General features: G+C 42.0%; 1 protein-coding gene across 2 annotated transcripts; it reads left to right on the top strand.

Annotated features, from left to right (window-relative positions):
- Window positions 1-62,548: 62,548 nt before the first annotated feature.
- LOC142152522 (sodium-coupled monocarboxylate transporter 1-like) lies at window positions 62,549-122,881 on the top strand. Of its 2 annotated transcripts, XM_075209246.1 has the most exons (15): window positions 62,549-62,937; window positions 64,750-64,815; window positions 66,765-66,816; window positions 69,214-69,281; window positions 81,119-81,273; window positions 82,083-82,223; window positions 84,603-84,732; window positions 87,258-87,346; window positions 91,712-91,821; window positions 92,470-92,537; window positions 97,099-97,185; window positions 108,039-108,247; window positions 118,848-118,951; window positions 120,814-120,893; window positions 122,741-122,881. In XM_075209246.1, the coding sequence occupies exons 1-15, from the start codon at window positions 62,587-62,589 to the stop codon at window positions 122,840-122,842; spliced, it is 1,812 nt and encodes a 603-aa protein (XP_075065347.1). In that variant the 5' UTR covers window positions 62,549-62,586; the 3' UTR covers window positions 122,843-122,881. The 2 variants fall into 2 exon arrangements, with proteins under 2 accessions (XP_075065347.1, XP_075065348.1); XM_075209247.1 differs by lacking the exon at window positions 64,750-64,815.
- The last annotated feature ends 7,656 nt before the right edge of the window (window positions 122,882-130,537 follow it).

Below are 130,537 nucleotides of genomic sequence, written 5' to 3'. Positions count from 1 at the left end.
ATAGCTATATTGTGCACAAAATTCTCCTTTATGTTTATGCTGACACAGTGATTTTTAAATTCTGTTTGTTTCTGAGCGCCGGACAACATTTTTCTTTTATTTACTGGTTATATGCAATATCTCAAATGACCACTAGATGGCAGTATAGCCCAGTGCAACACGCAATGATAGGAGACAGACAGTTTTTTGGAAGCTGCAATATCTCAGACAACCACTGGGCGGCTATGAATTACAGATACAGGATCCTCAGCCGACAGTCACATGAGTGAAGTAGACAGCACGGAACCAGGTAAGTGACAAGGGAGTTTCAATCCCCGATCCCAGATTCCTGAGATGGAGGGGCAGCTGTCAGTGATCCACAGCCAGAGAGCAGGATAATGTAAGTTTACGGGCATGGGCAATGTACTTTACAAAGTATTGTACATTGTCCATGCCCACATACTTACATTACCTCCTTAACAGCATCGATAGCAGCGTCGCGGTTGGCAGTGACATCATCAAGTTGCGTCAGCTTCTTCATTTATCGGGATTGCTTCCAGTCGCTTGGCACATCAGGCCTCCTGGAGCCTCGTCGAGAAGGAGCCCTTCGGTGTGAAGACGTCGGGGTAAGTCGTTTCGGAATAGTCAGCATCATTATTCCGTACCCCATCCCCTGAATGTATAAGTGGACAGTGCCAACACCTTGTGTTCATCTGGGAGGTGGGGCACCGAGGTTCTCTACGCTACGTCTTTAGTTGTATAATACGCTCTCTTCATCTCTACTGGCTCCAACCATGAAGCTTTGGTCAGATGATGGATAACTAAGTTCGATGCCTGGACTATGACCTGACCCTACCACTATACAAGTGGCACTGTTGGACCTCGCCGAAACCTGGGCACCTACTCTACTGAACAGCTCCCCCAGGGATTTTCTGCCTTCCTGACCCATCATGTCATCTAAGAAAGTCAAACCTATCAAGTCGCCATCACCTGTGAACTATTTTGGTGGGGGTTCTGGGGCTTTAACATACTCACGGGTTCATTCCCGTTTACCCTAAAAAAACAGGCAAACAATCCCCTAAGCCTCCCCCGTCTCAAGAGCTACTAGACCCAGATATGGCTCAGGGGGACACCTCATTAATAGCCATTGATGGTCCTGTCACTCTCTGATCTATCCACAATCTCTTCTGACAGCTCTGAAGTCCGACATCAAATCTGAGTTCCGGGTGACAGTTAAAAAGATTAAATCTGACTTGGCAGCGATTGGAGCTAGAACCGATCATCTCGAGACCAAAGTGGAGAGCTGGTCTCCTTACATAATGATCTCATAGCTGCTCAAGACCAGCTTCAGGAAGAGGTTTCAGCTGACAGAAATAAGCTCACAGACCAGGAATACCGGTCCCGCCGTACCAATATCAAGATTCGTGGGATCCCAGACTCTATTTCAAATGCGGACCCATATGCCTGTGCCACAAACATATTCCGCAAGATGTTATCGGAGGCTTCAGACACAGACCTTATCATTGATAGAATCCATCAGCTGTCCAAATCTCGCCAAGCCCCTGACTCGGCTCCCAAGGACACTCTAAGTTGGATCCGCTTTTTCATACCAAAGAACAGATCCTGCGGGCAGCTTTAAACTTCTCCCCAAATCACGGGGTCCTGGGCGGACTTCAGTTATTCGCAGATATCTCAGCTGCTATACTTGCCAAACGTTGTCTGTTTTGTCAAGTTACTGCATCTCTTCGCATGGCGAATATCCCTTACTGGTGTGGATTCCCTACCAAGCTCCTTGTCCAAAAGAATGGAATCCAGGTTGTAATCCCTTCCTCGGAAAGGGGTCTATCTATTCTTTGTGAATGGAACATTCATCTGGAAGAGTCCCTTGCACCCTCTGCTGCCCGGCTTCAACAGGTTAAGTCGAGGCACACTACTTGATGGTCTTCTCCATCCCCTCTAGTCACGAACCATCTCCAACGAACTGTGGTAGGCCCACCACTCCTTTGTTGTCACCATAATCTGCTCTTTTAATGTAGCATAACATTTTAAGCAGCCAGCTCCCCGGTTTCACTTTGCTCTGCCTGTCTTCCCTGAGGCATACAACTGACAGGATTGTTCGGTCTCTGTCCCTCATGCCTCTGGGAAACGGGTACAGGGTGCGTTGCATGCTATAGTTTGTTGTGTTTTCTCCTCACACTTATCTGAATGTTTATGTTCCTAACAATGTTTTATTTTTAGGATGACGGGTTTTGTTATTGCTGCTTGTATACTTAACTGTTGTATTTACCAGTTACATTTAGGTATTCCCCTTTGAATGCCCTGGGGTCAGGTCATCCAGGTCTAGACCCATGCCCCCATAATTGTTTCACTTTTCTGCCACTCTTTTTCTTCCCCCAGGTGGCAAAAGCTCTAGCCTCCTCAGGGAAGCTATTTGTGTTTAACCCCCTGTTAGTTCCTTTCCTGGTGTCTTCCCAGTGCCACCCCTCTTCCCTAGTCATATGGAGACTACTGCTTGGTGCATGTATTCCACTCCTCAGGTCTCACTCAAGGTTGTTCACTATGCTCCAATTTCTGTCTGTAAATGCCAAAGGCTTGAACTCACCCAATAAACGCAGAATAGCCCTTAGATTTTTTGCCACCCAGAAAGCAGATATAGTTGCGATCCAAGAGGCCCATGTCTCCCGCCACTCTCCTCCCCATTTCCACAATAAATGTTGTACAACTTCCTATGTGGCATGCGGCCCCTTTAAGCGTAATGGGGTGGCTATTTTGATCAAGACGGGGTGTCCCTTTATATAAGGGCATGGTCTTTTACATAGGAGATTTTAATATAGCTCCGGAACCCATATTAGACAAGTCTACCTCCACCGCGGCTCCTGCTATTTCTCTGGCCCATATTTTGCTCAGCTTCTTGCCAAATTTGATCTATATGATGCTTGGAGAGCAAAACACCCAGAGGAACGGGATTATATGTTCTTTTCCCCGATTCACAACTCCTTTTCTCGTATAGATCTCCTACTTTCTGATAAATGGTCTCTTCAGCGGATTTCCAACATTACGATTATGCCTACCACGCTCCATTAACTTGGTGCTTGGAGGCCCTTGCTAGAGATTCTTTCCCCCATACCTGGTGCATGGCTGAATGTGTCCTGTTGGAAGATGTTGGAAAACAGGTTCTGAGTGAGGCACTAGATTCTTACCTACAGACTAACACCCCGGAAGACACCTCAGTATACACACACTGGAGCGCTTTGAAGGCAGTCATGAGGGGAGCGGCTATACAGGCTGCGGTTAGAATTAGACGCACACACTTGAAAGTGATAGAATCTTATAAAGCACAGATTATTGCTGTAGAGCAACAACATAAGCTCAACCCATTTGACCATGCCATTAATTCATCTTTGGTTGATCTCCGGAAAAAATTAAGTTTTATCATGTTACTCCAGGTGAACAATGCCATAGCCAGACTCCCTTCAGCTCTCCACCCTAGACCCAGATGTGGCGGGGTTGTGCTCTCCCTGGACGGAGGATGAGATACAAAGGGTGATAAAATCCCTTAAACGAGATAAAGTGCCGGGACCCGATGGTCTCATAACTGGCTTTTACCTTGCCTTCTGGAGAGAACTCGGCTCAGTGCTCACATCTCTATTTAATAAGGCCACTGAGGAATCTTACTTACCAAAAGAGGTGTTGGAGGCTGAGATAGTTACTGTTCCCAAGCCTGGGAAGGACCCTGCCCACTGGCAGAACTATAATTGCTAATTGCGCTCTTAAATAATACAGATCTTAAATTATTTGCCAAACTGATCGCCAATAGACTTAACCCTACCTTGCGAAGCCTTATTAATCAAGACCAGGTTGGCTTTGTGCTGGGCAGACAAGTCCCAGATAATACATGCTGGGCTGTTAATATATTATCCACCCACACGACTCAGGCCCAACCTCTGTTGTTACTCTCGCTAGATGCCAAGAAAGCGTTCAACAGGATTTATTGGGAATACATGCAGGCCATCCTTGCCAGGTTTGGCAAGGACATCTTCGCACTGGCAATGGAGCCCCTGACACAACAGATCTGTACAACGTCCGCTATCACTGGAACTAGGATTGGGAACATCCATCATAAGATCTGCCTCTTGCAGACAATGTTTTTTTTATTCCTGACCGAGCCTGAGACCTCTCCAGTGGCGCATGCAGGGGGGGTTTCTGGTTCTCCAGAAACCCCTCCCCTCTGCGAACCAACAGTACTGTACAGCAACCGCGGCGCTGTCAAGGAAGCGTCCGCGGCAGTGCTGTATTGTAGTATAATACAGCACTGCCGCGGATGCTGCTTGACAGCGCCGCGGCTGCTGTAAAATTCAGACTCGCCAAAATGGAGCTGCTGCGCACTCCCTCTTGCAATATTTTTTTTTTTTCCGGGGGGGGCGGAAACCCCCCCTTCTAAATCCTGCGTTCGCCCCTGCTCTCTACCTGCCTTACAGAAAGTCCTTAGAGCCTACTCTGAGGCTTCCTACTACAAAATAAATCCTTCCAAGTCCAAAGCTATGAGAGTGGGGATAGACCCAGATAGGCTTATCTCACTACAATCTACTTACAAATTCCACTGATACTCCTCTTCTCTTAAATACTTGGGAATCCATATCCCATCCCACCCTAAAGACCTAATAGACTAACTAAACCCCACTCCTGCAACAATTTATAGGCCTTACTACCTCATGGGCGGAGTATGAGGTCATGGCTCAGCAGGAAAGCTGCTCTTAAAATGATGCACTTGCCAAAAATTGTGTTTTGTGTGGAGAGGCAAGCCCCCCAGAATGGCTTGTTCATGTGTGTTCCAACCTAAATTAAGAGGTGGCCTGGCAGCTCCCGACCTGGAACTTTACCAACAAGCCGCTAGGCTTGATCAGCTTAAGGACCTGACAGCTCCCCACCCTCACAAACCATGGGTTTCTATTGAAGGCCAAGCGGTTTCCCCGCTCCCGATAGAGGACTTACTTTGGCTAGATTGTGGACAACCAAGACCTCCAGTGGCCACCTTGCCTAGTGTTAGAGACTCCTTAGCGAGCTGGGATAAGATGGTTAAGGTCATTCAGGACTTTCCCCTCTCCTCCTCCCATCTCTCTATTCTTGAGGTGGCGACAATAATTTCTCACCTGCAACTAGGTCCTTGGATCTCCTGAGATGTCACTAAAGTCTCAGACCTCTTTGAGCAGCTCCCGAGTATTTTAAATTGCAGGTTCAAGTGCAATGGGAAACTGATCTAGGTCAGCCCCTGACATTTCAAAAATGTTTTCACCATGTTGAAATGTATCAATCACTCAGAAATTCTCATTAAAATAATTTATACTACACCCCTGTTAAATTACATAAAATTTGGCCCTCTGTTTCTCAGCTCTGTTGGAGGGAGTGCAGGAAAGCTGGATCCCTCTTTCATATTTTCTGGTCCTGACCCAAAATTAGATCTATATGGGACGAAGTCTTTGAACTAATACGACAAGTATCTTCGTTGTCCATTATACCTAATCCATCTCTGGCCATTCTCCTACTCTATGCTCTGGACTTCCCGGCTCACCACCGTTCTGTCACGGGACATATATTAATTGCTGCTAGAGCAGCCATCGCTCAAGACTGGAAGAGCCCGGCTCTCGTGCCTCTCTCCAAAATTATAGCAAAAACTCAGCACAGCTGTGTGATGGAGACTATAGGCTTCAAATATTCCACTTCACCCTCTACCCCCCTAATGAAGTGGTTCACGTGGTCTGATTACTACACTACCCATAGGACTGCACTCTCACCTTCTGGGTCCAACTAGGATAGTACTATCTTTTATTGACCCCCCCCCCTCCGTAGGGGCCTATTGCGTACCCCATCTGGCTACCTACTCATAGCAGCTCCAAGAGTTGACTTCATCCCTTTTACCCCCCCCACAAACTCCCCCCTATTATCCTTTAGCTTTTACTATACCCCTGTCTCTGTTCTTTTGGTTTGATTTAGTATGTGTTAACAATACCTGATGCTTTTGAATGCCACTTGACTTTTTATTATTCATATATAGGTATATTTATATTCTAAAAATGTTATATGATTCCTACTCCAAAGAAATTGAACAACTAAGTCTGAAGCTAAAAGATATAGAAACAATAGAATCTTTCCAGAAAATATATGAAAAATACAAAAAAGGATTTAGAGCTCTTTGAATAGAACATTACTGAGAGAAGAAAATTCATACGTGGCAAAAAGGACTATGCAAGTGGCAATATTTTCAGGTGGAGAAAATTGACCTACCAAAAAGAGGGACAGAACATGTCATATAATTATGATTCTTCTGAGCTTGAATCATTGGATAATGACAGTGGCAGGCTGTCAGGTGAAAGGAGTGGGCAATTCAAGAACAGACATAATAACAACAATTTTTTTAGGGTACAGTCAGAGACCCCTAGGAGATCGGAGCACAGGTATAAATCCACTGGAGAGGGTATAAGAAGTTTACGAGACAAAAATCCAAAGATTTGGAAAGATGGTCACCAATTCAACAGGAGACAATGGAAAGACAAATATGCGATTGTCAATCCTTACAGATTAATCTATCTAATAGACAACTAACTGAGGTACATATTAACTTATTGAGTCGAGGCCTATCCTTTTCTCCATCTACCAGTTTAAACCATTTTACCTGTTATTTATGACTCTTCTCTAACTCTATTAATGTATTTAAATCCTCATATGATAGACTTATTAACAAAGCATTTAATAGTGGTACTCTCACTAAATCAGAAAACAATTTCTTGAGAATGGATGATCCAAAGATACCCACTATATACTTGCTGCCCAAGGTGCACAAACATGATCATATATCACCAGGAAGACCCATTCTGTCAGGCTTGGGGAGCCTGATGGAGCAAGCAAGTATATTTGTGTATACACATTTAAAAGACTAATAACTTGAAATTAATATATGAGATGAACAATGAGACCATTAACTTTTTAGATATCACCATTAAGAAGACATCAGCGTGGAAAGTGGCAACAGATTTATAAAGGAAGAGAACAGCTACCAAAAGTATTTTGCATAATAATAGTGTTCACTTTCCACCGGTCATTAAAAATATCTCCAAAGGGGAATTTTTAAGGCTTAAACGAAATTACTCGGATCCCTTGGATTATCAGAATAGAGATGAATTATTGTACTCCAATAAGAAACCCTTCAAGGAGAATAAGATCAGATTTGTGGCAAACTTTTGTCAGGAATGGAGAGATATTCAGTCCATTGTCCAACACCATTGGCCAATATTTCTATCGGATGAAGGACTAGCTAACACCTTGGGTAAAAGAGTCAATTTTAGCTGGAGAAATATGGGAGATTAACTTGTAAAAAGCCACTTTACCCATAACAAAACAACAGAAACAGTGAAAGGATCACACAAATGTGGATCCTTTAAGGCATGTTCACTAATGATCTAAACCAAGGACTTTGAGGATAAATATGTACCAGAGCCGTAGCTAGACATTTTAGTGCCCTGGGCGAGAGCCTCCCAACAATGGTGAACTACCAAAGGAAACGTAGCCATCATACTATGGGTGTTTTCCTAGCCCTTTACAAGTGCTAGACCATTCTCCATCACTATGCTACCCTCTTCTACCTGTTCTTGTAGTTTTCACTAGCTGCAACTGCTGGTTTCTTAAGTTCATTTGCTGCTTGACGGGAACCTGGAATGTTGGGGTCTTGTTTGTAAAGAGATGGTTACTATTCACCTCCTGGAAAGCTGAGCAGTGAGTGAACACTTGAGCCCACTGTACCCCAACCAGTACTAAATTTTAATTAATAGCATTTACATTTAATAATAAAGCCTATTTCCCTTTACCCAGCCCTGATATTAAATTAATAGCACCCACATTTATTAAATAGTGAGTGAACACTTGCAGCCACTCTACCCCCAATCAGTCCTATACAGGCTTTTTATTTTAATTCTTTATTTTGGTTGGTCATATAAGCAAATACAGGGAATGACACTGTGTTATTGTTGTACAGACGTATAGAAACAGAGTCAGAACAATCGAATCAACATGTTGTACATAGAAGCTTATAATGAAAGCCAACCATTTTTACAATTTTATATACAGTATCAAATTGTATATAATTGTAGTGAAAGTGTGAAATATGGGAATGGGGTAGACGGAAGGGAGTCAGTGGGGAGGGAGGGAGGGAGGGAGGGGGAGACCACAAAGCAGTGATATGAAAGAGCTCAGGGGTAGAGAGTGTGTAGATGACTCAAGACGGTAAAGGAGCAAAGCGTATGAGGGAGCCGAATTTACCACACATGGGTCCTCATCACGGGGCTAATTGTTAGGGGGTGTGAGCTATCTACAAATTGCCATGGAGCCCAAACCTGGTTAAAAACATGGCCTCTATCATGGAGGTAATAGGTAATCTGTTCCATGGCTACGACATGCCAGATTGGTTTTTTAAGGGCTGTTAGAGAAGGAGGGGACGTTTTTTTCCAGTTTAGCGCAATAAGGGATTTAGCTGCTGTCAGTATGTGTGAAGCTAGTTTTTTGGAAAATTTGTCGAGCTCTGGAGGAGGATAACATAGTAGAAACACCCAGGGGTACTTTGCAATGGGAGCCTCAAATAGAGAGTTTAGAATGCCACAAACCGCATCCCAGAAGGAGGAGATAGTTGGGCAGGTCCACCATAAATGGAGCACAGTTCCCCTGTGACCACAGCCCCTCCAACAATAAGGTGAAGAGGAGGGAAACATGTTGTGAAGTCGAGTAGGAGTATAATACCAACAATAATATATTTTATAAGAGGTTTCTTTAAGTTTGGTGGATATGGAGCTTTTGGCTATCCCAAGTCTCATGTCATCCCACGCCTCGTCGTCCGGGGGGGAACCTAGATCCCTTTCCCAATCAGCCTCATGTGCCCTTGGAGTAGAAAAGACAGCAGCAATAAATATACCATAAAGTTGGAATATCATGCCTCTGTCCCAAGGGTGATTTTTACAAAGATCTTCAAAGGGGGTTAGATCTCGCAAAACAAAAGTAGGTGGAAGGGACTGCAGATCATGACTAATTTGGAAAGACTCAAACGGACTAAGTATGCGGGATGGGGAGTGACGTTGAAGTTCCACCAGTGTGAGCCAGTGGTTTAATTTGAAGAAGTCTATTGGAAATTTAAGGCCAGCTTTAGTCCAAAGACGGACTCTCGCGGCAGAGTCCAGGAGGGAATACAGGATTGTGCCAAATGGGGATTAAGGGGGATACTTCAGTTTAAAGGAGTAAGAGTCCCAGAGCTTGATGTCAAACTTGATAGTAAGGAGCATTTTGGATGCAGGAGGACGATGTGCTGGGGAGAGACCCCATAAGGGTGTAAGATAGGGCAAGGTAGTATAAGCTGATTCTATATCGAGTCAGGAGGTGGAGCCTGGGGGGCATATGAGGTAACAATGTGTGAAAAGTGGGAGGCCAGGTAATATAGTTTAATATCGGGAAGGCCTCTGCCGCCAGAAGAAATTGGCTTTTTGAGAATGCTGGCTGAGATCCGTGGGGGTCTATGATTCCAAATGAAATGGATGAGGGATTTTTGTATGTTAGAAAGAAAGGAGGCAGGAACTGCGACCGGCAGTGTTTGAAAGAGGTATAGCCATTTTGGTATAATAAATTTTGACTGCTATGATCCTGCCCAGCCAGGAGATAATGAGGAGTTTCCAGGAGGTCAGGTCAGAGAGCATCTTAGCAAAAAGGGGAGGGAAGTTTTCAAGAAAGAGGAGGTCATAACGTGAGGTGAGGGAAACTCCCAAATATTTGATCTTTCTTTTTTGCCACTTAAAATTGAAGGTTGTCTGGAGGAGATCTGTTTCCCAAGGGGAGACATGAAATAGCATGGCCTCTGATTTTGCATAGTTTATTTTATAACCAGAGATGGTCCCATAGGCTTGAAGAATTTCATAGAGATTAGGAAGGGAGATCACTGGTTGAGATAGAGAGAGGAGGACGTCATCTGCAAAAAGAGAAGTCTTGGAGTTGATGCTACCCACCTGCACCCCCTCAATGTTGGGATTGGATCTAATCTGGGAAGCCAGGGGTTTGATCACCAGAGCGAATATTAGGGGTGATAGGGGGCAACCTTGCCTTGTACCGTTTTGGATGAAGATCAGGTCTGAAGGTATACCATTAATCAAAACTTTGGCAAAAGGAGTCGTATATAATGCCAGGACGCCAGTAAGGAAGCTACCAGCAAATCCAAAGACCTCAAGGGTGGCTCTCATAAAGTCCCAGGAGATCCTATCAAATGCTTTTTCAGCATCAAGAGAGAGCATAATAGTTGGGGAGGTCCTGGAGTTGACAATGTGGATAATGTCAATGGCTATTCTGGTATTATCTCTCGCCTGGCGTCCCGGTATAAACCCCACTTGGTCATAATGGATTAGGGAATGGAGGATTTGGTTCAAACGATTCGCCAGAATTTTGGCATATATTTTCAAATCAAGATTAAGGAGGGAGAATGGTCTGTAACTTGCACAGTGGAGAGGGTCCTTCCCTTCATTGGGGATTACAACAATTCTAGCTTCGAGCATCTCAGGGGGGAAGGAGTCTCCTTGAAGAACATTATTGTAAAGGGAGCGCAGGTGGGGAGCAAGCAAGTCTGAAAATTTCTTATAATAAGCGGCCGTGAAGCCATCTGGGCCCGGGGCTTTGCCTTTTTTTTTGCCCTTTAATGGTTTGCAGGTCTTCCTCTATCTATCCTCATTGAGATATTCAAGAGCTCTGTGGGGTAATTTAGGAAGTTTGGAGTTGGCTAGAAATTCTGAGATCAGAGTAGCATTGGAACGCTGTGTTGAGGAGGTGGGGGAGGGTGGGAGGTTATACAATTCTGTGTAATATTGTTGGAATAATGTTCTGATGGCCGCAGGATCGTAGAGAAGCTGGTTGTGTGAGTTACGGATTGAGACAATATTGTTGTTTGTCCTAGCGGAATGGAGTTGTGATGCAAGGATTTTATCTGCTTTGTCTCCTTTCTCATAGAAAGTTTGGCGGAGCCATTTAAGTCATTTGGCAACTTGTTTGAAGAGGAGATCCAGTTTGGCTTTTGTTTTACGTAAAGCCACTAACCTGGCAGGGTCAACGGTCATTTTATGTTGGATTTCTAAATTATGTAGGTGGGGTGAGAGTTTATTGATATTGGAGAGTTTCTTTTTTCTTTTTGGAGGCCACGCTGAGCAAATGTCCCCTCATGACCGCTTTATGTGCCAGCCAGAGTGTAGACTTAGAAATCTCCTGAGAGTCTTTTAATTCAAAGTAGTTCTCTAGTTGTGATTTGAGCTAGGATACTATATCTACGTTGTGGAGGAGAGATTCGTTAAGGCGCCATTTCATGGGGCGGGGACGAGGTGTGAGGCCGGAGAGATCAATAGAAAAGGGGGAGTGGTCAGATCAAATCAGAGGATGGATCCGGGCCTCCTGGAGGTTTAAAGCAAAGTCATGGCTGAGCAGGATCATACCTATGCGGGAATAAGAGTGGTGATGTGAGGAGTAAAACATGTAGTCTCGAGCTGTTGGGTCTTTTACTCTCCAAGAATTATAAAGAAGCTGGGACTTCATGAGATTGAGGAGAGATTTAGAGGAGAGTGGGTCTAAAATGGGTAGGGCTGCAGCCACAGGGGAAGAGCGGTCGAGAGAGCTATTTAGGACAGTGTTGAAGTCTCCCGCTACTATGAGGTTTCCCTAGCAGAGTCGTGTGAGCAAAGTATCCAATTTGGAGAAAAAAACAATGTTGGTTTTGGTTGGGGGCATAGATGTTAACCAGGGTACAAAGCTTGTTGTTAAGTTTACCTACTAAGATGAGGAACCGGCCCTCTTTACCAGCGAGCGAGTCAATGAGTTCAAAGGTAAGGTGACATGAAAACATAATCGCCACTCCGCGTTTCTTGGCTGAGTGGTAGCATGCATGATGAGTGTTGGGGTACATTTTGGAGCATAATTCAGGGTGGCAGTTGTGTAGGAAGTGCGTTTCTTGTAAAAAAATTAGATCGCCTGTGTGGAGTTTGAGAGTAGCAAAGAGTTTACTGTGCTTCTGGGGGGTGTTAAGGACCTTTACATTAAATAAGAGAACTATAAGACCCATGTGAGGTAAGGAGAAGAAAGATAGAAATAGAGCCCAGTGTGGAGGGGGCAGGGGGAGTCTCAAGAAAGTGTCAGGAGCGCACTTGGGGGGTTTGCATGGTATACGGGGGGGGTAGGCGAGAAAGTTATATCTGAATGTTTCATGTGGTCGGTTGAAAAAAGGGAAAGGTTAGTGATGGGAGGAGGGGGGAAAGGGTAGGAAGTGGGTCACACGGCAGAGTAGGCCGGGACCGGTGGTGCCGAAATCGGGAGGGGTTACTATATACTGGGGGAGCACATAGGTCAGCAAAGGAGCTAACAGCTCCAGGGGAGCATGGCGAGGCATCCAGTAGACGCATCTCGCAGACCAAAAAGAACGGGTCAAGGGGGTGTCTCCCCTTGGGGAACCCGAGATAGAGGCTTTGGAACTGGATTAAATTTGGGTATTGGGCGAAGCAACCTGGGAGGGAGGTAGGGATAATGAAATTGTACAATATTATAAGGGGTGGGAGTTGAGGTGAAGTATAGGAGGGGGATGGTAAGGAGTGTGGGAGGAAGAGGGCAGAGGTATAGCGAAAAGTAGGAGTATGAAACAAAACATAACAATGTAAGCAAACATTTTAACATTAAACACGGTAGAATAGCATCAAGTGGTATTGCAGTAAAATACTTGAACCATATAACGATACATTTTACAATTGCTCCTGGTAAAGTGGTATCAATTGATAATGCAGTAAAACAAAGATTAATAAGTAATAAGTAATTGGGTGGTCTCATGCAACAGCCCCCACTCAAAATGGGTCAGGTAGGTGAATAATGCAGGAAGATTAGACAAATGACAACATGGGCAATCAGGAGGCACATGTGGTGAGGGTCTGCGACACAAGAGCACCCAGCAAAGATGCTAAAAAAACAGTACTAGTAACGAACATAATGCAGTACAGTTTGAGGGACTCCCGGTCCATCCGCTCCGTCCCCCACATGAGGAAAAGAGCCAACAGGAGCCAGGGCCCCCCAAATAACGTTAGATAAGACTAACATACCCATATGATAATATAAGAAATAACATATAAAACAATAAGAGGTAAATATCATGGAATAAAGTAGTGTTTCTGTATGAACCCCTCAAAATGGGGGGGACCTCACCGGAAGCGAGGACCCAGATTTATACATAGGCTCTCTCCAATGTGCAGCACCTAGGCTGGACATCAGAGAGAGAAAAGTATAGCAAGGGGGAGAGAACCCAAAAAGAACACATAGTGCAGAAAAAAGAACAACAAAACCTGATAAGGGTAATCAAGTCCCGGAAGCTTCATTAGATGGTGGTGATGATGCCTGTACGGTGGTCCATTCAGTGTTGGGAGCTTGACGTGTGTCAGGCGTCGTCTCCGCTGTTCTTCCACTCGGTGGAGACGGACGCCTGTGTCCTCTGCTCAGCCCGGACTGTTGCCGGGCAACAGGAGAGCTGCACCCCCCAGTCCTGTCGGGCGCATGCGCGCAGCTCCGTCCCGTTGCTAGGCACCGGGACGCTTTTATCGGCACTCAGTGTGCCTGAATCTGCTCCTCCAATCCCTGCCTGCCTGCCTCTAGTTAAACCTGGCTCTGGCGCCATTAGGGTGCCAGAGTAACAGGTTACTGCCTCTAGCTCCCAAGTATTTTGCTCCTTTGTTGTGACCCGGCTTCCTCGACCATTCCTCGGATTCTGCCTTCCTGTTTTGACCCAGCTTGCTGACCATCCTCCTTTCTGTGTGCCCCACTGTGTTCCTACGACCTTGGCTTGTTTGACGATTCACCTGGATTCTCCTTTTGTACCACGCATACCGATTGGCTTGACCCGGACCGTCTGACCCTTCTTTCACTACACCGGCAACTGACTAATAGGACCGCGACCTGCGTACCCTGTGCAGCGAAGTCCAAACCTCCTTGCGGGGGTCCCTGGTGAAAACCAGGGGTACGTTAGACTCCGCACCTATTAACTCAGTAGCGCTAATACTGGTTAGTGTTCCTCTCTATTCGGGCCTGACAGTTTACTCTGGCCATGATGAACGGATCTGGGGAACCCTCTGCTCGTGACCTCCTTCTCCATTTGGGTCAGCGCGTGGAACAGCAAAAGTCTAATCAGGCTCAACTCCTGCAGTGTATGCAAAGGGTGATCTCCTGCTTGGATCAGGGCCGTCTTTCCCATAGGGCACAATGGGCAGGTGCCCGAGGGCCCTGCAGCCCAGAGGGGCCCGTCGGAGGCAGGAAAAAAAAAAACTGAAAAAAAAGAAGAAAATACTTACCGTGCTGTCAACTGGTGATCCAGCTCCCTCTTGGTCTCCTCCTTCGTCACGCTCGCAGTGCATGTCGGGCGTGACGTCATCACGCCCGCCCGACATCCATTGCGGATCGCGACAGAGGAGGAGACCATGGAGGGAGCCGGATCGCCAGCTGACTGCAAGGTAAGTATTTTCTTCTTTTTTTTCAGTTTTTTTTTTTTTTCCTGCCTCCGTCGGGCCCCTCTGGGCTGCAGGGCCTATATATATAATCATTTTTTTTTCTGTATATATAGGGGCCCCGGTGCACTGCTGTGCCCGGTGGCCCAAGATGTTCTTAATAGGGCCCTGGCCTGGATGCCTTGAATCCACCCCGACTTCTCCGGCCAAAACCTCCTTCTAGTGCGAACACCCCTATGCCCAGGTATCTACGTATACCCACTCCTGAGAAGTATGATGGTAACCCTAAGCGGTGTCGACGCTTTCTCAATCAGTGCTATATCCAATTTGAGCTTGCACCGGAGAATTTCTCTTCTGAGAGAGCCAAGGTAGCTTATTTTATATCCCTTCTCACTGGACAGGCTCTGGCCTGAGCTTCCCCGTTATGGGACCGGAATGATGTATCTCTGTACAACGCCACTATTTTCATTGAAAATTTCCCGAACGTGTTCGATGAGCCCGGCCAAGTGTCCTCTGCCGCTTCCAGTCTCCTTGCCCGTTGTCAAGGGTCCCTCTCGGTGGGTCAGTATGCTGTACAATTCCGCACCTTTGCCTCCGAGCTGGGGTGGAACGATGAAGCCATGACAGCTACTTTTTGGCAGGGGTTGTCTGATCCAATCAAGGATGCTCTTGCTTCCCAGGATCTTCCTACTAAACTGGATGAGCTGGTCTCACTTAACGTCAAAGTGGGCATTCGTCAACAAGAACGTTCCCAGGAGAGACCAAAATCGCTGCTTCACTCGGTTAGCTCCTCGTTTCCAGTCTCCGGCTCCCCCGATTGAAGAACCCATGCAGATTGGCCGTTCTCGCCTATCTCGGGATGAAAGAGAACGCCGGATTAAGAATCGCCTCTGTCTTTATTGTGGAGAGGCCGGTCATCTATTATCGACTTGTCTTAAAAGGCAGGGAAACTCTACCTCCTATGCAATAGTAGGGAGGTTGTCCTAGGATCCAGTCTCCATTCTCCCTATTCCCTCAAAGATACCAACTTCCTGATGCCAGTGACCCTCAAGACCTTGGATACCTCTCTGGAGTGCTCCACCTTTGTGGATTCTGGATTGCAGGGAACTTCATTTCTGTCACTCTGGTGTCGAAGCTCTGTATACCTCTTCATCCGTTGCCGCAGCCATTGGTTCTTACCGCAGTGGATGGTAACAGAGTCGTCAACGGTTCCATCACCTGTATCACTAGACCAGTCCGGTTGCAGGTAGGGGTCCTTCATCAAGAGTGGATCAAGTTCTTGGTCATTCCTCAATCCGTCAACTCCATAATTCTGGGTTTACCCTGGCTCAGGACTCATTCTCCACAGTTCGACTGGCTTCATGCTCAGGTATCTTCTTGGGGTGCTTCTTGCTTCAACAATTGCCTCTCTAAGGTACACCCACCCATCCACTTGCCTTGTCTTTCTTTGGTTTCCCAATGTAAGCTCCCGGAGTCATATCTAGAATTTCTTGATGTATTTAGCAAATCTGCTGCGGAGACCTTACCTCCTCATCGTGCATGGGATTGTCCCATCGAACTTATGCCTGATAAAACTATTCCCAAAGGTACGGTTTATCCATTATCTCTACCAGAGACTGAGGCCATGACACAATACGTCTCTGACAATCTCCAGCGAGGCTTTATCAGGAAATCTCACTCTTCCGCAGGGGCTGGATTCTTTTTTGTGAAAAAAGGACGGTTCCTTAAGACCCTGCATTGATTATCGTGGCTTGAATGCAATCACTATCAAGAACCGCTACACGCTTCCCCTTATTACGGAACTGTTCGACCGTATCCGGGGTGCTAAGATCTGCACCAAACTTGATCTCAGAGGAGCTTATAACTTGATACATAATCGTAAGGGTGATGAGTGGAAGACGGCATTCAACACTCGTGATGGGCACTATGAGTACCTGGTGATGCCGTTCGGGCTCTGTAATGCTCCCGCCGTCTTTCAAGATTTCATCAACGAGATCTTCAGGGATCTTTTATACCAATTAGTGATTCTTTACTTGGACGACATCCTGATATTCTCTTCTGATCTACACTCCCATCATCTCCATGTCAAGACTGTTCTCTCTCGTCTCCGTCAGCACTCCTTGTTCTGCAAACTGGACAAATGCCTCTTTGAATGTCTCCAGGTTCCATTCCTTGGTTATTTGGTATCTGGTACTGGCATCCAGATGGATCCAAAGAAAGTCGAAGCAATCCTCAACTGGCCACTTCCCTCTGGTCTGAAACCCACTCAACGCTTTATCGGGTTTTCCATCTATTATCGTCAGTTTATTAGAGACTTCTCGTCCATCATCAGTCCCATTACGGCCTTAACTCGCAAGGGAGCCTGCTGTAAACCATGGCCCCTAGAGGCAGTCACGGCCTTCAAAACTCTCAAGAAGGCGTTCATCTCCGCTCCCATTCTTAAACAACCAGATCATGAGAGACCATCCTTTCTCGAAGTTGATGACTCCTCAGTAGGAATAGGGGCCGTTCTGTCCCAAAAATCATCATCTGGTTCCTTGGACACATGTGGATTTCTCTCCAAAAAAATTTCCGTCTGCGAGTTGAACTACGGTATTGGAGATAAGGAGTTCCTAGCAGTGAATATGGCCTTAGAAGAATGGCGTTATTTCCTTGAAGGGGCGTTACATCCCGTGACCGTAATGACCGACCACAAAATCCTTACTTACCTTCAGGAGGCACAGTGTTTTAATCCACGCCAGGCCCGCTGGTCCCTTTTCTTTTCTTGGTTCCAACTCATTCTTACCTTTCGTCCTGGCTCTGAGAAATGCAAAGCCGACGCATTATCGAGATCTTTTATCAATGCTGACTCCCTGGTTTCTCCAGACAACAAGACCATTCTCAATCCCGTTCAGGTAGTAGCATTGACAAATTCCACCACGGTCTCTCCGCCTCCTGGACATTCCTTTGTGGATCCACATCTCTGCCCCCAGTTGCTGAATCTAAGTTCGCAGGTCATGCCGGCTACAAGAAGACTAAAGAATTCCTTTCTAGATACTACTGGTGGCCCTCCCTGGGCCCGGATATACACAAATTTGTGTCTGCCTGCTGCATATGTGCTTGCAACAAGACTCCTAGACAGAGTCCACCTGGTCTTCTTCTCCCGCTTCCCATTCCTGATTCCCCCTGGGTCAGCATCACAATGGATTTTATCACTGATCTTCCTCTAAGCCACAACTACAATATCATCTGGGTAGTGGTAGATCGTTTCTCCAAAATGTCCCACTACATTCCTTGTAAAGGCCTTCCCTCAGCGTCTGAATTTGCTAATCTGTTTCTGAAAAATGTCTTCTGTCTCCATGGATGTCCTCAAGAGATCATCTCCGATCGTGGAGCACAATTTGTGGCTAAGTTCTGGAGGGCTTTCTGTACCAAACTCGGGGTCAAACTTAAATTTTCTTTGGGTTATCACCCTCAGACGAATGGACAAACGGAACGAGTAAATCAAGACCTGGGGGGTAAATGTATCAAGCTGAGAGTTTTCTGGCGGGTTTGAAAAACCAATCAGATTCTAGCTATCATTTATTTAGTACATTCTACAAAAAGACAGCTACAATCTGATTGGTTGCTATAGGCAACATCTCCACTTTTCAAACCCGCCGGAAAACTCTCAGCTTGATACATTTACTCCCTGGAGTGTTTTCTAAGTTGCTTCTCTTCGGAACATCAAGCTCCCTGGAGTGATCTCCTATACTGGGCTGAGTTTGCTCATAACAACCTTTCACATTCCTCCTCGGGATACTCTCCTTTCCTCGTTGTTTATGGGAAACATCCTACACCTCCCCTCTTATCTGAAGTTCCAGCATCCACTGTGCCTGCTGTTGATTCCTTCATCCATAACATGTCGCAAATTTGGTCCAGGACCCAAGCAAGACTCACTATGTCTATGCAACGGTACAAGTTGGCTGCTGATCGCCACCGAAGAAACCCTCCTGTACTAAAGGTAGGAGATCGGGTGTGGCTAGCCACTCGGAATCTCAGACTCCATGTCCCCTCAATGAAATTAGCTCCTCGTTTCATTGGATCATTTGCCATATCCCAGATTATCAATCCAGTCTCCTACAAACTCGCTTTACCTCCTTCCCTCAGGATCCACAACACTTTCCACATCTCCCTGCTGAAACCCCTGGTCCTCAATGAATTCTTCAAAGAACCAGTTGCATCTCCACCCATCAAGACCTCCCTGGGGGAGGAGTATGAAGTAGAACGAATTTTGAGGGTCCGTTCCATTCGTGGCAATCTTCAGTACTTGGTTCACTGGAAGGGTTACGGTCCCGAGGAGAGATCCTGGGTTCCTGAAGCTGATCTTCATGCCCCCCGTCTCCTTGCAAGATTTCTGAAGAAGACCAACCCTTCTTTTGGGGAGAGAGAGGGAGGGGGTACAGTCAGGCTCCGTCCCCGCAGTTCTTCCACTCAGCGGGGACGGACGCCTGTATCCTCTGCTCAGCCCGGACTGTTGCCGTGTAACAGGAGAGCCGCGCCCTCCAGTCCTGTCGGGCGCATGCGCGCAGGTCCGTCCCATTGCCTGAATCTGCTCCTCCAATCCCTGCCTACCTGCCTCTATTTAAACCTGGCTCTGGTGCCATTAGGGTGCTAGAGTAACAGGTTACTGCCTCTAGCTCCCAAGTGTTTTGCTCTCTTGTTGTGACCCGGCTTCCTCGACCATTCCTCGGATTCTGCCTTCCTGTTTTGACCCGGCTTGCTGACCATCCTCCTTTCTGTGTGCCCCACTATGTTCCTGCGACCTTGGCTTCTTTGAAGATTCTCCTGGATTCTCCCTTTGTACCACGCATACCGATTGGCATCACCCTTCTTTCAATACACCGGCAACTGACTAATAGGACCGCGACCTGCGTACTCTGTGCAGTGAAGTCCAAACCTCCTTACGGGGGTCCCTGGTGAAAACCATGAGTACGTTAGACTCCGCACCTATTAACTCAGTAGCGCTAATACCGGTTAGCGTTCCTCTCTATTCTGGCCTGACAACGTGACAAAGGTCTTGCTGTTCTCTGAGGAAGAGAGGATGACTCGGACGGGGCTGGAAGACCAGTAGTGATTCCAAGTTTCGGAAACAGGGATTGGGCTTCAGAGAGAGTTCTGGCCATAAGCATTGAGCCCTGATGCCATATCAGGATGCGAAAGGGGAATCCCCAGCAATATTTTATTTGTCGTTGGTGGAGAAGTGTGGTGAAAGGCTTAAAGTCTCTTCTTTTGGCTAGGGTAAGTGGGGAAAGGTCCTGGAAGATTTGAAGGTTAGCGTTGTCAAAGGTGATAGATTGAAGGTGGCGGACTTCTCTCATGACGTCTTCTTTCGCCGTAAAGTAGTGCATTCTAAGGATGACGTCCCTGGGTAGGGACGGATCTTGGGAGCGGAGTCTCAGCACCCGATGGGCTCTATCTAGGAGAAGGAGCTTCTCAGGAATCGAAGGTGAGAGCTGGGTGAAAAGTTTCTTGAGATAAAGATCCAAGTGAGCGGGTTCAACCTGTTCCGGGATTCCGCGGATTCTCAGATTGTTGCATCATGCTCGATTGTCTTGGTCCTCCTGCCCTTCTTGGAGTTGGACAATGTCTTGGCGGATTTGGTGGAGATCCGTTTTTATGTGATTGTTGATAAGTTACCACTTCTTCCACTCTGTGTTCAAGATGATCTGTTCTATCACCTATGCCAGCAATGTCTGCTTTTAGTGACTAGAGGGCTTCGACCGATGCTTTGACATCCTTCAGTTCTTTGAGGAGGGATAGGAAATCTTGGCGAGTCATAGGAGAACAATCCTCAGTGTTTTTTGTTTGGAGAGATAGGGAAGGAGATCACCTCCTGGCGGTTTTTTACTTCCTCTGGGCATCGTGGTAGAATGGGAGGGAAACCAGTTGAGGAAGAAGTGGGGTAGGAGGTTTGGTTGCTTCACTACATATGGTTCAGGACCCAGGGGAGTAGAAAGGCATAATTAGAACCCAGTCATCCGCAGTTCGTAGGGCGAAAGAATTGAAGGAAAAAGTGGGAGCTCCCACATTGTGAGGAATTTGAAAGCCAAGGCCCCTCTTAGTAAGAGAAGTCACCATATAGTACTGGTAGCACACAATGTGTGTTGATAAGTTGAACTATGGTTAAAGCAGGGGCTACCAATTGGGAGGATGAGCTGTAGATTGGTGCTATTGTTTCTCTGGTATTATGCAGACACTGGAGAGACTTATAGGTATATAGGAATATGGGCGTCCAGGCTGCACAGCCCTGCCGGGCGCTTCAGAGGCGATCTTGGATCCAAGGAAGAAAGAGGCTGACACAGCAATCCAGTCCAAGGGTTCCGAGGAGGAAACGCTCCCGCGACAAAATGGCGAAAATCGAGGCCCCGGCTTTTCAGCGCGGTTTAGGCCTCAAAAGTGCTGGATGACCTGGGAACACGGCGGGCGTCTCGGGAGTGGACTGGAGCAAAGCGGGTAACTCCGGTAAGTAGCGGGAGCCGGGTAGGTGGGATTGTGGCTGGTGGGAAGCGTCACAAAGTGCCCAATTAGATAGGGTTCCATGGAGCTCCAGATCTGCGCGGCCGTCAGATATGGCTGACAGGTCACGCCCCCTATATAGGCATTTTTATAGGTATTTCTACATTTTTTTGTACTGTGTGGAATTGTAGCTATTCTTTTTTGTTGTGCTGTTATATTAAATTTGTTCTTAATAAATATCATAAAGTTTTCTGTAAACTAGGAGTTTGGAGTTTTATGCTGCCATATCCATTGTAAGCTGGATTTTTGTTTTTGAATTAGATTTTTTCTTTCTTTGGCACCCCTAATTGTTTGTTATAACTTTTTAATATATCAAGGGAGATGGAACTCCCTTCTTTTGGGGAGTGACATTTGAAAAAAAAATCTTCCATTTATTACTTTTTTTTAAAATTTTCTCCACTTCTCATCCTCCATTCCCCTTCTCCTCCTCCATTCCCCTTCTCCTCTGTAAGGATGTCCCCGGAGAAGAGTGCCCCCACCATCGCTATGCCCCTGGAGGGGCTGAAGATGTGCCTGGTGCCCGTGAAGAGGGCGAAGATGTCCGGCTGTGCTGCGCCCCTGGAGGGGCTGAAGAGTCCCCTGGTGGCTGAGCCCTGCAAGCGGGTGAAGAAAGAAGGTTACTCACCCGTCCATCGATCCAGCGGTGAGTATCGTGGCTTCTTCTTTGCAGGTACTGGCAGCGGAGGAAGGATGAGCCAATCAGGGCTCATCTTTCCCCACTGGCCAATCAGCGGCCAGATACGTGAGTCAATCGTGGCCATTCAAAAGATTGGCGCCAACGCGAGCCGATCAGCGCTCGCGCCGGCTGATGACGTCACGCCGGCGACTATATAAGTCGCCGGGTGGCGCCATTTTGCCAGAAGAAAGTCGGCGGCAGAGGGAGAAGGACGTTGTGGGACGTCCGGAGTTGGAGAAGGAAAGAAGCCAGCGGAGCAGAGGTCATCGGCGGGGATCCCTTGTAAGGGCTGAGAGCGCCCCCGCCTCAGCAGCAGCAGCAGACCCAGTGCCGAAGAGGAGAAGAGGCGCCGCCGGCTGGAGGGTCTGGAAGACCCGTAGAAAGAAGGCAGAAGACGGCGTGGCAAGTTGAGTATCCTGCGCGGAGCAGGTAAGTAGCCTCAACAGTAAATTCGGGCACTAGGCCCGTGCCCACGGTCGGGCACAAGGCCCGTGGGGACAGTAAATTAGGGGCACAAGGCCCAGGGACCTGGGCACGAGGCCCCTATGAGTTAGTGGGCCAGTAGGCCACAACATTGCTATAAAGGGCACAAGGCCCTGTTAGTTAGATAGAGGAGGCTCAGAGCCCCCAGGTATAAAAGGGCACAAGGCCCTTAGGTAGTTAGCGGTCTAGAGGCCATAGGAAGGCCAGAGGGCCTGAGTAGGGGCTGATAGCCCATAGGCTATAGAGGGCATAAGGCCCTTAGCAGTGAGCTAGGGAGGCCACAAGGCCTGAGTAGGCAGGGGCTAGTACCCCTAGGTAGCAGGGCACAAGGCCCTAGTTAGGGGGCTCAGAGCCCTGAGTTAGAGAGGGGGCTGAGGCCCATAATCAGAGCACAATGCTCTGTGTGTAGCTGGGCAGAGCCCATGGTGTGTAGGGCAGACGGCCCTGGTGGTGGTGTGATAGAGGCGTGAGAGCCTCGTGAGTGTAGGCGCGGTCCTGTGTGAGGTGAGCACACGGAGTTAGGATATACAGTAGAGCGGAGGCTCCTGTGGTGCTGTAGCAACCGGCTGGTTGGCTAGTAGCGATGTGCTCGGGTGAGTAGCATGTAAAGTACTGTATACTGCATTTATTTTGTCTGTGCGTCGAGTATTGTTTGTATTACGGTATTTTGGGGTGTGCTACATAATTGTGTCCAGGGGCAAGACGTCAGGCCCCCATTAAAGGTAGGCTCTTGTTCCTGTGTTTTCCTGTGCTAACCCGTGCTGTGGGGGACAAGTGTAGTTACCAGCGTACACATAGTCAGGGAAGAACACACGTAGCTTTCCCGTCCCTTAGGTCCCTGGGGTCGCACTGGTTTCCAGAGAAGGTGACTGAGTGAGTCAGTGGCAGTACAGCACAGCTCAACGCAGTTCCAGGGGGCGTCCCGTGGTTCAGGTTGAGAGTCCTAGTCCTCAGTTCCGTGCAGGTTACCTGGCGGTTCCGGAGTGGGACACGTGTTCGACACCTGGGTGCAGGCAGTCGGGCGGTTCAGTTTTGATCGGCTGTTCCGGGCGGCAGTCTGTATGCGGGTTAGCGTGCTGTTCCAGTGAGCCTCAGTCGGGCCTCGTGCAGCCAGTCCTTAGGATCCGTGGGTGACCCCATAGCGAGAAGGCAGCTTCTTGGTACGGCCTGGGTGAGGGGGTTAGGAACCGCCCTCCGGTTTAGTCCGTGAACACCGGCTGGTGTTCCCCGTAGTGGTTAGTGAGCAGTTCCGTTAGTGCACCACACCTAGTTAGTCATAGTTGTTTGACTTAGTTGCGTTGCCGACCATTAGAGCGTTGTTAGGGTCGGGTAGCTGTTGCAGTCAGCTTAGTTTTGCGGGTGCACACCTTTAGTCTCATCGTTAGCGCAGAGGGAGGCTGTGTGTTCTTGTCATCCGCAGGTGTCGGGAAGGCGCAGGAGAACAGGATTGTAAGTGGGAGTGTCCCGGTGAGTATCACGCTCGATTCCACTTTCAGTTCGGCCCTTACCGGCAGGTGTGCCAGGTACTTGAGGCGGGACCAGTCCTGGTCTCAAGTGCCTGTAGTCCCCCGTGCCTTGGCAAGAGCAAAGTGAGGAGGCGGCAAGTGAACTTGGACTGACCGTGTCCTCATTCTTTGCTGTATTCTCGGACAGCCCTTACCTGGTAGGCACGGCCGTAATCTCTGTCTCTTTCTTAGAGGGACGTGGTTGGAGGCGACAAGGGTTGCGGCTGCGGATCTGTTGGGATCAAATCACAGCTGGGATATCGGAGGCGGATTGGAGGTGACCATCGTTTACAAGGTAAGTTCTTTTAGGGTTGCGTCTGTCCTGTTCCCCGCAGGCGCTACACCTCCCCCTCTCCCCCTCTCCTCCACTCCCCTTCGCTTCCGCGCTTACCTTGGGTCTCTTCTCAGCTTCCCTTCTTGCTTGCTCCTCTTCTTTGACAGCGGCGTAAAGCATTGGCGCTTTTCTTCTTAGTTGCAATCTCTGTGTAGTGGAGGGTGCTGCTCTGTAGCAGCATTTTATAAATTTTATGTGGATGTGACAGGGACAATGAGTGGGCAGCCATGGCACCCCCTTGGCCTTGCGCCCTGGGTGGTCGGACCAGCAGCATCACCCTCGTTACGGCCCTGCACACACACACACAAAGGGAGAGAGCAGAGACTGACATACACACACACACACGGAGGGGGGACAAGGCTGACACACACACACAAAGGGAGAGGGAGAGGGACAAGGCTGACAAACACACACAGAGGGAAGGGGGAAGAGGTTGACACTAAGGATTCCTGGAATCCGAGCCCCCCCGAACATTGCGGATCCGAGTCAGATCCGAGCACTCTCCGGGTATTCCCGCTGATTCCGAAACTTAAAACGAGGCTCTGAGTCATAATCCCGCTGTCGGATCTCGCGATACTCAGAACCTTTAAATTCCCCGCTTGCCGTCGCCATCTTCACTCGGTATTGATCAGGGAAGAGGGAGGGTGTGTTAGGTGGTCCTCTGTCCTGCTATTTCTCGTGCTGTGCTGTGCTCTGTCCTGCTAAGTCCAGTGGTGCATCAGTCCAGTGCTCTGTCCTTGCTGAGTCCAGTGGTGCATCAGTCCAGTGCTGTGTCCTTGCTGAGTCCAGTGGTGCATCAGTCCAGTGCTCTGTCCTTGCTGAGTCCAGTGGTGCATCAGTCCAGTGCTCTGTCCTTCCTGAGTCCAGCGGTGCATTTTGTCCTGTGCTTTGTTCTGCAAAGTGCATATTTCTTTCAAAAGTATTAAAAATACTTCCATAAAAAAAAAAAAAAAGAAAAATTCTACAAAAATCCTTTTAAATTAATATAAAAAAATAATCAAAAAAGTCCTTGCTGAGTCCAGTGGTGCATCAGTCCAGTGCTGTGTCCTTGCTGAGTCCAGTGGTGCATCAGTCCAGTGCTGTGTCCTTGCTGAGTCCAGTGGTGCATCAGTCCAGTGCTGTGTCCTTGCTGAGTCCAGTGGTGCATCAGTCCAGTGCTGTGTCCTTGCTGAGTCCAGTGGTGCATCAGTCTAGTGCTCTGTCCTTGCTGAGTCCAGCGGTGCTTTTGTCCTGTGCTTTGTTTTGCTAAGTGCATCTTTATTTTAAAAGTATTAAAAAATCTTCCAAAAAAATTATAATTCGACAAAAATCCTTTTAAAAAAAAATAAAGAAATATTCTAAAAAGTCTAAAAAAAATTATTGCAGTCCATTAACATTAATACTGCAATCTATTAAAAATTGTTCACTTTTCTTGCAGTATTTAAAAATTAATACTGTAATACAACGTGTGCTGCATATAATGGAGTACCAAAATTTGGGGGATAAAGTAGGGAAAGACCAAGACCCACTTCCTCCTAATGCTGAAGCTGCTGCCACTAGTCATGACATAGACGATGAAATGCCATCAACGTCGTCTGCCAAGGCCGATGCCCAATCTCCTTGTAGAGGGCATGTAAAATCCAAAAAGCAAAAGTTCACTACAATTAGTAAAAAAAGAAAATTGAAAACATCTGAGAAGAAACGTAAACTTGCCAATATGCCCTTTACGACACAGAGTGGTAAGGAACGGCTTAGGCGTGGCCCGTGTTCAGCACTAGTGGTTCAGCTTCACCCAAGGATAGGACCGTCATCAGTCCAGGGAAAGCTAAATCCCTTGGTCCTGTTGGATACACACCACCAACACCCTCCTCGTCAACTTCCTCCACGATCTCCATCAGATTTAGTCCTGCAGGCCAAGTCACCAGCCAGACTGAGTCCTCTTCAATACGGGATTCATCTGAGGAATCCTGCAGCGGTACGCCTACTACTGCCGCTGCTGCTGTTGCTGCTGGTAGTCGGTCATCTTCCCAGAGGGGAAGTCGCAAGAACGCTACGTCTTTCACCAAACAGTTGACTGTCCAACAATAGTTTGCCATGAGCACCAAGTACGACACTAGTCATCCTATGGCAAAGCGGATAACTGCGTCAATAACAGCAATGTTGGTGTTAGACGTGCGTCCGGTGTCCACCATCAGTGGAGTTGGATTTAGACGGTTGATGGAGGTATTGTGTCCCTGGTACCAAATCCCGACGAGATTCCACTACACTAGGCAGGCGATACCAAAGATGTACAGAGAAGTACGAACAAGTGTCCTCAGTGCTCTTAAAAATGCGGTTGTACCCACTGTCCACTTAACCACGGACATGTGGACAAGTTGTTCAGGGCAAACGAAGGACTACATGACTGTGACAGCCCACTGGGTAGATGCATCGCCTTCCGCAGCAACAGCAGCAGCTGCATCAGTAGCAGCATCTCCACAATGGCTGCTCGTGCCAAGGCAGGCAACATTGTATATCACAGCTTTTAATAAGAGGCACAACGCTGACAACCTCTTAGAGAAACTGAGGGAAATCATCTCACAGTGGCTTACCCCACTTAGACTCTTCTGGGGATTTGTGGTGTCAGACAACGCCAGTAACATTGTGCGGGCATTACATATGGGCAAATTCCAGCACGTCCCATGTTTTGCCCACACCGTTAATTTGGTGGTGCAGCATTACCTGAAGAGTGACAGGGGTGTGCAGGAGATGCTTGGGGTTGCCCGCAAAATTGCTGGACACTTTAGGCATTCTGCCCTTGCCTACCGCAGACTCTAGATACATCAAAAAAGTCTGAACCTGCCCTGCCATCACCTCAAACAAGAGGTTGTGATGCGCTGGAACTCCACCCTCTATATGCTGCAGAGGATGGAGGAGCAGCAAAAGGCCATTCAAGCCTATATAGCCACCTACGACATAGGAAAAGGAGTGGGGATGCGCCTGAGTCAAGTGCACTGGAGACTGATTTCCGTGTTGTGCAAGGTTCTGCAGCCGTTTGAACTTGCCACACGAGAAGTCAGTTCCGACACTGCCAGCTTGAGTCAGGTGATTCCCCTGATCAGGCTGTTGCAGAAGCAGCTGGAGAAAGTGAGGGAGGAGCTGGTAAACCATTGCGATTCCACCAAGCATGTAGCTCTTGTGGATGAAGCCCTTCGTACGCTTTGCCAGGATGCGAGGGTGGTCACTCTTTTAAAGTCAGAGGAATACATTCTGGCCACCGTGCTCGATCCTCGGTTTAAAGCGTATGTTGTATCTCTGTTTCCGGCGGACACAAGTCTACAGCGGTGCAAAGATCTGCTGGTCAGGAAATTGTCCTCTGAAGAGGACCGTGACATGCCACCAGCTTCTCCATCAGTTTCTTACGCACCTGTGGCTCAGTTTTCCTCAAAGACCCCCTGGCGGGGATGCTGAGAACATCTGGTCCGGACTGAAGGACCTGCCAACCATTGCAGACATGTCTACTCTCGCTGCATTTGATGCTGTCACAATTGAAAAAATTGTGGAGGATTACTTTGCTGACACCATCAAAATAGACATGTCAGACAGTCCATATTGTTACTGGCAGGGAAAAAAGGCAGTTTGGAAGCCCCTGTACAAACTGGCTCTATTTTACCTGAGTTGTCCCCCAACCAGTGTTTACTCCGAAAAAGTTTTTAGTGCAACGGGGAACCTGGTCAGTGAGCGGTGAAGGAGGTTGCTTCCTCAGAACGTTGAAAAAATGATGTTCATAAAAATGAATTATCAAGTCCTCAATCAAGCACAGCAGTGCCCCCAAGATAATACAGAAGGACCTGTGGTTGTGGAGTCCAGTGGGGACAAATTGATAATGTGTGAGGATGAGGAAGTACACACTGAAGGGGGCCAGGAATCAGAGGATGAGGATGAGGATGTCATCTTGCCTCAGTAGAGCCAGTTTAATTCTATATGTAGTTCCCAAAAAGAGGAACTGCCACTTATATTTAATACTTAATTCTATTAGTAGTTCCCAAAAAGAGGAACTGCCACTTCTATTTAATACTTTAATTCTATTAGTAGTTCCCAAAAAGAGGAACTGCCACTTCTATTTAATACTTTAATTCTATTAGTAGTTCCCAAAAAGAGGAACTGCCATTTCTATTTAATACTTTAATTCTATTAGTAGTTCCCAAAAAGAGGAACTGCCATTTCTATTTAATACTTTAATTCTATTAGTAGTTCCCAAAAAGAGGAACTGCCACTTCTATTTAATACTTTAATTCTATTAGTAGTTCCCAAAAAGAGGAACTGCCACTTCTATTTAATACTTTAATTCTATTAGTAGTTCCCAAAAAGAGGAACTGCCACTTCTATTTAATACTTTAATTCTATATGTAGTTCCCAAAAAGAGGAACTGCACCTTCAATTTAATACTTTAATTCTATTAGTAGTTCCCAAAAAGAGGAACTGCCACTACTATTTAATACTTTAATTCTATATGTAGTTCCCAAAAAGAGGAACTGCCACTTCTATTTAATACTTTAATTCTATTAGTAGTTCCCAAAAAGAGGAACTGCCAATTCTATTTAATTCTATTAGTAGTTCCCAAAAAGAGGAACTGCCACTTCTATTTAATACTTTAATTCTATTAGTAGTTCCCAAAAAGAGGAACTGCCCCTTCTATTTAATACTTTAATTCTATATGTAGTTCCCAAAAAGAGGAACTGCCCCTTCTATTTAATACTTTAATTCTATATGTAGTTCCCAAAAAGAGGAACTGCACCTTCAATTTAATACTTTAATTCTATTAGTAGTTCCCAAAAAGAGGAACTGCCACTTCTATTTAATACTTTAATTCTATTAGTAGTTCCCAAAAAGAGGAACTGCCACTTCTATTTTATACTTTAATTCTATTAGTAGTTCCCAAAAAGAGGAACTGCCACTTCTATTTAATACTTTAATTCTATATGTAGTTCCCAAAAAGAGGAACTGCCACTTCTATTTAATACTTTAATTCTATTAGTAGTTCCCAAAAAGAGGAACTGCCACTTCTATTTAATACTTTAATTCTATATGTAGTTCCCAAAAAGAGGAACTGCACCTTCAATTTAATACTTTAATTCTATTAGTAGTTCCCAAAAAGAGGAACTGCCACTACTATTTAATACTTTAATTCTATATGTAGTTCCCAAAAAGAGGAACTGCCACTTCTATTTAATACTTTAATTCTATTAGTAGTTCCCAAAAAGAGGAACTGCCAATTCTATTTAATTCTATTAGTAGTTCCCAAAAAGAGGAACTGCCACTTCTATTTAATACTTTAATTATATTAGTAGTTCCCAAAAAGAGGAACTGCCCCTTCTATTTAATACTTTAAATCTATATGTAGTTCCCAAAAAGAGGAACTGCCCCTTCTATTTAATACTTTAATTCTATATGTAGTTCCCAAAAAGAGGAACTGCACCTTCAATTTAATACTTTAATTCTATTAGTAGTTCCCAAAAAGAGGAACTGCCACTTCTATTTAATACTTTAATTCTATTAGTAGTTCCCAAAAAGAGGAACTGCCACTTCTATTTAATACTTTAATTCTATTAGTAGTTCCCAAAAAGAGGAACTGCCACTTCTATTTAATACTTTAATTCTATTAGTAGTTCCCAAAAAGAGGAACTGCCACTTCTATTTAATACTTTAATTCTATTAGTAGTTCCCAAAAAGAGGAACTGCCCCTTCTATTTAATACTTTAATTCTATATGTTGTTCCCAAAAAGAGGAACTGCCCCTTCTATTTAATACTTTAACTCTATCAGTAGTTCCCAAAAAGAGGAACTGCCACTTCTATTTAATACTTTAATTCTATTAGTAGTTCCCAAAAAGAAGAACTGCCACTTCTATTTTATACTTTAATTCTATTAGTAGTTCCCAAAAAGAGGAACTGCCACTTCTATTTAATACTTTAATTCTATATGTAGTTCCCAAAAAGAGGAACTGCCACTTCTATTTAATACTTTAATTCTATTAGTAGTTCCCAAAAAGAGGAACTGCCACTTCTATTTAATACTTTAATTCTATTAGTAGTTCCCAAAAAGAGGAACTACCACTTCTATTTAATACTTTAATTCTATTAGTAGCTCCCAAAAAGAGGAACTGCCACTTCTATTTAATACTGTAATTCTATTAGTAGTTCCCAAAAAGAGGAACTGCCCCTTCTATTTAATACTTTAATTCTATATGTTGTTCCCAAAAAGAGGAACTGCCCCTTCTATTTAATACTTTAATTCTATTAGTAGTTCCCAAAAAGAGGAACTGCCACTTCTATTTAATACTTTAATTCTATTAGTAGTTCCCAAAAAGAGGAACTGCCACTTCTATTTAATACTTTAATTCTATTAGTAGTTCCCAAAAAGAGGAACTGCCACTTCTATTTAATACTTTAATTCTATTAGTAGTTCCCAAAAAGAGGAACTGCCACTTCTATTTAATACTTTAATTCTATTAATAGTTCCCAAAAAGAGGAACTGCCACTTCTATTTAATACTTTAATTCTATATGTAGTTCCCAAAAAGAGGAACTGCCCCTTCTATTTAATACTTTAATTCTATTAGTAGTAGTTTCCAAAAAGAGGAACTGCCACTTCTATTTAATACTTTAATTATATTAGTAGTTCCCAAAAAGAGGAACTGCCATTTCTATTACTACTTTCTTTCTGTATTTCAAAACAAGAGGAACTGGCATTTCTATTACTACTTTCTTTCTTTCTTTCTTTCTTTCTGTATTTCCAAAAAAATATAACTGCGGCCTTAACTGCTATGTTGGTGTTAGACGTACATCCGGTGTGTGCCATCTGTGCAGTGGTATTCAGACCAGTTGAGGGTTTTATATTGTGGCCCCGGTATCAAATTGGGTGGCGGGGCCTCTACACTACGCAGTCCAGATAGATGCGTATCAGATATTAAACTACATTCAATGTTGGGGCCAAATCCAAAATTAATTAAAATGACCTGTCATCGTCAAAAACAAGAGGTTTTGACGCGTTAGAACTACACCCTGTATATGCTGCAGAGGATGTAGGATCAGCCATCTGTAGAGTGAAATTCTGACCAGTTAAGGTTTTTTTTATTGTTGCCGCGCTACCAAATTGGGTACCGGGGCCACTACACAGTCCAGAAAGCTACCTCGGTCCAACGATTTGGACTAAAAATAATATTGTGAGGTGTGAGGTGTTCCAAATACACTGGAAATTAGTGGAAATTATTGTTATTGAATGTTATTGAGGTTAATAATAGCGTAGGAGTGAAAAACCAACAAAAAACTAGATTTTAGCACTTTTTATGCTTTTTTAATAATAAATCAGAACCCAAAACTATAAATCAGAACCAAAACCTTTCGTCAGGTGTTTTGGCAAAACAAATCAGAACCCAAAACCTCAAGCTAATCATAACCCAAAACACTAAAAGTGCCCGGTGCACACCCTTAGTTGAAACACACACAGTGGAAGAGGGTAGAGGCTGACACACACACACACACACACACACACACACACACACACACACACACACACACAGAGTGAGGGGGCAGAGGCTGACACACACACACACACACACACACACACAGAGAAAGGGGGGCAGAGGCTGACACACACACTCACAGGGGGGGCTTAGACACACACACACACACTCTCGCTCTCTCTCCCCCGCTCTCTCTCCCCCGCTCTCCCTCTCGCACTCTCCTTCTCTCTCTCTCTCTCTCTCTCGAGACTTTTCCAGGGGAGGGTAGGAGAGAGAGAGGCTCACAGACTTAGTGCCCATGTGCGGAACCTGAGTCTCCGATGTCAGCCTTTATAGAGCATGGGCTTCCTGGCAATCTGTAGCCTGCTGTCACAGAGGCAAGTTAGGGGGCAACTTCTGTGCCACCCGCATCCGCCTACTTACGGGTCTGACTGCGCCCCCCTGGAGCTTGTGCCCTGGGCGACGGCACCACCTGCACCCGCCTAGTTATGTCTCTGATATGGACACAAACATACCATCAATCAATTCATGAATTTCAATACCAAGGGGGTAGTATATGCCTTGAGATGTCCCTGTAATAAGATATTTGTGAGAATGACTAGCAGATCCCTGAAACAGTGCATTTTAGAACATGCTGGAACAATAAGTATTGCCCAGAGAGACAGAGAAAAATTTAAATCACTGACATCTGTGGCACGTCATTTTCTGCAGGAATATGGAGGTAACTCAAAAGACTTAAGAGTTTTTGGATTAGAGTAGGTTAAGGTGGATGTTAGAGGAGCCGATATCACCAATGAACTCCTACGAAAGGAGAGCAAATAGATCTTTTTTTTTTTAGGGTCCCTGATACCCCCTGATTAAAATGAGAACACCAGCAATCAGGGCCGGACTGGGACTAAAAATCAGCCCTGGCATTTAAAGCACACAGGCCCACGTGTTGTGGGCTCCATGCACTATATTGTTGCACACTGATGCTGGCGCAGTACAACATGATGTAGTATGAGTGTGTGTGTGGGGGGGGTATTTATTTCTCCTAATGACCCTCAACATTACATTATTAGCACCCCAATTACATCAATAAATACCATGACAATACATTATTAGTACCCAAATTACAGCAATAAATAACCCCCCCACACACACTCATACTACATCAATCACCCCCACATTACAGCAACCGGCATCACCCCCCACATTACAGCAACCGGCATCACCCCCCACATTACAGCAACCGGCATCACCCCCCACATTACAGCGTCCAGCATCACCCCCCACATTACAGCATCCAGCATCACCCCCCACATTACAGCGTCCAGCGTCACCCCCCACATTACAGCGTCCAGCATGACCCCCCACATTACAGCAACCGGCATCACCCCCCACATTACAGCGTAAAGCGTCACCCCCCACATTATAGCAATACCTTCTCCTACTTATTAGCAATACTAAGCACCAAACACACTGCAACATTGCCCCCAGGACGCCACCCCACACTACAGCAATACCACCAATTATACAGACGCCACTGTAGGAAACAATGTTTTGCTTTTTTCAAATCTCCCACAAAATAGCAACAACGAACAGAGTACTTACACACACATATAGGTAACAGGTACCCTTTTCCCTCAATTAAATAGTAATGGCAGAATTTTCATGAATCATTCCACATGATGTAAAACTATCATATATCTAAAAAAACATAACTATTGAAGGATCAGTTGAACCCACACGGCCGCATTAAAAGTATTTCCATCTACAGCAAAATGTCAGAGAAAAATATTTTTGTTTTACTACAGTAATTAGATATGCGTCTTTTCTATTCATTTTAAATAACACAGTATATAAATTAAGGTGGATAGAGGAGGTGGGTGAGAAATAATTGGATGTGATCCATCAGTTTGATTAGATAGGAAACATTTAGATTACTTACCTGGAGACGTCCACCCCCTTGACTCACAGGCAGGGCTGACGAGGAATTTTGGGCCCCGATACAGCAACTTCTTTGGGCTCCCATCATATTCAACAATGAAAGACTTGCCTTTGGCAGAAGCTCATATGATGCCACACCGTAGTGTGCCCAGTTCATATTATGCCACATCGTAGTGCCCCAAGGTCATATTATGCCACATAGTATTACCCTCAATTCATATTTGGTCATGCAGAAGTGCCCACAAATCATATTATGGCATAGTAGTGCCCCCAAAACATATACCATACAGTAGTGCCCACAAATCATATTATGTCACAATAGTGACCCCAAATAACATTATGCCATAATAGTGCCCCCAAATCATTAGTAAAGCTCAGACAAAAACTCATTCACAAATAAAAATTGGTACAGCATATCAGATACTGAGTGTGAGTCCCAAGAGCAGCTTAATACATCATTTACAATGCAAACAAAAATAGATATATTGACACAATTACAGATAAAATTTATGACAAGCAATGTTTTTTCCTCTTAATTAAAAATCTCTGTACAGATAAATATGCAAAAAACATTACAGCGCAATAATGAGCAATACATAGTGTTAAACATTATTGGATACGCTGTAGTGTCCCCAGTTCAAGAAAGGATGGTTAAAAACATATTGCACACGAGAAAATATATGAACTTACCTGATTATGGCATCCTGTGTTCTGTTCTCCTACTGGGCGCGCTGGGCGAGGAGGGATCAGCAGCTGTCAGCTCACACAGGCAGTCGGGAGCAGGAATAGAGGGCAGTGGTCGAAGCAGAAATTTAGGAGTGGGGGTATAGAAAATATAAGTGAATGGAGTATGAAGGCTTGATTTTATATTTTTTTTAACAATTGTCCCCTCTGTGCATTTACATTCTTCATTACTACTTGTGTTTTATGATAGCTGCATCCCTGACATTCGAATTCTTAAGATGTCTCACTCTTTACACTTTCTTTTACCTATGCCCCTGCACCATCTTCTCCTTTGTCCCTCTCACTTAACCCCCTGCACCACCTTCTCCGCTGGCTCTCAAACATCTTCCTGTACCACCTTCTCCCCTGGCTCTCTCACACGTCTTCCTGCACCCTCTACCCCCCGGCTCTCTCACTCCTCTTCCTACACCCCCTACCACCCTGGCTCTCTCACCCCCTCTCTCAGCGCCCCCTTCCCCCTGGCTCTCTCACCCCCTCTCCCAGCGCCCCCTTCCCCTTTGGCTCTCTCACCCCCTTTCCCAGCCCCCCTTTCCCCTTTGGCTCTCTCAACCCCTCTCCCAGCACCCCCTTCCACTTTGGCTCTCTCACCCCCTTTCCCAGCACTCCCTGGCTCTCACCCCCTCTCCCAGCACCCCTTCCCCTTTGGCTCTCTCACCCCCTCTCCCAGCACCCCCTTCCCCTTTGGCTCTCTTACCCCCTCTCCCAGCGCCCCCTTCCCCTTTGGCTCTCTCACCACCTCTCTCAGCCCCCCTTTCCCCTTTGGCTCTCTCACCCCCTCTCCCAGCTACCCCTTCCACTTTGGATCTCTCACCCCCTTTCCCAGCACCCCCTTTGGCTCTCTCATCCCCTCTCCCAGCACCCCCTTCCCCTTTGGCTCTCTCACCCCCTCTCCCAGCGCCCCTTTCCCCTTTGGCTCTCTCACCCCCTCTCCCAGCACCCCCTTCCACTTTGGCTCTCTCACTGCCTTTCCCAGCACCCACTTCGGCTCTCTCACCCCCTCTCCCAGCACCCCCTTCCCCTTTGGCTCTCTCACCCCCTCTCCCAGCACCCCCTTCACCTTTGTCTCTCTCACCACCTCTCCCAGCACCCCCTTCCCCTTTGGCTCTCTCACCCTCTCTCCCAGCACCCCCTTCTTCTTGGGCTCTCTCACCCCCTCTCCTAGTACCCCCTTCCCCTTTGGCTCTCTCACTCCCTCTCCCAGCACCCCCTTCCCCTTTGGCTCTCTCACCCCTCTCCTAGTACCCCCTTCCCCTTTGGCTCTCTCACCCCCTTTCCCAGCACCCCCTTCATCTCTCACCCCCTCTCCCAGCACCCCCTTCCCCTTTGGCTCTCTCACCCCCTCTCCCAGCACCCCCTGGCTATCTCACCCCCTTTCCCAGCACCCCATGGCTCTTCCACACTCTTTACCCCCCCGCACGAGAATGAGGGCACCCACACGACCCCCCCCCCCCCCCGAAAATCGAGGCACCCCTGCGACCCCCCTTCCCCTGCGAAAATCGCGGCACCCCTGCGACCCCCCCATTTCAGTAAAAAAACAAAAAAAACAAACCAGGAAACTCCCCAGTGTAACTGCACAGCATAACGGGGGAGGGAGTTGAGGAGCGCAGCAGAGGTGGCTGGTTCCTGGGGAGGAACCAGCCACCAAGAAGACGGGAGGAGTCGGGCCGGCCCATCCAGCCATCGGCCCTTCTGGCATTTGCCAGGAAGTGCCAGATGGCCAGTCCGGGCCTGCCAGCAATGCTAGCTTTTTATGAACATTACCCAGGAATAACAACCTACATAAATATATAGCTCTTTTATACGATATGGCTGTTTCTTTCTGATACATGAGTTAACTTTGATGAACCATATGAATCTGAGATGGGATCTCTTAGGTAATATGTATAATATCTATATAATCATAGCACTATTGACTATTGTGAGAAGAAATTATTAACAAATATTGATAAATGCTATATGATTAAATTATGGACTCACATGTATATTAGTGAACAAAGTAATGGGAAAGAATGAAGTTAGAAATGAATACACTTACCTGAATAACCAGAAAGGTCTTGATCCATCTTGAAGATCTTTTTCTCTTCCTGTCTCATATCTGTGGGTATTAATGCAAATGAAATAGAAACATAATAACAATATGAGAAATGACAGCAATATAATTTGTCAAATTATGAGGAATATAAGAATAACTTATTTCTTAAAACATAAATATAATAAAATGATAAATCTCTTATTATGGCTAATATCATTAAGAGGATTTAAAATAAAGTGGCAAACTCTTAGGATTTAATAGAACCACTCTCATATGGACAATTGTATGACTAGAGTGATGGAGAGGGGGGCAGCATGGCACAGTGATGAAGAGGGGGGAGCAGCATGGCACAGCGATGGAGAGGGGGAAGCAGCATGGCACAGAGATGGAGGCGGGGGAAGCAGCATGGCACAGTGATGGAGAGGGTGGGAGCAGCATGACACAGTGATGAAGGAGTGGGGGAAGCAGTATTGCTCAGAGAGATGAACGGTGGGCAGCATGGAACAGTGTGATTAAGGCTGCCAGATAAAGGGGGTAAAGCAGCATGGAGGGCGCAGTGTGATCATAAGGAGGCACAGCATGGTGAAGATGAAGGGGCATGACACAGTGATGAAGAGGGGGGGCAACATGGCACAGTGATGGAGAGGAGGGGGGCAGCATGCACAGTGATGGAGAGGGGGGCAGCATGGCACAGTGATGCCCAAGGGGGAGCAGGGTTGCACAGTGGAGAGGGGGGCAGCATGGCACAGTGGAGAGGGGAGGTCAGCATGGCATAGTGAAGGAGAGGGGGGCAGCATGACACACTGATGAAGAGGGGGGAGTAGCATGGCACAGTGATGAAGGAGCGGGGGAGGGGGGAGCAGTATGGCACAGAGTGATGAAGGGGGGGCAGCATGGAACAGTGGGAAGAAGGGGGGCCAGGTAAAGGGAGGCAAAGCAGCATGGAGGGCGCAGTGTGATCATAAGGAAGCACAGCGTGGTGAAAATGAAGGGGCACAGTACTGTGTGTGTGATGGTACACTGGGCTTGTGGCAATATAGTGTGTGTGTGTGAGCTAGGTGGTGGCTAATTAATGGATGCAATTTTGTTTGTGGGGTGATGGTGGGGCAATTTAATAGTGGGACTATTAATTTAAGATGGGGTGGTTTGGGGGCTATTGAATGTGGGGGTGAGCTTGGGAGAGTGAGGTCTCTTTATTAAATGTGACTATGAATTATTTAATGGAAGTGATGGTTGCGGGAAATAGGTATATTTATGAAATGTAAATACTATTAATTTATTGCTGCTACTGTTTGCAGGGAGGGAAATAGGTTTATTTATTACTATTATTTTAATGTTGGAGCTGGAGAAGGCCTAATTATTACATGTGGGTGCTATTGATTTAACGCTGGGGCTGGTTGGAATTTTCTAAATGTACCCAATTTTTTTTCCAAATATGGCCCCCAACATTCCAGGACTAAAGAAACCAGCAGCCACAGGCGGGTGACAGTGACAAGAACAGGTAGAAGAGAGCAGGAGAGTCTGTGAAATGTTGTGATTCTAGTGGGACAATCCCAATTTTTGGTGACTGTTCTGGCCAATGTAAGGGGCAGGCCAAGATTCTTAACTCTTTTTGTGCACACTGCATTCTTGATATACTACACCATGGTGCTAGATGTCCTGAAAGTCAGGAGTGCACAACAATGCAGGTTTTTTTCTGTAAGAGGGTGGCCTAGCACTTTGCACCTGATAGCTACGCCCCAATGATGCATAGCCATACCCACAAACATATGAACACACACACTTCCAGATTTGCACTGCGCAATTTTTTTTACCATGCTCAACTATAATGGGGGCCCCATGAAGTTGTTGTACCAGGGCCCTGAATTCTTCTTGGCAGCACTGTCTGGAAGAGGGACAATTTTTCGGTTTGTCCTTAATTCAGAAGTAGACTAGCTTTTAGATATAATCATGCAATATGTTAACTGAGCAGAGACAATTATCTTGGAGTCTGGAGCAGCCCATCTGCTACAACAAAATAACTGTGCCAAGATTAATGATCTGTTTGTATCTCCCAGCAGTTTATGCTGCTAACTGAAATCCATTTTCTAATCAACCATCCCTTTTAATCATCATCATCAACATTTATTTATATAGCACCAGCAAATTCCGTAGCGCTTTACAATTGGGAACAAACATTGATAAGACAATACTGGGTAATACATACAGGCAGAGAGGTAAGAGAACCCTGTTCACAAGCTTACAATCTATAGGACAATGGGAGTTAGAGACACAAGGGCATGTGCTACATCATATTGCACAATGGACCAGCTAGAACGCAAAGGTAAAAGTATTGAGTGGGCTGTGTGTGTTGCAATGTTGGTCAGAGGGTTGTTGTCTTGCGTTAACAGTGTAGAGCAGGGGTCGGCAACCCCCGGCACGCAGCCCCCTGAGTCCTGGCACGCTGGCTGTCTGACTGTTCTAAATGACAGCGACAAGCGCAGCAGTTCAGCTCTTCTCCGGCTGTCATTCCTTCCCCGACACTGAACTGCTGCGCAAGCGCAACAGCTCAGCACTTCTCCGGCTGTCATTGTTTAAAAATGACAGCCGGAGAAGAGCTGAACTGCTGCCCTTGCGCAGCAGTTCAGTGCCGGCTGCGCAGTTCCTCCCAAGCACCTTTGCGGACCGGATCACTGCTAGGAGAGGTAAGTATAAAATTATATAATTTTTTATTAATTTATTAGTGTCCTAAAAAAAATATTTATGCAATTCTGAGGCCATAAGAGTCAATGGGGCATAAAAGATATTGGGGACATTACTGTGGCATATAATGTATTGGGGGCAACTGTGGCATACTATGTGTTTCTGGGGCAACTGTGGCATATTATGTGTTTCTGGGGGCAACTGTGGCATACTATGTGTTTCTGGGGGCAACTGTGGCATTTTATGTGTCTCTGGGGGCAACTGTGGCATATTATGTGTTTCTGGGGGCAACTGTGGATTTGTATGTGTTTCTGGGGGCAACTGTGGCATATTATGTGTTTCTGGGGGAAACTGTGGCATATTATGTGTTTCTGGGGGCAAATTATATAATTTTTTATTAATTTATTAGTGTCCTAAAAAAAATATTTATGCAATTCTGAGGCCATAAGAGTCAATGGGGCATAAAAGATATTGGGGACATTACTGTGGCATATAATGTATTGGGGGCAACTGTGGCATACTATGTGTTTCTGGGGCAACTGTGGCATATTATGTGTTTCTGGGGGCAACTGTGGCATATTATGTGTTTCTGGGGGCAACTGTGGCATACTATGTGTTTTTGGGGGCAACTGTGGCATATTATGTGTTTCTGGGGGCAACTGTGGCATACTATGTGTTTCTGGGGGCAACTGTGGCATTTTATGTGTCTCTGGGGGCAACTGTGGCATATTATGTGTTTCTGGGGGCAACTGTGGATTTTTATGTGTTTCTGGGGGCAACTGTGGCATATTATGTGTTTCTGGGGGAAACTGTGGCATATTATGTGTTTCTGTTGGCAACTGTGGCATATTATGTGTTTCTGGGGGCAACTGTGGCATACTATGTGTTTCTGGGGCAACTGTGGCATACTATGTATTTATGGGGGCAACTGTGGAAAAGTATGAATTGGGGGCACAATTATGAGGTATGATGTGAACTGGGGCACTACTGTGCGGCATAACATTTTTTTTTTTTGCTGGTCCCTTACTGTTAATATGATATTAGCCTCATAAAATGAGAAATAATTATATATATATAGCCGCCGAGAGGGGAGGGGCGGCTACAAATTGCCTGGGCCTGCTTGGTGCCCCGAGCCCCCTCTGGAGGCCTAATTTTGAAAAAAATAATAATATTTTAAAAGTACTTTTTTAAAAAAATTTTTATTGAGTGCAGGGGGATCGGTAGTGGCTAAATCCCCTTCAGCTCAGGTACCTTCAGACACCAGTTCATGTGACTGCAGTGGTCACATGGTACTCGGTGGGCTGCTGGATATCTTCCCATGCTGTGCAGTGGAGAATAAGGTAAGAAGAAGATGTGATGGAGAGGGGCATGTGTCACTAAAGGTGCTGGGCAGAGGGGGGGCAAGTGTGATTAAAGCATGTGGGCAGAGGGGACATATGTGAGCAAAGCTGCTGAGCAAGGGGGCATGTGTGAGTAATGCATTTTTCTGTAAGAGGGTGGCCTGGTGCTTTTCACCTGCTAGACATGCCCCCAATGATGCACTGCCACACCCCCAATTGTACGACCACTCGCATGGGGAAAAAATGTCGGCGGCGGCACAACATTTTTTTAACTATGCTTAACTATAAGGGAGGACCCATGGAGTTGCTGTACTGGGGCCATGAATTTCTCTAGGCAGCTCTGTATGTGTGTATGTGTGTGTGTATATATATATATATATATATATATATATACACACAACTGGCACACCTGGGCTTGACTAGATTTTAGCCGGCACTCCGATAGAAAAAGGTTGCCAACCCCTGGTGTAGAGGATGGTAATAGGGTAATTTAGGGAAATTAAGGTGGTGGTTGAGAAATATCATAACATTGTCTGAAGAGGTGGGTTTTCATAGAACGCTTGAAGGTTTGAAGACTAGAGGAAAGTCTTATTGTGCATGGGAGGGAATTCCACAAAGTGGGTGCAGCCCGGAAAAAATCCCGTTACAGAGAATGGGAGGATGTGATGAGAGTGGAGGAGAGACGTAGATCTTGTGCAGAACGGAGGTGTTGAGTAGGGAGATATTTCGAGACAAGTGAGGAAATGTATGTCGGTGCAATTTTATTGATGTTTAATAAACATTACAAGGTGAGTTTTATGTACATGCCGTGTTGTGTTATCCTTGAGAGGTCTATGTAGATCAAGGGGGTCCCCAAGTCATCCCTGGGTAAGCCAAGCTACATACATCCCCACAGCATGCAGCCTAGAAGACTTTGGTGGAGGCACTGCTCTAACAAGAGTGAAAGTAAGAAAAGTGAACACAGTAGGCCAGATTCAATAAGGAAAGGAAAGCAAATAAATTAGTAACTTTGCACCTTGGCAAAACCATGTTGCTTTGGAGGGGAGCTAAATTTAAAATGCGGGGACAGATTTATAGTTAGGATAGGGCATGTTCTAGATTAACTTTAAATTTCAGTGTAAACATAAAGCTATCAAGTAGTTGTTTGCTTGATGAAAAAATAGCCAGTATTTAATTGTGCAAAATAATAAACTAAAATGCACCCCTTGCATTGTAACATGGTTTTGTCCAGGAGAAAACTTACTAGTTTTTTTTCCTTACTTTCCTTAATGAATCTGGCCCAATATATCTGCAGCACCCCATTCAGGAGTGGAGTGAGTGGATTTTACATCTTTCAATACTCTATTAGACTGGATCAATACAATGACACAATCATAAGTCATTTTCTATACACTTCATGGTTCATCAGCAAGCAGCTCTCTAGAACCCATTGTTAAGTTCGTTTAATCGTTATCAATAAAAATTATCCACTGCGATCAATGTGGAAGAATTATGGTTCTTCTGAAATTCCCATTTTAATGGTAAGATTTCGTTCATTTTCTGGTCAATAACTTCAATGTATGTGCAACATTTGACACCAAATTGAGTGGCTAATGTCACACAGTATCCACCCGTAATACATGTGAGATAATTTAACACCAGCCTATGTTGCACTAACTCCTTTTTAAAAGTCTGTAGCTCCTTACCCGTATAGCTGAAAGTGTCATCATATATCTCGGTGATATTGTCTATCAATTTAGCCAGGTCTTGTATATACTTAAAATTTAGGGTTCCCTGAGTAATCCTGGTGGGATCTATCGCGACCATAATTTGAAATCCTGTCGTTTCACTAATTAACTTTTTAGCAACAGGTTCTTCACTTGGAATCATATTTCTTTTGCCACAGTGTTCATACTGTGTGTGTACGTATTGGGGTGATGTAGTTCTATGGATATAATTCATTTCATCAGGTGTAATGGTCACAACCTCAGGAACCAATTTCCCTAGAAAACATAAACCCTTGGAACTCAGAGTTAACACGGTGTAAGCCTTTCTTCCACGAACATAATACACATCATCTTGGAGGACATAAGGTACAGTACATGACATATTCCTCAGGTTCAACATCGTGACAGTTTGTTCCTGGCAGGTGACAGCAATTTGAGTTCCTGTTGCTGTTGTCTTAGCTGTTTGCTCATTTTTATGAGCTATTGAACAGTCGTTTAGTATCATGCACAGATGACAAACAAATCAGAACACAGCAACAAATCGTCTACATATTGAATTAGAACAGACCCATTGCTTGATTGGAAGGATTGCAAACAGTCATGTAAGGCCTGGGAGAAGATACTAGGACTTTCAATGAACCCCTGGGGAAATCTTGTCCATGTATATTGCACCCCCATGTAGCAGAATGCAAAGAGATATTGACAGTCAGGATGAAGAGGGACAGAGAAGAAGGTAGAACAAATTTCAATGACAGTGAAATGGCTGGCAGATGGTGAAATCTACATAAGGATAACAGCTGGATTAGGCAGTACGAATTGGCTCTCAATAACTTTATTAAGTCCCCTTAGGTCTTGGACTAATCTGTAGCCCCTCCCCCCACTCTTATTCACTGGGAAAATTAGACTATTGGCTGTGCTGAATGTACAAATTAAGATCCCTTATTGCAGAAGCCTTTCAGTTACAGGATACACCCCTAATTCCACCTCCAATTAAGGTTTGTACCCTAGTCTTTAAGTTTTCCTTGAGACCATCCATAAGTATTGTAACAGCTACCTCCCTGTGATGCAAATCATCCTTTATGTTCGATATCCCTGTGTACTGGGTCATTACTGTCAGAGTTCTGGCAAAAGAATCTGCTCATTTTCACTATCCTTTTGTTTGATAGTAAAAATTTTGCTCCAGTTCACTACTACTGGATAGTATATGGCCAACTGTGAGATTATACATTTAATGTTTTCCTGATTGTCATAATATTTTAAGGACTTATTTTAAGGACTTATCTTCCTTCAACATACAATCCTTAATAAACTTTTGTATGTCAGTATTGGGAGAAAGACAAGCCCTCAACACCACTCGTCAATCTTTATTAGTTGGCTCATGTGCATTAGCTAAACCTTTAACAAATTTCTGACATTTGGTCAAATCTTTCCTAGGATTTGGAAAATCAGACATAATTGAATGCAGCTCAGATCTAATCGATGGACAATGCATTGCTACATGTTTTATGGGAACTACACCATCTTTGTCTGCTATCCCATTGGGAACTACTATTCTGTGGACAGGATGTAGACCTACCAAATCGCTACATACTGGACCAATTGCTGGAATGTTCCACGTCTATTGATTTATCCACTACTCTCACCAATTTCAGCAGCTGCCCCTGCTGGTGGGACCGCTCCCCTTCCTTGTCTGCGTGGTACCTCTTGCACGTTAATTGCATGGGCAATGGCTGAAATAACAGTGAGTTCATCATCTTCTTCAGAAACATTACCTTTAAAATTACTTAATATAGGATATAAATTGCTTGTTTAATTTTTATCATTTTTGGCATCAGCTGTACTTTTTGCCCCATCTGCATATGGCGGCTCCCTTCTCCTCGCTTCACAACACTTCCTTCCAGTACACACACGCTACCCTGCCATGTGTTTCCTTCCTGTTGCCACAGTTTTAAACAGTCATTATGTTTAACTCTTTGTTTTAATGATTTAATCAAACAGATTGTATCTCTAACAATACTTAATACCTCTGGATCAAAACTACAAACCTTAGGAAAGGGTTTCTCACATCTGGACCCATTTATCACAGTACGCCGTTGCGTATGCACCATATTTCTTAGACATTATATACCTAGCAGACCCAATCGGTCCTGCTTTGACCTATACTTTGGTCACATCGACCAACCAACACCTTCTACTTGACCCATTTCACACTGACATCTCAATCACTGACTGTATAATCAGATTGTATATATAAAACTTTTGCTGATTAAGCTTTTTATCAAGAATACAAGGTTGATAAATGCGAAATTAATGTTGTTGTAAAAAATCATTTAAAAAAGGGAACCTCGGAACTGTGAAAATGGTGGGGTCCTAGTTAGGTGTCATTAAAGTGATACCTTGGGGAAGGGGAAAGCATTAAAAAACCCTCTAACTCCTATCATGTAAGCCAACACAGAAGCTAAAGCCAAGGTTCTCCCTAATTCCTGTGTAAATTTAATTCATTCACTTTTTCATCTTGATAGACCAAAAAAAAGTTTCTGCCCTGGTCTACATCCCATCAGATGACATAACACTTTCTTTAACATTTAAGCTGTTCCAGCATAGACAGCAATTTTTCACAGTCTTGACCACTGGTCAAAGTGGACGGGTACACCGTGGCAGTGGCGTAACTACACATTTTGGTGCCCTGGTTGAGACAGGGCACCGATGCCCCCATCTAAGGAGGGGGAGGAGAGAGAGAGAGAGATTAACTTACCAGAGTTTGATGCTTGTCCTTAACTTCCGCCGTGGAACGCATGTGCGTTCCACTAACAGGAAGTTCAGCATTTGGAACGCATTTGCGTTCCAAATGAAGGCAGGTAGCGGACGGCTGCTGCGCCCACTTGGCTTTGCGCCCTGTGCGACGGCACCGCCCGCACCACCCTCATTACGGCCCTGCACCGTGGTATGCCATACCGCCACTTCACCTACAGCCTTCATGGTAAAACTATACATTTTCATTTACTTACATTTTCCATACTGTGCTTTCTAAATTTCCACTTTGACCACTGCTCTCAACAAGATATTTAACCTCTGAGAGAAAAACAGTGTACTATTTTAGCTTGTCTGTTGTCAAACACTGTTTGAACTGGGCACATTTTTAGGTATATCACCATGTCATGTCGACCTGCAGGCTATGCTAATAGAGGAATGTAAATGTATGGAAATGGAATTTATTGTTCCAAAGATCTCACACCCAATAGCACTTGTGCCTACAGTTAAAAGCAAACTCACCCTAATGTGTTTTAGTTTTGGGTCTGCACCCAGAAGAGAAATGGTTTCAGAAAGACCATGTACTTAGTTGTTATTCTCAATGTTTGACAGCACGTGTAACACATTGTAGAAAGCAACATCATCAATAGATATTTTAGACAAGAAAATAGACCCAGGTTGGCAAAGCCCATGATATAAAATAGTGCAAGATGTAACCCTTGTGAAAAACCAACCGTGTGTTGTATTTTATAAAGGACATACAGAGTTTGCAAACCACATGTACAGGGAATGCCACTTTTGTGGCTGACGTGCCTGATTTCTTTGACCCCCCCCCACACACACACAAAAGAAACCATTTTTTTTGTTGTTTGTTGAACAGTAGAATAGATAGTAATAGTGGTCATCTTCCTCAATGTTGACTATATCATCAAACGCAGCATCATCCTCATCCCTGATGTCAATATCATCATCACACTATAGAAGTTTATTGAATATTCTGTTTGTAATTGGTGGCAAAAACAATATTCCTAATACAATTAATAGTTCATTTTGATGAAAACCAGTTTTTCAACACTTTTGGGAAGTAGCCTCCTACAACTATCACTTTCATTCTTTCAGAGGGAGGGCAGCTTAAGTAGACCACAGATAGTTTGTACAAGGGGTTCCAAATTGCTTTTTTTCTCATAGAAGTCAAATACACTGTCAGAGATGCTAAACTGTATATAATCACTAAAGTAATCCTCCACCATTCTACTATTAAAAGGTGTATCAGAATGAGACGCGTTAGAGATGTCACTATATTTGGGCATTTCTTTTAAGTCTGACCAGATGTCATAATATTTCACATTGGTGCACTGTGTTGAGCCATCATCAGTGTGACTCTTTGAAAAGGAAACTTTTATCAAGCACTAGTCACGAGCCACGGCTGTGTACTCACCAGCCACGGTTTGATGCCTCAGCGCCACGCTCCGGCATGATCTACAGCCGGGCGTGTACGCAAATAAATAATATACATTTGTACTTGCTGTCTGTTTTCAGAAAATTCCATTAGTTTGTTTTTTATCCTTTTATGGTATAGGAGGAACCTGTTTGGTTGCTGTGTCCTCTTACCTCCAGCCCCTACAGGGTTAATTAGCAGCTTGTTGACGTTGATTGCCAAGCCTGTGTGCCTCTTTTGTGATTGGCCCAGCTAACTATTTAAGGCAGGGAGGGCTTAACCTCCCTGCCGTTTATAGCGCTCAGAATCTTGTCTGCTAGCCTGCTTCTGTGCTGTTTGCTGTACTTTGGATTTACTTCTGTGGTTTTGACCCTCTCCCAGGAACCTGGACCCTAATTGATTGCTTGTTGCCCTGACCTTTGCTTTGTGACCAGAACCTCCCTTGATCACTGCCAGCCCTGATCTTGCCTGTTTCTGACCACGTTACCTGCTTCAGACCTACGACCTCGTCCTGTTTCCTGACTACGCTTGATTCTAAATCCCGTTACTCTGCGCGACGGTACTTTCATAAACCTGTACTACTTTGAGTATATGTCCTGTGAGCATAATGAGCTCTACGGGAAAGGCGGCTGCTATAGGTGAAGATCTCTCCAACTGGTTCTACTGGTTTATGATAAGACCGTTAGCCGTAACATTATAAGAGTGAAAGCCGTTTCCATGGATGAGAGCGGGACGAATCCTTCTCCAGCTCAAGTTTTGGCGGGCCAAATCCAGACTCTATCCCAGATGGTCCAAGGTCTGGCACATCGGTTGTCTGCGTAAGATGAAGCTGCTAGAGCCTCACAAGCCCAGCAAGCTCTCCTGGCCTCTTCGGTGGAACCCAAATTGAACCTGCCAGATCGGTTCTCCGGAGCTAGAACCTTATTTCGCAACTTTAGAAAAGCTGTAAACTCTATTTACGCCTTAGACCTCATTCATCTGGATCGGAGCTTCAAAGGGTTGGCATCATCATGTCCCTTCTACAGGGTGATCCTCAATCCTGGGCATTTAGTCTTGCTCCCAAGAGCCCTCCATTACAGTCTATTGATGCATTCTTTAATGCCCTCGGGCAACTCTATGATGATCCGGACAGAGTGGCCTCGGCTGAATCTCATCTCAGGGCTCTCAAATAGGGTCTTCCCACTGCTGAGGAAAATTGTGTGGAGTTCAGGCGCTGGTCCACAGACAGCGAGTGGAATGACCCGGCACTTTGGAGCCAGTTCCGTTTGGCTCTTTCCGAACAGATAAAAGACTCCCTGGTGCAATACCCTGTACCAGCTACAATGTAGAATCTAGTGCAATTGGTCATCAAAATTGATTGCAGATTTAAAGAAAGAAAAGCTTAGAGGTTGATACCTCCCTCATGCTCTTTTCTGACACCTTCTGCTGCACCATTTGAAACCGCTGAGCCCATGCAGCTAGGTGTTTATTGTCTCACGTCGGAAGAAAAGTCTAGGAGACGTACCTTAGGCCATTGTCTATATTGTGGCATCGGGGGCATCTTCTTCAAAGCTGTCCTAACAAGTCAGACAAGTCGGGAAAAGAGCAGGCCTAGAGATTGTGGAAGAGGTTTGTCTAGGTCTGCAGATAATATCTTCCAAGAATGCCCTCCTGGTTCCTGCGGTAATTTCTTTGCGTGCACAATCTACCTATGTCTCTGCCTTGCTAGACTGCAGTGCTGCCGGAAATTTTCTGGATCTGGACTTTGCTTGTTCCTTGGGGGTTCCTGCCATTAAGCTCATGTCACCCATCACAGTCTGTGGCCTGAATAGTGGTCCATTGCCTGGTGGAAGGATATGCTTTCAGACACCCCTTTTGCAACTCTCTCTGGGGTCTCTGCATACTGAGACTTTGTCTTTCTATCTTATCAGCTGTCCCTCTGTTCCAGTAATCTTGGGACATCCCTGGCTACAAGTCCATAATCCCGAAATTGATTGGAATAAGGGTGAGATTGTTCATTGGGGCTCTTCTTGCCATTCATTTGGTTGTCTCTTCCGATCTGTATGATTCAGTCTTCACCAGATCAACTACCTCTGCCATATCAAAATTTCCGGGACGTATTTTCTAAGAAAGCCGCTGAAATGTTACCTCCTTAGTTCCTGGTTCCAAATTGCCCAAGGGAAAATTATACTCTCTCTCGGTACCAGAGACTCAGGCCATGGAGGAATATATTAAGGAAAATCTCTAAAAGGGTTTCATTAGGCCCTCTTAAGTCCTCTGTAGGAGCCGAATTCTTCTTTGTTTCCAAGAAGGACGGGACTCTTCGGCCCTGCATAAATTTCCATGGTTTAAATAAAATTACCATAAAAACACCTACCCACTTCCACTCATATCAGTTCTTTTCAACCAACTTAAGGTTACCTCTGTATTTAACAAAATTGACTTACGAGGAGCTTATAACCTCATACGTATTAGAGCTGGTGATGAATGGAAAACCGCATTTAATACTCAGGCCATTATAAGTACTTAGTAATGCCCTTTTGCTTATGCAACAATCCCGCAGTCTTCCAGGACCTGATCAATGATGTCCTTTGTGAGTTCTTAGGCTGTTTTGTCGTGGTATATCTGGATGACATCCTGATCTATTCATCATCTTTAGATCTTCATCGCCTTCATGTTCAACAAGTCCTTTTGAAGCTCCGGGAGCATCAACTTTTTGCTAAATTGGAGAAGTGGGAATTTGAGGTCCAGAGGGTCTCGTTTTTAGGGTACATCATCTCCTCTGATGGGTTCTCAATGGATCCTAGCAAATTCCAAGCAATCTTAGATTGGGTGCGGCCAACCAATCAGAAGGCCATCCAAAGATTTCTGGGCTTTGCGAGATTTATACATACCTGCTCAGACCCCAGTAGCTCCAATTACTGCTCTATCCCTCAAAGGTGCAGATACGGCCAACTGGACTCCTGACTCCTTTCAAGGCCCTGAAATCAGCGTTTGCCAGAGCTCCTGTCCTGAGACATTCTAATCCTGTTCATCTAAGGAAAACGGTCCTTGCTGAATGCCATGAAAACAAACTCACCGGACATCCAGGAATTTCTGAGACCACCAAGTTACTCTCACGCTGGGTCTGGTGGCTCACTCTTGTCCTCCAATGATAAGGAATATGTTCTTTCCTGTGAAGAATGTGCCAAAGGCAAGTCCTCCAGAAGTTGTTCTTCGGGTCAGTTATTACCCTTGTCCACATCAGCTAGACCTTGGACGTATCTCTCGATGAACTTCATTGTTGATCTACCTTGGTCGTCGGGCCACAATACCATCTGGGTGATCGTAGATTGTTTCAGTAAGATGGCCCAATTTGTGCCCTTGCATAAGCTACCTAATGCCCAAACACTAGCTGCATTGTTCATCCAACATGTTTTTTGTCTCCACAGCCTACCTGAAGACATCGTCTCTGACCGTGGTTCTCAATTCATTGCCCAGTTTTGGAGATCTTTCTGTAACTTGCTAGAGATTAAAGTTAACTTGTCATCTGCTTACCATCCCCAATCCAATGGGCAGATGGAAAGGGTAAACCAGTCACTGGAACAATTCCTTCATTTGTATATAACCAAGTTCCACGATAATTGGTCATCCCTACTTCCGTGGGCTGAGTTTGCCTTTAACAACTCTTGTCATTCCTCTACTCGCCAGTCCCCTTTCTTCTGCAAAATCGGATTTCATCCCAGAGCTAACTCTCTCCACTCCATGAATCCTTCTGGTCTGCCTAAAATACGTCCTACTGTCTCATGGCTGAGAACTATATGGAAGAAGGTCCACTTCGTCTTGCTCCAGGCTTCTTTCAGATCTAATGATCTGCCAGATCGTCATTGTAGACCATGTTCCTTTAAAGTCGAAGTTGAAGTTTGGCTCTCTACCAGAACATCAAGCTTAGGCTGTAAGAAACTCAGGCCTAGGTTTATTGGACCTTTTACTATCATTAAAAGGGTTAATCCTGTTGCTTTCAGGCTAAGACTCCCTTGTTCTTTAAGGATTTCCAACAACTTCCATTGTTACCTTCTGAAGACAGCTTTTTTTTCTAGCATATTTAGAATCCTCCAATCTAAGAGACCTTGTCCTCTGGACATAGATGATCAGAAAGAGTTTCTTGTGGAGAAGATATTGGATTCCAAAAGAGTCCAAGGACAAACCCACTTTCTCGTGCATTGGAAGGGCTATGGGCCCGAAGAACGATCCTGGGTTCCATGGAGACATCTACATGCTAATAAACTTATCAAGGAATTTTTCAAATACTTCCCCGGGCAGTCAGGGTGGGGTGCGAGCCATGGCTGTGTACTCTCCATCCGCGGCTCTCTGCCTCAACGCTGCGCTCCAGCATGATCTACACCCGTGCATGCCCGCAAATAAATAATATACATTTGTACTCCACGTCTTTCACTTTTATGTTTTCACGTTTCTTGGATTTTTTTGGGTTGTGGGTAGGTCCTTATGGGCTCCGTTCTCCGGAAGATCTAGGGGAAGCTGTGTGGCCCCCCTGAAACCATTGTTTGTCCTCCCTTCCGGTGGTTGGACCAGTTGTCGAGTCCTGGGTGAAGCTTCGGTGGATCCCGGGGGCTAAAGGGGCCCCCCTAGCCTTACGGCGAAGGGGGTCCTTTTGTATCCGAGGGTTGGCAACTAGGGTCCTTCCTGTCTAGAGGAGGGCCATGTACCGCATCCCTTGTGTACTTTTTTATGATTTTGCATCTTTTTTGGGCACTTTGGGCCACGAAAGCACGTTCCCAGACTTTCAATAAAAAATATAGCCTGCTTTCCAGGTACAGGTCAACGATGATCACCGGGTCTGATGGTAGAGGACATAAACTCAACACCAGTCAACCCCACACCTTCTAGAAAACAATCCTCAAAATTAATCACACACCCCCCTCCTAGTGGAGTCGCTCCTTATATTCATGGTAAAATTCCCGCTGTGTTTTCCCCCTTAACAGGCAAACCCACGGGTCTCCCCCACATTGGTGGGTACTGAGCCAGTGGGTGGAGTGGGAGTGGAGATGAGCTGGCCATCCACAGTGGCTCCCCCGCTGTGTCCCTGCCACAATGTCTGAGTCAGTCCTGTGGATGATAATGGGTAATACTTATCTTTCCCCACCTCCAGATCTTGGATGACATACAGTCCCTCCTGAAATCAACCACTTCCATGCTTTTGTTACGTGTCAGTGCAAGCTGTCCCTCACATACTGTCCCTTGCTTCTTATTCCCCCATGTGTCCACAATAAGTTATCCCGCTGTCCACTGCGTGCAATTTCAGAACTGGTCCTGGGGTGACAGGTCAGTGAGAGATGTTATCTTGGCAGTGTGGCCCAATCCCACCACAGAAAGAAAGACATTTTATATTACTTAAACCTAGGATGAGGCATGTTTGCCAAAATGTAGTCAGCCAATTTCAAGATGCTGCAATCACTTGGTTTCCTGCAAAGTGAATAAAGAATTTGATATACAAGCCTAACATACTTAACAGAATCACTTATTTTCATCTCCTACTTCAGCTTCTCTTGCTGCTTTTCCAGTAGTTTCTTAGGGATATGTTATGGCAGTGTTTGAATTTGTTTCATTTGTTATAATTTCAAACAGTTTGCATAGCTTGGATAAAATCAAAAGGATTCTCCAGTGGGCTGGAGTAAGGTAACATGTCTCCAGATGCAGGCTGGCAATGTTCAGCCCGGGGGGCAGACAGGCGGCCGCATCACGTGACACGCGATGCGGCCGCGTCATTGATGTCTCCCTCTCCCTAACTCATGGCTTGATGTATAGGTCTAGATGGCTTGTTGCTGTTGTTCCAGTTGCTGAAGCACATAAAGTGTGGAATTCCATCTTGTAACTACCTCTTGTTTCAGTTCATGGCATGGCAGATGATATTTTTTTTGCAGCTGCTGCAATGTTCTACATGCGGTCACTAAATTACAAAAATGCTGAGATATTTTACGGGCTACAGACAATATCTCCTGCACTGGTCCTCTCATTTTATAATTTTTTTTTTACATTTACTGTGTGTGCAAAACATGGTACATGTTGAAATTTCCCCAGTCGTAATGCACACACAGGGCCTGATTCATTAAGGAACGTAAATGCTGATACTTGGCGTAATTTGTGTAAAATCTCTTGCCCAGAATCGGACAATAAATACACCAGTGAACGCAGCAACATCCAATTAATCTTTGAGCGCAAAGGAACCATACTACAGCCTACGATATCAAGGGCAGGACAGGGAAGAAACTAGGCGTATGCACGTAGTCAATGTACAGTAAAGGTCAAGTGCATGCAGCAACGTCCAATTCAAGCTTTGGGCATTTCAAAGGTATGTGTTTTTATGTCGCCTCAAGGTGTAGCTGCTGTCGGGTGTACGTACTAATAACTAGTGATGACGGTTGCGTATGCAAATTAGAATATGTGTTTGCAATCCGGAGCAACTGCAAAAATGCATTTTATGTACAGTAGACATTAAGTACATCATAATAAAAGTATTTTATGGAGAAAAAGATGAAAAATAAACAACTTTTTTAAAAATGTTTTTTCTTTAATGACTATGGGCCTGATTCATTAGTGTTCTGTTTTGCACATAAGTTAAATACTGCCTGTTTTTCATGTAGCACACACATATCAACTTTAAATTTCAGTGTACAAATAAGCTATTAAGTATTTGTGTGTTACATGAAAAAACAGTCAGTATTTAACTTATGTGCAAAACAGAACACTCATTTGCACCACTTGCATTGTAACATGGTTTGTCCAGGAGACTGAAATAAGGATCCTCTTCATTTAAGATCCTTAATGAATCAGGCCCTATATTATTAACAGGTAACATTAATTGAATAGTTTTTTCTGTGCATTATTTTGGGACTTAATACTCTACATATGTATTGGGCATAGCCTGCAGTGTCTTGTCGATTAGAGCAGAGTGCACCTAGATCCATATTCAACAACAGAAGTACCTTCAGAACTACTCCTTGTTGCATAAAGACGTGAGTATGCCCGATTTCCGTGCATTTTTTTTTGTTAAAAAAAAATGCAGTTTACGTTCGTTTGCGTGCTTTAATGAATCAGACCCACAATGTTCGCTACATTATCTGTAATGAAGAGGCCTGAGGAGAGTCTTACCGGAGTGAGCCATTTTGTGAGACAGTCCTAAGTTTTTCCAACAGATTGACAAACCAGGTGGGTGATTTGTAATTGATTCACAAAAAAAAAAATCAGATTATCCAATGGAGTACATTATTGTGTTTTATGCTCTCTTCCATATCACGTATTGGAGGAACCAATTGAAATAATCATTGGAGGGAGCAATATATTTATTGAAAGCTTTTCAGAACACCTTTATTAGGTGAGTTCCCCGAACACAGTAAGTTATATGACCAAAGTTAAACAATACACCCTATTTTGGTTTTCTTTCTTTTATGGTCCACCTGCGCATGTCTCTCCGAATTTCTGAGCACAAGTGATAGTTAGCACAGTATGTCAAACACATTTGACATGGGGTGTCACCAGTGGATAACCTGCTAAATATAAAAAATCTTGTTAGCTGTATGATTGGATGTAGAATTTTATTGTTTCTTTTACACACAATAAATAGAGAATATCATTGTCCAAAATAGTCTAGTAAACGGTTCCCTTAATCAAATAGTAGAACCTTAATTCCAGCTGCTCTGTCCCAAATAGAAAGAAGAATCAACGCCACATGGTTAAATGTGATATAGTATAAAAAAAGGGACAGGCACTAGGAGAAAACATCAAATCATAATATATACAATACAATGTAATTCTTCTTCCTCAGCATCAAACTCATATATGTACCTCACTTGTTGTGCTTCAAATATGTGCTGTCTATACAGCCTAAATACCTAGTCCTTATGCACCGAGATTTTAAATACCTGCTAATTGAAATTAAGTATTATTCAAGAAATAAATAGTATTTATTAACTAATTATAAAAGAATGATTGTGGATCACAATTTTGCCTAAGAACACAGCCAGGAATAAAGAATGGTACCAGAACATTCTCCAAGAGCAACTTCTCCCAACCAACCAAAAAAAAGTTTGGTGACGAACAATGCCTTTTCCAGCATGGCGAAGCACCTTGCCATAAGGCAAAAGTGATAACTAAGTGGCTCGGAGATCAAAACATTTAAATTTTGGATCCATGGCCAGGAAACTCCCCAGACCTTAATTCCAATGAGAACTTGTAGTCAATCCTCAAGGCGGATGGACAAACAAAAACCCACAAATTCTGACAAGCTACAAGCATTGATTAGGCAAGAATGGGCGGCCATCAGTAAGTATGTGGCCCAGAAGTTGATTGACAACATGCCAGGGCGAATTGCAGAGGTCTTCAACAAGAAGGGTCAACACTGCAAATATTGACTCTCTACATAAACGGAATGTAATTGTCAATAAAAACCTTTGACACTTATGATATGCTTGTAATTTTACTTCAGTATACCCAGGCCCGGCGCTCCCATTAGGCAAGGTTAGGCACTTGCCTAGGGTACCGGGCTCTGGAGGGCGCCTGGAGGGCGCCCTCCAGAATGAAAATTACTTTAAAACTGTGCGGCGACCGCTGACCATACCTGTCACGGCCGCCGCACAGCATTCAGATGCACGGGGGAGGGGGGAAGAGGCTATTGCTCACCACCGCCGCCTCTCTGCTCCGTCTCCTCCCCTCCACTCACTAGTGTCAGTGAGTGGAGGGGAGGAGAGGGAGCAGAGAGGCGGCGGTGGTGAGGTAAGGAAAGACGGGGTGAGGGGGGAGGAGGGAGGAGGGCGCTGATTGTTGCGGGGGGAGGGGAGCTGGGGGGCTGGGGCGCCAATTTTGTAAAAATGCCTAGGGCGCCATGGAGGCTAGCACCGGCCCTGAGTATACCATAGCAACATCTGACAAAAAGGTCTAAAAACACTGAAGCAGCAAACTTTGTGAAAACCAATCTCAAATCTTTTGGTCATGACAGTATCTGTCTATAGTTGTTGCATCGTCTGTATTTTCTCACACTCCACACTTAAGTCATTTCAGTTTGTAATCCATCATGTCGCAAAGGAACAAGAAGGTAGTGCAATCTTATTTTTTTTTTTTTTTTTTAAAAAAACAATGTTTTTAAGCTCATACATAAATGAAAACATTATATTAATCTGGTTTGTTGTTGCTACTACCTATTAACAAGATTCACATTATTTCTACACTTAGCAAAACATTGTAGGTGCAACAGTTGAAATATACCTAACTTGTATAATGTAATCTTGGACCAGCCCATTATCGTCTCTTTAAGAGATTTAAGTCATTTTTCCAGAATAAACTAAAAGACCAAAATATCAACTTGTCCATTAAAAAATAATTTCACCTACAATGTATTATTTAGGTAACATCTCCCAACTAACAGAACTGTGATCCATGCCAAAGATTCCCAGCCTCAGGAGGTCTCACCTGAATGCCACAACAAATTCCTGCTATAGTGCTGACAACCAGGAACACCTGAAATTTCACTAGTTTCTATTACAGGAATTGAGTCGGCAATTTGTGAGACCCTAAAATGATACATATCAAGTTTATCAAGAATAGTTTGTTCAGGGCTTGGCCGCCCCAGGCTAATACACCCCTAGTACCCCCAACCCCTTCCCCTGCCAATGTATAGGCATATAGGAATGCTCCTGAATATGAATATTCAGGAGTATTCTCCTGCAGTCAAATGTAGACAGCTGGCTTCTGGAAAGTTGGGGTCCTGTTTTGAAAATGCAAAAATTATATTCTAGTCCAAAATATGACAAACCCTGAATGATTAAGCTCTTTAGTTCAAACAAAACAATACATTATGGCCAGATAAGACTACCCATTAGTACAAGCATATATAAGCAATATATGAACATTTGTCAAAGAGCTATAATCAAATACAAACCTCTACCACCCCATCTCGCTAGTATTTAGCATTCTAATGACTGCTGAGATCACAGAGAGCATCCATGTAACTGTAAGAGACCACAGAGAGGATCCATGTAACTGTAAAACAGTACAGAGATCTAGCCCCCCTCAATATCTCAACCTCCCCCTACAGCCATTTTCATTGCTCCTCAACCCCCCTGCAGCCATTTGATTTGTCCCTCAAACTCCCTGCAGCCATTTTCATTGCCTCAACCCTTCTGTACTGCCATTTTCATTGCCTCAAACCCCTCCTCCCCCTGCAGCCATTTTCCTCAGCTCCCCCCATCCATAACCCATCCATACCCCCTCCCCTCATTTACCTTGCCACAGCAGTCTTCCTCTTCTACATGATAGGCAGCCTGACAGCCTGCTGTTAGCTGCCTGTCAGTCCGGCGGCAGAGACTGCTTAGTCAAGTCTTGTGAGATGTAGTAATCTCGCGATACCTGACTAAGAGCTCTGTGGCTGCACTGATAGGCAGCTAACATCATCTGATTAGCTGTCAGGCTGCCTGTCTGCATAGTAACAGTCGGGACTGCCCCCTTTAAACCAGGGGCGGCCCTGATGAAGCCAAATAGCAATGGAGGGCATCATTAAAAAATAAATAAATAAATACCAGCAGCTCTGCTCCCTCCTGGAACCCAGCACCCCAGGATGCATCCTGATCAGCCTATTGGTTGATCAGGCCCTGAGCTTGTGGCATTTTCCCTATTAGCTGGAACGCACATTTAATAGCAATAATAAAAGGGAACAATCCCTACTGTGGGCTATAAATTGTTGATAAAGTTATTAAAATACATTTTGAAATAGTTCTCAATCTTTCTTCTCATTTTCAAAATATCAAAAATAATAATATATAATATCAACAATATAATATAAGTTCATATATAAGTATCAAAAATATAATATAAGTTCATACATCCACAGTCAATGATCACAAACTTACTGAAAAGTAAAAAACTATTGCATACTGAGGTATCGCCCCAACAAATCATAATGATGTATATAGTTCATAGTATGTGTATTGAATTCTAGTTTTGCTTCTATCACTTCCAGAAATTCACACAGTGCTAAGTTTTGTAAAGTATGATTAAGAAATTATATTTATTCTTCTTGCACTGTCAAAAGCCGCCGCAATACTTGCAACAGCTCATTTGTGTCTCCCACTGTCTGCGTCCTGGCTGTTGTCCAGGCAGCTGGGACGTCACATCCAGTCTCAGCATCCTGGCTGTTGCCAGAGCAAAAATGATGCCCTTTTTCCACTGCCGCCGCGCTCGGCAAGTTGTCTGACAGCCGAGTGCGCTTGCATCCTTCGTGAGTTTTTGGGTACTTTTATTGTTATCTATCTTGACCATATTTGGATTTATTCTCACACTACCTGCACGTCAGGAAAGTCCTCTCCAAGCTCTGCCAGCATCATCTCTATGTCAAACTAAAGAAGTGCAAGTTCGAGGTTAATAAGGTCACCTTCCTCGCATATGCCATCTCACCCAGTGGATTCTCTATGGATCCCAGTAAAGTCCAAGCTGTCTAGGACTGGAAGTTTCCCACAACTCTGAAAGCCATGCATAGATTCTTAGGCTTTGCAAATTACTAGAGGAGGTTTATTTGTACATTTTCTGTTCTCGCTGCACCCATTACCAAGCTAACCTATAATCGGGCAGACATTGTCAACTGGCCTCTTTCAGCAGTGGCTTCCATTGACGCTTTGAAGCACGCCTTCATTTCTGCTCTGGTCCTCAGACATCCTAACCCGGAGGTGCCCATTGCAGTCGAGGTAGATGCCTCTGATGTAGGCACGAAAGCTATCCTGTCCCAAAAGGATCTCCGAGATCATCACCTTCACCCATGTTCCTACCTATCCCGTAAGTTCTCGCCTATGGAAGCCAATTATGATGTGGGCAATCAAGAGCTTTTGACTATCAAGTGGCCCTTCAAAGAGTGGCGCCAATAGCTTGAAGGTGCTACACATGTCATCTAGGATACTGACGGTGTCACACGTGGTCCCATAGGCAGGTACCGGCATTGTTACCTTCTTCCTGTAAGCTGTGATTAAGGTTACTAACTTCATTATCCAGGCATCATCTGTATTTGGTTCTGCGCATGTGCTACCTATTGCCCTCACTCATGACCTCCTACCTGTTCTCAAGTATTTTGGAGCACTATTTAAACCTCCCATTGTCCCTCTGTCCAATGCCTGTTCTTCGAATTACTCACTCTTTCTATAGGTGTTAGGAATCTTACCTTTCGGCGATCTCTGTCGCGCGGCACTTCTGGGTATTCCTGGCGGCGGACACATGACCTAGGGGCGGGGAACACACTATCCGTGTCAGAGCAACGTGTTCCCTCAGCGCCTGGCTTCCTCTCCTTGTTCCTGCTCCCCCTGTGTACTTCCTAGTGTCTTTTGGCTACTCCTGTGTACCGACCTGGCTATTGTCCTCTGGCTACTCTCTGTCTCATCCCTGGCACTGCTGACTCGGCTGATTCCTGTGTACCGACCCGGCTATTGTCCTCTTGCTACTCTCTGTCTCATCCCTGGCACTGCTGACCCGGCTGACTCCTGTGTACCGACCCGGCTATTATCCTCTGGTTACTCTCTGTCTCATCCCTGGCACTGTTGACCCAGCTGACTCCTGTGTACCGACCCGGCTCTACCTTTGGACTCTCCTCGTTACTCTCCCAGCACTGTGGATCTGGCATCTCGCTATATTCTCCAGGATACCACGGTCAGTGCAGTTACTTTCTGCTATTTATCCTGCTTGCTCTGCCCAATCTTGCCTGTCCATCTCATAGAGCCCTATCCTTACATCAGTAGGCTAACCTGGAGGCCGCGACCTACGGTTCTCCGGCAGCTAAAACCATCCTGCCTTGCGGCAGTTCTTGGAGCAGACCGGGAGGGCCGTTAGACTCCGCGCCCTGGGAATGCCGGCGCTAATACTGACTAAGGTAAATTCTAGTAATTGTAACAATAGGATTTGGCTTTCGTTAGTCTGACTCTCCTGTGGTGGCTGCTCGTACCTCCTGGATCAGCTGAACTCCTCTCTGCTGTTAACGAACTGCCTGTTGCACCTGTACTCATTGCTGCTGCTCTGAAATCACCATCTACGGATCAGCTAGTTCAACGCCACTGCTGCTTCTCCATTAGAACTGCTGCTGTACCAGTAACTCACCCCTTGTTCTGAATCACCCTTCACGGATCGGCTAAGTTCTATTTCTCTGTTACTTTCATATATTGAACTGTCGCTGTACCAGTAACTCACCTGTTGCTTGAATCATCATTTACGGATCAGCTGAGTTCTATTTCATGTCTGCCTCTGTTTGAACTGCCGCTGTGTCAATGATTCGCCTGCTATGCTTTGAGTTATTTCCTACGGATCAGCTAAGTTCTACCTCACTACTATGCTTGTCTGAACTGCCGCTGTACCAGTGATTCAGCTACTATACTCTGATTTACTATTTTGGATCAGCTAGTTCTATCCTTCGTTACTGCTATCGTTGAACTGTTGTTGTATTAGTGATCTCCCGCAGTCATTTTGCGTTATCATCTATGCATCAAGCTAGTTTCATTCCATTACTGTTTATATTGAACTGTTGCTGTATCAGTGATTCTTCTGCTGTTGCCCTGAGTTACCAATTACGGATCAATTAGTTCTACTTCATCATCACCTCCATCTGAACTGTTGTTGTATTAGTTTATCTGCTGTTGCTCTGAGTTGCCAACTACGGATCTGCCAGTCCTAGTCTGTTACTTCTTTGATTTAACTGTATTGCATTAGTATTCATCTGCAGTTGTCCTGACGTATCATATATATCTCAGTTATCATGCTCCAGTGTTGCCTTCATTTGTATTGTCACTGAACCAAGGAATATCAAGCTTTTGCTTCCAGGGTCTCTCTGACTGCCTGTTATCAACCCGTTGTTTCAAGCTCCACTATCACTCAGCCAGCATTTATTCAGGAGGCCACGACCTGCGGAATAGGAGCAGCAAAATCCATACCCTCTTGCGGGGCTCACTAGCGAAAACCTCCTACTCGTTACTCTTTGGCAGAGAGACAAGGGATCCACTAAATATTATTCAGATTTGTGACAGACGGATTGCAATCTCTCGTATATTCAGTCAACCAAGAGGTTGACTTCCAGGCAAGCACAATGGGCACTCTTCTTCACCCATTTTAGGTTTACAATCATTTTCCGACCAGGCTCAAGAAATGTTAAGGCTGACGCCCTGTCTCACAGCTTTGTCTCTCATCAGTCTCATATTGCAGAATTTCTTCCCATTGTTCTCGCTTCTACCATCCTTGCTGCCTTAGCCCAAGACCTGGGTAAGACTATTCATCAACTTCAAGGTCGGGCACCTAGGGAGACTCCTGCTGACAGACATTTCGTCCTGAATCATCTAAGGAAGGCAGTACTCTCCGAGTCTCTTTACTACAAAACTTTCGAACACCCTCACCAAGACCATCAAAAAAAAATTGTTATGTGTTGTGTGGTGGCAATCCTTGTTTGCCGATGTCATCCTATCCTGTGAGGTCTGCTCCAAAAATAAATCTTTCCAAAGATGTCCTTCTAATCAATTAATGCCCTTATCCATTCCTGTTGAACCCTGGACGCATCATTCCATGAACTTTATTGCAGACTTATCTTAGTCATCAGGATATAATAGTATCTGGGTATTGGCTGACTGGTTCAACAAAATGGCACACTTCATCCCTCTGACCAAGCTTCCGTGTGTCCAGACCATGGCATCTTTGTTTGTCCAGCACATCTTCCGGCTTCATGGTCTTCCCATTGATGTGGTATCTGATTTAGGCTCTCAGTTTGTTGCTGTCTTCAGGAGGGACTTCTGTACCTTTCTTGGAATCAACCTCAGTCTCTCGTCAGCATACCACCCTCAGTCTAATGGGCAAATGGCAAGAGTAAATCAGTCCCTTGAACAATTCCTTTGATTGTACATCTTGAAATGTCATGATGACTGGATCGCTCTGCTTTCTTGGGCACAGTTTGCTTACAACAATACCTGTCACTCCTCCACCCAGGTGTTCTTCTGCAACCTTGGTCTCCACATAATTCCTTGTCCTCTATGGTTCCATAAAGTCTGCCTGAGGTTTGCTCTACTGCTGCTCACATTAAAATTGTGTAGAAAAAGGCTCACTCTGCTCTACATCAAGCCTCCTTTAAATCAAAGTTTTTGCTGACCTACGTCGCAGTCCCTGCTCTTTTAAAGTGACAGGGTGTGGCTTTCTATGCGGAACATCAGACTCTGGTAACCCTGTAGGAAGTTTGGGCCTAGTTTTATTGGACCTTTTGTCAGCACAAAGCAAAGTCAGTTCCGTAGCTTTCACACTGAAGCTTCCTAGGTCCTTGAAAATACCTAATAACTTACATTGTTTTCTTCCTAAACCTGTCATCACTTCAAGCAAGTTTAGACCTCGTCAACCACAGAGACCTCGGCCTGTCAAGGTTGATGGATGTTAGGAGGTTTGTGGTGGAAAAAAATCTTGACTGAGAGAGTCCAAGGGCAGGATCCTTTTCTGGTGCATTGGAAGGGGTACGGTCCGGAGGAATGCTCCTGGGATCTGCAGAGGCACTTACACGCTGACCAGCTTATGAAAGACTTCTTCAAGCAGTTTCTTAGGAAATAAGGATGTAAGGGTTCTAGCACCCCTTCTCAAGGAGGGGTACTATACTGTCACGAGCCGCTGCACTACTCACGACGGCTCGACTGTGTCTCCCTCTGGATGCATCCTGGCTGTTGCTCTCTCTCCACTGCTGCTGCACCTAACAGGCTGTCTGACAGGCAGGCGCGTGGACGCAGTTAAACTTTATTAATCAACAGCCTCCTGGGGCTGATTATTTATGGACTCAGCTCTGCTCTTGGATTGGCCACTTGTTTTAAGCAGGGCAGGCTTAGCCTCCCTGTCGGTTATAGTTTCTGTGTACCACATTTGCTGACCAGCTCCAGCTTTACCTATAAAAAGTCTGCCCGAATTCTGACTGATCTTTGTTGTGACCCTTGGCTAGTTTTGGACCTTGGTTGTTCGCTGATCGCCCTGACCTCTGCCTTTATTCTGGACTTCCCTTGCTTGCAACCTGCCCTGAACTTCGGCTTGCCTCAATCCATTCTGTTTGCTTTGGACCTGGGGCATCCGAGTACCTGCTAGCATAACTTTATGGGAAAGGCAACTGTTATAGGTGAAGACCTCTACCGCCTGTTCTAGGAGGTCATGCTAGAGCCGTCAGCTGTAACATGCACATAGTGCTAGTAGGAGGATTTTTTTATTTTAGAGTGGAAATAATTGTTACTTTATTCAAAACTCTTTCACCTTATTACACTTAATAGGTACAAATAAATAGCAAGTTTCCTCTGGCTATTGCGTCAAAGTTGGCACATGCAGAGATGTGACCCAGCCTACCCAGCCTATTATGATGTATAAACTTGTTCTTCAATCTAGTTAAGTCATACAGATTAAGGATACAGTGCTAAGCAGACAACTTGGAAAAATTATGGCTGCTTCCACACACATTGTATTTTTTTCCCCCTGGGATTATGTTGTGTTTGCTGCAGTTTTGATAATTTCTGCAGCTATTGGAGTCTATTATGCCTTTGCAGGACGGGGGAAGATGACATCAGAGGAATTCCTGACGGGAAGAAGGAGTATGACACCACTGCCAGTGGCTCTTTCCCTCACTGCCAGCTTCATGTCGGCAGTGACTATTCTAGGAACTCCAGCTGATGTATACCGCTTCGGGGCAATGTATGGCATTTTTGCTATATCATATGCACTGGTAGTTATTATTTGTGCAGAAACCTTCCTTCCTGTTTTCTACAGACTTAATATAACAAGCACATATGAGGTATGTCTTAATGTGATTATTATATGGTAATATATTCTATACACCTGTTATTCAATTACTCTTACATTGTCCTTTGTCCTCTTACATTATTTTGTTATATTCATTGAATATCCTAAACTATATACATCTTGCAGACATAGGTGAAAGAGAACATAGATCAGGTGCATAAATGTAACAATATGAAAGATGTGTTGTGAAGGGCTAAAACAGGGACATAAACAACAGGGAAACAGGTGTAAAGGGCAGTGGAGACGGATAGAAAGTAGATATAAAAATAAGGGGTCAGAAAAAAACAGATAGAATCACGGAAAAAGGATGGATTTTAAATGATCAGATTCAGAGAGGAGGGAACAGAATGGTGGGAACAATGCTGGAACAGTATTGTATACAGGGCCGGATTAACCAAAGGGCTTTATGGGCTACAGCCCAGGGGCCTTGGGCAGCTGGGGGGCCCTAGAGATTTTAAAATGTTTTTTTTTTTTTTTTTTTTTAAAAACCCGTCGGCTTTTTCTTCATCAGGTTGGGGGCCAGGGGCAGATTAGCCATCCACACACTGCCTCATGTGTTTGCAGTACATTTTTTTATTATATGTTTTCCGGCAGCGTGGGGGATGGTGGTGGGTGATAGGCGAATCTCTCGTATTTGGTTTGACATGAAGGGGCGGATCCGGCAGTGACGCTGTCCTGGCAGCGAATAAGGAGGCTGCCTGTGACAGAGAGGGGATGGCAAAGGCTCTCGCATAACTTCCTTAGCTTCAGCCCAGACGGATGCCTCCTGCATCATGAAGCTGAACAGCGCCAGCACAGGTAAGTAGTTAGCAAACTAATCAAAAAAGTGCGTGATAGTGACGGTGAGAGTGTGTGTTGATGTTCCCTGGCTTTTTAAAATGTTATGTTATGATATTTAATGGTCACTTTCTATATAGTGAAATAGGAAATCCATGCATAAAATAACACAAGCATAGAAGCTTGGTCGGATTAGATAGATTGCAGGGTATACTGATTTTATTGTTACCCATGAACTATTTTGGTTAAACAGCTCAGACATTTTTGGAACACTGATGGTAAAGAGTAAATAGACTGGTGTGACAGCCATTTGGAGAAGTGACAACCACCACAAGGAGAGAAAAGTCAGAGGAAAAGCACAAGGATATATATATATATATATATATATATATATATATATATATATATATATATATATTGCACTTGAAATGTTATCCAGAAATACAAGTGAGCTTTGTGAATATATTCTCTTCCGCAGGCCTTAGAGCCATGAAACACACTGGGATTGTACTTGGTTAGGGTTAGGCAGATTCATTTGAAGTTGGGGTTCATTCATTTGCAGTTTAGTGGTTCCATGGGGGAGCTTTGAGTAGGTAAGAGCATAGGGTTAGGCTAAAAGAGCAGCTAAGATTAATGGACTATGTATAAATATTTTGGTGCCCAAAACATTAAAGTCTGTGCCTTTAAGTGTTTTACTGGCTAAAGAGTTTCCAGGCTCAATCAGAACATATAAACATTTACTTGTTATAACTGCACTGAAATACCCTATTATTAAATGCATTTGAGTCTGGAGAGAGAATTGTACAGCATAAAACAAGTACAAAATATATTTATGACTATAAAATTTACACAAATGAAAACATAATGAAAAATGCAGTATTGTCAGACTATGTGGCAAACCGATCTACTGATGAATGTGTCTTATAAAATGTTCTTTTATATTTGAATTGTCATGGACTACAGATTCTCTGTGACTGTATTATTATTTAACGTATTCATTCACAGTGACTGATGCATTCTCTTATAGTATTTAGAACTTCGCTTTAACAAATATGTGCGGATACTTGGAACAATCGTTTTTATCATAGAGATGGTGAGTAATAAATAATATTCTCCATTTTTTTTGAAGTAGGAAAATCAGGGTTGTTCAGTTGGCTGTTCTTTTGTCTTGCAGTGGGTACCTCATAAATGACAAGGGAATCTTAAATAGTTCCATTGCGGCGGTATCCTCTACGTGTTCATTATAATGGGACAATATTTACTCATTCTAGGCACATAATACAAAGAAAGCCCATAAACCAATACATTTAAAATGAGAAAAGAAAGACAGCCCCAATGCATACCTCCCAACTGTCCCAATTTAGGTGGGACAGTTCTGCTTTGAGGACACTGTCCTGCTGTCCCAACAGAAAGGCCTTTGTCCTGACTGCCAGGAAAGTTGGGAGTTTGTCCCTCTCACCATGGTGAGCAGGTGCTGGGCATGGCACTGTAAGGGTCTTTTTAGTTGAGGGGGATGGAGTTGGAGGTGGACTAGCAGTTTGGAAGCACAAAGCACACCTAGGGGTATATTTACTAAACTGCGGGTTTGAAAAAGTGGAGATGTTGCCTATAGCAACCAATCAGATTCTAGTTTTATTTAGTACATTCTACAAAATGACAGCTAGAATCTGATTGGTTGCTATAGGCGACGTCTCTACTTTTTCAAACCCGCAGTTTAGTAAATATACCCCCTAGTGTGATGCAGACATGCCACATATGCAGCGCGCCTACCAACTTTTTGCGTGCACACGCCACAGTTTGCACTACGACAATGGTGGGCAGTGTGTCAATGTCAGGCGCAGGCTGACGGACCGCATCACATTGATATTACTTCCGGGGAGCGGGCGGCCCTAACAGCCGTGATTCTGAGCGGCCCGGGGGGGCGATGCCCCCCTGCCCCCTGGGCCCAGCCCGCCCCGGTCAATGTCCCCTTACTTTCCTAAGCTTTATAATAACTAAATTATGGTCAAACAAGCAGAACATTGATAGAAAAAAGGAAACGTTCAAATTAATGAGAGGGATGGTCCACATGAGGCAGTTCTTTTAGCTGCATTTTTTTCTACAGTATCTCGTGCATGTTTCATTCACAGAAAAAGATACAATAACTGCTTCAAAACATTGGGCCTGAATCATCAAGGAACACAAATGCTGATACGTGCTGTAAGTTGCGTCAAATTGCTCTGTGTCAGAGAACAAGTGTATGCAATGCATCTTCGAGTGCAAAGGACCCTTAATACAGCCTGTGATTTCATGGGTGTAACAGGGAGGGGACTGGGCATACGCATAGTCAAGCGCACGCGGCTTTGGGCATCTCTAAGGTATGTGTTTTTCTGTCATACCACTTGCACCAGCTACAGGTCTGGTGTAAGTGGCGATTACTAGTGATGATGGTCAAGTGTGCATGCAAAATACGTGTTTACAATCAGAAACAACTGTAAAAATGCATTTTGGTGTACAGTAGACATTCATAACACCCTAATAAAAAAATATGAGTAAGGGAGAAAAAAACCCTTATTTTTCTGTTTTGTCATTAATGACTATATTAATGACTATATTAATGACTTATTTTCTGACTATCTTCCACATATGTATTGAACATGTCCTACAGTGTATTGTTCGTCTGTTAGAGCAGAGCGCACCTAGACCCTTATTCAACAGCAGACTACCGAATTTTAAAAACGCACAATACGTTCGTTTTGCGTGCCTTAATGAATCAGGTCCATTATGTTGTTTTTGTGTTGCTAACTTTGTCCCTCCACAGCTTCTGTAGTTTGGTACCTTTTTTTGCATAGTAAATAAATCCATGTTATACCCAAACATTGAAAGATGCAGGATCGGAACACAATAAGCCCCCCACAGACTTGCCTAAGTGATAGGGATGGATCCTGTTGTTGTAGGCTCCCTACAGTTCTGAACACTGTTCTACTGCCCCAACCATAGTTAATATAATCCACCATTGATTAGAAAAAAAAATATCACTTGCAATTATGTTTGTCTTTCCAGGTCTTGTACACTGGTATTGTGATATACGCACCTGCACTGGCACTGAATCAAGGTTAGTAAAAATCTAGGTCAAAATCAGATTTCCAATCCCAGTGCTGGGGCAAGTAGCACTATAGCTGCCAATAAGTATGATGCTGGTGGTATGATGTCCATAGCCGTCTGGGACAGGGCAGGACAATTTCTCCTGGCAACCAGGGGAAACAAATTCTGAAATTCAGGTTGAGGATTACATATCTAGACAATGATGGCAGGATTTTGGGTTTAGTTATTTAGTGGAGAATCCTATATGTATATAACAGAATGGCAGCTGTGTTTCAGTGTCAGTTTCTATAATACTTTTAGCACAGGATACTGGCCATATCTAGGTGGTTTGATCAGAGCCGTCTTAATGCACGTGCATGCTGGGCAGTTGCCCGGGGGCCCCATGAGCATAGGAGGCCCCATAGGATTGCCAACTTTTCAGTATATTATTCAGGGAGATTTATTCAGAACCTTCAAACCCTCTTTATTAGAAGGTTTCGGTGTACGAATCACCTCAGTAACAGCTGTTATCTGTACATGCGATCTTGCTGTTGTGAATACATATCTTGACCTTGACGAAAACAACATACAAGTACTAATTATACATAAGCAAGACAAAATCAGCATACATAATATTTTGAGGCTGTAAAGCTATAATAAAGTTCTTATAATATTTTTAACAGTCCATGTCAGTTGCCTCCCCCTGCTACCTAGTAAACGCAAATAATGAAAGGACTGGAAAGGAGCGAAATGAAGTTTGAAGGTTATGATGTGACAGTGGCTTTATTTCAGTTTTCTTTGATTCTGTTCTACACCCTTTGATGCAAAAATATGTTTAAATCTGCTGCTACTCTCTTCCTTCCAATTCCTCCCTCTCCCCCCACACACATGTTACAGACAGGGCCCCAGTGTACGGCTTTCCCGGGGGCCTATAATGCTGTTAAGATGGCCCTGGGTTTGGTGTGTGTGTTAAGGTAATTTGCAAAAGTGCAAAACAAGCGCTTCCTGGAATAAGTACATGTATACTATTTACACATATATTTGTGTGAGCGCACTAGTTTATAGGGTGAAGTGTATTTATTTAGGCGCCAAAATGGGGCCCAAAGTGGAAACATCTGCAAGTGTGTAAAATTTTTGCATCTTCTGATGAGGAGGTGGACATTTCATCTTCTGGTACATTATTATTTCAATGAGATTGAAGGGCTGTAAAAGATAGAATTAGGGTGACATACAATGTTTACTGGGGAAAAAACAAAGTACACTTTCTTTGCCATAAAAAAGTAGAGAATTTTAAAAAGCATCAGAGATGCTTAAATCCAAGTACCTGTCTATACTTTCAATGGGACACTTTCTGCTCCTTCAAGGATCAGTATATATGGGAAAGCACATTTCTAGGTAAATTTTGAACAATGTATTAAAATCTTTCAACAAAGACAATTCCAATCCCCCTACACTCATGATGATGGGAGACATAAATTAGGTTAAACTGTACAGTATTTTTTTAGAAAACAGTAGAGATGAAATTAAGAAACAAGATTTACAGAAGTAGAACAGCTCTTAGTGCTCAGGTTTTGCTCCTTTGTAAATGACCTTTAGTAAAATAGTGTCATAAGCCTTTTTATGTAACCAAAATTGCTAAAACATGATTTGGTTTGTAACGAGATATTAAAGTGAAGGGATAGAAATTTTGCACAGTGAATACAACTTTCTCAATGCACAAATCGCATATCTCAGGAGCCAGTGTATTAAATAAGTGTATTTCAAATCTAAACAATAGGAGAGTTAATGATCTGAAAGGAGAAAGCTCAGCTATGACTCATGTCTGCAAAAGTTATGCATGTTTAAGCACAGTACAAAATTGCAATAACTGCACAAAGTCCCTACACAACTAAGCGTAAGGCTGTTCTTTGGGGTGTGACCTAACCTATACATGTGTGGTACGTTCCAGGAGGTGTCTCTCTATTTCTTAACATCATAAATGACTCTATCATCATTGCAGTTTGTCTACTGTGAGGCCTGGTGCTTTGACCCAAGATGAGTTTAGATCATACTTACCTACTTTCTAGACTCTTTTTCCGGGAGAGCGGCGTGACTGGAGTGTGGGAGTGGACGGGGCATGGTGAATTGCGTCATTTTGGCCCAGCCCCCGAGACGCAAATGCTGTTTTGCCTCGGGGCCAAAATGACACGATTCACCGCGAATCGCGTCATTTAGTGATGGCTGTAGCGGGATACGGGAGATTTGCCAGCTCTCCCGGGAGTCCGTGAGACTGACCCGAATTTCGGGAGTCTCCCGGACATTCCGGGGGAGTTGGCAAGTATGGTTTAGATGGGGACTATACAGTTCGACAAATTGCTATATTTCTTGTTTGCATATGATATTACTTTTTGTTTATATATATAATTGACTTTTGTTTTGTTTATTTCAGTTACAGGATTTAATCTTTGGGGGGCAATGATTGCAACTGGATTAGTGTGCACTTTGTACTGTGCACTGGTATGTTGTCTTTTGAATTTGAATTTTGAATGTGTAATTTTTGGCTATGATTTTGTCACTAGGCAAACCTAGATTTGAATGTCCTCATTCTTATGATGTGAATATGAAACTGTTGGTATTATTACAATGTTACACACAACACTATAAATAGTAGGTGAAATATTAAGTGAAAAATATGCTATTGTGATGCTTAATTTCACCTTATTTTTTAAATATTGATATACATTATTCTGCACACAGCCTTTGATTGCTCTACATAATACATACAAAAACAATTTTAGTTCCTGACTCTAAATGTACCCCAAACTGTATATAACCAGTAATACTTTCCCCATCCTCTTATTTTACATCCTGCGTCTCAATTGATTTGAGTCTGGAGCAGATTCAGTGCTGCCTTGTACACACTGCACTCACTTCACAGCAGATGTGACCTAGTCTGGATTATCTGATGGCAATCAGAAGTCTTCAATATAAAATGTCAGTTTACACTATTTCATTCTTACTGCCTGTAGACAAAACAAATTAGGTATCAAAAATAATTTGCATTTAAGGCTGCAGTACCATCTAGGAAATTATTTTAGTAACATGTCCACTCCCCCCAGGTTCTGTAATGCAGAAGTAGTAAATCAATAAAGCCCACCATCTTTAAATGGCAGTGGACAGAGGGTGTGAACAGGAGACCCTCTACTGTGGTTTTCAGCCAGAGCTGTGAGAGAAATGGATGAGACCCAGGAAAAACTGCTGTACAGGCTCTGTCTAGTGGCTATGTGAAGAAGTGCCTCGGAGAAGATGACTACTTACTTGCTCGCTGACGCCAGACAAGTAAATCTGTGAGTAGATTCTCTTTAGTCCAAAAAGAAACCATAGTGGTAAGCCAATTAGTGCTCACCACGGGAACTTTGAATCAGTGGTCACAATTCAGGGCATCATCACTCTGCCCCCTTGCTATGGCCATATAACCGACTGTTCTAAGTGGTGCAGTCCAAAGACAGAAAAGAAGCAGTGAAGAACTCCCGAAGAGAGAAGAGACACAGGCCGAAGACAGAGGAAGGTGGCAGTACATTGAGGACGGTGGCGGGCAATGTATCAAGCAAAAAGATGGTGACAGAACATTGAGGATGGTGGCAGCTGACAAGATCGGGGAGAACAGAGCCAAAGGGCCCATGGAGATGCCATCACTGAGCATCAAGGAAGGCAAAGAGTTTTTACGGTTCCCCCCTGTTGCCTAAGACAGCTAACAGAATAGGTAAGGTTGGCCCCGCGAATATTCCAACGGTCTCTGACACCGCAAGAGAAATGCTTACGGTTATTATGCTTGTTATAGAACAAAAACTAGATGCTCAAACCGCTATTGCTGCGACTGTGACCCAACTGGAACATAATGTTAAGCGAAGTCCCTACTTGGAAAGTGAGGGATGTGAAGGACATTTTAGCTTTTTCACATGTCACCATAGCTGGTCATTCTTATGGCCTTATTGCTAATGGAGAAACTAATGCTAAAGGTAAATAATTAGATGAAGATAGTAATCAAAATTTTCAGTACACTACAATCAATAGCGATGCGATCTATATGCAACGTAATTATTTTCATAACAACCCTTTATTAAGCTTAATGTTTACTTCTCTTTTTATATAAAATAAAGTGGTACAGAGGCTAAAATATGTTCCAACTTACAAGTTACATTGAGTTTGGTATCATTCTGTTTGCAATTGCATAAGAACGTTTCCGGTATTATTTATGTAGCGTTCATACTTTGTGAACGCTAGTTATAAATAATATCACTTTTTGATATACTAATTAGCCAGCTCACAGGATCATAAAAAACAGTTTGTACAGGCCTAGAGGCGGGAAACTGAAGAATGAGAGCAGGCAGTTTCAAGAAACAATGACCAGAGGAATCCACCAATGCCACACAGAGTTCCTGGGAGGTCAAGACCCGCAACCTATGAACGAAGACCTTAATGCTTTAACTATGTATCTCTGTGATGTCACTGCTTTTTACAACTGTACATTGTATAAATTGTTAAGCTCTGGCTTTGAAAACCAGAGTGTTCTCATAGAAGCTTGTGCTAGTGCTAGCAGGCGCATGCTTATGCATACCAAACTTTGCCTTGTATTCTTTTTGCGAATAAAACCTATGTGCTTTGGAACCACAGCGATCGCATTGGAGAATCTTTATTTTTAAACGATGATTATGGACATAACACTAGACAATCTTGAAAACCAGCATAGGTGGAATAATTTAAGCTTGGTAGCCCCCCCCTCCTAGACCAGGTACCAGCAGGGAGGCAGTATTGTACTTGGTGACTAGTCCCTTCCCTGGGAACAGCCACCTTCACTCTAGTGGCCGACGATCTAATGATCTGTCCCTTCCCCTATATGTGGCTACTTCCTCCCTCCATCTCCCTCACTAACATGGGTCACATGGGACGTGCACCACATGACAGAGGTGTCATCCCATGTGTACAGAGCAGTAAGAGAGGATACACAGTGTGGCTGGACAAGGTTAGTGTGAGGGAAAGGGGGTATGTTACTATATATTGTGCGAGGGGAGGGAAAGGGGGGTATGTGACTATAATGTGCGAGGGAAAGGGGGGTCTTAATATAATGTGTGAGGAATGGGGGGGTCTTAATATAATGTATGAGGGATGGGAGGGGGATCTTAATATAATGTGGGTAGGAGATAAGCTATGAATTTAGTGGTGGAAAGTAGGTGAGGGCTAATTATTTAATGGGTGCTAATTTTATTTGTGGGGTGATGGTGGGTCAATTTCATTTATTGGTTTGCTATGTAATTTAATAATAGGAGCTATTAATTTAAGATGTGGTGATTGGACCATTAATTTAATACTGGGGTGGTTTGGGGTTATTAATTGAATGTTTGGGGAAGACTATTTATTAAATGTGAATATGAATTACTTAATGCTGGGGATGGTGTGGGAAATGCTTATATTTATTAAACGTAAATGCTATTAATTTATTACTGGGGCTGTTTGGAGAGAGGGAAATAAGTTTATTTAATAAATATAGTACTATTAAATTAATGTTGGGGCTGGTTGGAGTGAAATAGATCTATTTATCAAATGTGAGTAGTATTATTTTAATGTTGGAGCTGGAGAGAGGCCTCATTATTAAACTTGGGTGCTATCGATTTAACGCTGGGGCTGTTTGGAGTTTTCTAACTTACATGTACCTATTTTTTTTCCAAATAGAATCCCCAACATTCCAGGATCTAGACAAGCAGCAACTAAAGAAGCCAGCAGACGTAGGTATTGACCGTGACAAGAGCAGGTAGAGGAAAGAGAGCAGGACAGTCTGCCAACTGTCCTTAATCTCGTGGGCAGTCCCTGATTTGGGTGACTGTCTTGCTTAGTCAGGATTTGATCTAACTGCAAGGACAGAGTTTACAGAGCACCTAACAAAAGTGCACACAGTACTGCCTGTGTATTTATCTAAAAGTTGTCTAAAATGATAACCATATTTCATCATAGGGGCCACACCTTTCTTAAGTGCCCCGGGCCCCCCAGAGCTTTAATCCAGCTGTACTTGGTGGGCATTGCAGAATCCATTAAGGGTCTGGCCCTCTCTACCTTTCTTCAGATAGAATTTGTTTCCACCCTGGGGATCTCATTGAAAAGGCCCATAGATTGGGGTGGGACCAGGGAAGCGGTAACAGCGGCAGTTTGCCCAGTGCCATTATTACTAAGTTTTGAAATTTTAGAGATAAGGAGATCATATTATCCTCTTATAGAAGGAAGGGCTCTGTCTCTGTTCGGGGTTACTAAGTATTGGTGTTCAAAGATTTTTTTGGTTCTATTTTCTCAGAAGAGGAGAGAGTTTATGTAAGTTTCCCCTTGACCACCATACTAATTTGCACTTATGTATCCAGCAAGGCTTCATATCTTGGATAATGGTTAAACCCACATCTTTACTGATTTTGATAGTGCCAGAGACAGAGGAATGAACATACCTGATGACAGAGGTCACTACCCTAGGCTTGAGTTATATACATTCTGTTTATGTTTGATCAATATGCTCTAGTCATTCTAACAAAATGGGGGCATGAATGGAAATCAGGGGAAAAGGGAAAAATTAAGTCGATGAGAGGCATATATGTTTTGTCCCAGGCTCAGGTTTCATCTTTGCATGTCTTATTTACATGTTTTGTTTTTTTTATCTACGACAGGTTTGGCATTTATAAAATGTTTTTGGAAAATATATTTATAATAATAAGCAATTTATTACTTCTATAGATTTGATGTAGTCTATGTTTTGGTTATGTTTTCTCTTTTTATGGGGACTTGTTGCTTTATTCTCAGGTTTGGTTGGATATTATGCCATCCCCTTACTAATGGAGGGGTGAATGTTTATTTTTTTTATTTACATGTATTCTATGTTACATCTTACTTTCTTCCCGGATAAGGGCAAGTGTGCCACCCTTATTTAACTTAGCCCTGCAGGTCTCACAGAATTTCCAGGTGGTTTCCTGGAATGTGGCTGGCTTGTATATTCTTACAAAAAGGAGCAAAGTATTATCACATTTCAAGTCTTTATGTCCTCATATTGCCTTCCTCCAGGAAACACACTGGAACCGTGCTCAAAGGATGTCACTGAAGGCCGCTTGGATACGTTAATGTTATTCAGCATCTTATGATGCTAAAAAGAGAGGGGTCACAATAATATTTCATAATATATAGTTGAAAGTTCAGTTTTAGATCCGGAGGGTAGATACCTATTAATGCAGGTTGTCATTGATGGAGAAAAGTTGAACTTATTTATTATGATTTATTTATTTATTTATTGATTATGTCACGAATGCTCCTAATCGTCACTTTTCTCAAGCATTTCACAACTGTTGACACTTATTAATATACCTAATTTGATTGTTGGTCGAGATTTTAACACAATAGATAACCCAATATTAGACAATTCTAAACCTTTATCTCTCCTTTTTGGTTGGCAATGGGACAGATCATATTTATTGAAATTTCATCATGCTCTTTCGGACACATGGAGCCTTCATAACCCCTTGGATAAATCCAACTCTTTTCATTCCCTGGTCCACAACACTCTGTCCAGGAATGATTTCATTTTAGTTTCTAACCATATTTTCTCTCAGATCATATTTCCGCAACGTCACAGTATTGCGACTTCAGATCATGCCCCGTCTCTATTCATATTACTTTTCGTGTCCCATATATTTTGTATAAATTTCCCTCCTATCTTAGTAATTCAAAACACTTTAAAGAATATCTTAATAGTGAATGGCTGGATTTTATTGATGACAATATAGAGCATTGGGAGGACTCGGTCATATTTTGGAAACCTCAAAAGAAGTTATGAGAGGCCATATTATTGCCTATTTGGCAAAAAAAGGACACTCAATCTAAATATAATTCTTTGCAAGCTGCTATGAAACTTGCATTTGATACTTATTCTCCATGCCCCTCTACGACTAAGTTACACCTTTATGACTCAGCTAAATAACTTCTTGAAAGCTTCCTCTTAGCAAATGTCCAAACTAGTGTAGATTTTACTCTAAATACAATTTATAGATGGGGGAATAAAGTGGGCAAATTGTTGGCTAATATAGCTAAAGTACAGAGAAAATGGAACCATGTTCTTTAAATAAAAGATCCTGCAACTGGTGGTCGCTTTTCCGTTACTTCAGACAATTTATCCCAATTTTAAGCTTATTATGATGAGCTTTATACAGCCCAGCCTGAAAACCCAACATTACATCATAACATCTTACACGAGGCATATCTTCCCAAGCTCTCTAATGCTCAGCAAACAATGCTAAACTCTGATATTTCAGAACAGGAAGTGGAAAGTGTAATTAAGTCCTTAGCTTCTAACACTGGCCCTGGTGGCTATAGTGGGGAGTATTACAAACTGTTACAAGACATAACTTGGATCCTTTCTGAGTTATTTGCATTCAAGATTGCATAAAGTTAATTAAACTTTTCCCAAGTTCAATGAATACTATATTTATTCCAAAACTGTTAAAAAGCCCATATTTAGTTTCATTGTACAGGCTTATCACCTTGTTAAATTTAGATTTCAAAGTTTTAGCCAAAGTTATGGCTAATAGACTGCAGTCTCTCATGGCGGATTTATTATATTCTCACTAATTGGGATTTACCCATTATAGATAATCAGTAAAAGATGTTAGGTCTGCTATTGCGGCCATAATGGTGACGCAAGCTTTGATAAAGAAAATTTCTGAGGATTTATTGAGTCTTGATGCAGAAAAGGTCTTTGATACAGTTTCATGGAAACATCTCCACATGGTTTTGAGACTAGGGTGTTTGGACAGGAATTATCACAATTTATTAGTATCAAAGATAACACTCCGATAACTTTCTTTTTTATTAATAGACAGCTCAGCTCTCCAATGACCATGTCTCAAGGCATTAGACAGGGTTGCCCTCTATCACCACTATTGTTTAATTTGGCATTGAATCCCTTATTTTGCATTTTACGTTTTTCACTCTCGTCTGTCTGGCATTCATATTGGGCACCATAAGACCCAAGTGGTTGCTTTTGTGGATGCCCTACTATTGTTTCTATCTGAACCACATCTTACGATGACCCCAATACTTAAAATAAATTGAGGAACATGGTAGTGTCAAGATTTATGATTAGCCAACTCAAATTAGTAACGATGTCTCTGGGTCCTGAGACCCGGCCATCATGGAATATACAGTATTCACTGACATGGGCCAGTACATCTTTTACCTCTTTGGGCATGCAACTGCCAAAAAACATGTATGATTTATATCCTCTTAATATGAGAAGGGTGTTGAGAAAATGGAAACATCTGATACTTTCCTATCTAGGCCATGCAATAGGAAATTTCGGCATTGTATTTGGTAATCAAAATGGCAAAGAATAGGACTTATTAAGCTCCAGCAAAGTATTGCTGATGGTAGTATTAACTTCCCTAATTTAAAATATATGACTATGCAGGAACTTTATGATACATTAGAGATTGGATAAATGCTGGTAACACCTATGTCAATTTCGATTTGGAGCAATAGTTTCTTTTAGGCATCCACTTGAGTGCCTTTCTTCATTCATGTAAACATGATATTCCTGAGGTGATTTTAGAGAATCCACTTTAGATGATGGTTTGGAAGTCTTGGCACTTTATTCATCATAAGTTTAACCTCACCCTACAACCTGTCCACTCGACTCTATTCCCTCCTATCTACTCCACTCCCTCTCTCACTGCATGCCCACTTCTAACTCACCTCTTCAACCTGTCTCTCTTCACAGGCACATTTCCATCCTTCTTTAAACATGCGCTCATCTTACCTATTCTAAAGGAACCATCTCTCGATCCAGACTCTCTCTCCAACTACTGCCCTATTTCTCTCCTCCCCTTTACCTCCAAAATACTTGAGAGATTAGTGTACAAACGCCTATCTCACATTCTCTCCTCTCATTTCATTCTCGACTCTTTGCAATCAGGCTTCCGCCCCCAATATTCCACTGAAAATACTCTCACAAAAGTGACCAATGATCTACTGACTGCAAAATCTACTGGTAATTTCTCCATACCCATTCTCCTAAACCTCTCTGCTGCTTTTGATACTGTTGATCATCCTCTTCTCCTACACACCCTTCACTCCATAGGCCTTCGAGACACAGTCCTTTCCTGGTTCTCTTCCTACCTATCGAACCGCTCCTTTAGTGTTTCTACCTCTGGCACTTTCTCACCTCAACAACCCACTATCTGTTGGGGTCCCACAAGACTCTGTACTTGGCCCTGCACTTTTTTCATTATACACCTCTTCTCTTGGGGCACTAATTCGCTCATTCGTCCTCCAGTACCACCTCTATGCTGATGACACTCAAATCTATATCTCTTCCCCTGACCTCTCTCCTTCTGTACTATCTTGTGTAACCAACTGTCTTTCTGCTATCTCCACATGGATGTCCCAACACTTCCTAAAGCTCAACATGTCCAAATAAGAGCTTATTATCTTCCCTCGTGCCATAGTCACCACCTGCCCTCAAATCTCCCTCACTGTCAATGCCACCACAATTTTCTTAGTCACCCAAGCCCGCTGCCTTGGTGTCACACTTGACTCCGCCCTCTGCTTTATGCCTCATATCCAGACTCTGTCACAGTCCTGTCGACTCCACCTTAAAAACATTGGCAGAATACGCCTTTTTCTTACTCAACATGCTACCAAAACTCTTATCCATTAACTCATAATCTACCGTCTTGACTATTGCAACCTCCTGCTATCTGGCATTCCTAATACCCATTTATCCACACTTCAATCCATCCTAAATGCTGCTGCAAGACTGATCTTCCTCTCTCACCGCTCCACATCTGCAGCACCACTTTGCAAGTTCCTACACTGGTCTCCTTTGTCCTCCAGAATCAAATTAAAATTACTCACCCTTACCTGTAAAGCCTTCAACAACACCATCCATGCATACACTTCAAATCTCCTATCAAAATACGCTCCCTCCCGGCCTCTTAGATCTACCTCTGACCTGCTCCTTGTCTCGTCTCTGATATCCACCTCTCACTCCCGCCTACAAGACTTGACCCGTGCTGCTCCCCACTTATGGAATACCCTACCACGCTCAATCAGACTTTCCCACAGCCTTAAAATCTTTAGATGCTCTTTGAAAATCAATCTCTTTTTTAGAGGTGACCTTATCCTCGATAACACGATTCACACTAATGCACCCTCACAACTATCCCAATCTTCAATCTGAGTCACACTCGCTCCTCTTGTTTCAGCTGTGCCCTCTTCCCATTAGATTGTAAGCTCTCTAATGAGCAGGGTCCTCCATACCCTTTGTTTTCATGTTTTCTTTTATTTTGTCTGCCTTGTCTGTTCTTGTTTTACTTATGTCCTGTTTTATGTATGTCCTTGTCTTCCCTAATGTACGGCGCTGCAGAGCACTGTGGCACCTTGCAAATCTACGATAATAATAACCTCAATAGTCATCACTTCTTATATTTACCCCTTCTACATAATCTCAAATTTTAGTCTGGTCAAGCTAGTTATCCTTTTAATGATTGGCAGAGGAGGGGCATTTCTTACATCAAGTCAACTGTCATTACAACTTCACAAACATCCCTTACGATATATCAGGTTGCAGATAAATTTGATTTACCATCCACAATATTTTTCAGGTGCAACATTATGTACATACTGTGTTGGATTCTTTATCCCCTGTTGATTGTAGAAATGACCTTGACTTGCTGCTGGATATGCCCCTCCCTGGTAGAAAGTGGTTATATCAACACATTACAGACTATTGAGGAGATCTTTTGACTTTGTTAAGGTACGTTCGGGATTATCCCATTGGTTTCCTCACATCTCTAGATTGAATTCTTAAGACATTATCCTATTCTCTTCTTACTCTTTAATCTAGTGTGTATAGGGAAATGTTTTATAACATTTTTCATTGGGGGTACCTGTCTCCACACCTTAGGTTTATTATAGGGCTTACTGAGCCTAGTGGATGCCCTAAGTGTCATATGAATGATACTCGCATTGGTGGTTCAGTGGTAGAATTCTCGCCTGCCATGCAGCAGGCCCGGATTTGATTCCCGGCCAATGCAGCAAAACTTTGGGCAGCACGGTGGCGTAGTGGTTAGCACTTCTGCCTCACAGCACTGCGGTCATGAGTTCAATTCCCAACCATGGCCTTATCTGTGTGGAGTTTGTATGTTCTCCCTGTGTTTGTATGGGTTTCCTCCCAAACTCCAAAGACATACTGGTAGGTTAATTGGCTGCTAACAAAAATTCACCCTAGTCTGTGTGTGTGTGTGTGTCTGTGTGCGTGTGTGTGTGTGTGTGTGTGTTAGGGAATTTAGACTGTAAGCTTCAATGGGGCAGGGACTGATGTGAGTGAGTTCTATGTACAGTATAATTTATAAATATAATATTATAAATAAATGCTGATGATGATGATGATACTTCTTTTTATCATTGTAGGTGGGAGTGTGCTTGTATTAAATGATTCTGGCAGTAGGTGCACAAATATGCATCTGATACCTTATTTAATTTCGTTCCTCCTTTGAATCCGGAGTGGGACGTTTTAAGTATAACCCCCGAGTTTTTTTAAATTATTATTGGTTGTATCTGCTAGGAAAAGAATCGTACAGGTATGAACTCAGTAATCCCCACTGACATTATCTGTATTTAAAATTGAATTAGATTATCTTTTTTGGATGGACTTGATTGAGTTTTAACTGGTTAAAGGAAAATGAATTAAGGATTTTTTCCAACTTTGGGAAAGCTATATTGTTTCTTCACCTAGTTTTATAAAAATACAAATCCAGTCTGTATCTTGGTATTAAACTAGACTTTTTGTGGATGACCACCCTATTGTTTTTGAGGGTGATTAATTTCACCAATAGTATTTTTAACCTAGTCTCCCTGTTGTAATCTAGGCTCCCACCAATGAGATTTTTGGATCTTGACTGTATGATCTTGGAGTTATTAGGAGATGTTAGTAGATGTTTTCTGATTTCTGTCTTCTTTCATTTGGTAGCATATATAATGTGCCCATCCTTATCAGGGCCCCGATTTAGGAGCACCTTTGTTTTGCAAGTCTTTAATGTGTATACAATCATATTTCAATTTGCTGCTACTGTTTAGAACTGACGTTATCATTTTGTACTGCCTGTTTTATTATATATATATATATATATATATATATATATATATATATATATATATAATATATATATATATATATATATATATATATATATATATATATATATATATATATGGTGCTCTACATGAAAAGCCTGTAACCTTTGTAAAATTTTGCCTCCATGAAAATAAAAAATAAATAAAAAAAGAATAGGTAATGTCTTTCGGCATATTTCTGATGGATGCCTCCGACCCCGAATCCAGGCTAGCGCAACTGGGACAGAAGCATTGGGGTTGATTTAATGATCAGTTATGGTAAAGGATGGGAGAAAGAAGGAAGTTTGAAGTATGCAAGTGGACACACTAGAAACTGCCCTATAGCCAAATGCATATTGCTGGTCACGTTGGCTTTGTCATGCCCCTTCAAACTATTGTCTCTGGTTTCTCATCCCTTCATCTTATCCTTAATTATGTTCCCTTATTTCTTTGTGATAAGCATGGGTTACATTTGTTGTATATTACCAGCTGTTCTATTGTTTATATTCATTCATCATACACTTCACATTTCATTATAGTTTCTTTTTCTATTTTTAAAATGTCCTTTTACATAATTCAAAACATTATATTTGACAAAATTAATGATAACATTTTGTGATAAAAAAAGAAAGGCAAAGTATAATACAGGTTAAAGGTCGTGGTTTACATTTGTATTGTCCCAGTAGCAGTAGTTACAGGTACAGAAATATAGTGTTATACATTCAGCAGTTTTATTTGCAAGGATCAGCTTAAGAGTTTAGCACTTCACCTAATCTATCAGTACTCTTTTAGTATATCATGTATGAACTTTGCATCCTCATTTACAGAGTTTACTATTCATGCTGCTATGGTTACCTAGGAAACTGTAAGCAAATTATTTGGATGTATTTATTTATTTTTAAATAAATCCCTTCTCAGCCATATTTGTCCCCAGGACCCTCACCTTCTACAGGGCAATCACACCATTAGTACACTGCTTCCACCATTCTACAAACACTTAGAGAACATTATTTCTGAGTGTGTCCTCAGTCAGTATCAGGGAAACTAATGGGAAGAAACACATAGCGTATTATATAGTACTATTATTACTACTTTCATTTAGTGATATATTGAAAAGTAAAGTTCTACATTATAACATCTTGACATGTTTTCCTACCTAGGGGGGTATAAAAGCTGTAATCTGGACAGATGCATTCCAGATAGTAATTATGGTGGCAGGTTTCATAGCTGTCATCATAAGAGGTGTGGTGGTGCAAGGTGGAATCCAGACTATCATCAATGATTCCTATCATGGTGGGAGATTGAATTTTTGGGAGTAAGTATACTAACTTCTAGTATAGTTTATATCTTAATGTTGTAAAAATGTGTTTTATTACAGTGATCTGATCTCTTATCTGGAAACCTGTTATCCAGAAAGTTCTGAAAACCTAAAAGGAAAAGTTAATTATTACTGCTGCTTGGGGGTAATGTCATATATAACAACTTGATCACCGAGTGCCTACTGTTACAGGCACTGTGAGAAGCACTGCTAAACAAGTTAACTGGATGAGAATACCAGACACAGGGTGGGGGCAGATAAGGATCATTTTTAAATGTAGTTATATAAGTTTTTTATGGTCACAGTGGTCCAAATAACAGAAATTAAACTTTTTCCACAAAATCCAAAATCCCAAGCATTCCAAGCAATAGAAGATGCATGAATAGAAGATGAATAATTTTATATACAGCTGGACCAAGTTGCTATTGGGCCCTTTCTGCATTTTAGATGTACAGTATGCTCTGCATAGATATAGAATGTAAATTTGTAGTTTTGTCCAACAAAAGCTACTATGATCATTTTACTCTAAATTATTAGTAAACGGTACACTATATTTTTCAACAATACACTTATTTCCCTTTTACTATTGTGTTTTCTACATTACATTTTATTTAATATATAACATGTAAAATGTTTATGGTACATATAAAACATAATTCAATTCCAATTCAGCTATGGGCACCAATAAGTAGATTTCTTTGATGTTGTTATGTGCACGAGCAAATATCACAAATATAAAGCACACAGTGTGTTCTACATATCCCAAATTATTTAATCCTATACATGTTCCTTTTTATCTTACACAGCTTTGATCCTAATCCTCTACGGAGACACACATTTTGGACAATTATGATTGGTGGAACAGTTTTGTGGATGGGAATCTATGGGGTTAACCAGTCTCAAGTGCAAAGATACATAGCTTGTAAGACCAGATTTCAAGCAAAATTGTGAGTTGCTTTTGTTTAATTATCATGCATCTGGAAAATACATCATTGCCCTTGAGCCATTTAATGAATTCCTTTGTGCTATATAATTCATATCTAATAATAAAGGATAACAAGTTGGTTGAGTAGGTTAAGCTGAAAATATACCACACTTATGCTAATTTGAAAGATGCTTTCCTTAGTAAGAGATTGTGAAAAGTTCTGGTTACATAATGACATATAATTGTCCTCAGAGTTGAAAGGGTTTCTCTTATCCATGTCTAAAATATTAGTTAGCAATATTGTTATATATATATATATATATATATATATATATATATATATATATATATATATATACAAGTTAACCCGTGCATGATACTCATGCATTCTAGTCAAATCAAGCTACTTAAGGTCTTAAAAAGCTTCTTGTCATGCATTTGGGCCTAGCCCAGGCCTCCTTTAGGGGAAGAGCGTTACTTCCCGACGCAAGCGCCCTTTTTAATGTGTGTTCATGAGGTCAAATAATGTCAGTATACTAAATTTCAGGTCAATTGGATGAGCCTTTTCTGAAAAAATAGTTTTTTCCACACACATACACACACTAACACACGCCGCTACACATGTGTGTTCATGAGGTAAAATTAGAAAATAAAAATGAGTTTGAGCCCTCAACTCGTAAATTTAGCCTTTACTACCCCTCCCACGGGGGGAAGGGGGGATGATGGAAGTTAACTGACTTCACTATTCTATTTTTTTTGTCAAATAATGTCAGTATACCAAATTTCAGGTCAATTGGATGAGCCCTTTCTGAGGAAATAGTTTTTTCCACACACACACACTAACACACGCCGCTAGGCTTTTACTTTTATATATTAGATAATGCTAAGAATTTAGTAGGTCAGTGTATAACTCCGCCCAGCAGGTGGCACTGCAGCTTGTTTTGTTTTTTCCCACACACGCCGCTAGGCTTTTATATTATAGATATATATATATGGAGAAAATGGAGAGTTACCCATTTTTATTCCTTTGCAAATAAAAAATTTGCTCACGCTTCAAAGAGCTTTCTTAAACTCGCTGTATCTGAGCTGAGCACAGTCTCTTTCCAGACCGGGATATGTGGGGTATATGCTTTGAGTATTATTGACCTTCCACCTGGAGCAGTCTGTTTATATATGTATGACAATTATAGCACTGCTAATATAGCTAGTTCTGCAGATAGAGAACAAAAATCCACAGTAACAATTTACAGCCTTGTCTATAACAGAAGACACCTATAAGAGGGGGAGGGGGGGGTTACTCAGTGTAGAACTTACTGGTAGACTTGAAATCACCCTATACAGTGGGTTTTATATTCATCCTTTTAATAGAATAGTACAGTATACCCAATAGTGACAACAAGAAACAATATCACAATATTTCCTAACATCTACCTTTGACACCACTCAGGGTTAATTTAATAAAGGGACATTTGCTCTGGGTCTACTATTAGAGTAGCTAATAATGGAGCCTGTATTGCAGATAGCATTAACTAAGATCTCACAATACAAAGGTCAGATGAGAGGTCACTTTTTAAAGAGGGAAGTCTCCGTTTTCATGCTGCTAGACCAAAATAGTCCTTAGATTTTCATTATTAAGTAAAAAAATCTTAAGTCCTATACAACCATAAAGTTAGCCCAAATTCCAATTTTGAAACTATAACAAGTTTCAAACATGTATTTACAGCAGTGTTATCTCAAGACATAATCCAAGCAGACGTCTGAATAGCAAGTCTAGCTCAACATCTGAAACTATCTCAAGCTCAAACAAAGCTCTGATCCTTCTCCCAATTCTACAAACATACCCTCTCGCTATTTACTTTGTACCACTGGAAATCCAAATAAAATGGTTTTTAGTCTTGTACTGCTTGCTTCAGAAAATGTTGTTAGCTCTACATTTGGGATACAGTGGCAAATTACCCTTTATACGCAGCCACACTGTGAGGTAATTTCTGTCCCATTTCACTTATATTTTCTCTGTCATGATGTTTTTTGCCCCTCATGGCAGCAGGCCACAGACCAGCCCCCAAATTTTCTGGCAAATCCCGAGACACCCTCCCCTCCGTTCCAGGTCCCCGGCTGTCACTCTCTCACCACACAGGATTTCTTCACCTCATATCAGTCTTATGTTGCTAAGCAACTCTTCCTGGTGTGTCTCATCTTGGTCTTAATGATTGGCCATACATTCAGTCAAATTAGAATTCACCTCAGGGATCCGCCTATGGCCTTGTGCCTCTGTATAGACACAGACAATAATATTGGTGATGTATAATTAGAGCAAGGAGTAAATTATCACATTTATTTAATTCCCATGGGATAATAATATGTCAGAAGTTGTTATACTACTTTGCTTTTTATTTCTTAGGTCTCTGTACATTAACCTGATAGGATTATGGGTTATATTGACATGTGCTGTGCTCTCTGGTCTCATAATCTACTCAGTATATAAGGATTGTGACCCATGGACCTCAAAACTTGTGTCTGCTCCTGACCAGGTACTTGACTATGCTAAAATTTTCAAGAAACTTCATAGGAAGCATAGCTAGTAAGGTGCAGGCAATGTAGCTGCTATCCTAGTTGTGTACTGTTTCCTCACATGTGTAGGTACAATAGTCTACTATTTATCAAAGCTTCTAAAAAGTAAAAGTTGAGGTGTTGCCCATAGCAACAAATTATTTTGTATTTATCATGCATCTAGTACACTCTAGGAAGTGGTAGCTAGACTCTGATAGGTTGCTTTGGGCAACACTTATACTTTTCCTTTTTAGAAGGTTTGATATATCTACCCCTAATTCATGTTTTTTTATTGTCATTCCTTAAGCAATACATTTTACTTTTACTGTGGAAATGATAGCCACCTGAGAACATTTAGAATGTTGAATGATTAGAGATTCCTTTACTAAAAGCAATATATATACCTGAATTCATCAAAGAGCAATCTGACATCGTCACTCAGTGCTTATTTAGATAACTCTACCCCAATGTTATCATGCCAAGGGTTTATATACCCTTACAAAATTATTGACTTATGAAATACATTGTTCACCTTTAGGGCTAGATTTACTAAGCTGCTGGTTTGAAAAAGTGGGGATGTTGCCTATAGCAACCAATCAGATTCTAGCTTTCATTTATTTAGTGCTTTCTAGAAAATGACAGCTAGATTGGTTGCTATAGGCAACAGCCCCACTTTTTCAAACCCGCAGCTTAGTAAATCTAGCCCTTAGACTGTGTTGGAAAAAGATGACAAGTGCCATGCATGATAAAGCTAGCTTGCAAAACAGATGCAAATCAGTATTATTAGAGAAAGCAAAGACCAGCATTATGTTTACTGCTCACATATTACTGCAGCTTGTAAGTACATCAGCTAGATAATACACATCTGTTTCTCTTGAGTAACAACGTTAAGCTACTGTATAACTCATACTACAAGTTTCCGGGAGAGGGGGCGTGACTGGAGGGCAGGAGGGGGCGGGACGAGGTCAATCGCGTCATTTTGGCCGCGCCCCCCGCTAAACCGTAATTTGCGTCGCGGGGGCGGGGCCAAAATAACGCAATTGGCCTCGTCCCGCCCCCTCCCGCCCTCCAAAATGGTGTTTCAAATGACGTGATTCTCGGTGTGAGATTGGGATGCGGGAGAAATGCCAGGAGTCTCCCGGACTTTCCGGGAGAGTTGGCATGTATGGTATAACTATGTTACATATCTCTTTATCACACATATGAAAATCCTTAGTCAAGTGTAACTTTTGCCATGCAGTTAAGGCTGGGTACACACTACAGGTTTTTCACCCAATTATCATGCCAATCACACAATAAACGACTGTTAGGTCAGATATTGCATTAGTGTGTACGCTCCCACGATCATATTATATCACACGAAAGCACATCGCTTTGTTTTATTTTATAAGCATACTAAAAATCTCTATAAATGATAGAACTATGTTGTGCCGATTCTGAAGCGTGCATGTACTCACGACCAGCAGTGTAGGCAGATCTCCATAGAGTTTACAGAGTCACAATCTTATCAGCCGATGGTTATGACAGATGAAGAGCACAGATCTGAAGGTAAAACTTGTAAATTGTGTATGGTGTGTACACATGAATTGACATGCTGATTAGGACTGTCAGTCATTGGTAAAATCGTTCAAGATATTGCATTGGGAGAAATTTTCCGTAGTGTGTACCCAGCACAACTCTAACATCCTTATTTCAGGGAAAATACAAATTACAGAAGCTTACAATTCTTTTTTTTATTGTAATTCCCGTTTAGTTACACTGTACCATCATTATACATAATTCTGCTAAGGAAGTTGAGTGATACCAGTGAAGGAGATGTGTTCTAGTAATTTGTCTACACTTATTATCAGACTCAGTGACAATCACTGGATGTGTCTCTGAATCTGTCTGAGAACCAAAGGCGTGAGATATTAGTTGTACTCAACTAATGTCTATGTTTTCCTATAAGTAGCTGCCACTTACACTTTACATACTGCTACTCCTTTAAATGAAATACAATTAATGTTTAATAGAACTACTGCTGACAAAGCACAACTACATATGAGAACCACCAAACGTAATAATTATCTTTAAATTAGATGTACTTAGAGCATTTATGCTTCCATTCCCTATAACATCATTAATTTATTTAACTGTCCAAAATAAAAGGTATTTGTTATTTTATTGACTGTTTTAGTGAAGAGAACATTTGTGTGACTCATTATTAATTATTACAATATATTAGATTACTTCCAGGACAATATGAAAACCTGTCATGAATCTGTTGGTTCTTGATAAAATTAAAAAGAAATGTGTATAGCACCGATCATGCTCACTTTATATTGCAGTGACTGGCACATTATATCTTGATGCATATTTAAAATGACTGGTACAGTCGCTCATTGATATATATATATATAAACATGAAATTGGCATTATGATTCTGATGAGTCTCTTCTCAAGCTGTGCCTATTATATTATATTGTAACAGTTGTCTGATGACATAAAACTCTGCATGTTATTACAGCTCATGCCTTACTTAGTGCTGGATATACTCCAAAACTACCCAGGGGTGCCCGGCCTGTTTGTGGCCTGTGCTTACAGTGGCACTTTGAGGTAAGCAATCAACTGCTCATCACATGATGTTTATGTCTGTGTATATTAAGCTGCATGTCCCGGTCATTTTATGTTGTACTGTGGGTTGTTGTCACGTCCACTAGGGTATAAGAAATGCCCGTATAGTCTGCTCAAATTGGAACTACCTCCTAACGCGGAGTCTAACAGAGTGGGGGTTTTCACCAGAATCTTCCGCAAGGGTGTCTGGACTTCGCAGCTCCGTGACCGTAGGTTGCGATTCTCTTAGGAGGTAATGAGCGAAACTGTGATGAGGACCAATACTAAAACTATGAATATCATGAATGAGTAGGATCAGAAGGGCTGAGTCCATAGGAGGTTGGTCCCATTAGGGTCAGTGGAGTAAATACACTAGGTGCAATAGTCTGTAGAGCCCTATGCTGAATACTCAAGAGGCAGACAACGATGATCTGCGGGCTGGTATGTTGAAGGCTCAGGAGACAAGTGCAAGATGATCTGCAGAGCGTTTAACACAAGGATAGTGGAGTAGGCACAGAGGCTGTGAAGATCTGCAGACCAATATGCTGGAGACTCAGGACACAAGTAACGACCAGGAGCCAGGGTACAGGACGTCTGCAGGAGGAGAGACCTGAAGATCTGGCAACTTATACAGGTAAGAGGTGTGTTTAAATAGCGAACTCAGGCATCGGATTGGCTGGAAAGAATGAATGGGGAGACATGCCGGTTAGCGTATGTGCAGTTCACCTGACAAGATGGTGTCCCGCCAGGAGAGCCGCGGCGTCCATCCTGGAGAAGTGTAGCCACTAGGAACAAGTTGCGTAACAGCGGGGAGCCCGTCGATCAGCAGGTCTGATGTGTAACATTTTTGTACACAGTTATATACCACTAATGAAGCCCTGGCAGTATTTACAGTGTGTGTCACTCCAGGCCATTTGACAATAGGAGTACCTTGGACTTACTATGCAGCAAATGCTCTGCAACACGGTAAATGTATTGGCTAGTGAGAGACAACTGCACCATCTGTGTTCTAGCTATGATTATCATGTGCTTGAATACAGTGCACATCACTGGACTACATGAACATGTCAAGCAGATTGTGATGGTCAATTCTGTGAGGAGAGCATGCAGACTCCTACCAGTGGAAAGTCTTTAAAAGTGTGTTTACTGTTTCATGTATGTTCTATGTGTTGCCATCTTAATCACATTTAGTTATGTTGTGGTATACTCAGTTTAATTATTTGGGTAGTGGAATGGTATGTAAACATATATATATAATAAATATGCTTTAACAGTGTTTTTTAGTGTATATCATTAAGCTAATCTTTTTATGAAATCTTCAAATCTGACTCTATCTGTGTTGTGATCAATTTGCAGAAGCAGGTGTATTATCGTTTTTATTTTCCTTCCGCACGCCAAAAAACATACAAGTAAGTTAATTGGCTGATATCAAATTGACGCTAGTCTCTCTCTGTCTGTGTATGCGTATCTTAGGGAATTTAGACTTACCGTATTTGCCGGCGTATAAGATGACTTTTTTGACCTGAAAAACATGCCTCCAAGTGGGGGGGTCGTCTTATACGCCGGGTGCCAAACTCAGGGGTCTCAGGGGTGCCGCGGGCCAGCCATAAAAAAAACCCCAGAAACACTTACCAATCCGCGCGGCGCCGGGACCCAGCATCCTCCTCTCTCACGCAGCTGTCATATCAGTGACAGCTGCTGCGTGAGAGAGGAGGATGCTGGGTCCCGGCGCCGCGCGGATTGGTAAGTGTTTCTGGGTTTTTTTTTATGGCTGGGGCACGGCAGAGGGGGCAAAGTGAGAGAGGGAGAGAGGGACAGATGAGAGTGACAGGAGGGGGACAGAGGAGAGTGACAGCAGAAGAAGGTAAGTGTTATTAGTATGTGTTATGTTATGTTTGTTTTATGTTATGTCATGTCTATGCAGAGTGTGTGATCAGCATATATGAGCGTGTGTGTGATCAGCATATATGAGTGTGTGTGTGTGTGTGTGTGGGGGCCAGTGACTTCATGCAGTGTGTGTGTGGGGGCCAGTGACTTAATGCAGTGTGTGTGGGGGCCAGTGACTTAATGCAGTGTGTGTGGGGGCCAGTGACTTCATGCAGTGTGTGTGGGGGCCAGTGATTTAATACAGTGTGTGTGGGGGCCAGTGATTTAATACAGTGTGTGTGGGGGCCAGTGATTTAATACAGCGTGTGTGGGGGCCAGTGATTTAATACAGCGTGTGTGGGGGCCAGTGATTTAATACAGCGTGTGTGGGGGCCAGTGATTTAATACAGTGTGTGTGGGGGCCAGTGATTTAATACAGCGTGTGTGGGGGCCAGTGATTTAATACAGTGTGTGTGGGGGCCAGTGATTTAATACAGTGTGTGTGGGGGCCAGTGATTTAATACAGTGTGTGTGGGGGCCAGTGAATTAATACAGTGTGTGTGTGGAAGGTGTGCGGAAGAGGGGGTAGTCTTATACAGCGAGTATATAACAAACTCTATAATTTTGAGTGGAAATGTTGGGGGTCGTCTTATACGCCCAGTCGTCTTATACGCCGGCAAATACGGTATATCTTATTAAAATACATATAAAAAAGAAAAAAATACCTATTTGTGCAATCAAAACTTTCTATCTACTTTTAAAATGCCTCTATATAGTCGCACAGTCCATCAGAATCTTGAGCAATTCATATCTTGTCATGAATATTGCTTTTCTTCTTGTGTTTTTCAGTGTAACAATGTAAATACTGGCTGCTTTTTCATGTAGCACACAAATACATGATAGCTTTATTTTTTACACTGAAATTTAAAGTTGATCTAGGATATCCCCTTTCCCATTTGTAAATCTGTCCCCACATTTTAAATTTACGAATAAATAATAAAGGTTTTAAAAATCATGTTTTTAAGTCTGATGATTTGCAATATAAAAGGTTCAGTGATACACAAATTAGGTTCAGAAAAATTCATGTTTCAGCTGTGTGTTACATAATTACTAGGTATTTAATTAAATTCATAAGTTTAAATTGTATATTATTTTGTGTTGAATGCATTATATAATGTGTAACTATTTTGCCGAATGTATTTTAAATTGCATGTCATAAATGTAAAGCAATTAAAGTTCTTTTCTCACACACACCCAAGATATCCATAGCAATGTGGATTATTGGTTGCAAAGATTAATTGCATGTGTGTCAATTTGTATTTGATTAATCCAGATCTGTTTAAAGCCGGTGTTACTGAAGTCATCCCCTAGCCTTGATAAAGACTTGTAAATTGAAATGCGTTAGTAGCAGTGGGATCTGACCCTAGAGGAGATTAGCTCTGTTATTCTGGGATCTGTGGTGTAGTTTGCCGGCATCCATCCTTTCCATCTCACAACGGATTTAAGACTCTACAGTGGATATTAAATTCTAAAATAAATATGCACAATGTGTCTCGAACGGCCACGGAGACACCTCACGCATATTTTTTAGTGAAATATCCGCTGATTCTTGCTCACACCCCATAGAGCTGTGAGCAAAAATCAGCGGATATTTTTACTGTACTACCGGTAAAAATGTTCCCCCTACGTGTTTATTTTCCAACTATCTAAGAGTCCGTCTACACCGGTGTCTGCGATTTTAGGAGTGATTTTACAGTGTGTCATATTTTATATTGAAATCTAGTGTCTGTCTGGTAATAAAGAATATTTTGCTAATAACTGTTTGACATAATGGAACAGCAATTTAAAAGTGCATATTAATTATTATTAATTAATATCCAGATTTCGGTAAAAGAGAACACATTTTCTCTGTTTTTGGATACATTTTAAACCATCTAATAAGAGACCATATTTCCCTTTTTTCATATTAAAATGGAATAAAGATTGTGTTCCAGGGGATTAAAATGTAAATGTAGATTTTATCTGTTTCATATGAATTAAGAGGATATAATATATAAGTATGCAGACTACACTATGATGCTTTTTATCTTTTGATTTATTCATGTTACATTGAAAAACAAAAGAAGAAAAGCAACATTCACGACAAGAACAAGATATGAATTTCTCAAGATTTTGATGGACTTTAGTTTTACGTTTGAACTGTGAGACTATATAAAGGCATTTTAAAAGTAGAGAGAAAGGTCTGATTGCACAAATAAGCATTTTTTTCTTTCTTATATATGTATTTTAATAAGATATAATTATTTGATTCACAAGCACTCGGTCACTCTATACTGTCACGTTGGATATTCCCAAAGTATAATCTGCATTAAAGTCCATTTACTGATTTCAGACAGAGCAATCAGGTACTTTAATACCCCAATTTTAAAATAGGAGATAATGAATTTATTATCATTGCATATATTTATTTACATGTGATCTATGAAATGTTCCTTTCATTAGCACAGTCTCATCAAGTATCAATGCATTGGCTGCAGTGACTGTGGAAGACCTTATAAAACCGTACACAAATCTCTCTGAAAACAAGTTGTCCTGGCTGTCGAAAGGAATGAGTGAGTTTCTATTACAAATTATTATCATTCAAATATGTCTACTTGCATGCTGGATTTGGTGCTAGACATTGGAGACAAAAGAAAGGAAGGGGACTTGTGAAGGAGTGAGGACGCTAGAAGTAGAGCCCAGGGGGTAAATGTATCAAGCTGAGAGTTTTCCGGCGGGTTTGAAAAGTGGAGATGTTGCCTATAGCAACCAATCAGATTCTAGCTATCATTTTGTAGAATGTACTAAATAAATGATAGCTAGAATCTGATTGGTTTTTCAAACCCGCCGGAAAACTCTCAGCTTGATACATTTACCCCCAGATCTGATGTAAATTACTTTTTTAATATATATTTTTACATCTCCTGGAGATTATTTCACCAGACTGTTTGACATCTTTCTTTTATTGAGGCAGTGTAACTGGTTTTAAAGATTCAGTATGTACTATAACAGTTCTTGGGTGCTGACCGGCTCCCACATATTGACGATAGGTTTCTGTTATTAACTGCAGCTTATATTTAGTGTGTGAGAATGGGTGACTCTCGGGGAGGGAAAATTACCATAATTGTGTTTGAACATTCCCCTTGCGAATTACACTGAAACAAATATAACTAGAATGTCTAAACCTTCTCTAATCATAAATGTTTTTATATTTTCTCCAGCTACATTGTTTGGCATACTGTGTATAGCAATGGCAGCAGTTGCATCATTTATGGGAAGTGTGATCCAGGTAAAAGGCTCATTACTTATTTTTGTTATGTTTTATTTATGTCTGACCTATGCAGATATGTATGTGAAGGCTTCCAGTCCATGTCTCACCATATTGTATAGCTGCATAAGGATATTATTTTCCACATACATTACTTCTACATGCACCTAATTACTATAACCATTTTGCATTTGTTTCACCTTCAGAGCTTATTATAAAGCTTTTCCCAATCTAAAAGAAAAGTATGGACTAGTGGGGACTAACACGTTGGATTCAAGATTACCTCCATTCTGTCATATGAATTTTGCGGGGTGGGGGAACCTATATTTTTCTTTACCCACATGTCTGGGCACTTTAGCGACAAACTCAAATCAGCCAAGTTGTGAGAAGTTACATGCTTTAGTAAATTACCCCCTGAGCCAAGACTTCAAACCTTAGCAGAGCTGACAGAGGAGGAACAGAAAATTTGATTTAGGAAAAAATCCAATGACAGGGTGCAAATTTGCCATGTGAGGGGCAAGGGATGTAAAAGCATATAAAATGCTGCCTGTTTTTCATGTAGCACACAAACACTGGGCAACTTTGTTTTAAGACATACTGCGTTGTGCTAGAACACATAATTATGTTCAGAACAGGTCTTGTTGAGGAAAGAGTTTTGGAGGTACACAAGCATATTTTGAACATCCACACATATGTAACTTGGTTCTTATCTAAATATAATCCTAGTATGTTTATGCAGGACTGCCCATAGTGGGGACAGAGGTGACAGATAGTGGGGGGCCCATGACAGGGCTCCATGTCTGTTACTGTCTGTAATCACAATGGTCGAAGTTGGGCAATATTATACCTGAATTTCTGCCCACTCACTTTGAAGTGGGTCCAGCTCATAAGCACTTACTGCTTTTTGGAGTCCACGAGATCCAAAAGGGCTGGGTACGAAAAGGTGACAATGAAATTGTCGATACTCATAATAGCGACATGTTCATTATGTTGCCACAGTTAAAATGGGACTGTCAACAGGTCACAATGTCAATAGAAAGCATTAATTTGAAAATGGCAATGCCGGCACTACAGCCGGAATTACCATCGGCAGTACCTAAGATAAAAATAATAAACAACCCGCATTGTTGTATATATATATAGGTATATATATATATATATATATATATATATATATATACACACGCCTGACATAACTGGAAGGCAACCCAAAACCATTGTTTCATGCACTGCTAATAAATGAACCTAGTGTTAATAAACAATGTCTCGATGTGACAGTAGCAACAGAAATGGTCATTGTCCAATCAATAGAGCTCCCAGTCTCTGTACATTTGTTACTATAAGATGTGCCATGTAATTATGTATTTTTCCATTGTGCAATTGTGCATCTGGAGTAGTTACGCCCTAATAAGTACTGTGTGATGTTATCTTGAACCTGCATGCCTACAGCACTTCTCTGTTGCAATAGTGTTGATGATATGGAAAGCTTGAGCTGTGTTTAGTTCCTAGCCGTCAAATTAAAAAATAAATTAAGCATTTAAATATTAAACAATATAAATAAGGGTGCACTGCTGAGTATAAAAAAACAAAAAGCAAAAGACAAAATAGTCATTATCATGAACACCAAATTATGCAAAAAATGAAATATAGATGCATACATAAATTTTAAAAATATTTAAAAACATATAAGAAAGCACACACTGGAAAGGAAAGATATTGGTGGTATAAGACTAGGTAGCTGGCAAATAATTAAATGAAATATGAAACTTCCAACTGCATAAAACTTGAAGGGCGGAACAGGGGCAGGAGTAGATGGATGCCCATAGGCAATGTACAGTAAGGGCGTGCCCAGGTGGAGGGGACACACATTCATCCGATTCAAGTTCTGGGCATTTTAATTCCTTTTTCATTGTTTAATTTTCAATGAACTCAAAATATATGATACATACAAAACCTTTTAAAACATACATGGTTTATAATATAATTTTTGTACATTGAAGAAAAGGACCACTCAAACTGTATATATTCTTCCTCCAAAAATGTGGATCATACGACAAATATAACATTTACAAAATTATCTTTATGTATTATATCTACCCAGACAATTATCAGTTTCCGTCGTGGCCCCCTGTCCCCATATATAAAATTCACATATCAATAGGCAAATCGTTATTTAAGACTTTAATTTTATACCAGTTTGTAGATTTAAAACCTTTATAAATCTGACATTTAGTATCCAATTAATTTATGTAACTTTCCAATATATTCAACATTTCTTCACCTCAATATTTTAAATATTTCTTCACCTGTTTCTCTTTGTGTATGGATGTTTTTATCCAATCCATTTTAAAAACATATGCCATCTTATCTTTAAATAACATTAGGGAAGGGGGTTGGGGGTGTAGCCAAGATGGTAAGATACATTTTTTTTGCAACTGCTGAAATAATAACAAGTAATTTCTTACTTTCTTTAGAACATTTAAAAGACGTATCCAAAATCCCTAAGACGGGCCCGTTCAGGAGATAACGGAACAAAGTTTAATAATTCTGCTGTAGCATATTCCTTAACTTGAATTCAAAATCATTTTATATAAAGACAGTCCCATAAACAGTGATATAGTGAAGCATCTGATTTGTGACATTTTGGACAGTTTGAAACATTACTGATCCCTATATTATGGGATCTCTTGGGTGATAGGTATCCCCTATAGAAAAGTTTAAAAAACATTTCCTGATATGTGCTTGATGTTAAAGAGCAGTTACAATTTAAAAATGTTTCCTGAATAGTAGAAAAGTGTATATGTGGAAAATATGTCAACCATTTAGTCATACTTGTTTGTCTATTACTATTATAATGAGGTATACATAAAAGTTTATAGTAATTTGATAAAGCTTTATTCGTGAATTTAATATTTACCAGTACAGAATCAAGAGGGTTATCCCAATCTATCAAAACAAGCTTAGAAATCACTGAAACCACATAGTGTTGCATTTGAAGAATAGATAAAGTAGGGACATTAATAAAATCAAACTTGGAACAAATGTCGGAAAAGTTTATTACTCCTTTACGTATTTGGTTGACAACTTCTCGTGCCGAAGTAATACTTAATTGCCCCTAGTCATTTATCGGATCTCCTTCTTTATTAATAGTCATCAATTCTGTGCGGGAATTCTTGTACAAATATTGTATAAATTGTGAAAAAAAGGAACCAAATGTGCGTATTTCAATAACCGTCGCAATAACACCAATGAGACTTTGGGCATCTATTAGGTACATAATTTATAGCCATATCATCACAACAGGTCAGGTGTAAGTGCCAATTGATAGTGATGATTGCCACGTATGCATGCCACAACATGTGTTTGCAAGTAAGAGAAACAGTAAAAATGCTTTTCATGTTCAGTACGCATTAACATCCTGATTTATGTAGTTCATGTAAAACAATATATATATATATTTTTACAAAAATAGGTAGAAGGGGATGCACTCAAATAGCTGCCAAAAAATAACAGAAAAGTGCTGGGCATAGTCCATAAAACATATTGCATATCCTCAATTGTTGAAATGAAACTAACAGACCAGCACTAGCAAACCAAAATCCCAAAAAGTTTATTAGAAATATAAAAAATACAAGAACAAATGAAAAATACAAAGAAAAAATATACATTTAAAAAAATTCCTGTACTATTTTTTTAACATATTTTTTAATGATTATAGTATTAATAGTTTTACATTGCTTTGATAAAAAAAAAATTTGCATGCTTTCTAATGTCACTTTATATTGCATATATGCTTGTGCGTATCCTGCAGTCTCTTCTGTCTGTATGAACACGGCAAGTAACGTATAGCCAGAGCGTACTTATCCAGATTCAAATGGAAACATTTCTAGAGATCAGTTTGTACTTTAATACGAGCGGACCTACGTGCATATTACATGTGAGTTTTTTTAAACGCAAGTTGCGTTCAAAGATGAATCAGGCTCTTGGACTCTTCACCGGCATTTGTTGCATGTATTGGCCTGACCTGAACATTGATTGTAGTATTTGTGATTCAGCACATGTAACAAATAGTCAGTGAGTACAGACAGTGTAATTCCCATAGAGAAAATAATTCTCACATTAGTTCAATGTAGTAATCTCAGCTGAACATCAGCACATGTGACCAGATTGTTTAGATTCATTCAGCTACATTAATGCACCAATTTTCTATTTTATTTCCCTTTAATGAGTGTAAAGGAATGGTATTGGGCTATCTATTGCTTTAATAAATGAACAGTATGTAGTGTCATTCTAAGGTTCTTTGGAGTGAAAGCATCATGTTTCCTACAATCATGTACATAATTTTGGTAGGAGTCATGACAACACATAATAAAAACGTAAATGAACTGTTTACAAGATGTTTAATTATCAGTCATATCCAACTTAAAAAAAAGATACACCTGTATTCAACATTGGTTGTAAGTTCTCTTTATAAGTAGAGTGGGGCAAGTGTGAGGTTGAATTAGTCTTGATAAAGTTTTTCTATAATGTTTCTGTATACAAACATAACTCAAAATAAATGTACTGTCTTATTAATTTGCAGGCAGCATTATCTATATTTGCCATGATTGGAGGTCCACTTCTTGGACTCTTTTCCCTTGGGATGTTTTTTCCTTTCTGCAATCCTTTGGTGAGTAATATATATATATTAACAATGCGGGCGCCACTTGAAACATGGACTCATTCCAGGGAAGGATTGGTTATTCGGTAAACTTGATACAAGATACATTTGCTCCATCTGTGATGAGTGTCATTGTTGGCATAGAGTCCAGCAGCACTGTGTGCGTGCACTCTTAGGTGTCTCTTATTCATCGTATGCCAGCCTACACACCATCCTCACCTTTACTGTGCTCTAAGCTGCGGAAGGAAAGGAATGGAAGCTCTCACTAACTGGTGCTGGCTGAGAAGACGGCACTGGTAGGGAGTCAGGGATTGTCACCAAGACATGTGTTAAGAAGAACCTGGTACTGAAACTGTTTGGTAATTATAACCCAGTCCCATACTTTGTGGAATTTTTTGACTGTGCTATGCTGTAGACAAGTAATGTATTCCAGACATGATTATTCACTTCTTTAAGGGTAGGCATAGATTGTTTTTTTCTAATCAAACATTTGGCACTGCAAGAAATATGCATTATGCGCCTATCTGTAACTTTGTTGATATTTGTTACTGCTGCACATTTGAGCATGTTTGTGAGAATGAGCTCTGGAATCAATCCAATAACATTTGAGATTAATATGTGTATATCTTTCTAAAAAGCAAGATCACAAAATGTGAAGGCAGGAGGTGTCAGTTTTGCCAGCATTGGTTGGAGGTGTGTGGATACATGCATTGTAATTGTTCAGGTACTAGCTACCATTTGAAATATACTTTAAAGGTATTCTCCTTGATAGCGACACTAATAAAGCTGTTTGCTATACGTTCACAAATTTTGTCCCAAACCTCCTCCTGTAGAGCAGCGCCCATGATGTGTTTCTTTCCAATTCATGAGATTCCAAAACTGAAGCTTCTGGAGCCAAGGCAGTGTGGTAGAGGAGGGAGATTGAACCTTTCTTGTGATGTTGTATGTACAAATACATTCAATTGAGGAGAGATTTCAAACTGGGTCTTCTTTAAGACTGGAATGGACAAAGTGAGGTATTATAAAATATTGGTAGAATTTGTTATTCGGAATCGGGCTTTCCTCTTGTAATTCACTAAATGACAATGGGATGAGCTCCTCTATTACGTGATGAAAATGTGTGATACCTACTCCTTACCACACGGAGGCAATCTAATCTCACTGTACAGGAAGTAGGCGAGGGTGAACCCAAACTGATAACAGTGATGAGGGATGAACTGACAGGTGGATACTCCTATTAACATTGCCTTAGATAGATAGGGTAAGAGCATTTCCAGAATACGCACATATCTCACACAAGACACTGCGAAAACTTTAATTCATGCACTAATCATCTCCCACATCAACTATTGTAATTACCTTACTGGTCTTCCCAAAATCAGACTCAAGCCCCTACAATCTATTATGCATGCAGTGGCTAGATTGGTTTTATTTCCAAATCGTTCTTCCTCTGAGCCACTCTGTCAGTCTCTACATTGGTTGCCTGTTTTTCAGCAAATCCGTTATAAAATTCTTCTACTAACATACAAGGCCATCAACAAAATTGCCCCGACATCCATCTTCTCTCTTGTCTCAAAATATTTCCCAACTCAACACCTCAGTTCTGCACAAGATCAGTGTCTCTCTTCTACTCTCATCACTTCCTCCCATTCTCGGTTACAGGACTTTTTTTCGGGCTGCTCCCACTTTGTGGAATTCACTCCCTTGTACCACAAGACTTTTCTCAAGTCTTCAAACCTTAAAGCGTTCTCTGAAAACCCACCTCTTCAGACAAATTTATAACATTCCTCTACCACTCTTAATCTTCCTAGGTTACCCTAATACCACCCTATGCACAGCTAACACAAGACAACAACCCTCTGACCAACATGTGTGTGACTGAGCATACAGCCCACTAAATACTTTGTAGCCTTTGCATTTTAGCTGGACAAATATGCAATGTGATGTAGCACTTACACTTGTGTATCAAACTATTGTCCCATAGATTGTAAGCTTGGGAGCAGCGCCCTCTTACCTCTCTGTCTGTATGTACTAGAGATGGGCGGGTCCGGTTCTCCGAGAACCGAACCCACCCGAACTTTGGGTATCCGAGTACCGAGCTGAGCAGCTCGGTACTCTCCCGCCCGTTCCGAATCCAAATCGAGGCCGAACGTCATCGTGACGTCGTCGGCTCTCGGGGCTCGGTTCTCGCGATACTTCAACTTTATAAATACACGCCTCCACAGCAATCCATCGCCATTTGACAGAGGGAGAGAGCAGGGTGTAGTCATAGGCTAATTAGAGCAGGGACAGAGAATACAATATTGTTCTTGCAATTGCTCTAACCAAAATCGCTAGTGCAGAGAGGAGGATAGAGGTTTATTATTTTTTCTTAATATTTGGCACTCCCCAGCGCTTTTGGGGTGTCCCCCATAATTGTGCATAAATATTTCTGGCTGTCAAAAGTCATAACTGTCAGCAGTATCTACTAAATAATTTTTAGCACTCCTCAGTGCTTTTGGGGTGTCCTCCCTAATTGTGCATTAATATTTCTGGCTGTCAAAAGTCATATCTGTCAGCAGTATCTACTAAATAATTTTTAGCACTCCTCAGTGCTTTTGGGGTGTCCTCCCTAATTGTGCATTAATATTTCTGGCTGTCAAAAGTCATAACTGTCAGCAGTATCAACTAAATAATTTTTAGCACTCCTCAGTGCTTTTGGGGTGTCCTCCCTAATTGTGCATTAATATTTCTGGCTGTCAAAAGTCATATCTGTCAGCAGTATCTACTAAATAATTTTTAGCACTCCTCAGTGCTTTTGGGGTGTCCTCCCTAATTGTGCATTAATATTTCTGGCTGTCAAAAGTCATATCTGTCAGCAGTATCTACTAAATAATTTTTAGCACTCCTCGGTGCTTTTGGGGTGTCCTCCCTAATTGTGCATTAATATTTCTGACTGTCAAAAGTCATATCTGTCAGCAGTATCTACTAAATAATTTTTAGCACTCCTCAGTGCTTTTGGGGTGTCCTCCCTAATTCTGCATTAATATTTCTGGCTGTCAAAAGTCATATCTGTCAGCAGTATCTACCAAATAATTTTTAGCACTCCCCAGTGGTTTGCGCTCAGAATGGATTCAAAGCAGTCCACATATGATCTGAATGAGCAACCAGGTTCTGTCACCAGTCCTGATGTTAGTGTCCCCAGTACGTCATCTGGCCAAGGCGATGTCAAACATTAGAGTGTTTTCAAATTAGTGCAAAAAACAACAACCCAAAATTTTTTTACTGTATTGAAGCTAAAAAGAAGTGTAACTGAGCAAAAGTTAAGTGACGATAAAAAAAAAATTGCAAGCATGCCATTCTACACACGCAGTGGCAAAGAGAGAATGAGGCCTTCACCTTTGGCTATTAGTGGCAGATCCCAAAAAGTTACCCAGCCTACAATTGGTGCACAACTACTGTTACGCGTCAAAGCCGAGCTGCAAGATAACAGTGAGGCATTACAGGAGAATATTTGCTATGATTCACAAATGACAACAATCCCTGTGGAGAGTCCATCCAACAGTGGGATGTCTAATCGTGAGCATTCTGCTGATGTGTGCCTTAATAGCCCGAGTGTAGCCGGTGATACCCAAATTGAGGATGCCACTTTGGAATTAGAAGAGGATGAGGGGGAGATTTGTGTAGGCGACGAGGGCGCTAATGAGGATGTTGATGAGGATGAGGTTGTTTGTGTAAGTCCTGCACCAGTGGCAGCAGTTCTGGCACGTGACAAGAAAAAGGCCATTGTCATGCCTGGGCATAAAACAAAAAAATCCACTTCTTATGTGTGGAATTATTTCTACCCAAATCCAGACAACAATTGTATAGCCATTTGTAGTGTATGTGAAGCCACAGTCAGTCGAGGGAGGGACCTTAACCATCTTGGAACCTCGTCTATGTTACGCCATTTAACGAGAGTTCATGGCAAAGTGTTGGGAAAAGCTGAAAGTTCTTCCCAAAAGAATACAAGCACTCCCTCATCAGCTAAGACCCTCCGCTCACCGACATACCGACGGCTACAAAATACACCCACCACACCATCCTCATCAATATCCTCAGTAGCGCTCGGAGTTAGCCCGGCATCCCACTTAAGGCTGGATGACTCCGGCACTATTATTGATTCCTCTGAAGAAAGCGTTAGTCCTGCTGCTGCTGTTGCTGCTGCTGGGGGTGAATCGTCATCCCAGAGGCAGGTTAATAAAATGAGCAGTCCTACATTTCAGCAATTAACTGTGAAACAATCATTTGCGAGGGGAAGCAAATATGACAGCAGTCACCCAGTCGCCAAGCGAATCACAGACGCCATGGCTGCAATGTTAGTTTTAGATCTGCGTCCAATCTCCACAATAAACGCAGCTGGTTTTTCACAGTTAATTGAGCTTTTGTGTCCGCGTTACAGAATTCCATCGCGACACCATTTCTCCTGTAAAGCTATTCCACAACTATACCAAAAAGTGTGTAAAAATGTAGAGATTGCGCTGAAAAATGCCATTCTGCCCACTGTTTACTTAACCACAGATATGTGGACAAGTGGAAGTGGCCAAACCAAAGACTATATGACTGTGACAGCCCACTGGGTTGGTCATTCACCTTCACCAGCAGGAACAGCAGCAGCATGTACACCACTACGTAACATTTGTCACAGGCAGGCCACTCTTTGTATCACCGGCTTTACTAACAGGCATACGGCTGTCAATGTGTTACGCAAACTGAGAGATGTGATTGATGCATGGCTTATACCACTCGGACTCTCCCCAGGGTATGTCATTTCAGATAACGCCAACAATATAGTGCGAGCATTACAGCTGGGTGATTTCCAACATATTCCCTGTTTTGCTCACACCATCAACTTGGTGGTGCAGAGCTTCCTACGAAATAACCGTGAGGTGCAGGAGATGCTTTCGGTGGCCCGTAAAATTTCAGGCCATTTCAGGCATTCAGCCACAGCAGCTCCAAGAGCAGTTTAACTTGCCTTGCCACCAACTTAAGCAAGAGGTGGTAACTCGGTGGAATCCCACCCTGTACATGCTTCAGAGGATGGAGGAACAGCGCAAAGCCCTCCAAGCATATTGCACAAGCCATGACATTGGGAAAGGAGGGGGGATGTATTTCACTCTTGCACAGTGGGGAATCCTTTCAGTGCTGTGCAAGGTGCTGAAACCATTTGAAGTTGTGACATGTGAGGTCAGTGCAGACTCTGCTAGTTTGAGCCAAGTCATTCCTTTAATTAGACTATTGGAAAAGCAGCTTGAGAAAATGAAGGAGGAGCTGAAAGCAAGCAATTCAGCAAAGTATGTTGGCCTTGTCGATCAAGTACTTAATTCGCTTCACAATGATCCTCGAGTTATTAAGATCTTGAACTCGGATCAGTACGTTTTGGCCACTGTGCTTGATCCAAGGTTTAAAACCTACATTGAGTCTTTACTTGTAAATGAGCAAGATGTGAACTTTTGCAAGGAGCTATTGCTCAGCAAGTTGGCCGCTGAACTGGGCCTCGGCTTGACGACTTGTCCTCCTTCACTTTCTCAAGCTGTTGCTCCTAAAACATTAAATTTCCAAAAAAGAAGCAGGAAAGACACAGGGGGCAGACCAGAACAATTTAACATCTGGGCTGGTTTGAAGGATTTTTCCAAAAAATGGGTCACTTTGCCCATAACTCCATCCAATATGAGTATAAACATGCAAAGGATGGTGGAGGATTACTTTCAAGAGGTAGTTGATATGGAAATGTCATACAGTCCCTTTCCTTACTGGGAAGAAAAGCAGGCCATTTGGAAACCCATGTACAAACTTGCTTTGCAATACCTAAGCTGCCCACCCTCCAGTGTGTACTCTGAACGAGTGTTCAGCACAGCAGGGAACTTAGTCAGTGATCGCCGTAGAAGGTTACTTCCCAAAAATGTGGAGAAAATGATGTTTATAAAAATGAACTACATCTTCCACGAGGAAGGCCTTCACCATCCAAGACATCCAAGCACTGACTGTTCTCTAATGGCGGATTCAAGCGGCGATGAATTGATAGTGTGTGATGATGACGTACACACTGATGAGGGTGAGGATTAAGCTGAAGATGATGCCGATAACATCTTTTTATAACTTTCTATGTAAGTGTAGGGTGCAATCTACCCCCAAAGAGGAAAGGGACTTGTGGCATTTCCATATCACATACCATCTTGAAAGGCTGCTGTTAGGGCAATTTATCCTTAAGGGTAGGGTGTCATAGACAGAGTGACCCTAAACTGGCTTTGTCCATTTTTCATAATATTGTACAGTCTATAATGGCTGAATTTTTGGGTATTTTATACAAGTGGAGGGGGGCCTAGAGAGACAGAAACCAAACTGTCTTTCTCCGTGTCAATTAATATTGTACAGTCTATAATGGCTGAATTTTTTGGTATTTTATACAAGTGGAGGGGGGCCTAGAGAGACAGAAACCAAACTGTCTTTCTCCATGTCAATTAATATTGTACAGTCTATAATGGCTGAATTTTTTGGTATTTTATACAAGTGGAGGGGGGCCTTTTTCCATTTCTTTACATATTTAACTATAAGTGTAGGGTGTAATATACATTCAAAGACGATGGCTGCATTGCCAATATGCATAGATGGAGAGGAAGACAATCTGTTTTGTGTGTAAAATAGGCCTACCAACGAAGAATTAAACTGTTTTTTTGGATGATTTATTACCTCAACAATTAGATTACTTTTCTCTAAAACAGTTGGAGCACTAAATTGGGTTAATTTAGGCCCAAAAACATGGATTTTCCAAAAAAATAGCAAAACAAAACCAAACAAAACCAAAACCAAAACACGCAATGGCGGTTTTGCAAAACCAAAACCAAAACACGACGGTAATCCAGATCCAAAACCGAATCCAAAACCAAAACACGGGGGTCAGTGACCATCTCTAGTATGTACTACCCAGTATTGTTTTATTACTGTTTGTTCCCAATTATAAAGCGCTACGGAATCTGCTGGCGCGATATACATAAATGTTGATGCTGATGATAATAAGAACAACTGTGTGTACAGACAGGATTAATTTCAGTATATATTGCAAGGGAATTTAATCCTATCAAATAATTTTCTATGTCTACCGAGCATTTTCCCTGTGGTTTAGTGTGCCAGGCCACAAACTGTCTCAAACATGTGGCATCATAATATCTGCAGAAAGAGTAACCCCAGGCCCCACACAACAGGAGCCTTGGCCAGTATTGCTCTTTTTTATGTTTCCAGATACATTTGTTGCAACTTGTTTGGAGGTCATTGATATTCTGATTCAGAATTTTAACTGCAAGGATTTTACCTATCCATTATATGAAGTATTTTCCCCAGTCTGCTAAATCCTGATGGATCTTACTAACTAATGGTGGATAGTTACCTTTTTATAAATGATTATGCAGTCCAGTACAGTTGTATGGAGGTGTGATAGAGATCTATGCACTTGGCATTGTTGATGTGAGAAGTTTTCTTTGGTTCAGTCTGCCAGGGTTTCACTGTTCTGCCATCATATGGATTTGGGGGGGGGCGGATTAGGGAAGGTAATTATGAAAGGTAGAGATATCAGCCAGGGAATCTCAAAACTCAAGGGATAATTGCAATACAATTTCTGGCGGTGATTATACGAGAGCGGTATTGTCAGGCAAATCAATGAGGGTGTAGAAGGGGAAAATGGGACTGGATTCGGGCTGCAATAGAAGGATTGAGGGAAGTTAAAAAAGGAGGAAGTTCTTGGCGTACCTATTATGAAGTCCCTGATGAAAACTCATAATTCTCATTAATTGCCTAATCCAATTCAAATTAATAACATGTGACCAATGATGGTAATTTCAGCCTGTCTTATAATCATATATAGTATCGTAGGATAGTTTTTAGGAAGAATACTTGCAGTGATGTCTGCTCTACATCACCTCTGTGTTGCAATCCTCAAACAAAGCGATTCTTAAGTGCAAGAGTCCATGTAATACGGAGTCAGAATCAGAATATGGACAGATTTTTGTGCCAAATAACCCTAACGCATTTCATTATATATAATAACAACTTCTAATCTGAATTAGTTATATTGTTACTAATGATTAACAGACCCAATTTTTATCTATTATAGGTTATCCTTGCCAACTTAAACCTCTGATCTTTAAAGTGCAATCTTATTTTAATTTTTTTTTTTTACTTTGGTAGTGTGTCTTTTTAGGTTAGCAGCCTCCTTGTACAACTGCTGGATTCAGTTTTATATCATTTTAAGCATTGTTGGTATTCAGACATAAGAGAATATTGTCTTAATAATGTTATTAATAAATGAGTCACTTTTTCATATAAAATTTAATGAAATAAAAACTCCCCCACATATGTTGTTTAGCATTTTAAAAATCCAATTTCCTGCAGTATTTCAAACGGCAATGACAAACAAGAAATGCAAACAGACGGCAGCAACTTAATCTAATAATATGTTCCAGGCTCTATGAGTCTACTAATTGATTAGTCCATAGTGAAGCCCGTTTTGCTTGTAACTATCAACTGTTCACCATTTCACTATTGATACTTTGATGTTCAGTGATATGGCTTGTTGGGTTCCAATGTATAAAATGCACATTTTTTATTAGACCATAGTGGAGCCAATTCCCGTTTCTAAATACTATGAACTGTTCACCCTTACATTGCCGTTACTCAGGAGCTATATTCCGGCTAACAAGTGGATATTCAGTGATTCTGTGTCAGGATAGTTCTTGCTGGGTTCAGATGCATCAATTGCTAGATGCTTTCATTCACAGAACTTTAATATTGTTTGGACAACTCTGTGAAACGATGAAACGTAGTGGTAGGATTTCTATATTCCTATTTGGGCTCTAAAGCAAGAATGTAGATTAATTAGTGCTTCATATTCCTGTGGTTATGCGAGAAAGGATTTGAAGGAGGACATAGCATTTGTGCAAGTATAACCTTGCTACTTACCTCTGTTTCATTCTGATACCGACCAAAGAAAACCTTCACAATACAGGAGAGGCTGCACTGTGTTATTCATTGGGATGATTTCTTCCAAAGCAAGACTTATGAAAGAGGAACCAATCTGTTTTTTGCCCTAAATCGATTAATATACTGTTATTTGTCTAATGGTTACATTTTTATTCACTATTGCAGTGCAACTTTTGTTTTAATACTGTGGTTTTTATGTTGAATAAGTTGGGAATGTATTATGTATATGAGAGTATAATTTATTAATTATTGGATTATATTTTTTTTGAGTACTATCCACTATTTGATATTATGATATTTTTAACTGGAACTGTGGCTTTAATTTGCATACTGGGCCTAGTTGGAGTCTCTCCCAGAATCCTTTGGGAATGATAGTTAAAAAATGCTTGCTGCTCGTTCTTTCTAGGAACATTTTAGTTAGCTACATATTAATCTATAACCTATGGTATTTCAGTCCTACCTACAACTGTGAATCAGAACTGCAGTTCCTGTTCTGTTATATCTAGCAAAAGTATTACCATGTACACCGATCAGCCACAACATTAAAACCAATGGCCTAATATTATGTAGGTTCCCCTCGTGCCACCATGACAGCTATGACCCGTCAAGGCATGGACTTTGAAGGTGTTCTATGGTATCTGGCACCAAGGCGTTAGCAGCAGATACTTTAAGTCCAGTAAGATAGGTGGTGGGGCCTCCATGGCTCGGACTTGTTTTGCAGCACATCCCACAAAAGCTCGGTCAGATTGAGATCTGAGGAATTTGGAGGCCAAGTGAACTGCTTGAACTCTTTGTCATGTTCCTCAAAACTTTACTGAACAATTTTTGCAATGTGGAGGTGCGTATTAATCTGCTGAAAGAGGCCACTGCCATCAGGGATGTCAATAATATTTAGGTATGTGTCAAAGTATCATCCACATGAATTCCAGAAGCCAAGGTTTCCCAGCAGAACATTGTTCAGAGCATCACACTGCCCCTACCGGCTTGCTTTCTTCCTATAATACATCCTGGTGCCATATTATCCCCAGGTAAATGACACACATGCACCCAGCTGTCCACATGATGTAAAAGAAAATGTGATTCATCAGATAAAGCCAACTTCTCCCATTACTCCATGGTCTAGTTCTTACACTCAAGTGTCCATTGTAAGGACTTTTGGCAGTGGGACAGAGGTCAGTATGGGCCTTCTGACCAGTCTGCAGCTATGCACTGTGTATTCTGACACCTTTCTATCATAGCCAACAATAACTTTTTCAGCAATTTGTGTATATAGTAGCTCTTCTGGGTGATTGAACCAGACGGGTTAGCCTTCGCTCCCCACATGCATCAATGAGTCTTGGACCAAGATAACCCTGTTTCCAGTTCACCGGTTGTTTTTGCTTTGACCACTTTTAATAGGTACTAACCACTGCATACTGGGAACACCCTACAAGATCTGCATTTTTGGAGATGCTCTAACCCAGTCATCTAGCCATCACAAATTGGCTCTTGTCAAAGTCACTCACACCCTTACACTTGCCCATTTTTCCTGCTTCTAACACATCAACTTCAAGAACTGTTCACTTGCTGTCTAATATATCCCACCCCTAGACAGGTGCCAACGTAAAGAGACAATCAATGTTATTCACTTCCCTTGTCAGTGGTTTTAATGTTGTGACTGATCGGTGTATATTACTACAAATTTATATAGACTGGTTAGTGGGGATTAAATGTTACCAGCCATTGGGGTCTGATGCTGCATGTATATCTTTTACAAGTCCTCATAGAAACTATCTTTTGTAATATGTAACTTATGGAGACTCTACTCAGAAGCTAGCACTAACTATAGTCAAAATTACTAATCTAATTTAGCAACATATGTTCTTCCACAGGGTGCTATTGTGGGTTTGCTTGTTGGATTGTCTATATCACTATGGGTTGGAATAGGAGGCCAAATCTACCCCCCACTGCCTGACAGAAGTAGACCTTTATCACTTTCTACATTAGGTTGTAATTTCACCACTACAAATGAAACCCACTGGACTTCAACAACGGAAATGACAATGTTAAGCACAATAATGCAACCTGAAATCAGTGTGAGGTAAATTAACTTTATATTACTTGTATTTTTGTATTTTAGTTTCTTTTGCAAGGAAAAAATTGTGATACCTATTTAGATTCCTCTTTAATATACCAGTCATTAACATGGAACTAAACTAGATTGTAGGTAGATTACAAAACATTTATGAAGATCTTAAGACCCTCCTCATCTGCATTCCAAGCATAACCCTAATAACTACACGAGACACCAGTGTTGGGTAAAAAGTCAGTGTTATTTAAACATAATCTGGGTACACATCCTTGCTATACTGTATCATAGTTAACCAACCATTAGCTTAAACACATTTAATGTGACCAACTAGATGAAAGATGTATCTATTCCTACAAATGAATTTCATAAATGTGAATTTTACAAAGAATTACATTACTTCTACAATTTTAACTTTGTAAAAGCTTAGATAGGCAATGCAGTTTATTGGGGCAGACGGTGGCATGTTTCAACAGTCATTATCTGATACAGTCTAGCAGGTAGGGTATCTCATTCTATTGTATTACTGTGTTTTTAAATATTAAAAAATTATACTTTGCTATACAGTTAGAACATGTAGATAGTATTGATTTATACAAAGTTCCGATAAAGACACAATAAGGTTTATTTACCTGCCGCAAAATTGTAAAACTTAAATAAGCGGGAGGAATTTATTCTGTTATCCTCAATGTCGTGAACATAGAGAGCTATTTATAAGGGATAAATCATAACTGCAGTGTAAATTGGTTATATCAAATGAATCCATGGATAAAGTGAGCTGTTAAAGTGTAAAATGTGAAGACAGAGAGTCTGGTGTAAATGTATTTGCTAGCTTTGCACATCCCAATGTGAGAAGATAACCCTGTCACCTATAGCAGCTTCAAAGAGCTCTTGCTGTTAGTCTTGGACTCCTGAATAGACTTTGTAGGGCCGGTCACAGCTGGACATCCTTGCAGCCCAAGTCAGCATTTTGCAGGCTTATACAGGTATATTGAAACATGAGCTTCAAAGGAAAAATGCCATCATAATTCATATTTTGGGAAATCCGGGTGGTACTCCATACTGAGGAGCAGAAAGCACACCAGGGTTGTGAATGACAGGTACGGGTGGTGTTGAAGTCGTATAATTGGATGAACGAAAGTATATTGCATTAATATTGGTTTGCCGTGCGTATTGCGAAGCGTACGCCACGTGTTACGTGACGTGGTGCGTTCGCACGGTAAAATACGCACGCACACACTCACATTACAACAGTTAGTTATTTATATAATTTCATATTGGTTCTGTTACACTGTAATTCAGGAGCAGATAGTATTCGGTTTATTATTAGTCTATATATATATATATATATATGTATATGTTGATTATATGTACATTGTAGTGTTATTAAAGGTTTAGGTAATAGGAAAGGTGTCATGCCTGATATCATATTGAAGCCCTAATCATCAGCAGCTGTCCGGTGCAGTCGGCGAAGAGATCGCACATTGCATACTTTAGTTATTGATATTAGAGAGTAAAACCTTTGTATGATACTGGCTATGAAAAGGAGCAGACCCCCTGGAGAGAAGACCCCCACCTTTGGATTCCTTAGATTGAATCAACCTATTACCTGTCTGGCCTGGACCCACCCAACATCTGGACCTATAGAAACAATCTACGTCATCTCTATTGTTCACAATGAAACACTGACTGTATATATATTAGCTGCATCTCACTGGGGCCTCAGTCAACTCTGACACAATATTCTATACAGACTATTGTCCATCGGGTCCGGTGGTTGCGCAGCGTGCGCAAGCGATTGCATTTGGTATGTACTTATCTTTTGGTATTGGCTGTGCTGTACTGTACTTTATCATAATATAATAATGTATTGAAGTGTTGATTATTTATATCTGCTAAAATAAATTACTTTGTGCTTTGGACACACATTCAATTGATTGGGCAATGCTTATTTTAAAACGATAGAATTACTTTAATAATTTGGGGGCTCGTGAGTTAGGAATTACGTTACCGGCAGGTATGCAACGCTTACGATATTCGGTTCCTCAACAAAGGGTGGATGGACGGACGCGTCGTATAAAGCAGGAAAGAACGTAATACGTCTAATACCTGTGGTTCACTGTGTGTTGCGAAACCGAATGTCCGTTGTTGCATAGACTGAAGGAACGCTAATTAGAATCTAGGGACAAGAAAGAAAAATGTTTCTTTTTATTGTCGTTTTATGTTTTAAAAGTGTATTGCATTGCTGTGCGTATGTGTAGTTCCTGCTGTGCGTACGCGAACTTCCGGTAGATTTGCCACGTGGTTGAACAATAGTTTTGATAGTTGTTATATGCATACTGTAAGCACTTGGTAAAGTCTCTGAAAAGATCGTGCCATTGTTTGGGAAAGTTATTTTCTGTACAGAAAACAAAGGTTATGTGTGTGTATGTGAATGAATATATAAAGGCAAAAATATACTGGTAACTATAGGCAACTATAGGTTTTTACACGTGTGCCTAATACTAATCACGATGTTCACAGATAACTAGTATCTCTGAGCAGTGCGGTTGGACCGCATGGCAGGGCCTTGATTAAGTATTGGGAGGGCAGTGTGGAACTGTTGAAAATTGATAGCGCTTTAGTTCAGGTGTGTCTGACGGGGCATGTTAAAAAAAGGTGACCTGACAACAAAGGTTCTGTTCTAGGGCTGAGCAGGATATAAAGAAACCTTTGTGTGAGTGGTGTTCTGTTCTAACAAAGAGCAGGTGATAAAGAGACACCACAGAGTATACTTGGCAGGTATACTCAAAGCGAAAATAACAGGTTTTCGCGGCATTCCCAAATATTAATCGCAAAGCTTACCGATAGTTAGTATCCGTAGGCGGTGCGATTGGACCGCATGGTTGATTTAGTGCAGCCGTGATTGCGACTTGGGAGATGTGGGAGGAAATATGCTGCAACCACTGATATTCTTGATTGATATCAGGTGCTGACAGTGTTAAAGTACTCAAACTAGGAAGGGCATTGATATCTTTAAGGGGACGTGCCTGTTGAAAACGTCCAGGAATAAAAAAAAATCTCTAGTAACTTCTGTTTCAAAAGAGAACAGGTAAAAGTCTTTTTGTGTAGCGTTGAGAAATAGGTTGTTTTCACAATGGATATGAAGCAAACGCTAGAGATAGTTCATGTTGTGCTGCCTAATGAATGGCCGGTTGGTTTGGCAAAATATGTTATGTATAATAAATACGGTGCGTATGCTACGGCATATTGCGACAAATGGGTCAAGATGACCCGGGAGTGTGTGAAACCTTTCCCAAACATAGGTACTCTTGACTCAGAGGTGTTAAATAATGTTAGAGATAAAGTGCGGTTGATTAAATCAACAAAAACGAGAATTGAACATGATGACTGTTTAAAATTGTGGCAAATGGAAGGTAACACGTGGCAGAGCAGCGAACGCACAGCGGAAGTGAGTGTAAGGAAAAACACGTGTTCAGCGGAAGTCAGCGTACCGGAAACAAGCATTCCGGAAGTGTGCGTTGCAAAGCGTGGCGAACTGGGCGCAAACACGCCCCCGATAAATTCGGTCGGGGCGGGAAGTACAGCCAATACCAAAAATGTAAAAACTGTAACTAGTAAGTTGTATGTTGTTTTAAGTAACGTTAAAAGTAATGTTTCAGGACAAAGAAGAGGAACGGTCCCACCAGCAGGGGCAGCTGCTGAAAGTGGTGAGAATAATGAAAAGGTTAACACAGGGGGAGACATCCATTGTACTGCAGCAGCAATTTCAGCAACTAGTTTTAATGATTTGGTAGACTTACATCCTGTCTGCACAACAGCAGTTCCCAATGGGAAAGCAGACAGGAATAGTGATGTTCCCTTAAAACATGTAGCAAAGCATGATCCATGCACTAGGTCTGAAACATTTTCAATTTTGTCTGATTTCCCTGATCCTAAGAAGGATTTGACCAAATGTCAGAAGTTTATTAGATATTATGGTAATATGTATGAGCCAACTAATAACGATTGGCGAGTATTATTGAAGACCTGTCTTCCTCTCAATACTGATATACAAAAGTTCATTAAGGATTGTATGTTGGAGGAGGATGAATCCTTAACCGAGGATGATAATCAGGACAATATTAGACATATAATCACACAGTTGGCCATATATTTTCCAGTGATAGTGGACTGGAGTAAAAATTTTACTATCCAGCAAAAAGATAGTGAAAAGGCAACAGACTATTTTTGCAGAGCTTTGATAGCAATGGGCAAATATACTGGGGTACCAGACATAAAAGATAATGTATATTACAGGGAGGTTGCTGTTAAAGTTCTAATGGATGGCCTCAGGGAAAACTTAAAAAGAAGGGTGCAAACTTCATTACCAAACTGGAAAGGAATCACTGTAAGTGTTCTCAGGGAGTCAGCTATAGGACATGATAAAAATATATGTAAAGAGGAAAAAGCACTAAGTGATAGGGTAATGATGGTAAGTATCCCAGCACTAGAGGGACTGCACACACGACCACCAGCATACAACCCACATAACAGGAAACCCAGAATAGTGAGATGTTACAATTGCAGAGAACAAGGACACATTAGGAGAGATTGTAAAAAGGAAGAGAAACAACAGGAGTTAAGGAAGTGTTTTCAATGCAATAAAATGGGACACGAAGAAAAGAGACTTAGCCCACCTAAGGGGGAATCACATAGACACCCACAGAGATGGCGCACACAAGTCTCGGAGACTTCTCAACAGTTTCCTGTGCACCTCATAGCAGCCAATGCCTTGGGGGAGAACCATAGTCAACCCTGGAGGTTAGGTCAGACCTGTAGTCCTACAAACAGGTGGGGTTTAAACTGTGGTAAGTAGTAGTGTACAAGAAACTGATTTCTAAAAGGTAACCTTTGTTGATTTTGTTTGTTCATTTATGTTGTGAAATGTTTGTTTTCCTAAATTGCTAGCCGACGGCAAAGAATAGAAATGTTTGTTGTGTTTGCTGTTTTAAGATAACTATCTTGTTTTTCTTCTCACAGGTAAAGGGGACACAAAAGGAGTATAGACTTAGTGATCAAAAGGGGAGATAGAGAAATAGAAGAATCACTCTTGAAAGACAAATTAACAATAGACAATTGGAACACTCTTTTGTTTTAGGCTGCAGTGTCTCATGATAATTTGCTTGGCTGAGAATCATTATCCAACAATGAAGTATGTACATACTTTGCTCCAAAATATCGTTTTATGTATTTCAGAGAAAATATGAGTCACTAAGAGTACATTTTTTCATTTCTCTATCATAAATTAGAAAAGTCCGTTGAAAAGGTATGTAGTCAATGAGATACCGAGTTCTTAATGAACAAATGACGGACGACACTGGATTGCACTGTTAAGACCCCCTAGTCAAGTATGGGGAGGGGTCATAGTTAGCAAATAGCTAAGGGGAACAGTGGAATGAATACAGCCATTTCCCCATAGAGTCAGAGTCCAATCCAGCTGTCAGTTTGTTGTAAAAATCTCCCTTTCTACATGTATGTTTGTATTCAAACCTTTGTATTCCCATCATTCATTGCTTTCCTATTTCCCATTCTTTACACAAATGCTAGTCTCACTCTCTCTCTCTCTCTCTTTCTCTCTCTCTCTCTCTCTCTCTACCCACATATTTTATGTTTTTACATAAGACAAATTCAGAGATACACACACTAGATTGACATGAGTTACAGAAACAGTCAGGGGTTTTGTTTTCATGTGTATAGAAACTGCTGATTTTAAGCAGAAAGGTTCTGTTGTGGAAATACGATTCATGTGTTATAGATTGCATATCTGTTTTGTTTTTTTGGTTTTTTTTTGGGCTCATGCCTCCTGTACAAAAATGTGCCTTTATATGGATGCACAAAAGGTGGGCAGGACAGGAGGACAGGAGATTGCTAGAGGATAGGCATACAGATATGCATCTCTGTGTAGAACATGGGAGTAGGATTTTTACCACAAGATACGACATAATGTGAAACCCTAGAAAATGTAGAATTTAGAATAGTCTAGAGGGCGATGTTGAGGTGACTGAGAAATCGTTTTATAGCAATACCAGCACATGATTAGGACACTACATAGAGGACTTTATACAGTGACACAGTTACCAACTGAAGTAGCTGCTAGTAAGGTCCACACTTACACGCACAACCATACATGGCTGTCACACCAGGGAGAACATAGCTGTCAAATAGACAGCAGGGTTTTATGTGACAGCTAACAAATCTATGTTTTGTTTTGTTCTTTGTTGTATTGTTTTAGTTTTAAAAAGGTGAACACACACACACATGCACGCATACACATATTGGTTAATATAGGAAGATTTGTGTTACCCGAGGGATAAACTGTCTGGAAGGTGAGGAGTCTGGTGGACTCTGGAGAGATGGACAAGGTAGACCAATAGAGCCATCCCATATCCCTCCTGCTGATGGGTTTTCCTCCAGGTAAAACAAATACACGTCATCCAATTACCACCATGCAGGATCCTCAAGTATACACAGGTGTACCAATGAAATATGTCTGGGTAGAGGTGTATTGAAATGTGTCTAATGTATTACTGTATCATACTCAAAGCTTTTGTTATTTAATGTGATAGTCCTAGAGTTATAATAGATGATAGGGGTATTCATGTTATTGATAATAGATGTATAATGTATGAGTAGTGGTAACAAATCACATACTTTCAGCTAGCCATAAACCAGTGTGAACATAAAGTAGTGGTACTCGGTAGAATGAATTGAATAGAATAAGAGTTGGAACTTGATTGAAGTGCCACTAGTCCTTTCCCGCTACCAAGAGATCACCCCTGGGCAGACTCCTAACCTGTCAGTTTTTGAAATGTTCTTGACCCCTCGTGAGATGAGATTGTAACTGGGAGGCTAGGTTAGACCCTGAGAGAAGGTAAATAGCGAGACAGTAACCAAGAACGTCCGAAACACTGTTTCCTGAAAGGTCACACTAACTGTCAGGATGTTGGATCGGGAGAGTAAGTTGTGGAGCAGAAATTTCTTAAGCTTAGGTTATTTGCCAGAGAGGTACCAGGTGTAGGCTACCAGCCTCACGGCTTCAAGGGTAGCAGAGACACACTGGTGCCCATACCACCCACTGCAGAGGGGCCAACACTCAGACAAGGGTCCAAGGGCACTCATGAGTCTGTACTGGAAGGCCTCGAATGCAGTTAGTAGCACCTGAGCCATAGGCTAAGACTGTTGTCCAGCATGAAGTTGTAGTTTTTCCGCTTTTGTGTTCTCTCATTTCACTCTCTTCTCAGGACGGTTAATTCTTTTGATTATTAGCAGGTGACAGAGACTGGTTCAGGTAATGATAAGGAGGTATTGGGGAGGAAGAAGTTAGTAGCATAATCAGTCCGGCCAATTACTCTATTCAATTCAGGGGTAAAGGAAAATTTGGAAACCTTGGAGCTTGGAGAAAGTGCGAGGGGCTATTGTCTGAGTAGCATTACGTCCGTAAGTACGGCAACCCCATAGTTAAAAAAAGAGACACACCCAGCGATGCCAGTCCAGTCATATTCGGACTTGAGCAGGCATCCTTGAGAATGATTATCATTCTTGGGAGGGTAAGGTTTTAGACCAAACAAAGTGCTGGGCGTGCTCACACGTGCCTCAGTGATTATATCAAGTAGGATTAGTTCTCTATCCACTAAATATTTTTGAGGTACCCGAACTATAGGCGGGAGGTCACTAAGGGAAAAAGTAGGACACCTAGGTCCCTTAGTCTGAAGTCTCCCAATGCTTTGCAAGCCGATCACTGTTAAATCTGAGTATTGGGAGACTGGGAAGAACGAACAGACAATAGCCCGCCCACAAGTGTTGATGAAAAGAACTGGTGACATTATTAGATGTGTGTATATTAACGCAAGCTGAAGGAGATTGCATATGACATTATTGATAGACATAGGATGATGCTATTGATGAACATGTAGTGTTTAAATGTATTCTGAGCTTAAAGACATGCGTTGGACAGAAGAACCTGTTAAACTTGAAGAACTGTAGTAAAGAATTCTGTATAGCTGATACACGTTCTACTGTACCTTGTACCTTTCCAAATAATGTATTAAGTGTTTTATTGCACCCTTGAAGGGCATACAAAAGGTTATCTCCAAGCTCCAGAAGTGTACGGTTTATAGTAAAAGAAGAAGTCGTTTAGAGGATTAAGACTCTCTCTTATGATAACTTGTTTAGATCTACAAACAGCGTGGACATACACCAAGGGGGATTTGTATTACATAACAATGAAACATGGTACTGAGATCCTGCTTATAACATCTTTAAGGTGATAGTTTATTGTACTATCAAAGGGTGGACTGATGAAGTCGTATAATTGGATGAACGAAAGTATATTGGTTTAATATTGGTTTGCCGTGCGTATTGCGAAGCGTACGCCACGTGTTACGTGACGTGGTGCGTTCGCACGGTAAAATACGCACGCACACACTCGCATTACAACAGTTAGTTATTTATATAATTTCATTTTGGTTCTGTTACACTGTAATTCAGGAGCAGATAGTATTCGGTTTATTATTAGTCTCTCTATATATATATATATATATGTATATGTTGATTATATGTACATTGTAGTGTTATTAAAGGTTTAGGTAATAGGAAAGGTGTCATGCCTGATATCATATTGAAGCCCTAATCATCAGCAGCTGTCCGGTGCAGTCGGCGAAGAGATTGCACATTGCATACTTTAGTTATTGATATTAGAGAGTAAAACCTTTGTATGATACTGGCTATGAAAAGGAGCAGACCCCCTGGAGAGAAGACCCCCACCTTTGGATTCCTTAGATTGAATCAACCTATTACCTGTCTGGCCTGGACCCACCCAACGTCTGGACCTATAGAAACAATCTACGTCATCTCTATTGTTCACAATGAAACACTGACTGTATATATATTAGCTGCATCTCACTGGGGCCTCAGTCAACTCTGACACAATATTCTATACAGACTATTGTCCATCGGGTCCGGTGGTTGCGCAGCGTGCGCAAGCGATTGCATTTGGTATGTACTTATCTTTTGGTATTGGCTGTGCTGTACTGTACTTTATCATAATATAATAATGTATTGAAGTGTTGATTATTTATATCTGCTAAAATAAATTACTTTGTGCTTTGGACACACATTCAATTGATTGGGCAATGCTTATTTTAAAACGATAGAATTACTTTAATAGTGGTATCCGTGAACAGCTAAAATCACATATCTTTGGAAAAGGTATGTCACATTGTCAAAATTCCATCATGTTTTGTATTTAAATGTGCGGGAAGATATGACCGGTTTATTGAAGGGAAAGTTATGTCTCTGGGATATATGTGAGAACAGCTAAAACAGGTCAACACTTAGGAAAAGTTTTGAACAAGCCTTAGGTGACACGCAAGGGACATTTCCGCCCCCACATTAACATTCACACTGCCCTTGTGAATGCCGTCCCATTTGCTTAAAAACCTGTGCTTTGAAGGAACAAGTTGTCAGACTTTTTGGGGAAATCAAGTCACATTGATAAGCTGTCCATCTTTCTAGCCAATTCCCCATGGCACAAATTATGCAACTCAAGTAAGTGCTATTCTGAATGTAACCCCTTTTGTTTTAAACTTTTTTGCTTGTTATGTCAATCTATTATTTGTTTTTCATTGTTTTTTAATCTGTATGCCCTGTATTTTTGTATATTAAATCTATAATTTAATATGTTGCATCCTTGATACTCTAACGAATCCATTAGCCTGTTAAGAAGAGAGAGCTCGACCAAGTTAACCCTTTGAATGCCATTGTGTGATTTGTTGATACATTTGATTAACAAGCTTTGTGTGCTTGCATTTACATTTGTGTAATAGTCTGGAGGTGTGAAGAGGTAACCCGTTGCTTGCTGGTGTGGGTCTTGTTAGTCTGTGGATAGCTAGAAGCCTGTGTGCCAGTGTGGGACAGTATATTGGGGTCCTATTGCCCATTTTCAATAAGTGATGGCAAACCTGAAGTGTCTGGGGGTGTGAGAGCGCTGTGTTTGGGTGCGATTCAGTAGGTCTATAACCTGTGTGATAGGTGGAGAGAGACTGCGGGCTGGAATAGTGTGTGACTTCATACAGCAAATACCCCCAAAGTCACGGCAGCTGGGAGCTAGTTTGTGACACTCACAATGGGTCATATTATGACCACTGATCTCCCTTCATATTCTCACAGGCAGAGGAAAGTGCTACTGGAAGACTGGGCATTGGTAGTGGCAGTATGCAGGCAGTGCTGTGGGGAAGGACAGGAGAAGGGGTTTGGCTGCAGAAGAATGTGTTTGTAGTTGGAGGTGAATCTGGATGTAAAGTGTGTTCTGTGATTGGATGTAGGTGGTTGTGTGAGGTCAATGTCCATGGACTATGTTTACAATAAAATACCTGTCAGAAAGAAACCGATGAATTATTGGATTATTGTTTAACATATAGTATAACATATTGCAGAAAAATTTTGTTGTGAGTTTGTGATCTGTGCTTGGAAAATCTTCCTGTGTCTGTTCCACATTTTTGTTCTTGTATTAATAATTAAGTATTATGATAAGTACTACAATGTCCTTTTTTCTTGTCTTGTCTTTTAATAGGCCAGAACTTGCTGATTATTGGTATTCTTTATCGTACTTATACTCCGGCATTCTGGGGACTCTTGTGACTGTTGCTGTTGGGGTAATCGTCAGTCTCCTATCAGGTATGTATTGAATTGTGAAATCTGTATTGTAGTAAAAATCATAAAGCTGAACATCCAATATATATTTCCAACAATTTTCTTTATCAGCAATAATCATAAAGATGAGAAAAAAATAATAATTTTTTAGTGTTGAGTGCATTAATGGGCAAAATAAAATACTTCAAGGAATGCATGTGATGCCCTTAAGTCTACAATAGGGGTGCACATTGACCTTAATTTCAAGAATGGAAGAACAGCCAGAAAATGACTTTAGCATGCCCACATCACTCATTCCGCACTGCTCCCACATGTCCCGCATTTGCTCCAAAATTCCCCCACATGCCCTCAGGCCCACAATTTCCACAAAATGCACCCACATTCAACACATATACCTCTCCATATGCCCCAAACATGCCACTTAGACTTGGCCATAAGCCCACGCGTGCCTCTCAGACCTACTCACATGCCTTTCAAACCTCTCCACATGCCCCCAGACATTGTCACGTGCCTCTCAGACCTCCCTAAATGCCCATCAGACTTACATGTCCATCAGACCTTTCCCATATGCCCGTCACACTCCCCCCACATGCAGGGCCAATACTACCATTTGGCAAACCTATGCGGTTGCTTAAAGCGCCAATGGTTAGCGGGCACCTAAAACACTGAATGAGTGCTGGCCACTTAGATGAAGGAGAAGGAGCCAGCAGCTTCTTACATGTGAAGTTTCTGGCTGCTGCTCCACAATGTCATTAAGCTGGGAGGGTGGTGCTTGGCTATGATGTCATAGCTAAATGCTACACTCCAGTCTGAGGAGCAGAGGATGTCACCACCACCTCCCACCTGCTCAAGCAATAAGCAGGAGAAGGGGTGCCACTTCCAACTATGGCACCTCCATGACTTACACGAGCCTTGCCCACATGTCCATCAGACCTCCCCACATGCCTATCAGGTATCTCTGGGGAGATGAGATCTAATGTACATGTATAACCACTAGTCCACTGGTCTAGTGGGTGTGCATGTACAGTAGGTTCACTCTGACAGAATACCTGCTAATATTATGATTACATATGGACACTTTAGGTTGCACCCACCCAATCCTCCCAAAACACACTTCCAGTCCAATCAGACAATTTCAATTTGCTGTTCCGTTCATTTGACAAAAAATGTGACTGTGCCATGGAAATCTGAACTGTTAGTAGTGCAGTTCTTAGCTTAGCTTACACAACCATAGCTCTTTATATGACTTTTGTATCTAGACATGACTCAGGAAGAATGGTATACTGAATCTAGAGTATGTCAGCAGTGGGTACACCTACTTGGGTAATTGAATCAGTTCTATAACTGGTTTAACTAGCAATTAATTGCAACAATAGAATATTTTTTGGATAGCTGAAATACCGTGGCTGCCAGCTTAAGATTGACTAAAAAATGATTCTATTATATAAGCTTTATATACAGAAATTAAAGGTTTAATTTTTGAATTGAAGTAAATCAGGTTGGAATGGGCAGTTTGGCACCTTATCTAAACCATGTTCTACTGTAGCGAGGAGAAAATTTAAAATGTATCGACATATTTAGACAGTGGACAGATTTAGTTCAAATCTAAAACACAGTGTTAAATTAAAGCTGCCCACTATTTCTGTGCTACATGTAAAAGCAGACAGTATTTTCCCTGTGTGCAAAGGGAAACAAAATACATGCGATTCATTTTCACTACAACACAGTTTGCCCAGGTGCAAATTAACCCCTTGTAGCTCGATTTGTTCCTAATTTTAACCCAGGCGCTTAGTGAGTATGGATAAAGTAACCTCTAGTTTGCCATTGTACTTTATACTTTTTTGAAATGCATCACTAGTTACAACTCATTTTCATATATCTCACAGGAGGTTTGAAACAGAACATAAACCGTGATTTTGTCTATGGAAGACAGGATTTTGCATTTGACTGCCTTAAATCTGACAAAGTAAGCAAACCACTGCAAATATATTAAATGTCTGCGGGACAAAACATAATAATTTTAAATATAACTATTTATAAAAATGTTACTAATAATATAATAATGTACTAATTCTTAGGCCAGTCACCCATTGGTGTTGTATTTGCATAAAAAACTGCATGTGAATATACATATAAATGATATGGGGCAAATTCAATTCGCCGTGAAGTTTCTCAGAACGATAGTTTGGTAAAAATCTCTGCTCATTTTTCCTTGCCCCCTATGGGGCGCAAGAAAAATCAGCGGACTTCTCTAAAAATATGCACACAAAGTGTCTATGGAATGGACAGTTTGCGTTGAATTGAATTCCCACCTATGTGTTTCACATTATGAAATGAAATGCGGTTCACATGTTGTAAACCTGCAGATTATATGAGCTATGGAAACCCTATGGAATTAATGGAAGAAGCTTTGTCATTAAATACATATTTATTTTTAAAAAGAGTGCACCCCCAGAAATTAAAACTATAACCGCAAAGCGCTAGATGGGTTGGATTCGTTATGCTAAAATAGTGAGATTTTGGTCCCAGCATAAGGGGAAAGGGATCCATAAATCCCCTTATACTGGGACCCCTGGGGTTTCACTATTATAGTATAAATAAGTAAATAATACATTCACCATCAAGGGTCAAACAATTTTTATATTGAGAAAAGATTTTAATTCAAAGGGAAACACAAGTAATATCACTTTTTAATCCAAAAGAAAAAATTGTAATCCAAAGAGAAATGTCCTTAAGGAAAGCCAAAACATATGTTCTTTCAATCGAAAGAAAAACAATGTAATTCAGAAGTAAATGTTCCTAAATCCAAACTATATCTTCTTCTTATAGTCCAAGTGATATCTAACTCAGATATTTTTCTGTAACTTCGAAGGAAAATTCACGCTAGATCTTCTTTTAATCCAAAGAATAATTCAAGACAGACCATATTTTAATCCAAAGGGTAATCCAAGCAAAAATACATAAACACAAAGTACAGTGGAAACTGCTCCTCTTGGAGACCTGCCGCAGAATGAGATATGACTCCCCAAAGCTGTTCAGCCAATCACATGTAGATTTTCCACACTAGCCGAAATGTGATTGGATGGTGGTAAGGGAGGCCTGGGAGTCTCTGGTTTGATCACACATCAATAGAGATTAATTTAATGTTTATTGATGTATGGGGAAAACAATAACCAGTGCAGCACAGCTTCATTGATGTCTATAGCCCATTTGCTTCTATAGCACTTTCATCTTAATGGAATCACTGCATGTAGTGCACAACTTCATTGAAATGAATGGGAGTGAAAACTGTGTTATAAAATCAGCTGGCTGAATTGGTTGGCATTCATGTAGGAAGGTGATAAAAGGATTTAAATTCTTGCACTTTCCAGTTGCACATTTGTGGAAAAACGTATTTCTAGACTCGTTTTGAGTAATGAAATAATAACATTCAAACACACAAAAGGGACAACTGTAATAAAGACAGTCCCAATGCTCCTCACTCTCGTGCTTAATTTAAGACCTTATTGATATTAGATTGAGCAGTACTCAAATGGCAAAGTTGGACATAGAGCTCCACAACAGCAAGCTCTGCAGATCAGTCCCCCTTTTTGTGGAGGTCTGATTTCCTCAGGGGTTCTTCTGGTGCAGGAGGAAGGGATCTTGGGGTTGTCCTTGCAACATGCAGATAACATGAGGCTGGGGTGGGAAATAAATACAGTTTTCAAACTTTTTTTTCAAAATTTGTTATTTAAAAATATTACTTAATAAGCTGTTACCACTTTGTCTGAAATAATGAATGTTGTTGTAATATATAATTTATTTATTTTTTAGGATGACAAAACTGAAGTTTTAGACTTGCAATTTGACCCAGGACACGAACATGACAATCCTGCTTTCACACAGGATGATTTTAAGCTTTCGCAACTTAAATGAGAACCTATGATAAATAAAAGACACCTGTGTGTAAGGAGACTGACTGTCACCATTGTTTTCCCTTCATATTAATTATTATGCTTACTACGAGCAGGCAAGTGTCAATATTATCTAGGCATCCATGATTACTTGCAGACCTTATTGTTGTGGTATGATGTGGTTTAAGGGAATATTCTCATATTTATAGGTAAAGAAAACAAGGTAAATAATTTATAATAATAAGACTCAAATTGCTTTGACTCCAGGAATTAAAAAAATACCCCTACAAAACCTTAGCGAAAATGTAAAGTGTGATAACACTGCCACCTACTGATTTCATTGAAGATGCTCATCTAATTTTCATATTTTGCAAGTATTTAAAAAAAAAAGTCTCTCTCTGTTACAGGACTAAGTATCGATCTGGGTGTTTACATCTTTGAGGATCACGCTCTGGTGATTTTAGAGCGTGAAACAACCAGTTTGACTAGGAAAATAATAACTTATTCCCATCTAACAGCCAACTCTTTACATTTAACAGTTTCATATTAAAACTCCTTTCCTTCTTTTAAATAATTACATAACTATGTGAAAAGGAAAACCAATAATTAACAGGGAAAAGGAAAGGCAGAGTCAGAAGGGTTCCTTTGGACCATTTTTGTTTCAAAATTAGAGATATTGTTATGGATTCTACCCATGAGTAACTCCATAAATATTTCTAAGGAGATCTGTTGTATTAGTCTGAGTTGAGTGGGATGTCACGAACTGCCGTGACTTTGGGGGTGTTTCGCCTACAAACAGCGCTCACACCTCACCTACTTCAGGTTTGCCACCACCTTTTGAATACGGGCAATAGGACCTCAATCTACTGTCCCACACTGGCACTCAAGGCTTCTAGCTGCTCACAGACTAGCAAGACCCACACCAGCGAATCTCCAGACTGTTACACAAATGTAAATGCAAGCACACACAGGTTGTTAATCAAATGTATCAACAAATCACAAGCTGGCATTCAAAGGGTTAATTTGGCCGAGCTATATTTTTTTTTAACTGGCTAATGGATTCATTAGAGTATAAAGGACGCAACATATTAAAATATAGATTTAATATACAAAAGTACAGGGCATACAGATATTGAAAATAATGAGTAAACAATTAATAGATTGACATAATAAGCAAAACAGTTTAAAATAAAAGGGGTTACATTCAGAGTAGCACTTACATGAATTGCTTTTCTGGCCAAGGAAAATTGGCTTGGAAGATGGACAGCTTATCAATGTGAATTGATTTCCCAAAAAGTCTGACACCTTGCTGTAACTGCTCTCAGTTTTTAAAAGACACTTCCACACTTGTCCCCACTCCCAGGGGATGTGTCTGTGATACTTTTTTCAATCACCATTTGCATGTTATCTGATTTACTACTCAATTCTACTTTGTGACCTAACTTTTCGGTGGAGCGTCACACGGACCCAATTTTATTATTAATAAATGCCTTATGACTTTGTCCATCTTTTAATACCAAACATGATGAAATGTTGACAATGTGACATACCTTTTCCAAAGATATGTGATGCTGCCTTGGGCTGCAAGGATGTCCAGTTGAGACCGGCCCCACAAAGTCTATTCAGGTGTCCAAAAACTAACTTGTGTCAGGATATATCTCACAGTAAGAGTCCTTTGAAGCTGCCATAGGTGACATACCTATCTTCTCACACTGGAACGTGCATATACGCATACAACAGACTTTCTGTCTTCACATTTTACACTTTAGTAGCTGAACTTATCTATGGATTAATTTGATATAACATATCTACACCGCAGTTATGATTCATCCCTTATAAATAACTGTAAGTTCCCTATGTTCACAACATGGGATATTTTAGTTTTTTGCAGTGAAGCAATATAAAATATTTGGGCTCTTGTACTATGCAGTTAGCTTAGGTGTTGGTTGTGCCAATAAGTATTTAACAACACATCTTTCCATTATAATTCAAACTTTGCATACAAGCAAACAATGTATTCCATTGTACCTAGGGAGTCACAGTCTCACTAGCAATCTGTTAGGCTAAGTATGGCATAAAAGGAGTAGGAGTAGTATAATGCCAATGCATTTCGAAATTGTTAAGATTAACACCTCTCTCTCCTCTGGTTGTCAGGAAATGGCAATCAGCGTCTCTTGGCTTTCGCTGCTGCTTCTTCCAACATCAAGCTAGTTGCTAGACAGCAGCAGCTGCTTGCCTAGTGCTAATAGCACAAGCATGTGGGTTAATTTAGAATAATGAAGAATGTGATACTTATCCTGATTGGTTCCTCCAGCTTTTATTAGTCCCTCTTTGCCTACCTCCTATGCTGTTATAGACTGACCCAGTATGTTGAATGTTGTGCCTTGCTACTGTGACACTCTGTTGTAACCAGGATTGCTTATTATCCTGCTTTGTCTGCTACCTGCCTTTTGACTGTTTGCCTGTACTCTATATTCTATCTTTGACTGCTGCCTGTCCCTGGCCTCTGCCTATATTATGATTCCATCTGCCAGTCTCTAACCATTGCCTGACTGACCTTGCTCCTGGATCTTTGCTGTGGGTGACCTTGACGTAGTGTGCCGGATAACTCAGTGCTCTCGCATTATCACTGCTAATTATACTGTACCCAGCTGGTCTCCTATTGTGTACTGTCTATAAACATAATGTTAATATGATCCTATAACTATAGGTTAAGTGCTGGGGTGACCGAGCATTTACAAACATGTATTATGCTAAAGGTGAATCTGTTCTAGGGATCTTATCTTAAAATAATCATACCATCCTATTAAGATAATAAGTTCATAAAGGAACATGCCCTTATATGTCTCATTCTCAAAAAAACACAATCTTGACCCGAACTCACTCGCTAACTACCGCCCCATCTCACTTCTCCCCTTTGCCTCTAAATTACTCGAAAGGGTAGTCTGCACCCGCCTCATTAGGCCCCTGTCAGACAACTCCCTACTTGATCCTTTCCAATCCGGCTTCCACTACCTCCACTCCACTGAAATCGCCCTTGCCAAAGTCACTAATGACCTTCTCTCTGCTAAATCTAAAGGTCACTTCTCCCTGCTCATCCTCATGGAACTTTCCGCAGCCTTCGACGCAGTTGAGCACTCCCTCCTGTTGCAGACCCAAGCCGCATCTGGCCCTTCCTAGCTCAGGATGCCACTAAAACCATTATCCATGCACTCATCATTTTCTGTCTTGATTACTGTAACCTTCTCCTCACCAGCTTCCCCCTCTCCCACCTCGCTACACTCAGGTCTATACTCAACGCAGCTGCAAGATTCATCTTCCTCTCCTGCCACTTCTTTTCTGCCTCTCCTCTTTGCCTTGTCTTACACTAGCTCCCTTTCCCCTACTGAATCCTTTTCAAACTCCTCACTCTCACCTACATGGTTCTCTCCCATTCCACTGCCCCATACATCTCCAAACTCCTCTCCATTCACACTCCATCCCGTTCCCTCCGATCAGCCAATGATCATTGGTTCTCCTCCACTCCACTATGATCATCTTATCCCACTCCAGAATCCAAGATTTCTCCCAGGCTGCCCCACCCCTCCCCTGGAATGACCTCCTACTTTCCACCTGACTGTCCCCTAATTGGTGCACATTGAAATGAGCACTTAAAACTCATCTGTTCCTCAAAGCCTACCAGCTATCCACCTAACCTTCTCTCCATGCTTGATCTCTTCTCTCTCCCCCTCTCCCGCTACACTCTCCTCTTGTGGTTGATCTCCTCTGACTCCCCATTGTGCCTCCTGTCTGTTTCCCTTTAGGATGTAAGCTCTTATGAGCATGGCTCTCTTCCCTCCTGTCTCTCTACCTATTCTTCTGCTCCAGCTTCACTATACAAGCTTTATTTGTCGCTTTTGAATTCCTGGTATTTTTGGTTATTGTTCTGTACTGTTTTACCCTGTATAGTCCACTGTCTGTTTTCTGTACAGCGCTGCGTAAAAAACCATGCAGCGCCATATAAATAAAGATAAATAATAATACTTGTGGCTGGGTCATGTAGAAATAACTTATTGTAGATACTTATTTTAATAAGGGATGCAGCGCACCTCTGTATATAATTGCAAATACACTGATTTTTGATACTATGTTATATGATTATATTAGAAATGTACTGATTTCTGATACAATAGGCAAAACTTCATTGTTTTGCAATAGGTAAAACTGCATTGTAACTTCTGAAGGTAGACTAATCATGCTAATTAAGTATTTTCCTGTGAAGTGACCAACACAGCAGGAGGTTATTACTTTCAGTCCTGTGTAGGTTTTCTTCCTGTATCTTGGAACCTGTCAATGTAGACTCAGGGTACAAGTAATTTAGAATATCACAGATTGCAGTGAATTTTGTAAGTTAAATTGCACTAAATACAAAATTAGAGAATATTACATCCTGAATGTTGAACATTCAATGTAAAAAGGTGTTAAACCCCTTCAGGTTGATTTTATGTGCAGGTTGTATGAAGCATCCTGGATTGGTTAAAGGGGCAGGAGGCTGGATTACCTCGTGCCAGGGTATGTTTGTAAATCTGTATAAAAAGGAGCACTGTTTGACCATGTAGCATTATTCCATCTGTATCTTTCTGGAGATCATTAATACTACAAACTAGTGTAACTGTCCTTATTAGGACACTTGAGCTAATAAAACATCATTGCTTCAAGATCCTGCTTTGACGACTACTTACCTGCTGTAATTCCTGTGACCTGCAGATTAGACCAAATCTAATCTGTTATCCAGCTGTTCTGAGGTTGGAACCCAGCGTCTAGTACCATCACTCTGCCTGCTACCCTGCAGCTCTGGCCAGTGTGATAGTCCAGGGGGGACCATCCACGGTAACCACGATCTAAGGGCAAGAAGTCAGGTGTACCAGCCCAAGTGTAGCTGCAAGTGGGTACCCCAGCAGCGAGAGTTACCCAGAAGGATGCGTTTCTAGGTGCAGCTAAGGAGCCTAGTGGTGGCAGTTGCAAAAGTCTCTCCTATTGCGGTTAGGGGGCGCATTTGGAAGAAAGAAAGGGGATGGTGGTAAGGCAAGCCGAGCCGGTCACCAGCAACACAACAGACAGGGTGGCATAGAAGGTACTTGAAGTCTGACTTGATTGCAGTGGAGGATGACAGGTGCCACTGCCCAAAGAGTATCGCCTCTGACTTCCCGCAGTTGACCTTCGTCCCTGAAGCTCGGCCGAAGTTCTAGCAGGTCTGAACGAATGCTGTTATTCAATTTATCAAAACAGATACCACTCTGTTGACTTGAACAGTTTCATAATGTTAGATTGTACAGTGTTATCCAGAAATTTGACATATAGAAAAAAGGTAAAAGTAATCCATAAAACAGGGATTATATCTGGAGGGGTAGCAACCTGTCTAGGTAAAGTATGTCCAGCAAGTTGGTCTTTAATGTGCCTAGGAGAGGTGGAAACTGGGGATATTCTTTGCCGTAGTATTAGTTCCCTTGCAGTGATCACAAATACTGTCAGTATAGGATACAATTCTGAGGACAGCAGTTTAGTTTTCTAGTGTTTAAAGTTGGCAAATAGAATGACTTATAGGTCCTTTATTAATAACAGCTTTAGAGTACAAATAACAGAGTCTTTAACAGTGATTTTTCTACAATTCCAAAATTTATTATGTCTGCTTGTTATGTGTTACATTTTGGGCACATTCCCGTCTCCCCCTTCATCATATACCTATACCATGACTGGGATATATAGGCTCTGTTAATTGTATTAATATGAACATTTCAATGTGGGCTCAAAGTGATTCAACAAAGATTCTGGGTCAATCAGATCAGGGATATCTTTTTGCCAAATCGCTTGCAGGAATTAGGTCTGCATATAAATATCTTATTCTGTACGTTTTTGACTTTAGCAAATTAATTAGATTCTGGTTTATTTGGTGGTTGCAGTGTTATATTATCTGTCTTTATTGAGGAGATGTAAAGACACAATTGCAAAAACATAGTAGAATTGAGTATTGGGAATGTTTACTCTCTCATTAAGCTGTTGAAAGCTGTACATACCCCTGAATTGAATACATCTTCTATAGCGAGTCACTACTATTCCTTTACTTTTCCAGTTAAGCAATGTGACATTGTTTAGACTTGGAATGAATATTGGGTCCCTCCATATTGGAATAAATTAAGAGTATCTATAATTCCTGTAATTTTTTTTATTGATTTGTATCCAGGCTTTATAGGAAATGTTTTGGTGGAACTGTTTCAGGATTAGAGATCTTGGGAGGTATAATAATGCGGCAAGTGAATAGGGGTGGAAGAGCTCATATCCTAACATATGGTTTGTGAAGTGATCCTGATTCAAGAATATATCTGAAATATATCTAAATAAGGCTGCACTGGTGAAGGAGAGTGTTTCAGGTAGGGCTATATCCCATGTTTTGTTTTGTGTGTTTTTTACCTAGTATCAATTAGCTTCTAGCAATCCAATGTTTTTTATTTTGCCCAAAAAAGTGAGAAAATCATTTTTTACATGTGTGAAGATCTATTTTGTTTAGCCTAAGGGGAAGCATTTGAAGGGGTGGATCACATGTTTACATGCAAATCTAAATGAGACTCTATGCTTGCCCTGCAAGCTGGTGACAAGATCTATACTCCCTTGACTATTCTCTGAACTTATGTCGTTTAAGGAAATTTTTCCCATTTTTAAGGCTTACAGGTAAATTGTGTGAACCAGATGTAATATATTTCTGCACTCAAATTGCTTAGTCTGTAGCTATAAAATATATTATGCAGACGTGATTGCATTTTACATGTAGTGTGTAAGCAGCGTTTACATCTGCAGTTGTGGTGGTTGATGTCAATGGAGAACACTTGATAGATCTTTTTGTTTTCACTTCAGCGAATACGAGTAAATGGAGCATGCAACATCTGTAAGTTGCCGATTTGACTGTAGACTCAATTGGTAATGTGTATGAGGTCTTTGGAACCAATAGGTTCCATCCTTATACCTGTTTGCATCCTTTCTCACCACGGAAGCTACGGAAACCCTTGTTCACTCGCTTGTAATCTCTCGCCTTGAGTACTGTAACCTCCTTCTCTCTGGCCTACCTGACTCTCACCTTGACTCTCTTAAGTCTATCCTCAATGCTGCTGCAGCCTCATTTTTCTCTCCCGCCGCTCTATCTCTGCTGTCTTCCTCCAACAGTCACTACATTGGCTCCCTATGGTCTACAGAATTAAATTTAAACTTCTCACCCTCACCTTTAAAGCTCTTAATCAATCCTCCCCTTGGTACATCTCCAATCTCATCTCTACCTACACTCTTAGCCCGCCCCCTCCGCTCTGCCTGTTACCGTCGCCTTACTACGTCACTGATCACCTCTTCTCACTCCCGTCTCCAGGACCTTGCCCGGGCTGCACCCCAGCTGTGGAACAATCGTCCACATTCCATCAGGGTAGCATCTACTTTCAAAGGCTTCAAGCGCACCCTTAAGACTCATTTCTTTATTCAAGTCGATCAGTCCTCCTCCTAACTCCCTTGTCCCGGCTCTCTCCTCCAGTTAGTACCACCCTATTTGTGTCTCCCCCTTTCCTTTAGGATGTAAGCTCTCAGGAGCAGGGCCCTCTTTCCTTGTGTGCTCCTTCTACTATTCCATCACCCTCTGTACCTCTTGGCCTGCTTCCCTAGCCCTGTTTTCTTAAGCTTAGGCCAACTTCTCGCTGATTTC

This window comes from Mixophyes fleayi, chromosome 4 (genome assembly GCF_038048845.1).
Source record: "Mixophyes fleayi isolate aMixFle1 chromosome 4, aMixFle1.hap1, whole genome shotgun sequence".
Lineage (NCBI taxonomy): Eukaryota > Metazoa > Chordata > Amphibia > Anura > Limnodynastidae > Mixophyes > Mixophyes fleayi.
Note: the sequence above shows the minus strand (reverse complement) of the source record. Positions and strands in the feature narration are given on the sequence as shown.

Coding starts and splice junctions, on each gene's coding strand:
- LOC142152522 (XM_075209246.1), top strand. CDS start 62,587: ATGGCTGCTTCCACACACATTGTATTTTTTTCCCCCTGGGATTATGTT. Junction 66,817..69,213: donor TGCACTGGCACTGAATCAAG/GTTAGTAAAAAT, acceptor TGTTTATTTCAG/TTACAGGATTTAATCTTTGG. Junction 82,224..84,602: donor ACCAGATTTCAAGCAAAATT/GTGAGTTGCTTT, acceptor TTTATTTCTTAG/GTCTCTGTACATTAACCTGA.